General features: G+C 36.6%; 1 protein-coding gene across 1 annotated transcript; it reads right to left on the reverse strand.

Moving 5' to 3' along the window:
- Positions 1 to 19,961: 19,961 nt before the first annotated feature.
- MESR6 (misexpression suppressor of ras 6) lies at positions 19,962 to 106,125 on the reverse strand. Its single transcript, XM_081746839.1, has 2 exons — positions 104,904 to 106,125; positions 19,962 to 20,643 (listed from the first exon to the last, which is right to left on the reverse strand). Exons 1-2 carry the CDS (start codon positions 105,974 to 105,976, stop codon positions 20,520 to 20,522), a joined length of 1,197 nt encoding a protein of 398 aa, XP_081602965.1. The 5' UTR covers positions 105,977 to 106,125; the 3' UTR covers positions 19,962 to 20,519.
- Positions 106,126 to 144,179: the final 38,054 nt, after the last annotated feature.

Consider the following 144,179-nt stretch of genomic DNA (forward strand, 5'->3'; position numbering starts at 1 on the left):
CTGTCATTCTTCTCAGCTGAAAGCAGACGATACCATCTAGCCGAGAAAGGATTCAACTGAGTAATCATTTTCAAATGATGGCTGGCTATTTTGATGTTTATACAATTTATTATTTTTTAGTATCTTTATTCTTTATGTAATCTATATAATAACTATATGTAAACAAAGTCGACCACTTCGGTGACAAAGAATAGCAGAATCTAAGATATATAAAATTCTGCCGCTAGAGCCAACACTATCTCGATATACGCGAGGATGAAACCCTAGAGTTTCTTCTAGAAATGAACAAAATAGGTGCTACGACCCTATCGTATATTAAAACAATCAACATAAATGCCTTTGTATGTGGAATCACTTATTTAAAGATGATCACGTTGTAGAGTAGGAACAAATAATCTCAAAATTTCCACATGATTTGTTTTCATAAGCCAGCACAATGGGAAACAACGGAAAGATAGGTTCGCCATTAAAAATTGGCGATCCTGCGTGCGAGTCGCTGACATTTGGAGCGCGGATATTCCAAAGAAAAGTAGGCCTACTTGGAAGGGAGAATAAGCTGGTAATGTTAAGGAAGTTAAAAAGTGAGGGTACTCCTTACGTAGAATTGTATAGAATACAATAGTGCGAAACGGCCATGTGCCATTACTTTTCTCTTATTCTTGTGTTTCTATTCCCTGAAAAAAAAAAGAGAATAACTTCTGCACTTAATGGAAAGAAACAAACTGTGTGTACCAAATAGTGACTTCTGTATCAATTGTCTTCATCAAAGACTAAGGTAATACAGGACTGATTAATTAGTTTCAGATAATGTGGTAACATCCAATTGACAATGTAGTATAGCTATCTTGGAAAGATATACTTACATAAGGTGTGTACGTTCGTACTTTAAGAATTTATTCACCGCTATAGTAGTAACAAAACTTTCATCAGTGTAAATTCATCTTTTTTGGAAGCCTGTTGATGAAATCTTGGTAACGTCATAAGCTCTACGTCACTTTGAGAAGCAGTAGTGTGTGGTAGTGAAGGTTAGTGAGAAGACAGGACACTGGAATGTAATTTGACTGGATAACTTACCCTCTAATTAGAGTCTTCTGATTAACGAAAACTTCAGTTCTAGTCATGAGGATACTTCAAGAACGCAGACTTCACATCGAAGACAATTCTGATTGTGCATAAACAATTAAAATATTTTTTTATGTAATCATAAGTAATATACCAACATATCAGATTCCATATAGAGATGTGATGAGTATGATGCATTTAATTGTATGTATTCACTTGAAGAAATATAAAAGTGGTATGCATTGTATTTCCAGGTAAAGTGGATTAAATTTATTTGGGAAGGAATCTTTCATCAGGCTGCTTATAAGTACAGTATACAAATATATATATCAGTGACGTTATTTGGGGAGGGCAGGACCAATTATTCTCGCTGAGTTTCAGAAATACAATTTTTAAAAATATACTATATACTATTATACTAACAACAGTCGCATAGAGTCTGCCCCCCCCCCCTTAACAAAATCTCAAATGATGCTACTGGTATATAGGCAAGATATCTGTAAGTGACCCTCTTTCAGAATGAGCAGTGTGGTTTTCTTCCGGGAATCAAAGTAATTATCAACATAATAACTGTCTGATAGTAGAAGTCTTCTAAATATGCAGATGGTGGGCAGTATTAGGCCAGAAGTTACTTATGAGGCATATGTCTATAAAGAAAGAACTCAGGAAAGGGGAATGTAAATATGCAAATTACTATCTCCGTTATATAAAGCTTCTATAACAATTGTTTAAGTCATTAGCATAACATAAATTTGTATACGTAAATTTTTAGTTAGCTTTTTGTATATTTAAACATACTTTTCTGAATTATCCATTTTCTAAGTGTGCCTTACTTTCACTTCTCACAAATATCGTGACATTGTCGTCGAATAAGTGTACGTGCGCTGCACACGGTCCTACCGAAGGGGATGCATGTGTAATTCCCGAAATGGACGACTAATACTTACAATTGGATCCAAGAGTGTATTGTGGTAGTCGTCAGTTAGCAGAAAGGGTTGCACCCTGGTGGATTCTGGTTACACTGTGGAATTGGAACTCTGAGGTGCTCCTGCACCGAAAGAGGGAGATGAGATTACTTTCACGCTCCGGTGTCAACATTGAAAACTCTCACTCGGTACGGGTGTTCTCTCCATTACTTGGAGATGGACCTCAGTTCATCGTACTAATGGACGTATCCCATTACCCTTCTTTGGAGAGGGTTCTGTATATGAAACATGTAGAATCGATGTAGTAAATACTTCTTTGACATGTCACCATTTCGATTCTTCGAATTTTCATAGTGTCACGAAGCTTCGTCCTTTTTGGAATATAGTGAATCATTTTCTTTATAGTTGGATTTCAGTCTAGCGTCTCTTTCAGCATTGATGCTATATTAGACCTGGACCTAAGGTTTAAGGGAGTCATCCGAACCACATGAGCTTCCACAATGAATCAAAACCAGTCTCTTGAGCCGAAGATGCGTACGTTAACCATATAAACACAATGGAGCTCGTTTTATAAGTTAAATGAATTGGGGTTACCAGCAAATCCTATTTTGACATTATCTCTTTTCCATAAAAATAAGGTGGTCCAAATGTGAAGAGACATCTTGCCGGAGGAGAAAAGGTTCGTCCCTCTTCTAAATGGGACGATTATACAAGTTATTGGTTCCGATAGTAATGATGGGTGTTAGCCGTAATCTAAGGTAAGTACGACTGAGATTGTAGCACTCCTCAGTTTCAAGGAGGACCACAGATCATGGGTTGTGCTTCGCCGAGTTGTGGTCATACCGTGGGGTTCGGTACCTTGTAATGTCAGGACAGATTACGGATCCAATAGACGCATGTGAGCTTATCTCAAAACGCTCCTGCACTTACACTGCAGATGCTAGAAATTGAACCACTTGCTAGGGAAGTTTCCTCCATGAGAAAGTATAACTGGCAGATGAGCTTCATTCCATCGCTATTCATCTGACAAGAAACGAACCAAGAGGAAGTGTGCTTAACTTTGAAGGAAGAAATGTTATAAAGAGTATACGGGAATGTACGGCGTATAGCTACCTAACATTTTTATACCACAGCGTATACTCACCGTAAATTTACGACATGTAGTATAGGCTGAAAATTGAATACTTACTCTACTTTGCTGTGTAATTAACGTTGGTCCACTGACTCTAAATTCTTAGCAGAGTCACTGATTACAAGTAAAAATTCATCAAAAGAACCCCTAAAAATTTAAATTTTACCTGTAAACTATGAAATTTTAAATCTGGAAATTCAACGTGGGAACCTCCAAAAATCCTCAACAGAATCAAAATGGATTTTCTCGTTTAATCTACTGTACAAAGATGACCGCTGAACTTCAAGATTGTATTTCAATTCGGAAGAAGAATTCTAATTACCAGCGTTTCTCCACCGCTCACACCTGTTGCATACTGAGAAATTATGGTATACAATATGCATATATTTGTAGTATGGGGCACTGTATTCTGGAATTTAATATTGTATTAAGTAGTCCACAAAAGGTGATGCTTCCGACATAAATATTTATCATTTATAAAATTACCCATTACGGTGCATACCTACCCAGATCACGGTACGGACTAATAGTGATTGAGAAAGGGTAAAGTGGCACCAAAATATGTATTTTTTCTTTTTGTTGTTTAATATACGTACTCTATATTTTTGAACACGGTCGAGAGTATACCTTTATCGTTAGATCATTGCCTGAAGGTGATGTTAAGTCATTGTGTTAATCGAACTTAAAGATTCAATTTAAGGATACGAAATATGCAAAATACAGGTATGAAGAATTTTTCTAAATCTGATTTTTTAAAATTTTTTTGAAATATCAAATTTTCAAAATGTTATTTATATTCTCCATACCATAAAATATTAAGATCCTTGTTGCCATTGCTCTACGAGGTATGATTTAAATTCTCATCGGTTCATATCAGTAGTAAGTGGTGAGTTGAGAGTACCCAGCTGTGGGACGTCACCTGACCTGATAACGTGGTATGATGTCATTTAAGACTACCCCCTCTAAATTTGGTTAGTACGTTGGCCCACCCTTCTCAAATTTCAGCAGTGATGTATAGGAACACCCCTTAAATTTTGGAAAATGGAAAATTTAAAAATTTGGTATTGTAGTATAGGACAGGAGTATGCACCTCTATAATTTCAGATGATCCGTCTTGTTCCCTTCTATGGGTAAAAAATTGTCAAAAATTCAAATTTCGGAGGCTTTTTCACTTATTTATCCTTTCTGATGAGGCTTTATTGCATTATATGGTTACGGGGATGGGTGCAGGAGTCCATTCTCTTTCATAAGGCATGTGTAGTGATGCATCCTTCTTAAATTTCAGGATGAGTACATAGGACCACCTTTTAAATTTGGAAAATGTCAAAAACTAATATTTTTAAATATTCTCTACGAGTCGAATATATTCCTGTTACGCTATTTTTACATAACAGTATAGACATGTACTAACGATTTTCCAAATATAAAGGGAAAAATATGGTATTTATATTCTAAATTGATGTCAGGAAGGACATATAGTCGTAAAAGCTAGGCCGAAACCATCATGATGGCTTCTGTAAGCCTGGAAAATTGCTAAGGCGTACCCCGTAGGCGACGCGAAGAGGCTTTGCCAGGCTTCTATGAGAAATGGACAAGGGCTGCAGAGTCGAGGACGGACTTGGTTAAAGAGCTAGTCCACGTGAGGATAAGAGTGGGAACACATAGTATCTGGACGATAAATGGACGAGTAAGAGAGGTTGCAAATCTGATGAAAAGAAGAAAGTTGGAGATCCTGTGTGTACAAGAAACAAGACGGAAATGTAATAAGGCAAGAGAGCTAGAAGGCAACTACAAGTTGCTGTATATAGTACAGCAAATCAACAAGAAAGAATTGTTCTTTCTAGTAATCTGAAGGATAGTATGGTAAGTGTGAGTACAAGCGATAGAATGATTAGTAACATGAAGTACGGGGATGAAATGATCGACATAGAGAATGTAGGTATAAGCAGGAAAGGGATTCAGAGGATAAGCTACGATTGGGAGGAGAAAACAAAACGAGGAAGAAGAAAGAAATAGACTTTGTGACGGCTTTCGATTTGGCAATTTACAATACATATTTCAGAATAGGAAGAAGCATCTTCTGACTTACAAGAGTAGTGAAAAAGAATGTCAAATCGATTACGTTTTGTGCCAAAGAATGTTTCAAGAAATTTAATAGTTGTAAGATATTAAATTGAGACTTTGTGACGGCATTTGATTTGGCAATTTGCAGTATATATTTTCAGAATAGGAAGGAGCACCTTTTGACTTACAAGAATAATGGAAAAGTAAGTCAAATCGATTACATTTTGTGTCGAAGACAATTCCGTATGTGTAGTTGTCCAGTATTCTCCAGCAGCAACAACAATGCTCAGTGTTACATAGTCACTATTTCATAAAAAGTTAGATTTACATTACTATAATTTAGACTATTACTAACGTCAATGACCCACTTCACTGGGTTAAAATAAGAAAAATTAATAATATGTTCCGTTAATCAGTCACTTTTGTTTTTTCATCATTTTTATATATATTTCCCTCTCTTCCAAGTTGCGGAGCTGAAATTGGATTTAAATAAAGTGTCACTGTTCATATCAGCGACCGCGAAAACTTTGGATTCGACACTAATATCGGTCATTTTTGATCGATCGATCATATATATATCCCTCCCCTAAGTTGCACCGTCAAAATGCATTGGTAAAAATAATCCCAGGCCCGAACTTGATCTATGTTGAAAATTTGATCGAGATCGGTCGGGTGGTTCAAGAGTTATTAGATAAGTCACAAACATAGTGATTTTCGTTTTCATATAGATCAGCGTTTCCCAACCGGTGTGCCGCGGCACAGTGGTGTGCCGCGATTGGGTCGCTGGTGTGCCGCGAGGAAATCGGAACAAAATTATTAATTCTATAGCAATCAAATTGCAAGACATACAGAAAAAGGTATATTTGTATTTCAAATTACTACTATGAATCTAAAATTTAAAGTTTCATACTGTGTTACTTTTCTGTAGAACATTTTTCTGTACATTTCTAATTTTGAAAAAAAGTATTTGTTATCATTGTTATGACCATTATTGCTTCTTTATTGTTGCAGACTATTTCGTAACTTGAAATTTTAAAATATTATTCAATCCTTCCGGCAAAGTAAACATGCATACGAATTACCTATATTTGTGTTTTAAAAGTAAAAGAGATTCGTTTGTTCGTTCGTTATTTAGTGATCCTCCTTCTTAATGAAAGGTTGGATACAGTTTTCGAAAAAAAAAAAAAATGTATTTTTAACAACTTGAGCCTTATATCTGATTGTAATTGTTTTCTATTTTTAAATTAAAATGAAAAATAAGCATAATGATTTACCACGGGAAAAAAACAGTGGTCTAGCTTTCTTCTCTGTGAGAAGGATGTCAGTAATCAGAAAAAAAATACTACAGTATTTTATATTTTCAAATAATAATAATAATAATAATAATAATAATAATAATAATAATAATAATAATAATAATAATAATAATAATAATATGTGTGCCGCGACAATTCAAGTTACCCTGAAGTGTGCCGCAAGTTGAAAAAGGTTGGGAAACGCTGATATAGATAAATGAATAAAAATCAAGTAAGGCTGTCGTAGGTACGGTATTCAGAAGACTGTGTCGTCAGTGAAAAACATAGTGTAAACCAGGGGCGGATCCAAGACGGACTTCTGAGGGAGGCAGTAGGTTCTTGTAATACTGCTACTTAGAGCTACTTTTAAGAGCTCCAAACTGTGGGATGGGTTTCATTTATATATAAAATAAGAAAGTTTCCTCTTCTGGGAGAGGGAGCGATCACCCCGATCGTTCCCCCTGGATCCGTCCCTGTTGTGAACCACTGCTTTTACTCTTTGTTCCGTACCGTAATTGTTTATTCCACATTCCAGGCATATTTTACTTTAGAGAATTAAGAATAAACTGTTACATATTCATAGGTTTTTCTTGTAATAGTGACAGGTTTCATTTATCAACGTGGCTAATGATTGATATGCCAGGACTTGGAAAATATATTCATTGATGCAAAAATATATTCAATTTATACAGCATACAAAATAGAGTGTATATCCTTGACAAATAGATAATGGAAACAATAAATGAAAACTGACGCCATTTATCTGCATCCCCTTTCTCATTTCTAACTAAATATTCAAAACGATACTGAATCATTTAGCATTGCAATAATCCAGGTTCCTAATTGCATTACTCTGAAGCATTTATTGTATCAGATGCAGCCTGATAATCGTTGAAATGCGTACTTTTTATAATGAGTAAACGTCATCTTTACTCAAAATATGAACTACTGCAGAACTTTTTGTTCGCCCAGAAGCCCTTTTAATTGCATAAAAGCAGACAGGTAATTGTGGGAACTTATTACATAGATCAACTAATCAAGAAAATGGAACTGAAATTGCCGCCATTTGCAAACGTTTTTAATGAGTGCTATAATTTTTCACTGTAGTGATCCTTCAAGATTTTTTTTTCCTTTTCCACTCCCACAATTCCTTCAGAAAGAAAGATTGAAATGCGATAAAAAGCGAACAGAACTCCTGTGTAATTCAGAAGGAAAAACTTCATGCACAGATAACTTAAAAGTTTAGTGTTTTTTTTTTTTTTTAAAAGTCCGCCCCTCATTAAAAGCTACTACATTGGTACCAATGTCGAAGAAGAAAAGTATATACATATACACTGTGCTTTTTCGTCTATTTCTTTTATTTAGATTCTTATTGTATTCACGTTTATTTGTGATTCGTTAGTGATTTATGGTGCATTAATTTTTATGACTATCTAACCAACGTTGAAGACAGCCAGCAAATGTTTGGGGCTCTTCTTTTCCAGAACAGGAAATATCTTTCTTTCCGCCTCCTTTCTGTCTCGGTTTACGTTCATTCGATAGATATCGCAGGTCTGTCTGACTGTCCATTAAAAAAACAAGGACTTGGGGAAATAGGCCAAAGAATAGCCCTACTCGTTCTCCCCCTTTTTATATCTGATAAAAGGAAAAATTCTAACTTCTTCTGATTTGATCTGTGTGGACATTAAAGCAAAATAACAATAACAACAACAATAATAATAGAGCATTCTAAATATAACAATAATGTAATTTGTTTTATTTTTTCCTTTTTTAATGCATGTAATTATTTCTATTATTTTATTGATTTATTCCTTCGCATTTCTTTTGTTTTATTAAATATAAAGATAAAGAAAGAAGTTTTATTTTTCAATATTACATTTCGAATCCAGCAGGTAACAAAAGAAGATAAACAAATGGCCATTAGTTACGTTCTCTGAATTCAGGATTAACTCCTGGTGGAAGCCAGTTGTCTAGATACAGAGATAACAGAACCCAGCGGGGAGTAAGTAGTTTAGAGTATTTTAGAGGAGGGAATAAACTGAACATCACAAAGCTTATTCTCTGTTCGTTACCGTAAACAAATAATGTCTTTACGTTTTAAGCAAGCTCTGATGATGAATGGGCAGATAGAAATACATAGTAGGCAAGTCAACAACCATGAAAGTTAGGTAGCTTCTTTGTTCATGTACAGTATAGAATATAATTTCTGGGATAAGTTATATTTCATGTTACAAAGAGGAGAGAAGAAAATCATTGCGTTTTCATGGGTTCAACTTAAGACGGATATTTTCTTTAACTTTCATTCAATCTAAAACTCATTGCAGCTCGTACATTAAAATAAATTACTTCTCAATATCAGTCAATTTCACATCTTACTTTGACCTCTTATGCTTATTTCTAAGATTGTATAGAGCTGCCAAAATGTCTTGATCCGTGGCAAAAATGCGAACTAAAGCACACATCCTCGACACATCTACGAGTTGAGCCAATAAGGGTTCAGCTGTTGCTAAGCGAGAGATCCTTGCAGCCGTCCGAGTGGGATTCCTTCAACCGATAGCAGCGCTTGGAACGGAAGATTAGATGTCAAGTCAATGTAGTATATCTATAGCTGAGTGAGATTGAAGTTGAATCTCAGTATCTTAGGCAGGTAGATTTACCCAGGAAAATAAGAGTTGAAAAGCTCTTTCGTGGCTAAGCGGTTAGCGTACGCGCCTTTCGCGTGGGAGACCCGAGTTCGATTTCCGGTGGGAGCTCATGTGGTTTAGATTCCACATTAATCAGTAGGTCCCGTCTCATATAACCTCGCTGCTGAAAGAGACGTTAAACTCAAAATGAACTCAACTCAAATAAGAGTTGAGGTTGTGCCCTCTCGAAGAGGTATAATGAAAATTATGTGTTGTCTCGGAAAGCGTATGAATAAATGTTTCTATCTCGTCTCGTCTCATCACAAATATCCTGTCTCATTTTGTCTCGTAGGCAATTCTAGTTTTAAATTGTCCACATAACTTACCTTTCAGTCTTAAGTGGATCTGTACATACCTGTACTACTTACGTTTGTTACTCTTGTTACAGGAGTTTTGCGTAACATACACTTAAAAATCATTGTAGTAGCGTTCGATGGGTTCTTAAAAGCAGAGATGGTAATATCATAGGCATATATACAGGGTGTTACAAAACTGTGTTACAACGTTTTGAGAATAGAATCCTCACATCAAAATAAGAAAAAAAGTTTATATGGACCTGAACTCAAAACGGGATAGTTTCGGAGTTATAGGGTGCTGAAAACGTGAAACAAGTGAACCTTAAAAGTTCATAGCTCTACTACTATGGGATCTATCGTACTCAGGTTAAGACATCACGGAGGAACTAGTATGAGAACTATCCAAATATCCATGTTTAAAATGCTTCAATATTTGCACAATCATTTTTAGAGAGGCTGTTTGGGATTACTTGATCACTCTCCACCTACCTCTAAAAATGGTGTGCAAGTACTGGAGCATTCTTCCCACATAGCACAAGTACGTCCACGGGATGTCCGAGACTGAGCCCGCAACGGACGACTGGACATCCCGGGATTATCCGAATATGCTCCCGGGACATCCACAGGATTTCCGCGGGAGATTCAGATGTCCGCTAATATCCCGGGATACGGGATATTCAACGGGACCACGAAGGGATGTCCATTGGTTTTCCGTCAAACCTCCTGTCCCATCTGGGACGTCCCGTGGACATCCTACATGGGAATCATTCAGACGTCCCATGCAGGACGTCCATGGGATGTCTTCTCATTGTCCTGATAATCCCGGGAACCGAACGGGATGATTGGGATCAAAATGGATCATCCCAGGGACGTAGTGTGCTATGTGGGTTCACATATTAATTCCAGATCAGTCCTGTAGTAGTGGAACTATGGACCTTTAAAGTTCATTTTCTTCGCGTTTTCGGCACCCTATAGGAGCTCCTCCGTGGCTAAAAGTTAAGCGTACGCACCTTTGGCGTGGGAGATCTCTGGGTTCGATTCCCGGCGGCAGCTTATGTGGTTCGGATTCCACGTTAATCAGTAGGTCGACGTCTCATAGCATCGCTGCTGAAAGGGGTGTTAAATTCAAAAGCAACTCAACTCAACTCGGCAACTACGAAACTATGCACTTCCCATCACAGGTCCATATGAACTTTTTTCTTCTTATTTTGATGTGAGGAATCCATTTCCAAAATTATTGTGACCAATTTTTGTAACACCCTGTACATACACACACACGTGACTCCACTACTTGTTCCCGAGTACTTCTTCATTTAGAAAATGTAGACAGGAAGGCGCTTTCTCCTCTACTTCATGTGTATTAGTTAAACTTTACATCGACTGTTGACCAGGACCAGGCTACACAGTCCAAAAAATGTGCACCACAACACTGCTTTTTTTTTTTTTTTTTTTTTTTTTTTTTTTTTTTTTTTAAGCGCAGGAAAGCCGCCTATAACTAGACTCTACGGATTTCCCTTCTAAATGCGTTCATTTTACTTTCCGTACATTCACTTTATTCAATCATCCGTTTCCCTTAGTCTAAACGGAATAGGAGGTATGAGACGTTAAATTTCATTTTTTTATATACATTTACTATAATATTCAAATACTATTTACTCTCAAAGATAATGAACAATTAGAGCTCATTCTAGATTTAGAACTTTTAAAGGCGCGTAATGCAACCATAAGGGTAACCGCTATTATTCTTTAATCATTTTTCAATATATGGACTCTTCAGAGTTACATCAATATTGTATTGTGCCGAAAAGCGAAATCCCTTCTTTTCCTCCAACAAAGCATTCTTTGAAGTTATAAAGTAGGTGGTTACTAATCCACGCAACCTAAGGTAGAACCCGCGCCTGAAAAATTACATATAGTAACATACAGTATGTACAACTTTCCTTACAATACAAATATACTAAATGTATTTAATTTCCTACGATATTTAGCCACCCGAGAAATGTTTCACTTGAGTGCTCATCAATAGTCTGCTAGCATTTGATGTTCCATTTATCTCTGTAGCGTGGTTTCATTCTTGACATTTTCTAATGAAAATGTTCTCCATATTTGTCAGTGATGTGTCCCATTTGTGGGATAAAGTCCACATGCAAATTCAAAAAGTTAAGTTTCACGGATACATTATGTTCAAGAGATCTGTACTTGTCGGGAAGTTTACGAACTAATTCGTGAAATTTATTGACTTCTCTTGTTTCAGTTTTCTTTTACGATTTCCTTAACGATCCCCCATATGCAGCTGCCTGAGACGACAAATTCGAAAACTACTCAAAATCAGTCTTTCATTTTAAGAGACTTCTTCCTTGAAAACAACAATCCTTTACAATTGCGATCCATTGCTTTCATGATGTTCTTAATCAGTTCAAGTTGGCATATAATAGTGGAAGGTATACTCTGTTGTGATCCATAATCTGCTAGCTGACAAAAAAGGATAATTTTGATTTTCAGGTGTACAAAGTTCAAGACCAGCTAGCTATTTAGTTTTCCAAATTTCGCAGGTGGACCCCCTTTTTCCACCTGAAGATTCATAGAGAATTGCTACCGCACTTCTATATTCGGTCATTATAATACATATATATACCTGTTACTACTGTTATTTTAAAGCGATATCGTATCGCACTCTGCTACATAAAATCATACAATTGCAATACAATAGAAAAATTACATCGAAAATTGCAATGCATCTATTATCTATAGATTACAGAAGTGAGCTACAGAGGTGTCCTTTTAGAAGAGAGCATAATAGTCTTTCTTTCATGATATAATGTTTCTCTTTTGATCTCATACAATTGTGATTAAATCTTGTCTTGACGTTTTCCTTTAAGTGCCTCATTGGTTCTCAATAATACATACTAATCCACTATGGTCCAGATACCATATTGCTGGAGATTGGCCGTAAAATTGATGACAAAGAGATAATGTCTAATCAGACATTTTATCGCATATGGAAATACATGCTTCAATAGGCTTTCGAAGTGTAATACTTCAACTTACTTTTCGGCTAGGAAAACACGTGAATGGGTAAGGGGTGCGTAAATGTCACAGCTGCGTATCACTTTATAGCTTATCACTTCATGAAATGTCAACAAACAAACAAACAAAATGTAGTGTTAGGTTTACAACTTTTTTTTTTTTTTTTTAATAGAGAAGTAAACTTGATCCGAGTATTGATTGGCTATAATATGATACGAAATTATCATTTATTTGAAATTAAGTTATTGTAATTTTATCAATGGGAATATGGGTTAAACATTTAATGAAAACCCCCATGGGAACACATTCGAAACCACATACCATCTTACACAATCCGTAGAACAACAAAGTTAGTACTTTAAGAAGAAAACCATTATTTTCCCTCTATTTTGCTTCTTATTATCATGTGTGTTATATACACAATTGCTTATTTTTTTTATTTTTCATATTCACGTAAAAGAGTAAAATAAAACATAAACTTCCATTGCTGACGAAACTGTTATACAACAAGAATTTTACGAATGATTAAGAGAATGGATCAAAAGATTGCGATCTTGGCCAATAATTAGTTTTTAGATCAGGGGCCACAAAAGTTTTGAACGACCCCTAAATCGAGTTTTCGCATTTTCTACGGAATAAGCACACCACACTGAGTTAAGTGATAGTTTTGGTTTGGCTACACTATATACAGTTCTCCACATGTAAGGCGTACAAGAAAATTTTTGATTGAAATATATTGGATCTTTTGATCCAAAAAGTAAAATAAAAAATAAATTTCCATTGCTGACGAAACTGCTGTACAAAAATTATAAATTGAGATGCAAATTTCCATTCGACAAATTGCTACGCAAACGGAATTATTAAAAAAAAAAAGAAAGCTGATATATATACACACCGGGGTTTCAAATAAAACTTTTTCCTACAGAAGTTGTATGTTTTCTATGATCGTTTCAATGATGTATTAAATTGCATACTTTCCCATTTAAGATTTTCGGGGGACTCTTGATAGACGACCCTCTGGGGTAAGCAAAACGCTCCAATCGATGTGTCCTCTAACAATTTCGTATTTCACTTCTTGTTTCATACATTTATCTGCAATTCTTTACGATGTGTAAGTACTAAACTTATTTACCTGAAACACCCGGTTTATATACATAAGACAAAATCATTTCGACTTTTTTTTTTTCCTGTATACGATATTGCTATTCCAACCATAGATCATGGCCAGGAGAAAATAGTATGAATGCACTTTTCCCAAGGGAATTAAAAATAAAGTAGAATTAAAATATTTTATTATTTTTGTGTTTTATAACTTGTTTCGCCTTTTCTATGTTATCACATGACCATTGGACCACGATGGCTCAGTGGTAGAACGTTCACCTCTGGTGTTTGGGGTCCCGGGTTCAAACCCTGCTTCCACCAAGTGAACTTTGTGGTGGACAAACACCGTGTGCGTGGGTTTTCTCGGGGTTCTCCCGTTTCCTCCCATTTCATTATCTCTCATTATCACCGTTTCCTTTAGCCTAACTGGCATAACCGTGGGACGTAAAACTCAAAAATTTCATTTCATTTCATTTATCACATGACTGACCAGTTTTGATGTAATCAGTGACGCCAACCCAGAATGTTATAGAATCTCATCTCAATAGGCAGAAATTCCTATTTTGTTCTTGAATTTCCCATGCTATACTAATATCAACGTTTTCAAAACTTTGAATACATAAACAATTAAATTAATGTATTTCAATCACTTTCTTCAATATATATGAGTGAATTATCCAGAAAAAATCCGATTGTCAATGTTTACAGAATAGCTTATAAACAAATATTTTCCTTAATTGAAAGAGACAATTTAAAATGCTGATGAAAATGTACACTTATTGTAATGAGTTTCACGCTTTCGTGTCATAATTTTCTTCCAAAAATAATAAAATTGGTTAAACTTTATTCTTCAGTCGATTCGTATTGGAAATGGGACGTTTCTCGTTTTACCTTCTTCTCTTAATTCTGTTCATTTATTTATTTTTCTTTCTTTTTAATACTAAAGTACAATTAACGTTACACTATCATTCATTTTAAATTAACAAAATTTGACAATTAGCATTATTATCGCGTATATTGATGATCCATTTGTGTACTCGCCCATACACAATTTTGTTTGCGTCAATGGAACAGATGTGTGAAAAATCCCATAAATCGTTGCAATTTTTACGAAAATTCCCTTTGTCCAATTTCAAGAAATTGTCAAAAAATCCCACAATATGGGATTTTTCCCATGGGTTGGGATCACTTTTTGTAACTTATTAAGCTTTTTTTTTTATTTTTATTCGCTGCATTTTGGCAAGTAGAATTTCAGGAATAGAAATCCAATTATTGGTACTAACATTTCCATAAACAATTTATAGGTCTTATTGAATGCAATTTATCAGCTAAAGGGAAAAGAAACTTAAATAACCATTCTTTCCTTCATTTAAATTTGTACATTTGTTCCAAGTTTGTGGCAAGAGACCATTTAGGTGAAAGTTGTGTTCAATTGAGTTGACTTTGAGTTCAACGTCCCTTTCAGCAGCCAGGCTATATGAGACGTGGATCTACTGATTAACGTGGAATTCGAACCACATGAGCTCCCGCCGGGAATCGAATTAGATGAAAGCATTCACTTTTGCTAGTGACTGTACAGTTTCATTTTCTTTTACTAATGATTGTACATCCTAAGTGCAATATGACCTTTGGTAAACAACATAAACATTTTGAACCATCAAAGATTAAAACATAAACAAGGATAAAAGAAACGAATACTGGATACAATATCCTTTATTAACTTCATCAAACTATATATAGCATAACAGAACAGTTTCATTATCAATTTAGGAAAACAAAATAACAATTTGTTTAATGTTAGGAAATGAATGAAAACTAACACTCATGGAAAGAAAAGTGTATTACAATTCATCTCGTGTTTCAATCCCAAAGAAAACAATTTCATAGATTAATTTATGACAAACATGTAATATTTGTACAAACCAAGGCAATGATTATAAAATAACAGTTTATGTTTGGATAGTGGAACTAGTAGCCCATGTAGAGATTAGCTCTCTTTGTTTCTATATATAGTAAGTGTTAGTTATGCGAGTAATGACATGACAACAACCATTTTGGGGGGTATTTGGAAATTGTTTCGGATATCTTGATTGGCTAATCGTTTGTTTCACCGTTTTTCATTGGTCATTCCATTCTCTACTGCAAAGTGAGTTAACATTACTCGTACAACCTATATTTACTCTTTATTCGTACACAATACTATATAGGTTTGAATCAGATAGCAAGAGTTATGTTAACAAAAACAGCAGGGTCGGATCTTGAAGGTAAAAGCTGGGGGGGGGGGCAGCCAGAACCTAAATTATTATAGGTATATCCTGGGTTTACTATAAACTTTCAAAAATTATAAATAAAAGCTTAAATTATTTTTTCACTCCAAAAACTGGGGGGGGGCTACTCCCCCTGGCCCTGGGCTAGATCTGATAGCAATAGTAGAAAGACATTGTATTGATTCTGACGGAAGTGTCCAAGTCTCAAACGAGTGGTTGAGTCCCCAAGTCTATAGGGACCTTTGAATGAAGCAGCTATTCTGGACCAATGTTACAATTCAGAAAAAAAAAGTCATTATTCGTTGAATGAATTAGCTTTCAGTTTTGAGATTGACGTCCCACATGTATGTTCCGGGACTAAGGGAGACGGCGATGATGAACTAAATAATGGGATCAAGAAACTCGCAAGAAACAGGAGAACCCACATATACGAAGTTTGTTCGCCACAAATTCCGCTATTTGAATATTCGAATAATTATGTGGAGTACTGCTATTAGAATAATTCATTATTCGAAGACAAATTGTTTCATTCTAGCACAATCTGTACAATAAATTTATCAAATACTTAATTTTTTGTATATCATTGTCCAAATAGCATTTTATCTGTTATCTGTTAATTACTTGTAATTATGAGTGTTTTGAGTAATCTAATCAATAACACTAAAGAAGTGAATTTAGCTATTTTGACCGGATGGCATGATATCTGCTAATATTCTTTAAGTGATTCTACAAGGAAAATGCTCACTTTGTTCTCATGGTATCTGTAGCTCCCTGTATTCGAAGTACGAAAAAAGCTATCGATAAACGCTCTTCAAATTCAGGATTAGCACCTTCCACTCATCCGGCTGTTGTCAGTGTTAAGACTTATCTCTCTTTGATGTCAGAAATTCATTGTGAGAATTTCTCTTGTATCTGAAGAGATTTCAACATACGGAATCAGCACTCTAGATTCATCCAGCTCTTGTTAATGTAATGATCTGTCTGTCTGTGGGTTTGTCAGGAATTCGTTTTGACAGGTATCTCAAGAAGGAAAAGAGCAGTCGAAAGACGGATTCACATAATATAATCATTTGCTAGCTATGTTAATTTTGACTGTCTCTATTGTACTTTTTAAAAGAAAATATGACTGTATTTGTTATATTGTCATCAATAAACATAGAAACTTCCTGCATGTTGTTTCCTCTTACAGCCTTCTCCAGAAGTATTGTTGGATGTTTATTGTTGTGTTCTCTTAATGTATTATCGAGTTACTGAAAGGTGGCCTCTGACAGATAGCTGCACATGTTGTAAACAAAACGAGAGGGGGGATTGTTCGCCAATCACAGCAGTATTCTTTCACGCTGTTGCTAGGCAACGAAGGTCACTGACCGCGCTGTTGCCGGTAGTTGAGACGACTTGTAAAAATGTCTTAAGTTTGTCGCCAGAGCTGCTGTCTTTGTTGCGGAGACTGGCAACAGCGCCTCCAGTTTTCCACGTGTTCTACCCAACTGTCAGAAGCCACCTTCCCTTGCGCACACAGTAGTGTGGGCATAATCATCTTGTGTAAGATACATGAACTGACTGACTGACTACTTCTGGTGACGTAGAAAGATGAAATTTGGTATAGCTTTAGGAAACAAGCGAACAGAAAAATTGTTAAAACTATATTTCTTTTTACACTTTCAGAAGGTAAAATGGGAGATGAAAAAAATCCCAATATAATTTAAATCTTTTTTTTTTAAATGTTAAATCTCACGTTTTAAGTAATTAAAATTCAAATAAAAATTTGAAACTTGGCTGTAGGTCTTTGATAGCATTATCTAACTTTAGTAAGGATTTATGGGAAACTGAAAAATTTTTCCCATGTTATTTAAATGGAACACCTTCTATATCTCGTAATAATCTGACACTTCCGGTAGGACTACAATGATGAAATTTAGCATGTAACTAACCCACAAAAAATTGGTAAAACTGAATATTTTTAGTTTCGGAGCCCTTGTTAATCAAATGTAATTATTTTTCAAAGAATTCTAATTCTAAAAGTAGATACTTCTAATTCTAATGGAAATTCAAAACTTGACGTGCTCGCAGGTGTTTGAAATTGACAAATAAGAAAATCGTCAAAAATTAAAAAAAAAAAAAGGATTATGTGGGGTGGGGTTTTAAAAATTCGATCCCATGTATTTTCAAAATATCCATACGTTTCCTAATATGGATACTAGAGGGGAATTTGAAAAGTATTTCCTAATCCTCGTAAAGATCTTTACAACTTTTGTTTCGGTCTTTTTTTCTTTCGATGGACGACAAAATAGACTGCTTTAAAAATAAAACGCAATGGACAAGCAGAGTGCAGGGTGTTTCACAATGAAAATCGAGATTTTAAGGCTTTGTACTGTTTATTACAATTAACTTACAATTATAAATAATACGGTACATCAAATGAAAGAGCAACTCAAACAATTTTGTACGCACACATGGCATGCACTGTTTCCTCTGTCTTCCGTTAGGAAGCGCTAAGGAGTAAAGATGGCGACTAGTGAGCAGAAATCATTTGTGTTTTACATTTTGCAAAGACTGAATCTGTAGTTACAGTGCAGACGTCTGTGTGGAAAATTTTAAGGAGACGCTTACAACTACGTCCTTATCGTTTGCAATTGCTACAAACTTTAAAGCCTACAGATTACGGTTTACGTGCCAACTTTGCAAATGAAATGTTATTGCATGACTATGAAGATTTTCTGGATTATGTTGTCTTCAGTTATGAATTGACATTTCACCTAAGTGGCGATGTGAACACTCATAATGTTTGCATCTGGGGGTCAGCAAATCCCCAGGAGATGGTACAGTTGCAACGAGACTCCCTAAACTGAACGTATTTTGTGCCATATCCCGGCGGGAAGGTTTGACCCCTCTCGCCTATCGACTTGATGTGTGCTGTATGACTGATGAATGATGCTCATATTGAACACTTGCAACAAACACTGTTTGAGTTGCTCTTTCATTTCATGCATTATTTATAATTGTACGTTAAATGTAATAAATATTACAAAGACTTAAAACCCTGAAATTTATTTTGAAACACATTGTATTAAGAAGAAAAGGCTGAAATATGAGATGCGAGGCCATAGGCCGAGCAAACGTGAGGGACAACCCAAAGACTAATCGGTATAGCACAACTACTCCTATATTTGAAGTTATTATTAACACAATAATATCAATTTTTTGAAAAGCATAATTCAAGTGCAGAAATTCAGATAGTCTCCATTTACACACAAGATCAACTAGTTTACCATCACAAACTTGCAACATTATACAGTACTATCAACGTGCTTACGAACATTCTTGAATTACGAAGTATATTTATCAACTTTTAAACACATTTTGTACCAATTACATTTTCGTTTTCCTGCTCATCTTGTTGAAAATTAGAGTGGAAAGAGTATGTTGACTTTTTTTTCGACAGTGCAAACTATAATTTTAACAAAATCTTATTGTTTTTCAGTTTTTTTTTAAATACAAGACTTTTAAGAAGCTCAAATTTATATTGTCCTTTGCATATCTTTTATTCTGAAAACTGTGAAAGACAACAACGAATCCACTCAGAACAGGTGAGAATACAGAAACATAATAATTTGATTACCTACATCTCTTTGTAAATATTAAATATATAAAACTTATTTAGATTTCAACATTAGTTAAAAAAATAGTAGAAAACATTGAAACCTAGAGTATCACAATACTTTGTTGATTTCAGACAGTTTCTCGGGGGGGGGGGGAGAATTTCAATACACAAGGAATGAATGAAAGTAGTACTGTGAAAATATCAGTGATCCTTATTGATCATAGGGTTGCCAACTGGCCAGTTTTTAACCGTCCTGGCCGGAAATATTGCTGTTATTTTGCTTAAAGGCGGTGATTCGTACAAACTTCGTACCAGCCCCTTTATGACTGTTTTTCTCAAATTCGTATCTCGTTCCAAGCAGTTTCATCTAGTTCCAGGTACAGATTTTAAAAAAATAAATTTCATCCTGTAAATCCAAGCCTACCACCTTCCACAATCTATCAACAATTAATCTATATTTTGCTCACGTGTTTAGATAATTTTAAAGAGATGACAGGGACTGTATCAGGGAAAATTTGAAATTTACTTGTAAGGAATTTTGTAATTTATTCAGAGTGAAAAAGAACTTCTTAAAGGAATTTCCTGTAATTGAAGTATAAGTTTAAAGAATAAATTTCATTTTCCAAATCCAAATTGTCACCTAAAAATTAATATACTTTTGTTCATCTATTTCGGTAATTTTAAAGAAGTGGCAGTTATTTCAATTTCCCATTTATAGCACAATGTATCTATTAAGCTTATTATTGAATGTACGTACGATATGAAGAATACAGGTGCTAATTCACTTTTGTTCACAATAGTACATTTCCTTCCCATGGTTGGATCGGAACAGAGATACTTCCCACTTAGACCTATATCATAGCGAATTTTAAGGGGGTACCGATTTTTTTTTATTTTCCAGAGTTGGCAACCCTAGTTGATCATCGGAGATTTGGTCCAGGGAGAACTTTCCAGCTGCATGGGGAAAATTTCTCCGGGCTATCCCTTGAAATCATTACTGTTACAATATATCAAGGCCTAGTAATTATTATAAAATTAAAGTATTCCTATTTTAAAACATTGTTTTACTGGTCTTCTTTGTAGAACAGAGTTACTTTAACTGGAGAATATTTTTGTCGCAAGATCTTCAGGACGTAATCTTGAATATATTCCACGGATTCTTGCGGGCAATAATCATCTTCACTTGATCTGAAAGAATACAGAAATATGACAATCATTATATATTTATTTCATGTAAACTACAAGACATAAATTTAAGGCAAAGTAATTTTTATCATAAATACATAATTTAAAAGAATATTTACAGATGCTAATCTATGCCAATATTACCACTGCGCAACAAAGCTGAGACAGAAAACAAACAAATTATGTATAATTTTGTGTTTACTAAAAATGATCCCCAAATTTTTACATTTTAAAGTAAATATTTCGATTTCGTAAATGCCAATTATTAAATGCCAAAATATGCCTAATTGTTAATCTTAAATTCAGTAAGCTTAAGGCCGAAAGAGATGCAGTGAATAAAATGCCTTTTTGGATAGAGAGTATAGGACAGTATACCCAATTTACAAATCGGACAAACGCCCACAAAAACGTTCAAAATGTCAATCGCCAAACGCCTATACCCACCGTCGCTGAAGCGACCCCTAAACGCAGACGCAGCTCCAGCTTTCAGTTTTGTTTTGTCCTGAACCGAAAGAGATGTACAGTTTTGTGACCCCCTAGCACAGATTGCTGAGTGTTTCTCGTACTAATTGTTTTTATGGCATATAAGTTTGCAGACATTATAATAAAATTATATCTATCTATCTATCTATCTATCTATCTATCTATCTATCTATCTATCTATCTATCTATCTATCTATATATATATATATATATATATATATATATCTGTGAGTCATCACTAGAGACACGATTTTGTGGTAAATAGGAATTCGTAATTTCGTTATAAAAATATGCGTAAAGCAGGATAAAATCGGTGAATAAAAATTCAATGTAAGAATACTATTTTCCTTGACAATTACAATTAATTACCTTTTATTTCACCTTAATTTCCACTATCAATCATCATGACGTGAGCTCATGCATGACAATGTTAATATTTGAGTTTTTTTTAAAAAATAAAATATAGCATCTTCATTGAATAGAAGTATAATTTAAAGAAAACACACACACACACAGAACATTAATAGAAAAAATAACTAGTGTTCACAGTTTACTTATGCAAATAACACGTAAGAATTGTTTCAATATTTTCTGGTGTTAAATTTGTTCTTTGTCGGGTAAATATCTCATTGTAAGAAGAGTATGCATTGCATCAACATTCGAAACTGATAGTACATTAGTTGGAGATTTACCAGCGATTTCTGAATGCTCATCTAAGATACCCCGCAACACTCCTTCCACACTATTCACTTCACCGGTAGATACCATTTGGAGCTCATTTTGTAACTGCATGCAAAATTTCAAAAATTTACGGTGATCTATTTTCTCAAAAATGGGAATTTTCATCATATTGCTAGAAAACGTGCCATCAGATAGACAAATGACGAACTAGCAGTGTTTACTTATGGTCAAGTATGCAGAAGGGAGACATAATGGTAGTGAATAAATCGTAAAAGCGTCGAAAAATTGTCAGTTTTGAGTAAATTTCGTGCCATGTCGAGACTTGTTGCAAATTTCGCTAATTCGACAGAATTTCGCGTTTAACCGCGAGCGTTATATAACCTAACAAATAATGAAAAAAATATATGTTTTAGGTACACAACATTTTCGTACGAAACTGATATATTTCGCGTGTCACCTAAAAATCGTGTCTCTATTCATCACCTTTCCGCATGGGAAGAAGTAAACTAGAACCACCAAATTTTGTACACAGAGAGATTGTCACCATATCTAAACCTGTACGAGGCTTTTTTTTTATTTTTTGTTTTTCGGCTCAGGTGTTCAGATTTTGTAGGAGGTTGGTGTAAAAATGTATATGACAGTGTATGCATTTCTCTTGGTTTCTGATAACGCCTCATGTCTATGCAACCCACATTACCTCGTGATTGAGCGGGCTTATATAACAGCAGAGGATAGATACCTGGAAATGGAGTAAGGATCATTTCCTTCTCTTTTAATTAATATTCTAAAATAAGACCCGGCAACGGTGTGTGATTGTAGCTAGTTTACGTTATATAACTTTGCATGCACATCATTTTCGACATATCTTTGGAGACGTAGTATAAATCTCTACGCAGTTGGTGGGCATGCGCCAAGAAAATAAGAAGCGTAGAAGCCGTTAGGAAATAATTAGCGAAAGAATTATAAATTTTGAACAATTATCCCTTGCGGTGTATCTCAGATTGATCTGTGCCAAGTGATGTAAGCCATGTCAACAAAATAAAAGCATAGACGGTATTATGATATTATTTCCATGAAGATATATATGATATAAATTTCACTGATTTGACTCCCGTATTCTTAATCCGTACGTTTATTTGTTTGTTCATTAAATTTCATAAGCTAGTGTTAGTATTATGTGGCAGTTGTAGACATATGGTAACGTATTATGACTCAATACATAGAATATTGAGCTATTTCTTGACGATAGTCAGATTTCAGCACTTACTAACAAAATATTATTTTTATGTGTTCTCCATATTCTTTTATATATCTTTTTCTTCATCATAGACAATATTGACCTATCCAAATCAATGGAAGTATCAAAATTGAAACCAAGCTACTAAATAAGGACTTCTTTTCTTCAGTTTTGAACATTTCTTTTTTATCGGGGGAAAAAGAGATCCTGATAGAAAAGCCGAACAGATATTTCTTTTTTGCTTCATTTTCTGGACTGGATAGGGAAATGAGAGGAACTAACAGTAACCTTGGATACTAGCACTGTTTTATAGATCTTTTTTCCATGTTGCCATGGCAATACGACGATAAAAAAGGGAGCTAAAATGGAAGATGGTAAGAAAAAACGAAGAGGGGAAGAGAAGAAACAGGAACACCTCCCCACTAAGAAAAAAAAAATCTTCCCAACTCAACATCCGGGAATTTCCTGTAGCTCTTTCTCTCACTATCTTTTGCTCCTTGCTGTTCGGAGGATTCGATCCAATACCAAGGGGTTACAGAAAATCTAGAAGGCTGTGCACAAGCGTGTGTGTGTGATAGAATGAAATAAGATAACTAATATGGGTAGGAGTGGTCTGTATTTCCTGATTCCCCTCCCCTTTTTCACAGAAGAAAACACGGCTGCCTATCTTTGGAAATTGCATGAGACAAAATCATTTAATGGTAGCCGTAATCATGTCTTCGACAAGTTTTTTTTTCCTCCATAGTAAATCGTACAATTACAGTCAAGTTACGAATATAACCTGCGCTTCTTTTTGTATCTGATGAAGATACTCTTATGGTATTGAAACGTCACACTATCTCTGTAATTTTTATAAGAGCTGTGCATTTAATTTCTGGTATGTGTTTCGTTTATCTATCTACATAAGTAAAAAATGAAAGCTTATTTGTGATTGTATTTACGAATTTTTGAACTTAGTACCTATCTCGAACTGGGTTTTTATCATGTCCGTTTGAATGAAGGGAATAGAGAGGGTAGAGGGAAGGAGGTTCAAAGTTTATATCGAAAATAGAGTAGTCTATCTCAGAAGCCTATATATATATATATATATATATATATATATATATATATATATATATATATATATATATATATATATATATATATATATATATATATATATATATTCTCATTAAAAATGTTGGACACGGCTCCCCGGCGTTTTCTAAAATTTCGTTTTTAACGGAGGGAAGGGGGCAATTTCTATTTCTTTTTACAGTTCCAAAAGATTGGACGTTGTCTGTTCCATCATCATGGGGAAATGGCTGACCCATTTAAAACGAATTTTTTCACATGGTTGTGTTTCGATCCGGGAGTTTATGATGATGTTATTGGCCCCTAAGGTAGTGTTGGTGGGTGTTTCATAATTCACGAGCACTTTTAATGTCTGAAATTATGCTTGAATTTTTTGCATAATTATTCCGAAATATAAACAAATATTGAAGAATGTAAAAAAATACCAAAATATATCGAAATTATTGGGCAAAATTATCGAAACATTAACTATCAAAACATAAAAAAAGTGAGTTTCGTTTTGCAGTGTGAAATTACGGTAGATTTCCACACTATAGGTATTCAATACCCAAACTTGAAGTATTATATTTATAACTATTGGTTGCAATTTATTAATAAAATCAAAGATAGAACCTGTTCCTCGGACACTGAATCCATATCAGAAAGTTATTACTCGCTATGACTTAATGTTTTTATTCTAAAATCGAAACTGGAAATCGACAATTTGAGCCACTTACAGATTGGGTAGATTGTTAAGAGATGAAATAGGGAGGAGACAGATTGATACCTCTTCGGAAGCAGATTCAATCGCAGAAAACAGTATCTCGCTATTTCTTACCGTTTTTGCTCCATGGAAATCGATATTGAAACCAGAAGTATTGAAATTCGACCACTTCCAGTTGGTAGAGTGTTACGGGTTAGGATGGTATGCCTTCTTGAGACCCTGCATCGTTTGCAGAAAACAGCTTCTCGCTATATATCAATTTGTTCTATGATGATAAATGTTGAAACCGGAAGTGGTTACTTTGAACCACTTCCGGTTTGAATTGATATTTATCGAAGAAAATGTAACCTATTCTTGGGACGCTAAATCATTTACAAGAAAACCGAATATGGATATTTCTCACTGTTTTTCCTGTACGGAAATCAGTATTGAAACCGGAAGTAGTACAAAATTTCAACCAGTTTCAGTTTAGATAGAGTGTTGCAGATTGTGGTGATAGGCTCCCTTAAGACAGTGAATCGATTGGAGAAACCCGCTTGCTGCTATCTATTACCATTTTTGTTCTATGGCGAGAAATGGTGAAACCAAAATGGCTGATTTGAGTCACTTTCGGTTTAATTAGAGGTAAATGGAGAAATTAGTACCTATTCTTGGGACGCTGAGTTGATTGCAAAAAGGCACGTCTTGATATCTCTCATCGTTTTTGTTCTGATACCTCTGGACAGACCGACGGACAAAGTCGTTCTATAAGATTTCCGGTTTACTATACATAATATACGTAGTTAGGAGTCTTAAAAGTACAGAAATATCAATAAATATTGAAGTATTAAAAAAATTGACACATCAAATGTCGAAATATCGAAAACTATTTCAATATTGGATATTGAAATATTGGAAGTATCAAAATATCGAAATATATTGATATATCGATAAGTAATATTAATATCAATTTTCCAAATTTGTTAATATAGATTAACTGAAGTATTGCACATCCCTGCCAGGAGGCACGTTATTTTATATAGTCATTATGTTTAATGTTTACATAGTGGTATGTTTATATAGTAGTATATAGTCAGGTACAATTCGATTTGCTTAGAGAAAAAAACTGCGTGCCAACAATCAGATAGGTGTCCCTAGACAAGTACGCAGAAGAGGTTTCTTTTCTTTGTCAATCCCAAGTCATACAAGGTTCAATACAGGTTCGTTCTGCTATATGCATTTTGATGTTTACTTCCATCAATTTGGGTTGACCTGTCAACTATGGTGATTCAATCTGCTTCATGAGGTTGCTAGCTCGATATTTAAATTTCATTTTAAACAATACTTTTAAACATTAATATTATTTTAAATAATAGTTTTTTTTAAAAACAATACTTTTATTTCAAGTAATACTTTCCATTTTCAACGAAGTTCGTTACTGAATTCTCTATGTCTGTGTGTCTGTGTGTGTGTCTGTTATTTGCGATCTTTTCAATTTTGAGCTCTTCATTTGATAGAGCATCAATAACTATCTCAGAAAGTGATGGAATTTTTCGCGTCACTCTTACTGTTCCCGAGCTATTGGCCAAAAAATGGCCAATTTCCGAAGATTTAAGGAGCCATATTTCGGGAACGGCAAGTCATAGGGAGATGGTATTGGTATCGATCGATACCTAAGAGGAAGGTGAATATGTTGGCACCAAAGAGTAACCCCTGGCCACTGGCCAACTGACCACTGGTTTGTCCAGTAGCCAGTTGGCTAGTGGCCACCGATTACTATCGGTACCAATATGTTCACCATCCTCTTAGGAATTGATCAATACCAATATCATCTCCCTATGACTTACCGTTCCCGACATATTGACCAAAAAAGTTCGAATTTCGGGAGATTTAAGGGGTCAATCTCGGGAACTGTAAGTCAAAAAGAGATGATATTTTGTGAATTTTTGCGAGAAACAGAAGGTGTGGATAGAAAGATTTATTCTACATGTAGGAACAATCACAGTTATCCTTCCCGATTCATCTCCCTATTCTTTTTAAATTCGCTCTTCCAATGCTCTTGGAGCATTCTCAACTGGTTAATTATATTTACAATCTTCGCTTTGAGTTTAAAACTTAAAAAGACATCGGAAAACCCTGCTATATTATACTGCTCTGAACAAAAGTAGTTTCAATTTGTAGCTTAATCTTTCCTATTTTACAGCGATTCTTATGCTACCGCAACTCTCTGGTGGATTTTGAGGCAATATTTAGCGAAATTATCGAATCAAATTTATTTTTGAACGATTTTCTGGCAGTAAAACATGACTATTTTGAATTGAATTTGATTGGATGTGAGTTTAGCATCCCGTTTAGCAGCGACGTTATATAAGAAGTGGACCTACAGCTTAACGTGGAATCTTGACCACATGAGCTTTCGCCAGGAATCGAACCCAGGTCTTTCACGCCAAAGGCGTATACGCTACTCACATAGTCATGATGGAGTTTGTATGAATATTCTGAAATTTCGAATGAGAACATAAAGTAACTCATGTCACTGTGGAATATAGGTAAAAGAAGATGATATTCTAAGAATAAAGTGAACATCAAGTCATATTCCTACACAATATCCTAAGTTTATGAGAGGGAGAGAAGGTGATACAAGAGTTACACATGTTCGTGAGTAGAAACATGTTTAATTTTAAAATCAACATTTAATGAATTTGAAATGAAATGAAATGAAATCTTTGAGTTTTACGTCCCACGGTTATGCCGGTTAGGCTAAAGGAGACGGAAATGATGAGTAATGAATGAAATGGTGGAATGAAGAAAGTGGGAGGAAACGGGAGAACCCCGGGAAAACCCACGAGCACGGTGTTTGTTCACCACAAAGTCCTCACGGCACGAGCTGTGATCGAACCAGGGACCCCAAGCACCGGAGGTGAACGCTCTACCACTGAGCCACCGCGCCCCCTTTTTAATGAATATGAGTTTAGCACCTGGAGTAACAATGGATTTTTTCTTTTTTGCATATTCAACTCATGGGTTTCGTGAAGTTTAATGGGTATCCTTCGATTTGAACGTCATAGTTGAAAAGGTTTAGAAACACTGCTATTACTATAAACAAAAGTAATTTCGTTTTGTAATAATAATTGTAGTAATTACCTTATAGTGCTAAGAACAGCGATCACATCAAAAAACAGCTCTTTGTTAAAATCAGAAATTAGTAAATTCATGTGTATGGTATAGATATTAAAAAGGGAAAATACATGCTTGCTTATCACGCCTTCGAATTAATTATAATTTGCATATTGACTACTTATCACATACTTTGTTGTTCATTCAAGTACATATAAGTATACTTATATTACATCATTTTCCATAATCTTGAGAATTTTTTGAAATCATAGTTTCTTAGCAATCTACCTAAACTAGTCTATTATACCAAATAACATGCTTCATTTCTTTGTTTTATCCTAATATTAGAAACCTTCAATAAAAATGATTTATTATGTAAATGCTGAATAATTTATTATTTACGAAATTTTATATTAAGGGGTGTTCAATATAAATCTGCACAAACTTGTAGAGGACACCACCTGCCTCACGTAGCACATGAACAGGCGGCAGACCTGTCAGGACGATGAGCCAGTAGTGCACCAACAAGTACAGGAACAAATGGTGTTATCGTGACCCTGTTTGATGATGAGAATGGCATCGAAAGAAGACCTATTGCGGGAACGTGTGTACAAGTTTTACCGGACACATGAAAGCAAGGACAAAAAGTACACAGTAAAACATTTTACAGCTGAAGGAGTGCAGCATAGAACAATCTACGACATCATTGAAAGATGTAAGAATGGTATTGACGGAAACGACAGTCAGGATCGGGACGACCAGCTCGTATTTTCACGAAGCAAAAGGTGCAGCAGCTGAAGAAGACAATCCAGAACAACGATGGTGTTTCAATGCGTGTGGCGGCGCGAAAATTCAAGTCTTTTGTGTACATGATCCGTCATGTAATACATAAGAAAACATGTCTACAATACAGAAAGAAACAAACCATCCCCTAGTGCACAGAACAACAAAAAAACATGGTTAAACCTAAGTGTGGCCGCTTGCTGCGAAAATTCGGTGTTCGTAATTTCATCTTGGACGATGAAATCTATCTTACATTGTCCCATGCCTCTATCAATGGAAATGATGGATTCTATACATCTGACCACTCTACAGCTCCATCTAGTGTTAAATTTGCCACCAAAAAGAAATTTGAAGAGAAAGTGCTTGTTTGGATTGCTATGGGTTCCAAAGGTGTAATTGCGTCGATCCACACGTACCTGGTACAGTGCATTAGGAAGAGACTAACATCATACGTACGTGCAAACTATGAACTAGGGACATTGTTCTGGCCTAATCCGCGCATTACGCTAGAGTTATGACTGAATATCTCAAGCACTGAATTTGTACCGAAACAAGATAACCCAGCTAATGTTCCTGAAATTCGACCCATCAAAAATTTCTGGGCAATTTTGAAGGCTGTTGTCTATGCTACGGGATGGCATGCTACAAACCTGGATCAACTCATTCGGCAGATCCGTTACCTCGCCTGAAAAACATCGATATATCTGTTGTACACAACTTTGCAAGATATACCAGATATCGTATCGACAAAGTGCGTCGTGAGAGAGTGATTGAAAGCCGTTAGTGCTATGATACGGTACTATTCTCTGTGGTGTAACTTCTCATATGTATCCCGTTTGTACCTTTTTCTGTATGGCATTTCAATTATACTTCTCATTGTAACTTGTGCGGATTTATAGTGAACACTCCTCAGTGTTCGATCATGTAACACGCCTCCATTTTTCAGTACGTTAGGTTTCAAAAATATTACCTATTGTTCTTAAGTATAAGCAGTAAAATTATATCTGGTCTTAAAACATAAGTTCTGCTTTCTCTCCACTTTTCGAGAATGAACGTCAGCTACACATGGAACAGAATATCATAATGAACAGGCATATTCTAATTTAGGCCTTGCTAGAACATTATACTTTACAAGGAATACATATATTATGAAAAATTTTTTACTTAGTTAATAAATAAAACTCTTAAAAGTTATTACTTTACATGTTCATCAAATAAAAGCTTTTTTGACAAATATTAGGCCTACTCTTGAGTCTTTTACATTTCTAACTTTTTAAAAAAGTTTTCCCCGCTTATACAATATATTGTCATATAATTTGTTTCCCTGTTATAGTATATGACACTATTTTTCATCTTATTTGCATTTAAAAAAGTGATGAAAACCAACTGGAAGCTTTGGAAATGTAGGCGTGGAGAAGAATGGATAGAATTAGCTGGGTCGAGCAGAAAACGAATGATAAGGTGTTAGAAATGGTGGGGGGAGAAAATAATTTTAGATATTACTAACAGAAAGAGAAACTGGTTGGGGCATTGGTTAAGAAGGAACTATACCATGAAGGACATGCTAGAAGGGTATGGTGACAGGAAAGGGAGGGAGGGGGCGAAGTAGACTACAATTTATGAACAATATAAAAACAGAAATATCGTACGTGAAGACCGAAGAGGTTACAGGAAGACTGTAGAACATGGAAGCTTCTCAGTTACGCCAAGTGACCTACCAATAATGTCAGAATACCTATGATGGTGATTATGCATTAATAGACATTTTATTTTCACAACAAAATCTGTAAAAGATCGAAGCTTGTGTACGCTATTATAATCTTTGACAAACTTGTACAATATAATATCATCAGGATACCATCATCATTAATTAATTCAGATAAATGATATATAGAAATAGACAACAGTAGAGGCTTTAAGGAAGGTCCTTGTGGCATCCCTCTTTGAATTTTTACAATATCGGAGAATGTAGAACCTATATTTACTCCAAAAGCTCTCACTAACAAAAACTTCTGAAACAATTTCGGAAATCTTGGAGCAGTGTTGAATTCAGTCTTTTGCACAACGGGGGGAAGGGGAGGGGGCGCTCTGTTCTAGATCGCCATAGAGCAGCAAGAATCTGTCGTAACAAACCTCGCGACTTGTTATTGTCTGTTCGGTTGCAATAACCAACATATTGTCATTTTTTCCCCTAACTAACTTTGTAAAGCGTTTGTGTGCGTCTGTATCTAATTTCCAAGTTTTTATTTCACTTCGACTTAAACGAGAACGCGGTTTGATAATTGGAACAATTAGGTTGGGCAAAAGATAAAACTAATTTTCTTAAAAAAAAATCTTTCCTTTCAAGACTCTTTTATTTCCGAAAAAAATTAAACAGAAAAAAAACAAATATTTCAATGCATGTGTATAGATATTCTAGGAGGGCGCATATATATTCTAGGGGTCTCAGCCTTCCTTGAACATGCCTGAATTCAACACTGTCTTGGAGAGTCCTATATTATATGTCGAGTAAAAAGGGGGTGTGAGATAATATCAAACGCTTTCGCTAAATTTACATCTAATTGTAACCTTGATGGTATATAATAATAATAATAATAATAATAATAATAATAATAATAATAATAATAATAATAATGAAAACATAAATTTCAAGTGGTTCATTAAGTAGGTACCTGTATTTGTTGCTTTTGCATCTGTTGCTTCAGATATATATACACTGCTAATTTTACATAGAATACATATTACTAGTTTGGTTTGTTAATTAAATTTGGTACACTTAAATTATTCTCCGAGAGGAAGAAAGAGAAAAAAATAACTAAAACAAGACTATCATTGTAAGCCACTATTAAAGGCACAAAACCAGAATTTTGACACCTGGAGTACTTGTGGCGTAAATATTACTCATATTTCTGCCCCCTCCTTCCACTCCCGTCTCCCCTTTTCCAATGAATAATGTCTCTGGTAGTTGTTGGCCCTGTGCAAGTGAGTGGTTGTACAGTACAGAGTGAAACAAGGAATTTCCACATGGCCATGTGACCCTGTCTGTATTGATCCAACCACAAAGTTCCACCCAGCAAAAGCTCTTTTCAAGGATTTAAAGGGGTAGAGAACCTAACGCAATTCGCGGGATACCATGAATAACATTCCATACATTGTTTCCTTATTCTGTAAAGGTCAAAGGTATGTACTGTATAGATGAAATATCTACATTTCGATTTGCGTATTGAAAAAGGATCACTATAGATAACAAATATAATGTTGTAAATGTATCCTATATGTACAAAACATAGTCGCTGTTATTTGAAAGGGTACCAGACTACGCTTTATGGTTTATTATGTTCTTTTTTTATTTTTTATGTACAATAGAGATACATTTTGAGCAAGATTTTCTAGTGTTATTTATAGAGCAGGTCAAATAAACACAAAATGTTACTCTTGCACACGATAATAGTAAATAAATTACAAGCCAGTAATAGCTGCTTTTAAATAATTAAATGTATTCGCTATAGTAAGTAGTTGGCTAAAATTCAGAGTAAACTAACTTGCTGATGTCACATCTCTAACGAAAATAAATGTACTCGAATAACTGCTCAAGCCTAAATCATTTTAAAACCTCAACTAAATACATAAAAAAGTAGAGGGAAGTGATTTGACTCTTTGGTAAAGTTCTCACTTCTGACTCAAGCGGTCTTTGCCTGGATCCCGGACGATATGAATTTGTGGTGTACGACAATTTGTTCGTATTTTTTGGCGTACTTCCGTTTCATCCCGTGTTCTCATTCTAAGAATTGTTTCATGATGAAATTCTCTTCCATTAACCATCTGTCTTCTTAAGCCTACAGGACGTAAATGTCGGACTAAAATTAATAGTTTCATTTCATTTATTACATGAAACAATTATATATATAGTTGTTGTCAATCTAAGCACACTACTGATTTTCAGAGTTGTCCAAAAAAAAAAAAAAAAAAAAAAATCTGATGTAATAATTGTCCACCAGCATAATAATTTCACTTTTTATCAGTAAATTACTATAGTACTCAATTTATTATCATTTCACAAACTCAGTGGGAACAATTTCTCCCCCTGCCGTCCCCAAACGAAGGTTCCATCACTTACTGCCATGTAGTGACAGTTCTCGAAGGTAGTCACATCGATTAAAACTTACAATTTTATCGCCACATGTTAGGGGAAGAACACTTTTTGCGAGGGGAAGAACACTTTTTGCGAATGTCCTTATTCTTGTATTGGCTTACAGCGATAAAAATTGTAACATTTATCGAATGTGATTTTTCTCGAGAGCCCCACTGACTGATCATCCACTTCCTCTAGCATTAGGGCATAATCGCGGGACGTCAAATTGAACAGTTCATTTTATTTGAACATGTACAAAAACTTACAAAGCATTGTATTATCTGAAATAAAAATCAAAACATTAAAGAGACTTGTAGGGATGCGTTCGAGTCGAGTCGAGACAGAATTTTCCTGACAAAATTCGACACAGCTCTTCCAATAGAAAAATATATATTTTTCGAGTCGAGACATCACTTTTACAGCACATTTTCAAGTCGAGACAGTCTCAAATCTTGTCTCGTGCGCATCCCTAGAGACTTGTGTCTTGGAGAAAAGTTTATTCATCAGTGTTGTGCTACAATCATGTCCAAAAAAAGTTGTCAATCTATATTTTTTGCACTCGTAATTATAGGGTTATCGAAAAGACTTCAAACAGATGAAAAATTCTTCTATCACACTTATTTTTTATTTTTGTTTCTTTTTAGTAGTTGAAATGTGCTCTTCATCCAGGATGATTAAGGCTTATGCAAAATATCTGACAAGTAAAGAAATGAGTGAAAAATAAATAACGATATTATATCCTCTCATGTTATGAAACCCGCATAACATATATGTAAGATGAGTTGCATACCGGTAAAACGTTCTTAGATACAGCCAGAAACGTACGTAAATTTTGATCCTAAGAGTTTAAAATAAAACAAACGAGTTCCTATGTGATTAGATCGGGTTAAGATCTGTCTGTGTACAAAATTTGGTGATTATAGGTGGCTCCTTTCTATGCGAAAATTTGACGACAGATAGATAGATACACATTATTTACTATTTATTATTACTAAAGATTGCAATTGAATTTTGGGAGTCGTAGATATAGAGAGTATGTATGAACATGAGTGTACATCCAGTCAACATGTTATAAAATTTGTTGATGTTGTGTATAGCATTCGTTGTAAACTAGGTATGAGGATGGATGAGCCAAGTTCCTCGACCACTGCATCTGAAACAAACACTGGAACTTGGCGCGAGGTGTCTAACATATTCGAATACATTAAGATGTCTGTTCCCAGTTTTACGGCCGGGACATTTCAGCCCTAAGGCTAGTGGTGACCCCCAAATTCACCACGCTCACAAACACCATCCTTAAGGCTTGTTAACTTCATTTACCTTGACACTTCGTGGAGGAATATAAGATTTCCTTGTCTGGGTTTCGAACCATCAAATCTTACTGCAGTATAATGTATATGTGCCTTAGCGCCTTAGCAAAGTTGATATTCCTAAGTTGGTGGTGGTCCTAAACCCACCACCACTATCCCTAAGGTTCCTTAAAATAATTTTCCTTGACACCTCGCGCCAAGTTCCAGTGTTTGTTTCAGATGCAGTGGCCGAGGAACTTGGCTCATCCATCCTCATCTCAACACTTTTTGAGGCTGACGAACTTGGCTGCACTTTTTTGCACCTCTAGTGTTTTTGTTCATATTTCATTTCTTTTTGTAGTTCACTATGTCAATATCGTATATTGGGATTCTCAATTGTGGCATATTGCTGGTTTAAATTTAAAATTAAAGGAGTCATTAAAGGAGTCATTAAAGGACACATTTTTAAAGGAGTCATAATGTGTTACATGCAACATTAGTTCCCAAGGGATCTCCCACCGGGAATCGAACCCAAAACCCTGTACAAGAAAGGCACACATGCTAGCCACTAGAACAGCAGGGAGGATTTATTCTATTAAATATCTGTCAGAGAGTTATGTCCAAACGAGATTCTATATCATTTACCCGAACTACAAAATCACGATCGCTAATATCTCATTTTTCATTACCTAAATACGAAGAGTATCAACAGGGCCCAAAACCCTTGATGCTGAATCCTCGCTGCTACATCACTAGACATGGCTGGTGTTTCAATATACTTAGTTGTTCTCTACCCTTCCACATTGCGAAATTATGGAGTTCATGTCGCGCAGTTTCATACTGCCTCGGGTTTTCCTTCCAATGATATACACCTTTCAAATAACTTGTAAACTTAATAATATTTGCCACCAACATATCCTAACTGTATATAAAACTACATGAACTGACATAAATTAAAGGGGTGCTTCCGGTTGACGTGGAAGGTTGAAATGATGAAGAATTTTCCCATGCTATTTAAATGGGTCTGGATGAAGAATTTGCCCATGTTATTTAAATGGGTCTTTTTTGATATAATCTCATGTTTTAGGAACTTGGAATTGGAATAAAAAAAATTGAAATTTGGTGTGCTTGTACGTTTTCATTAGTATTACCTAAGTAAATCAGTAAAACTAACAATTCCAACTTTAGAGTGGTTTTATGGGAAACTGAAAAATCTTTCTCATGGTACGGTACGTATTTATATGGGACACCTTTTACACCCCAAAATTATAGGGTATTTGCTGTAGGGCTACAATGATTAAATTTGACATGATTGTAGTTTTTCGGAATTAACCGACAGAAAAATTGCCAAAAGTGAATATTTTTAATTTTTAGGGAGTCTAAAGGGGAGAGGAAGAAATTCCCCATGCTATTTAAATAGGCCTTTTTTAGACTTATAATCACATATTTTAGGTATTCGAAATTGGAATACAAACGTGAAATTCGGTACGCTTCAACGCTTTCGTTAGTATTACCTAAGTAAGTCAGTAAAAATGAAAATTTCCAACTTCAGAGTGGTTTTATGGGGAACTGAAAAACCTTTTCCATGTTATTTATATTGGACGTCTCCTAAACCCCAAAATGTTTAGGCACTTCCGGCTGGATTAGAATGATGAAATTTGGCACGATTGTAGCCTCCCGGGACTAATCTACAGAAAAATGGCTAAAATTGAATATTTTTAATTTTTAAGGAGTCTAAAGAGAGATGAAGAAATCATCATGTTATTTAAATAGGCGTTTTCCTGGAATACAAAATCTTATCTTTAGTTGAAATAGGAAAAGAAACTTGTAATTCGGGAATTGTAAGCTTAAGAGGTGTGAGGAAGTAGGCCAAGCAAAGGCGAGGGTGTGGGGGAGAACCCCCAGAAAGGCAAATTCAGAAAATATGAAGAGCAAAGGCACGAAATTCACTGTTGTTAAAAATATTGATACATAAGAGATTCTCACACTGTTCACAGATAGAGACACGAAGTATCAAGACAATTTTTACATAACGACTGTGGTACCGGTAACTATAATATAACTCGTGGTACCAGTATATTTACGAAACCGGTTACATTTTGTTGTTAGTCTCACATAAATTCGAACAATTGAATTTCTAATTTCTTCGAAAACTTCATTAACTTTAAATATTCTCACCTCTACAGTATCTTACTTATCAAATTAATTTCAATGTCTATTTAATACCAATGACTGCAATAAAGGAAAAAATCTTCACCGAAAAAAGACAAAATATTGGCTTTTCTTTTCTGGGTTTCCAACCACGAAATTTACGGCAGTATGTGTGTGTCTTACCCCACGTTTTTAAAAGTTAACTGATTCACAGAACGTGCCTCATTAACTTGCTTAACTACTTATTACTAGCTTTCACTTATTTTACTCGCACACTGAGAAAAAATGTATGTGGCGTACGTAAAAACGTTGGTTACATGTGTAAATCCTGTAGTTTTTGGACTTAACGTACACTAAACGTATAACTGAAAAAGTATATTTTAAACATACTTTCCGTATAAGTGTTCCGAATAAACGTACTTTCCGCACGAACGAAAAGCCTGTATGTAGGCAGTCAGGATCTCACATACAGATGGCCGTATGTAACATAGCTGACGTACGTAATGTACGGAAGACTGTTAGATGTCAGACATCCTGCAACGACATTGTGTAACATCTAAGCGGGAAAGAGAGCAGTACGTATGTAGCATAGGAATAACGTATATTAAGTATTGATTTATGTAGTAAACATAAGGATCCCGTATATTTGTACACTATACCGCTGTCCGGATAACGGATTTTTCTCAGTGACCTTAACTTGTTTTTCTATTAACCTAGAACGACAGGGACACGAACACAGAAACATCGAGGAGAGTTAAGATTCCAAAGGCTCTTCCACCGGGAATCGAACTGAGGACCCCATACACCAAAGGCGCACGTGGTAGCCAATAGACCAGCGAGGAGGGCACCAACTCGACCACTCAGATGATTGACAACATTATCACTATGCACATGATGTGTTCAATAGCGGAATCGTTCCCGATTTCTGATTGTAAGGACAGTTTTTTTTTCTAATGAAAACATTTCCATAGCAAATTCCTCAAATTTCATTTTCAAGCCGTTATAAGGTACCTTCATGCAGAGTTTCGCATCTTTATCTCATTAAGAAATACCTAATGGCTATTGACAGTTTTTCGCCCATAAAAATTCCCATAGTACATTCCTTAAATTTTGAACCTTTACTTACACAAGTCATTACATAAGGTGGGTACCATTATGCAGAGTTTCAATTCTCTATCTCATTTGGAAACACCTAATCAATGATGAGTGAGTAAATGAACCGATCTCTGTTTGAGTAAGGACAGGTTTTCGCCCATAGAAAATTCCATAGCACATTCCTTAAATTTTGGATATTTTTCATATTCAAGACATTATAAGCTACCTTCGTGTAGACATTCACATTTTCATCTCATTGGGAAGTACCTAATGGCTACGGACAATTTTTCGCCTATAAAAAATTTCCCATAGCACATCGGTCACATTTCGGACTTTTTCCATTCTCAGGTCATTATAAGATACCTTTATGCAGAGTTTCACGTCTTATCTCATTGGGAAGTACGAAATCAATGTGATGAGCGAGTGAGTGAACCGGATTTCCGCTTGACTAAGGACAGTTTTCACCCATAAAAATTTCCCATAGCACATTCCTTACATTTCAGACTTTTTGCATACTCAAGTTATTATAGGGTACCTTTATGCGAAGTTTCAAGTTTCTATCTCATTGTGAAGTACCTAATCAATTTAATGAGTGAGTGAGTGAAACGATTTTTTTCCTGGCTAAGGACAGTATTTTGCCCATAAAAAATTTCCCATAGCACATTCCTCAGATTTAGGACTTTTTCTATACTCAAGTCGTTATAGGGTACCTTTAGGGATGCATTCGAGTCGAGTCGAGTCGAGATTTAAGCCTGTCTCGACTCGTCTCGAGAAAATGTTGTCTCGACTCGTGTCTCGACTCGAAAATATGTTTCTGTCTCGACTCGTGTCTCGACTCGACAGTCTCTGTCTCGACTCGACTCGAATTCGAGTCGAGACGTCTCGAAATTCGAGTCGAGACAAAATATACGAGTTAAAATATACGCACACATCAGCCAGAATATTATGACTACCTACCTTATTGTCAGTGTGTCCAACTTTGGCACGGATAACAATGGCGATGCGTTTTGGCATGGACGCAATGATCCTTGAGAGGTCACTGGAGAGAGTTGATTGGTACACATAGGCAAGGGCGCCGATTTTTCTGTAAATGTGGAGGGGAATTCAGATGCAGAAGGCATATATATGAGGATTTTAATTCAAATTGTATTGAAATTATGCCAAATACTGTATATTCATAAATACAATGCGGGGGCTCACATGAGCTTTGGGGGAGCCCCCTCGGCCCCCCAGGATCGGCGCTCTTGCACACAGGTCATCTAATTCCCGTAAATTCCGTCAGGGGCGATGCGCTCTGAAGTCATGTTCAATGACATCCCATTTGTGTTCGATTAGGACAGATCAGGCGAGTTGGGCGGCCAGCACATCACTTGGAAATTGCCTCTGTGCTCCTCGAACCACTCCATCACAATCCTGGCCTTGTGATATGGTGCATTATCTTTTCGAAAAATGCCACTCCCGTTGGGAAACATGGTCGTCGTCTGCAAGCAGTGTGTGATACGCCTTGGCCGTCATGGTGCCTTGCTCGAGCTTCACTAGACACATGGATGCTCACGTGAATGTTTTCCGGAGCATAATTAAGCCACCGCCAGCTTGTCTCCGTCCCGCAGTACAGGTGTCAAAGAACTGTTCTCTTGAAACACGACGGATTCGCACCCTCCCATCGTCATGATGAAGAAGGTATCGGGATTCATCAGACAATGCAACGCTCTGCCACTGTGCCAAGGTTTAATGACGATGGTCATGTGTTCATTTCAGTCGTAGTTGCCGATGTCGTGGTGTTAACATTCGCACACAGATGGGACATGGGCTTCGGAGGTCCATCGTTAGGGGTGTTCGGTGCACTGTGTGTTCAAACGCACTTGTATTTTGCCCAGTAATAAAGTATGATGTTAGCTCTGCCACATTTCGCTGCCTGTCTTGTTTTACCAGTCTGCCCAGCCTATGACGTCCGACATCTGTAATGAGGTGGGAGCGCCCAACCCCTCGACGTTTGGACGTCGTTTTCCCTTGGTTTCGCGACTTGTTGAAGACACTCACCACAGCACTCCTCGAACATCCGACAAGTCCTGCAGTTTCCGAAATTCTCCTGCCGAGTATGCGGGTCATTACAACCTGCCTTCGGTCAAACTCAGATCGCGCGCCTTCCCCATTCTACACACGGCCAGCACTCTCACTGATACTATATGCACCGTACGCGTGACTGACTAGTAGGCATTCGTCGGCAGGTGACACAGATATCGCCTGGACGGAAATTGTATCGATAGTAGGTTGGTAGTCATAATGTTCTGACTGATCAGTACATACTAAATAAATTTAAAATGTAGGAAATTTTCAACATGCTGATTAACTTGCAGGAAATTTCACAATGAAAAGAAGCATCTGACTTGGACAAGACAACGGTTAGTTGATGGGGCAATCTTTTTTTCTGGTCTTTGAGGTGTGAGCTTTGACCATGCCTTTTGAAATTTTGATGTTTGGTGCTCATCAGTCGCGCTTCCATTTTTTTTTTCTAATTGTTCCAGTTCATGATAATTAACAATATATTGCGCAGTTCGAATACATGTTCACGTTTTCATTCAATCCAACTCAAACCGCTTCAGATACTATAGAGTTGTATTTGTTTATGAAGAATTAATTGCGTATTAGAAATACACCCCAACAAAACATTCTGCGTGCTCATCTGCTCAGTATTCAAGGTTTTAATTACAACCTGAATTATTAAAATGCGAACGTAAGTTGCATTAGATATCTAAGCAGTTCCTAGTCTATGGATAATTCAAGCAATGCTAATTAAGGTCTTTCTAGCAAGCACTTCTGCTGTTCATAAACCTTACGCATTGGAGTAGGAAAAAAAAGAAAAGAAAGAAAGAAAGAAGTAAAATTGGTAATTTTGCAACCGTGACTCACTCGGGCTCATGCTCTCTATCCTCAATGGAGCTCGCGTTCGCTAATCTCAATGAGGATCACACTAGTCAAGTTTCTCACTAATTCGAGCTTGAGCTTGATATTTACTGTGAAATTCTCTTTAGCTCGATCTCATAATGCCACACGTCCTTTCTTGTTTTTACATTTGTCTCACCATTTTCGATTTATACGGGTGGCGTGGACTTTTCAATTAAGTTTTTGTTTTCATTTTGACCCGCCGCCATTTTGCACAGGGTTGTCGTAGAGAGTCGAGACTTGCTCCATTTTCCTTCATTTTACAACAGATTTCAAACGATGTGCTACTTAACCCCCCTTGCCATTTGAAACTTTTTAGTTGGATCCCGTCTGGGGCCCTGCGGGGAACCCTGGGGCAAACTTTTTAGTAAAAAGTTTTTACCCCAAAAAAGTGTGGCCTTGAAAATGATGGGATACATGTTCACCGAGTTTTCCATTTACCCAATCGTTTCCGAACAAATGACTCGGTTCAAAATATTCTAGCAGGTAATTTCCTACCTATGGCTTTTTAAATATCTAGAAATTGGCCATGTTTTTGGCCAATATCACGGGAACGGTAAGCCATAGAGATATGATATTGGTGGTAATCAATCCCTAATAGAATGTTAAACATTTTTGTCCTGATATTAATTGGTGGCCACTGGACAACTGACCATTGGCCAAACTACTGGCCAGTTGGACAGTGACTACCGGTTCCTATTTGGTACCAAAATGTTTACCATCCTTTTAGATATTGATCAACACCTCTATGAGTTACGGTTCCCGATATATGGCTACTTAAATTTCTGTAAATCGGTCATTTATTGTCCACTATCTTGCGAACGGTTAGATTGACGCGAAAATTTAATCATTTTGTCTGATAGTTTTTGATGCTCTATCTAATGCATTGTACAAAATTGAAAAAAATGCAAATAACAGACAGACGGACAGATAGACACACAGACATAGAGAATTCAGTAACGAACATTTTAAGTTCGTTGAATATGTTGTAACTCACGATATCCCGCCCGGTGACACGTATAACTTCGGGATTCGTCTAGTTATAACATATCCAATGCGAACACAATTGTCTCGTTCGGATCTCAGTGGAGCCACTCCCTTGTCAGTAAGCAACTGTCTTCTTCAAATAACAAGTTGTTATATCTCGAATTATTTTCTTGGAAGATATTTCTGGTAAATATGATAATTTATTGTAATACACTGTAATTCTAGTCTAAGATACACGATGTCGAAAATATGGCATTATAGACTAACATAATAATATTCAAATGTTACACTGGAAAATAAAATCTTTGGAAAATCGCAAAGAGGAACCTGACATTCATGTTCACAGTCATTCCTCATTATTTGATTTTAATTATTACTTCATTATCAACGAACTTAAAAAGTTCGATACTGAATTCTTTATGTCTGTGTGTCTGTCTGTCCGTCTGTCTCTTATTTGCGATTTTTCAATTTTGAACCGTGTATTTGATAGAGCTTCAAAAACTATCAGAAAAAGTGATTAAATTTTTCGCGTCACTTTTACCGTTCCCAAGATATTGGCCAAAAAATAGCCGACTTCCAGAGATTTAAGGAGCCATATCTCGGGAACCATAAGTCACAGAGAGATCACATTGATGTTGTTCATTACCTAAGAGGATGGTGAACATTTTGGTACCAAATAGTAACCGATTAACACTGGCCAATTGGCCACTAGTTTGGCCAATGGCCAGTTGTATAGTGGTCACCAATTAATATGAGTACTAAAATGCATACCATCCTCTTAGGTATTGACTAACACCAATATCATCTCTCTATGACTTACCGTTCCCGTGATATTGGCCAAAAACATGGCCAATTTCTAGCTATTTAAGGAGCCATAGCTCAGGGACCATAAGTTGTAGAGAGATGACATTGATGTTGATCAATACCTAAGAAGATGGTAAACTTTTTGGTACCAAATAGTAACCGGTGGCCACTGTTCAACTGGCCACTGGTTTGGCCAATGGCCAGTGGCCACTAATTAATATCGGTACCAAATTGTTTACCTTTCTCTTAGGTATTGATTAACACCAATATCATCTCTCTATGACTTACCGTTCCCGTGATGTTGGCCAAAAATGGCCAATTTCTAGATATTTAAGGAGCAATAGCTTGGGAGCCGTAAGTTGTAGAGAGATCATATTGGTGTTGATCAATACCTAAGAGGGTGGTGAACATTTTAATACCAAATAATAACCAGTGTCCACTGATTAACTGTCTACTGGCAACTGGCCACCGTTCTCCAAATACTGGCCAAAAAGTTCAAATTTCTAGATATTTAAGCAGCCATATCTCGAGAACTGTAAGTCATAGAGAGATAATATTTTACTAATTACTAATTTTTGCGAGGTAGGAAAAATGACAGTTTTCCTTCCCGCTCCATATCTCAATTCTTTTTAAGTTCATTCTGGCAATGCTCATGGAACATTCTCAACTGGTTTTATTGTGAAACTGTTAGAATTAATTATAAGCTGTGTAGAAACGCTTTCAAAATGCATTAAAATTATAAATGACAAGTAAAAGGTGCCTTGCTGAGCGTACCTTGTAGAGGCCCCCTCAAGTATGCTCCCCCGCACCGCGGGGTCTGCGCGCCCTCTATCGCCGTCACTGGCTAATATGAATATGAAACAGATGCCAGGCAAGGACAACTAGCGGTGTTTCCCATACGATCAGACGATGACTTATTTATGGCACGAGCCATAGTAGAAGGCGGCTTAGTTGAAGAAACTACACCCTCTCAGTAACCTAAATTGCACGAAAATTTCCAAAGCAGGTTCATTGACCTGACTACCGCATGTTGCCCACTTTGTCCAAGAGCGGGATGGTTTGTTCCTAGCTTTTCTACCGAAAAGCATTTGTCTGGAATGGTGTTTCGGAGACAATAAAATAAAGAAAATATACTAGGCAGAGAGAGAGCAGGGAGGAGGGAGTGTACCAATTATTCTTTCCTCTAAACCAGCGTTTCCCAACCTTTTTCAACTTGCAGCACACTACGGGTGTAACATGGATTCTCGCGGCACACTTATAGATATTATTGTTTGTAAATATAAAACACACTGGTATTTTTTTCTTTGATTACTGATTTCCTTCGCACAGAGAAGAAAGCTCGATCACTGGGTTTTCCTCGTGGTAAATCACTATGCTTATTTTTCATTCTAATTTAAAAGGAGAAAATAACTGCAATGAAATGTTCGACTCAGGTTATTAAAAATACGCTTACTCTTTCGAAAACTGTATCCAACCTTTTACTAAGAATAAAGATCATTAAATAACGAACGAACAAATAAATCTATTTTACTTTTAAAACACAAATGTGAATAATTTATCGAAAGGATTGAATGATATTTTAAATTTTCAAGATACGAAATAGTCTGTAACGATAAAGAAGCAATAATGGTCATAACAATAACAAATACTTTTTTCAACATTAGAAATGTACAGAAAAGTAACACGGCATGAAACTTAAAATTGTAGATTCATAGTAGAGGTTCATAGTAATGTGCAATACAAATATACATTTTCCCCCACGTTTTGCAATTTGATTGCTATAGAATTAATAATTTTGTTTTGATATCCTCGCGGTACACCAGTGGCCCATTCACGACACACCAGTGTCGCGGTATTTTCACTGCTAGCTTCTCATTTTAGATAGGTATATTTACAACAAAGGGGGCTAGCGTGCACCTTTGCACCCCCCTAAATCCGGCCCTGTCCAGAAGTTATGTAGCCCTATGGCGTTCATGGAAATAAAAACACAATAGTTATAACTATGCTAAATTGCTATAGACTGCCAATTGCTCATTCAGAGAATTTATGATGTTCACTTTATTGCAATGTTCTTATACAGACTAGATATAGGCTACGGATAATAGTTTTATACAAACTAGATAATCAATTATTATTATTATTATTATTATTATTATTATTATTATTATTATTATTATTATTATTATATTTGAAGTACAATCAAATATCACGACATTAATTACTAGTTTTAATTAACTGAATTGAGCTGAAAATTAAATCTTGATCTCGGAAGATTAACTATTAAATTTATACGTTCTGTACCTTTCTAAAGTAATAAATGCTGGAATTGGTTTCAAGGCTGTTCCTGAATGAATAATTTCTTCATAATAATATTAAAAGTTTTAGAAAAATTTTCGAGACATTCGAGTCGAGTCGAGATTTTTATGAGCTGTCTCGACTCGACTCGTGTCTCGACTCGAAAATTCGAGTCGAGAAACACGTTTGTCTCGACTCGTCTCGAATTTTACAAAGTGTGTCTCGACTCGAATCTCGACTCGAATTCGAGTCGAGTCGAGTCGAGATTCGAGACATGTCTCGACTCGTGCGCATCCCTAGGTACCTTTATGCAAAGTTTCAAGTTTCTATCTCATTGGGAAGTACTTAATCAATTTAATGAGTGAGTGAGTGAAACGATTTTTTTCCTGGCTAAGGACAGTTTTTTGCCCATAAAAAATTTCCCATAGCACATTCCTCAGATTTCGGACTTTTTCTATACTCAAGTCGTTATAGGGTACCTTTATGGAAAGTTGCACGTTTCTGTCTTATTGGAAAGTACCTAATTAATATGATGAGTGAGTGAGTGAATCGATTTCTTGCTTGGATAAGGACAGTTTTTTGCCTATAAAAATTTTCCCATAGCACATTCGTCAAATTTCGGACCTTTTCCGTACTCAAGTCATTATAAGGTATCTTTGTGCTCAGTTTCACGTCTCTGTCTCATTCGGAAGTACCTAATTAATTTGATGAGTGAGTGACTGAAACGATTTTTTTCCTGGCTAAGGACAGTTTTTGCCCATAAAATATTTCCCATAGCACATTCGTCAGATTTCGGACTTTTTTCATACTCAAGTGATTTTAGGGTACCTTTATGCAAAGTTTCAAGTTTCTATCTCATTGGGAAGTACCTAATCAATTTAATGAGTGAGTGACTGAAACGTTTTTTTCCTGACTAAGGACAGTTTTTTGCCCATAAAAAATTTCCCATAGCACGTTTCTCAGATTTCGGACTTTTTCCATACTCAAGTCGTTATAGGGTACCTTTATGCAAAGTTTCATTTTTCTATCTCATTGGGAAGTACCTAATCAATTTGATGAGTGAGTGAGTGAATCGATTTCTTGCCTGGCTAAGGACAGTTTTTTGCCTATAAAAACTTTCCCATAGGACATTCCTCAAATTACGGACTTTTTCCAGAGTGAAGTCATTATAAGGTACCTTTGTGCTCAGTTTCACGTCCATTTCTCATTGGGAAGTACCTAATCAATTTGATGAGTGAGTGACTGAAACGATTATTTTCCTGGCTAAGGACAGTTTTTTGCCTATAAAAACTTTCCCATAGGACATTCCTCAAATTTCGGACTTTTTCCGTACTCAAGTTATTATGAGGTACCTTTGTGCTTAGTTTCACGTCTCTGTCTCATTGGGAAGTACCTAATCAATTTGATGAGTGAATGACCGAAACGATTTTTTTCCTGGCTAAGGACAGTTTTTTGCCCATAAAAAATTTCCCATAGCATATTTCTCAGATTTCAGACTTTTTCCATACTCGAGATATTTTAGGGTACCTTTATGCAAAGTTTCATTTTTCTATCTCATTGGGAAGTACCTAATCAATTTGATGAGTGAGTCGGTGAATCGATTTCTTGCTTGGCTAAGGACAGTTTTTTGCATATAAAAACTTTCCCATAGAACATTCCTCAAATTTCGGACTTTTTCAATAGTGAAGTCATTATAAGGTACCTTTATGCAAAGTTTCAAGTTTCTATCTCATTGGCAAGTACTTAATCAATTTGATGAATGAGTGACTGAAACGATTTTTTTCCTGGCTAAGGACAGTTTTTTGCCCATAAAAAATTTCCCATAGAACATTTCTCAGATTTCGGACTTTTTCCATACTCAAGTTATTTTAGGGTACCTATATGCAAAGTTTCAAGTTTTTATCTCATTGGGAAGTACCTAATCAATTTAATGAGTGAGTGAATGAAACGATTTTTTTCCTGACTAAGGACAGTTTTTTGCCCATAAAAAATTTCCCATAGCACGTTTCTCAGATTTCGGACCTTTTCCATACTCAAGTCGTTATAGGGTACCTTTATGCAAAGTTTCATTTTTCTATCTTATTGGGAAGTACCTAATCAATTTGATGAGTGAGTGAGTGAATCGATTTCTTGCCTGGCTAAGGACAGTTTTTGCCTATAAAAACTTTCCCATAGGACATTCCTCAAATTTCGGACTTTTTCCATAGTGAAGTCATTATAACGTACCTTTATGCAAAGTTTCAAGTTTCTATCTCATTGGGAAGCACCTAATCAATTTGATGAGTGAGTGACTGAAACGATTTTTTTCCTTGCTAAGGACAGTTTTTTGCCCATAAAAAATTTTCCATAGCACATTCCTCAGATTTCGGACTTTTTCCATACTCAAGTGATTTTAGGGTACCTTTATGCAAAGTTTCAAGTTTCTATCTCATTGGCAAGTACCTAATCAATTTGATGAGTGAGTGAATGAAACAATTTTTTTCCTGACTAAGGACAGTTTTTTGCCCGTAAAAAAATTCCCATAGTACGTTTCTCAGATTTCGGACCTTTTCCATACTCAAGTCGTTATAGGATACCTTTATGCAAAGTTTCATTTTTCTATCTCACTGGGAAGTACCTAATCAATTTGATGAGTGAGTAAGTGAATCCATTTCTTGCTTGGCTAAGGACAGTTTTTTTGCATATAAAAACTTTTCCATAGAACATTCCTCAAATTTCGGACTTTTTCCGTACTCAAGTTATTATGAGGTACCTTTGTGCTTAGTTTCACGTCTCTGTCTCATTGGGAAGTACCTAATCAGTTTGATGAGTGAATGACCGAAACGATTTTTTTCCTGGCTAAGGACAGTTTTTTGCGCATAAAAAATTTCCCATAGCATATTTCTCAGATTTCAGACTTTTTCCATACTCGAAATATTTTAGGGTACCTTTATGCAAAGTTTCACGTTTCTATCTCATTGGGAAGTACCTAATCAATTTGATGAGTGAGTCAGTGAGTCAGTGAGCCTGAAAACTGCATATTTTGGGGGTCCAGTACTCAAATATGGTTGAAGGTAGGAATGTGAGATTTGGCATATGGGTACATCTCTCGGATATCTCCTTAAATTCTAAATTTCATGTTTCTACTCTTAATAGAATCGTTTTTACAAAGCCGCGAAATCGGCGATTTTACCCAAAACTCTTGTTCGTGTATAATATGCTTACGGCAGTGCAGGCCAGTTTTCATTTTCTCCGTGGAACTTGGCTGCCATGCACTGCCGTGCATGTTGATCTTTAACAATAATAAAATAGTGTATGTGTGTGTGTGTTCGTCTGACATCACCTTTCGAATTGAAAGAGGTGATCTAGAGCTAGTGATGAGCAAATGCAAGACCAAGACCAAGACCTTGGTCTTGCGCATCCGGTCTTGGCCTTGGTCTTGCAATGGAACCCTTGGTTTTGGTCTTGGTCTTGGTCTTACACACCCACTCTTGATCTTGGTCTTGGTCTTGCTTGCAAGAGTCTTGCAAGTCTTGCTTTTAAGAAATCGTATGCTTTTCATAGGTAAATTTTACTCTCGATATAAGGAATAATAAATTCTACAATACATCAATAGTAACGGAAATAAAATGTATGTTTCTAAATGAAGTATAGTTTACCTTCGTGTAACTATGATGATAGTGTACAACATAGGTGATGACCTTGCATGACCTTGCATGACCAATGTATGCCCATGCTTCACTACTTACGAGATAAATCACAACGTTTCGAATCTTTATATATATATATATTAGGGATGGCCAAAATTTTCCGGAATCCGGATTCCGGAAATTTTGTTTTCCGGAATCGGAAAATTTACTTTCCGGAATTCGGAAAAATTCCGGATTTCGGAAAAATTCCGGAATTCAGAAAAATTCCGGATTTCGGAAAAAATCCGGAATTCGGAAAAATTCCGGATTTCGGAAAAATTCCGGAATTCGGAAAAATTCCGGATTTCGGAAAAAATCCGGAATTCGGAAAAATTTTGGATTTCGGAAAAATTCCGGAATTCGGAAAAATTCCGGATTTCGGAAAAAAAATCCGGAATTCGGAAAAATTCCGGATTTCGGAAAAATTCCGGAATTCGGAAAAATTCCGGAATCCAGAAAAATTCCGGAATTCGGAAAAATTCCGGAATTCGGAAAAATTCCGACATTCGGAAAAAATCCGGAATTTAGAAAAAAATCGGAATTTTTCCTAAATCCGGAAATTTTTCCGATTTTACTTTCCGGATTCCGGAAAGTAAAAATTCTGGAATTGGCCATCCCTAGCTAGTAGCTGTTAAAAGAGAAACACAATAATGAATATATATACTGTATTAGTTTCTTGTAGTTGGATATGTCTTTATCACTTACGTAGACAATTGCTACTGCAGTTATTTATTGTTTTATAAGGAAGGTCTTATTTTCACACACAAAAAAGTCGCCGGTATGTCTCAAACATTATCGCGTTCCCACCTGCAGCTGCTCCAAAGCACTGCAAACTACTTTTTAACCAGGCGAAAGGCAGTGGAGGAAAAGAAATCTCAACAAATATTCTAATAACATTCGCTTATTGTCAACATACCTACAGTGAGCGCAGAAAGTGTTCGTACACCGTGCATACTTTATATTGAAAACAGCTAGCATGAGAACGGGAGGTGGAAAATATATATATAACCAGAATTAAGACTACACATTCATACATTTTATTTCTATATACAACAGAAAGGCCAAACAAACACAATCACTGTTTTGTTCAGAAGAAAAGAGAGAATTCCTTTTTTGTAAACGCAAAATGTCACCGTACACTTATGCTTGAATTAGTGCTTATAAAGTATATTACGTTATTTGATATTTTGTGGGATTACCCTGTGCGTTAATGATTGTCTGTAGTCTTCGTGGCATTGATTTCACCTATAGTAGTTCGTAGTTCTGTAGCTTCGGGACTGATTATGTCCCATTCTTCTTGAATAGCTTTTCTTAGGCCTTCTTTAGTAGAGACAGGGCCGGCGCGAGAGAGGGTCGAGCCGTGCCACCGCCCAGAGCGGCAAGTCTAATGGGCAGCAAAATTTGAAAAAAGAAAAGAATACTATCAAAATATAATGCTTCGTAATAGGCTCACATGGAAAAATAAAATTGTGTTAACCTGAGAATGTAATTGAACTTACTTTACTCACATTCAAGAAAATACTCTCTCAGGAAATTCAGAGCATTCCTCCTCGTTTTCAATTATCAAACTACTAGCCACAGGTATCTCGTTCAATATTTCCCTTGCAGCAGTGTAGATAGGATTTTGAGCTAGAGTGCATAAGATTATCACGGTGTCTTTTTATATTTTTTTCTATTCAATAATGTTCTAACGCTCCGCTCCAAGTATGCAAAAGGTACACTCCCACTTGAGACAGCCCGTTCTAGCCTGTAGCATCCAGGGGCGGATCCAGGACGGACTTCTGGGGGGGGCGGTGGGTTGTAATACTGCTACTTAGAGCTACTTTTAATACTGCTACTTAGAGAGGAAACTTTTAAGAGCGTCAAAAAATAAACTATATATTTTATTTATATATAAAATAAAAAAGTTTCCTCTTCTGGGGGGGCGATCGCCCGATCGCCCCCCCTGGATCCGCCCCTGGTAGCATCTAGAGACATTTAGGTTCTAATAGCGAGTTTTTGACCAAGTTACAAATTGTTCATTCCGAATATAGTAAGTCGTACAGCGTATTATTTCTTGAGAAATGTCTCATTTTTTGTATAGCTAAAAAAAAGTTTATGACTTTTTTTTCTGCGTCAGTTCAACGTTAGGCCATACTAAAGGAACATATTAGTAGTCTCACTTTAAAATCATAATCCACCACAAGGTGGGAGAGCCGAATTGATGCTCTGACTCAGTTATCAAATATAGGAAGTTTATGATGCCTTACTTCAAATAAGTAATGACAATAGAACCGATAGAATGGTCGTCCACGATGCTCTGTGTATAGCAAACCAGCTGAGTTACTTTTCTTTCCTTTACTCACTCGTTGTCTGATATGACTTTAAAGCATTGATTCTCATGTGTTGGATGCAGTAGGATTTCTTGAAAATATACTTTGGTACTTTGAGAGGAGCAGAAATTATGCAAAGTTTAAATCTTACTTAGTTGATACGATGGACTTGGCATCAGCATTAGATATGGGTGATCCACTGATACGTAATACAGTGCAAGCTCGAAGTCGAAAGAACAGACTGTTTCAGTACGAGGCAGAGGATGAAGCTACTGAAAACAGCCACAAACAAGATACAAGATCGATTTTTATTACAAAGTTCTAGAAGTGATTGTGTTAGCTTTTAAGAGAAAGATTTGAGCAACTTAAACATCACAGCGAGTATTTCAATTTTCTTTGCGATATAAGTAATCGTAAAGATATAGCCTACCACCTGAACTTTTTGTCTGAAAAGTGTACTAAACTTACCATCATTTTAACACACGAAGAATTGAAAGATATTAACCCCAGTGATTTGAAAGACAAACTGAAAGTGTTATCCACTATAATTAAGCCTGTGAAAGTTAAAAAAAAAAAAAAAAAAGGAACATGACTTTGTTCCCAATGTTAGTATTGCACGTAGAATTTTGTTAATCTTGCCTGTAACAGTGGCAAGTGGAGAAAGAAGTTTTTGGAAACTTAAGTTTATTAGAAACTATCTACACTCTTCTATGTCTGAAACACGCTTGAATGGTCTAGCGACGATATCAATAGAACACAAATTGGCTAAAACATTGGACTACGTGATGTGATAAAGGAATTTGCTCATATCAAAGCAAGAAAAGTTTCTTTCAATTAAGGTATGTTAAATTTATGTATGTCTATTGTGTTTTAGTACATTATAAGGCTTAAGCTAATCACTTACATTTACCATAATTATCTGATTTACTGTATTATCTTCTTGCTCCATACTCTGTTGAAAACGCCTTTTGATATAAAATAAGCCTAAAAATTAAAATTCTTAGTCATGATTAAAGTATATTTTTAAAATTTTATTTTCTGTATGCGCTGCTCTATATTACAGATATACAGCGAAATCGAGCATACTGAATATTGTGTCAGTATAGAGTCGTTTAAATATTACGTGAACATTCCAGAAAGTTAGTTTTTTTTTTTTTTTTTGTTTGTTTACTTTTCCATTTTATACATGTTTTTAAATGACACTTGAACGTTATTTGTCAAAATAAGGTTTGCGGATTAAAGGGGCGGCATGTGAAAGCACCGCCTAAGGCGGCAAAATTGCTAGCGCCGGCCCTGAGTAGAGAAGCTGTGCCTTCTGATTGTTGTCTCCAGAACAGACCATAGATGTTCTATGGGGTTCATATCTGGGGATTGGGGAGGTGTGCGAAGCTGTTTCAAGGTATTATAGAGTAGCCACAATCGAGTATTTTCCGCTGTATGTTTGGAGTCGTTGTCTTGCTGAACAATAAATTGTTTTCAAGAACCATCTTCTGAGCACTAGTATGGAGATTTTCCTTTAATATGTTAATATACACTTTGTGGATCATCACTCCATCGATAAGATGGAGACGACCCACTCCTGAGGCACTCATACAACCCCAGACGAGCACGGACCCTCCTCCATGTCTTACTTTAGGGACGAGATTTTGAGGATTCATCTCTGTATTCACCTTGCGCCATACAATACGCCTCCCATTGGACTCGATAAAGTTAAATTTACTTTCGTCGGAAAATATGACCCTATTCCAGAAAGAAGCCTGATCCCTTATCTTTATACTCTTTTTCAAACTTTAGTCTCTTTATACGATTTGTCTTGTTCACCCAGAACATTTTCCTGGCTATCCGACCATGACACCTTGCAAATATTCCGCACTGTACTGGCTGATACTTTAACACCGCGTGTTTCCAGATCCGTTGCCAATTGCACAGCACTATTTTTTGGAACCTTTTTTCTTTCCCTAATAATGTAACGTTTATCTTGTTCACTCAACACTCTTGGTCTTCCAGTTTTTTTTTTTTTTTTTTTTTTTTTTTCGCACAGTGATAGAAACATTATACATCGCAATTATTGTTTGTACTGTTGAACGAGGCCTGTCTGCAAGGTTTGCTATCTTTCTCAAAGACTTACCCTTCTTATGGAATTTAATAATTACTTTTCTTGTCTCCTCATTTGTTTCTGTTCGGTTGCTTCCCACTTTGACAGCCCACTGTGCAGTTTTTTCACTTCTATTCACAACTAAACTCATTCTGTTACTCGTCATGCTATACAGAGGTGTATACCCAGGTGAATACTAGTGAACCCCAGTTGTGGTATCTTTGTTTCGTATTCGTACGTCAGGTGTACGATCACTGTTTGCGTCTACTCTATACACTTTCTACGGAATTTATTTACTTTCTGACCATTAAACTTGTCTTTGTGGTTCTTTATTGATATATTCATAAAGCTTAGTTTTCATTATTCATATTGTGTGTGTTATTACACTTCTTAAATTTTCTGTTTCTTTTTCGCAGGCATTCTCGTTTCAATAGCATAGGTGTACGAACACTTTCTGCGCTCACTGTATGTACAGTAAATACAAATTTATAATTTTTGACTTTACGAAGTGTACAATGTAATTGTTCAATAATTAACATAAGCAGGCATTCATTAATTTATATTAATATAATAATTAATAAAACTAATAAGCGGGTGATTGATGACTCAGTGGTAGAGTTTTCATCTATGGTATTCTAACCCAGGACATGTGGGTTTTCGATGGCTAATTTTGTGTTCGAAAATTTTCCCGGTGGAAGGCCTACCTTTCTTATATTTGTTCCATCATCACTCATTAACGAATTTAGTTTATCAAAACTCTATAGCCATATATTCATTCTGTCCGTCAGTGAAGCAAACAGTCTCAAGAACTATCTGATGGATTACCAATCAATTTTGGCCATGATGTACAGAGTCAATAGTTAAGAATCGAGTTCCCTGATAAATGTAATATTCAAACCGGAAGCGGTACAAATCAACCATTTCCGGTTTTAACGTTAATCATTATATAGTAAATATGGTAATAGATAGCGAGAAGCGGTTTCCAGTAATCGACATATATATAACATTCATGTAGATAGAATGTTACCCAATTTGTGCATCTGCTGAAAATAATGAGCTTAGGTATTTAGAGAGCATTTTCCGCTTTAGAAAACGTGTGCTTGGTAAATAATGTAGAGAATTAGCTGAGTCAGGCATGTAGCTAGAATATGGTAATAGGAAGGGGGGGGGGGTCTGTCACGAAATACTGTGGTTATTTACCAGGGGCTCAATCATTCTAAACTATTCTATTGGCAACATATATTGGTTCGTTTAGCCAAGATTTCTAATGGGGGATGATATGAAATACTGTGGTTACACACCAGAGGCTCGATCAATCTAAATATTTTACTGACAACATACCCATATTGATTGGTTAGGACAATAAAATGAGGATATATTAGTAAGTATTTTAATAAGAAGCTATGAAGAAATCTCGAGTAAAAGAATATAAAAAAGTATTGAAAAAGATATAGTTTTCCGAGGTCATTCGAACGGTGTCGAGAATTTTGCGTCTGGGAAATTTGCGCCCTACCTCAAGAACAGGGAAAATTGCGCCTGCGATGTACCTCCACCGGGAAGTTGAGCTCTGCGAAATAAAAGAACCTATTGGAGCTTACGCATTTGCTCGGAGGGGCTGACATTACAGCATAAACAATCCTCCCCCCACAACCATGCCATTTGTGATTTATTTTCATTGTGGCTATATAAGGGGAGAATAAACTTCAATATAAGCCAAAAGAACACAACGGATCAACGCAATTACTGCTTCTTCCAGAGATGATTTTGGGGGAACACTGGCCTTCCCAGAGCTCTCAGAGTGCCCCCTCGGAGGAGACCAAAATAATACGTCTATAATATAATAATAAATAGAATAGTACCAGCAGTGACCCCCCTCCGGAATACTAAGTGTGCCCCCCGGAAATTTTTTTTCTGAAAGAACGACTGAACGCAATTGTGTGTTTGAATTCCAGCAAGTAAACACACTGTACATAGTTTTCTTGATAATATTACTGAACTGATTTTACATTCACTTTACATTTTCTTTTCTATATTTTGTGTCCTGAAAAGCCAAACAACTCGCAAGGATTGTGAACAGAGATATCTGGGTAGAGCCAAACAGCCTTTTGTAGATTAAATTATACTCTTTGATTATATTAATAATTATATATCAGTCATTTATACTTTTTTGTAAATTTTGTAGTATAATGAAAAATTGTATTTGTATGGATTGTCATTTAGTGAACTAAAATTGTATTTTTTTCATTTGTTCGGAATATTATAACGGATGGAGTAACTCACTGAGACGATGATAGGCAAGCCTAGTTCAAGTGTGAGTGGAAGTTACTTTACACAATACAAAAATAAGTTGAATTGTAGGGCGCTAACATCCCAGTGCAAATATATAGCCGGCGCATTTTCCCCTCTTTTTGGGGAAGGGCGCAAACATCCCAGTGCAAATATATTGCGAGCGCATTTTTTCCTATTTTTGTGGTAGGGCGCAAATTTCCTGGGCGCAAAATTCTCTCATTCAAGGAAAATATAATGTCCGTGAAGTTGACAAGCCACTTATGTCAGACTCCATTTCGACTTTAAACGTCGCTAGTGCTACGTTAGTGTTCGATAGTGACGCAAATCGTTAGTACTTCACAGATAACGTGTGTTTTTTAAATAATGGATATAGGTCTTCTAACTGCATGCCAACACGCCCACTTCTAAGAATCATCTCAAAAATGAGGTTAACCGTTAGAGCAAGTAAGTGCTCATTAGTGCCATTAACATTAATGCCTCCATCGTACGGCCCTTTGAGTAATGATAATAGCACGCTCTTTGCTAGTCTCAATGCGTCCCTATATTCTCGCGAACATTCTGACGTGCCCAAGTTAGTTACTTTTTTTTTTTTTGCAACTATTGTTTATCTGTTATTGTTTATTGCTAGTCTGCAGAGTAGTCCTTACATTAATATGCCATTGTCCTTGATAATCATTGCGTATTTACAAGCAGTTTGTTATTACTGTTAGAAGATATAAAAAAACAACAGATAAAATCTACTACTTAACGGTTCACATTTTTCTTTTACAGTACATAAACGATTATTATTATTATTATTATTATTATTATTAATAATAATAATAATAATAATAATAATAATAATAATAATAAGACTATTCCAGCATAAAAGTTATCAATTGCATCCCACTGGCAACAAGCGACGCATATTTTAACTTCACAAAAATTAGTTTCTCACGATTTTCTGGAAAACTACGTATGATAACATCTTCATTATGTCAAGTTGTTTATCTCAGTGTGATATATGTCTTACCTCTGGACAATATCACAGTAAAACAAAAATTAAATATTAGAAGTACATCGTACTTTTGGACTACATCTCATTAACCATGGGAATATTGAGTAGTGTATACTTTAGGATGTAAGTTTCAGCTTAACTTGCATCATACATTCTTAGGATTACAAAAAGGAAAAATAATTTTTCCGAATTCCGGAATTTTTCCGAAATCCGGATTTTTTCCGAATTCCGGATTTTTTCCGAAATCCGGATTTTTTCCGAATTCCGGAATTTTTCCGAAATCCGGATTTTTTCCGAATTCCGGAATTTTTCCGAATTCCGGATTTTTTCTAAATTCCGGATTTTTTCCGAAATCCGGATTTTTTCCGAAATCCGGATTTTTTCCGAATTCCGGAATTTTTCCGAATTCCGGATTTTTTCCGAAATCCGGAATTTTTCTAAATTCCGGAATTTTTCCGAATTCCGGAATTTTTCCGAAATCCGGAATTTTTCCGAATTCCGGAATTTTCCGATTTTACTTTCCGGATTCCGGAAAGTAAAAATTCCGGAATTGGCCATCCCTAATATATATATATATATATATATATATATATATATATATATATATATATATATATATATATATATATATATATATATATATATATATATATATATATAACAGATCCAATACTCCACTGGTTCCCAAACTGGGGAGGCTACCCATAAGACGCATAAAAGAAAATCAAGACGGCACAGATTACTGAAATACCGTGAATTGCAAAATTATTTTTACATTCTAAAGGCGTCAATTCTTTTCTTTTCAACCACGATTAGCTAATCTTTGTATTGGAACAAACTTCCAAGTAAATATTGAGATTTTGTTTTACTGATTCCAATATTTACTCTATGAGGGAAAAACATGGACATTACGCAAAAGTGATGAAAAAATGGAGGCTTTCGAAACGTTGGCATGGAGAAAAAGCAGAGAATTAGCTGGGTTGAACGGAAAATGAATGAGGTATTAGAAATAGTAGCAGTGGAGGAAAAAAGAAGTATTTTAGACGTAATTAAGAGGAAAAAGAGGAACTGGTTGGGATTTGGGAGAGGAGAAATTGTATTATGAGGGAAGAGCTATAGGGTATGGTGGAAGGAAAGAGAGGGAGGGGACGAAGGAGACTGTAGTTGAAGGAAGGTATTAAAACAGAAAATTGCTACGTCAAGACGAAGAGACTAGCTGAGGACCACTGTACATCGAAGCTTCTCAGGTACAGTTAGTGACCTGCCAATAATAGCAGAATAGGTATTATTATTATTATTATTATTATTATTATTATTATTATTATTATTATTATTATTATTATTATTATTATTAATATTATTATATGTTCACCAATATTGACCAAAAAAGAGAGAGAAAATTAAAATAATAATATTATAACCCAAGCTTTTAATATTTTAGAATAATTTGGGTGAACACTGAAAACGACTCAATTGCTGTCTTTTGTGTAAACTCAATTTATATAAACACTTTTCACCTATATTAAAAATACAGAATAGCGGCATCAAACTCCAAGTTATTGGAAAAAAATGTATAAAATCATTCTCACTTGTGAATATGGATGATTTATTCTTGTATAATGTTATATCGCTCAATTCTCGATGTGCCGTATACCTAAGAAAGCTAAAAGTTATATTGATAAACAATTATTCGACATATAAGTATCCGGCTATGAAATTAAGTTTTCGTTCATATGCACTAAGTTTTTGTCAATGAATGTCATGTAAATGTTACTTCGATATTAATTTTATGAGCACACATTAAAAGTTTCCAACGGATGCTTGAGCCTCGGAGTCAAGGCCACACCCATGTAGTTGGCACCTATGGTGTACGGAATTACCGATGTTCGACATTACATTTCTCTTTAGTTATGGAAGAAGAACCGCACTAATATCTTCTGAAATGAAATGAAATGTCTAGTTTAACATTGCACGATTATGCACCGAGGCTAAGTGAGACAGTGATGATGAGAAATGAATGAAATGGTGGAATGAAGAAAGTAGAAGGAAACGGGAAAACCCTGAGAAACCCACGCATACGGTGTTTGCCCACCAAAAAAGGTCACATGGCGCAATCTGGGATCGAATCAGGGACCCCATGCAGCACAGGTGAACGCTATACCACTGAGTCGGTACTTGTGCAAGAGTCTTGGTCTTGGTATTGGTCTTGCATCGGGATTTCTGGTCTGTGTCTTGGTCTTGGTCTTACAGGTATGGTCTTGGTCTTGGTCTTGGTCTTGGTCTTGTATCCCTTGGTCTTGGTCTTGCATCAGGATTTCCGGTCTGTGTCTGTGTCTGTGTCTTGGTCTTGCAAGCAAGACTCGTGAACAAATTCCAAGACCAAGACTATTGCGCTCATCACTATCTAGAACTACCAGATCTAACTGCCTACGAAGCCTTTTGTCGGCTCGGGGGATTTTTCGGGGGACGGGTGAAAATGTATCCACATTTTTTTGCCGTTTTCCACCTGATCTGCACGCAACCTCCATTATGTTTACGTCTTGCGGACTTATATAACGGCAAAGGATAACACACCCATGTAATGGAATGATTGTGGAAATATTCTCCTTCCTGTCATTTTTTCAGGTTCTGAATTAAAACCGGGCAACAACGGGTGCTTGCAGTACTATGATATAAAATGTAAATATAAAATTAAATTGATCGAGTAACGCGTGTATAATATCCAAATTTCAAGTACTTCATATTACCTTTAGTAGAATGACCACTGCATACCACTTTTCAACAATATCATCATTGGGATAATTTTGCCAGAGGGAGTCATGGTTTCTTTATTCTGATAATTAAAAGAACTTTGCCTACGGTCTAGGGCCGTGCTCTGGGGGGGGGGGGGCGAAAAATCGGGAGAAAAGGGGCAAAAGAAAGGAAAAATTACTTGGAATATATGTATGGGGCGCCGTCGTATACTTTCGCCCCGGGCGCTGATTTTCCACGGCATGGCACCACTACGGTCCAACGGTGCTCTAGAGAAGCCTCGCCCCCACCCGCTCTAGTTGCACCTATGGATATGATCAAACTTTCATGAGTCAGCGTACAAAAATTATTGCTCATGCAATAATTAATAATCTTAAACTTCGTTCTTTTACTTCGATCTCTCGCTAGTGGCGTAGCCAAAAGGATCCATATGATCCAGTCTCCCAAAATTATGGGGAAATGGGAAATATGGAGATTTCAGAAAATTAAATAGGAATTTTTTACATTAAGGTTGGTGTAAAGGGACAAGTTTTGAGGATAGATGTCACTACGATCTTCGTATCTCTCTCATGTATTTTTTACCTTTCACGAAAATTTAAAATTTCTCTTACAAATTTCAATCTGGAGACTTCAATTTTTTTGAGAAGGAACTTCATAACCTATCGAAGGCAACAATCCGTGCCGATTTTTCATTTAGAATTTTCTTCATTGTTGAAACAGTTCCATTGTTAAAGTTTTCCATATCCATCTCAACAATGAAGAAAATTCTAAATAAAACATTGGCACGGATTGTTGCCTTCAATAGGTTATGAAGTTCCTTCTCTAAAAATTTGAAGTCTGTAAGTTGAAGTTTGTAAGGTAAATCGTGTATTTTCGTGAAAGGTAAAAAATACATGAGAGAGATACGAAGACTGTAATGACATCTATCGGCAAAACTTGTCCCTTTAAACCAACCTTAACTTTTTAACTGTAGCAAGTCCCCACCTCCCAAATGAGATTTCTGTATACGAACTTGTTTCCCGTCTTTTGAGCCATTCATAATACATTTGACGAGACAACGAATTTAGATGCTCCCTTTGTCGAATTACATTTATTTAAAAATTTTCGAATTCTGCATTCAACACTTGAAATATTATCATATTAATCTTATTCAATAAAACGAAATGTTTCTAGTTTAGCGGTGTTATTTGTGTCACTTTTGTTTAGCTTATTGAATTACTGTATAAGAGTACTGTACTTTCTGCTGTTTTCTTTGAAATGACCGAGAATTTTAATGTTTTGATTTTGTTAATTTTTTTCTTCAAATTTAATTTAAGTAATATTACGTAAGACAATAAATGTCTATTAAAAGCTGGTAATTCGTTATTATTCAGTTCAAAATCTGTTGTCGTCGTGACTTCTGTCGAGGAATTTGAAGCTTAAAATGTATAAAACTATAATCGTGCCTGTTGTGGTATATGGTTGCGAAACATGGCCGCTTACTCTGAGGAAAGAACATTGACTAAAAGTACTTGAGAACAAGATTCTGAGACGAATATTCGGTCCCAACAGCAACGGGAATGGTGAATGGCGGAAACTTCATAATGAGAAACTGCATGGTTTATACCGTTTACCAAACTTTGTTAAGGTCATCAAATCTAGGAGGCTCAGGTGAACAGGGCATGTAGCCAGGATGGAAAGAAGTAGGAACACCTTCAAAGTTTTAACTTGAAATCCAATCGGTAAACGACCATTAGGAAGACCTAGACACAGTATAGATTTCTCAGAAATAGGAATACAAAGTAAAAATTGGATCTAGTTGGCTAAGGACAGAAGTCACTGGAGAGCTTTTGTGAACGCGGTATTGGACTTCCGGGGTCCATTGGCCATTGGGTTAATTAGTTAATATTATATCTCTATGTATAAAAGAAGATTCCTGAGTGACTGACTGATCTACAGCCAAGCCAAATGCTTAAGCTAGAAACTTAAAATTTGAACAGGGCATAGGATTTGACGGAAAGTACCTTTAAGGAAGGATACTTGGAAATTCGACGAGAAGACACGGGGGAGAAGTGGTGACGATCATTGTATTAAAATGTCCATATCTCGGAATCTCGAGAGGTTTGAGACATGACTTTTGGTATATTTACTTCTCATTTAAAATAAATCAGACATGTGTTACAGTGTTTATTTTACTTTCGAGTGACGAAAGAAGAAAAAGAAAGAATGGTTATTGTGAAAATAATTCGAAATTTCAACGAATTTACACGTTTCATGGTCCATAATAACGAATATGTGATTTTTCGATCTCTGTCTGTTTGTTCGTCCGTTTGTCTGTATATACATTTACCTACGCAGAGGGCGTACTGTTCAATGTATCAAAGTCAAATTTTAAACTTAAGGTTTTTACGTGATTCTCCAGTGGGGAGGGGGGGTCGAATTTTCTTCCTAACCATTAAAATAAGAGAATTTACTGAAAGGTGAAAATCAAATTTTGGTATTTTTTCTTCAAATTTGCTTATATTTTATAAATCAATATTTCAACCAATCAACCCTCAGCCAATCAGAGCGTTCCACCTGGCAGCCAGGTTAACAAAACCTGGCAGCCAGGTGAGAACCGCTCAGTTCGAGCAAGTTGAGGGTGGTAGTAGGGTCGTCGGAAGCGCGCGTGGGATTTCGATTGATTCCTTGTAATCTCGGATCCGCCCGTTGTGGTTGAGCCCCTCCGTACACATACTACCTCCCAGTTCCATTCGCTTGCTGTCCGCAACTGCCAACATTACCTCGCTCAAGTGTAAGTGCCGTGGACGTCGCGTCAATCCTGATTGTCCCGTCCATTTTCCGGTACCTTACGACGCGACTCGAGTGCCGTCACCGACTGCCACGCTTTCGCAGGAACAATTCGGACAGAGTTTTACTCCAGTGCTTGCATCGCCAGCCAGTGATTTTGGTTCCCTCTCTAGTGCAGCCTCTCTTATCCGTCCTTCCCCGGTGATCGGCACCTCGAAAGGAAGTGTTTCAAAGACTAGTGCCAGTGCTTTGACCCAGCAGAGTGTTAGCGTCGCTTCGACGTCTTTGAAGCTTCAAGATCCTTTTAGTGTTCATACCAGTTCAGTGCGTCCCAAGAAGTTACATCAAACTACGTTGACTCAGTTCCTGTTTCGACAAACCATGAGCCATGAACGCTCGGAAACTCCTGACCCAAGTGTCGCTCTCGTCGAGTCTCTTCAGGCCCTTACTCGACATATTGAAACACTTACACAGAACCAGCAGCAGCAGCAAAACCCTCCACCTCGCAATTACGGGGCTACCTTTGACGTGGACGCCGCCATGGTGTACCTTAGAAGCCGACTTCAAGATCCCACAGTTCCTCGCAGAGACGCTATCGAACTTCGCCACATCCATATTTCCTTTGCATATGTGGAGCAGTTATCTGAGGAAGATCGAGCTTTTCTTATTGAACGTATCCGCCTCCTTTGCATCGCTCTCCAATATAACTGGCGTGTGGCGGCCGCCAACGCCACAGTGGCTTCAATCCCCGGACTTCAGGTCAACATGCCTCCGCAGCCCTTTCGGACTTCCGCCCAGGCGACCCCATCGACGCAGAGGAAGAAGGCTGCGAATGCTGCCAAGGCCGAGAAGTGACCCACAAGAGAATGTCATAGACTTCTGGACCCCCTTACCTGCGGAAGGGGCCCCAGCTAACCCTTTGGAAGACGCCCCGGATGAACCCTGGATTTTAGATGATCCTCTCGCTCAATTGATTATAGACTTGGACCTCCAGCCAGAAGATGTACGATGGCCCCCAGAGGACCCTCGAGTGCTCTTTCTCTATATAGCTCAAGAACGTAACATCGATGCTGTGAACCAGTTAGCAATACGTGAACCTTGGTACTATCTCCCAGATGACTGGGATTTCTGGAGAGATCTCATAGAACAGTTTAGCGGTGTTCCTAGGCAAGATACCCCTGAAGATAGTGCATCACAGGAGGAAGTTAGTGACAGTGAAAGTGATATCGACAATGTCTCTTCTGACGAGTCTACCCCCCAAGGTGAATCTCATATAACGGCCTTCGCTCCTCTCAGAATTTACCCCTCTGTAGTGCAATTTGAGGAACCAGGCACCTTTTGTTGTGTTTCGGAGGTGACGCATATACCTCCCCTTAGTGCTCCTTGTGCTTTGCGACGCACGCAATTCAGATATCACTCTGTCCTCAATGCCATGTGTGATGCGGGTATTATTGAAGAAAGTGTTCTTATAGTGAATTCTTTTCCGATATTTTGTCTACCAAAAGGCGATACATATCGCGTCATCTATGACTGCTCCGAATGGACAGAATTTTACAAACATGTTTCCCATGTGACCTTACCTAAAGTGCAGGATATCGCTCGAGTAGCCACTCCTCAAGACTATATGATTAAACTGGACCTGGCCCAGGGATTCTATCACTGCTCCCTTAGTTTACACACTAGGAGATTCTTTGGTATCAAGTGTGGTGAACGAACTTTCCGATTTACTCGTCTGCCCATGGGATGGGCACTTAGCCCGCTAATTATGCAGAGGTTCGTGATACAAGAACTCCAAACTCATATTGCTCATTTAGTTCGCTTTCTTGTATATTATGACGACATTTTATTGATAGGTGATCCGCCTGCGTTAGAGGAGGCACTTGCCATACTGTTTTCTCTCACATGGAAAATCAATCTCGAGAAATCTGTTCTCTACCCCACGAAACGCCTACTCTATTTGGGAATCTGGGTAGATTTCGAGGAAAACTCGCTTTCCATTGATGAACGATACCTGCACATTGTGCACTCTTGTCCTATAGCGCTACTGCATCGCTCGCGCAGAGCTCGCCAAGTATTATCAGGTTACATAGTGTGGTGTGCTCCGGTCACCAATTTAACATATCCTGTAGCCTTTGCGGTGATTCACAAGAAATATTTCAAATTTGTTATCTCTGTACTACAAAATGTACAATCTCGACCTCGATTGATTTGGGAAGCCTCCACCTGCGACGCTCAGTGCCATGTGGACGCTACCCCAACCTCAATAGTGGTCGTAGATTCTTCAGGTGAAGTACTTTTTCAATGGACTAATCTCCCTGAACTTCCAATTTTTGTTACTGAATTTTTGGCCGCTGCGTTTGCAGCTTTATTGTATTACCCGAAGAGAGTCCACATATACTCTGACAATATGGCTGTTGTATATTGCCTTCAACGGCAAATTTGCCGAGTGTTTTACTTGTTACCAATTGCTCACATTTTGTATACCTTAAATAATTATGTCATTTCTCATGTACCTTCAGAGTCTAATAAAGCGGACGGGGTCTCACGTGCCTTCGGCACGATCCTACGACTACCCTCAGCCAATCAGAGCGTTCCACCTGGCAGCCAGGTTAACAAAACCTGGCAGCCAGGTGAGAACCGCTCAGTTCGAGCAAGTTGAGGGTGGTAGTAGGGTCGTCGGAAGCGCGCGTGGGATTTCGATTGATGCGCTATAGTATGATATAAACCATATCTAGGAAAAATTTAAAAGAAGTAGTTTACACTTGGGGGTGAGTTTTTCCGAATAGTTTTCCCAAAGACGACTGAGGTGATTTTATTAATATTTCATAAATAAACATTTCATTTTTGATTTTACAATATGGCACAACTCACTTGTCCTGAGAAAATGTACGAGGTGTGATTTATTCTTGGAGTGAGTTTTTTTTTCGGACAATTTTCTCAAACAACCCATGCGATTTTATTCATATTTTATAAATAAATATTTCATTAATGAACTGGCAATATAGCATTACTTATTTGACTGAAAAATGTACGAGAGGTAGTAGAGATGAGTTTTCTTCGGATGTTTTTTTTTTAATTCAGATGATTTTTGTTTATACTTCTCATTAATAAGCTGATAATATGCTATAACTCATTTGTCCTGAAGAAAATCTACGAGTAGTAGTTTGTTCTTGCGGATAAGTTTTTTCGGACGATTTCCTCAGAACGACTCCGGTGATATTGTTCATATTTTATAAATATTTCATTAACAACCTGGCAACACATTTGTCATGGGCTCCCGAAGAAACTTTTCTAGGGAGGGGCTTATCTCCATGGTTGCTATATTAAGTCTGGCATTTCTAGTATTTAATATATGAGGTTTGCTATATTATGTATACATTTTCGTGACCCCACCCTGCTCTCCCTCTTCGGGCGCCCATGACATTTGCCCTGAAAATTACCCTTGGGGATTAGTTTTTCTTGGACGAATTTCTCAGAAACAATTCGAGCGATTTTGTTCATATTTTACAAATAAATATGATTGACTACTCTATAACTTTGCATAAATTACTCCTTACGAATAAATTTCCAAGGGATCATTTACTCTTGGGGGTGAGATATTTTCAGAATACTTCCTCCAAAACGATTCAGACGATTTTAGTCATATTTCACAAATAAATATTTTATTAATATTCTTATGATGTATAAATAACTTCCATGAGAATATCCACAAGAGGTAGTATACTCTTGGGGTGAGCTTTTTTTCGACAATTTTGTGAAATATAACTTCCACAGTTTTGTATTTTACTATACAGAGATTTCATTAATAACCCTAACATATTGTATAAGTCATTTTATTATGAAAAAAAAACTGCACAAGGTAATTTACTTTTCGGGGTGTTTTCTTTGGACGAAATGTGCAGAAAATGACTTACAAATTTTGATCGCATTTCACAAGAAACTGTTTCATTAAATCTGCAGCACAACATGATTTAGTTTACGTAGCGAGAAAGTTTAGTGTGATGGCGCATACGTTTTATTGATATTTGACGTAGAAGGGAATAAAAGTGGTGAGAGGAAAACAGGATTAGGATTATAGTTATTATAATAAGATACATTTATCTCAGAAGTTTTTTTTAGGATAGAGACATGAAATTCAATATGTAGACTTCTCATTTAAAATAATAAATCCACAGTTTTTTTATATGATCTAGGAAAAAAAAAGGAAAGAGAATGCAAAAAGGTGGTGACCGTTTACAATTATCATATAGTAGTCCATAACTCACATGTCAGAGTCTCTTAAGATTAGTTTGGAGCGGGAGACCCGGGTTCGATTCCCGGCGGGAGCTCATGTGGTTCGGATTCCACGTTAATCAGTAGGTCCACGTCTCATATAGCCTCGCTGCTGAACGGGACGATAAACTCAAAATCAATCTCTTAAGATTAGACGCATAAAACTTGGTATTTGGACTTCTAATTTAAAATAATAACACACGTGCTTATTTTTTTTTATATTTGGCCTATAGAAAAAAAGGTGGGTAGGAAAAAAGGTGTGGATTACAATTTATTTATTTATTTATTTATTTAATAATCACCAGATACAGCTCAGAGGCCATTTTATACTGGATATCTAACAACAACAACAACAACGGGAAGGATTTGGGAAGGTATCGCCCAGGGCCTGTTTTAGTAGGTACCATCCCAGCATTTGCCTGGTAGGATTGAGGGAAATCCTGGAAAACCCCAATCAGGATGGTCGGCAGCGGGAATTGAACCCGTGACCTCCCGAATGCGAAGCCAACGCTCTACCACTTGAGCTACTTCGCTCAGTATCAATTATAATATGATAGCCATATCTTAGAATCTCTTAAGGCTAGAGACATGAAATTTGGCGTTTGGACTTTTCATCTAAAATTATTAAATGCGTGTTTCAACGTTTCTAGAAGTTTAATCAAGAATGGAAGAAAATGGGATGAAGGTGCTTCCCCAAGATACCTAAACGAGACGTTCGATTTTTGTGTGACACCTGGGAGTTCAAACGGATTCTATATATTCTATATTCAGAAAGGTAGATGGAAAAACTTAAAACATTGCCCACGTTAACATGGGCGCCCGAAGAAAATTTTCTAGGGGGAAGCATCTCCCTCGTTGCTATATTACGTTTGGTATTTTTTATTTGTACTAAGAAAATTTTAAGACATTTAATACATTTTCGTGAGCAAGGGGGCGGTACTTGCTCCCCTTCTGGCGCCCATGCATATTAACACTTGTGGGCATTTGCTAGTTTATAAATAATGCAAATTTATTTTGGCAAGAAAAGGAGCATTTAAGTAGATTTAAAGATGAAACTAGGAAAAACAGACCTTAAAAATTCCTCTTCATTCCAAAGAAAAAGCAAAATAATTCTTCATACAAATAAATAGACTAAGAAATTAAGATGGCACCGGCGTCCAACACTCTTAACGTACCACGTTATGTCTTGTAGGATTAAAAAGACGGATGATTAATGAACGTGAATAATTTTGAAAGAATTGTTGGAATGAAAATGAGGGAGGAAATTTGAGAACCCGTGAAAACTCACGGACGCGATGTTGTCCATTACAAATTCACATAGACTGGGATTAACAAAGGACTTTTTATACAAGAGGTGAGCAATCATACCTTTACAAAATGGCCATCAGATCTACTGTGGTATATGGCCACACTTTATACTCCCTAAAGAACATCGCTAATGTCTCAAGAAACGAACGATGCTGGCTAAGAACTCATCAAGCTCAATCATAAATACAAAGAAAAAACTTTTCCAAAACCAATTCTTCACTGAGATTTTTACTGAGGAAGAAAAAACTCTACGGATCCTCCCACAACCATCCTTCACTCTCTTCTAACCATACAATAATAATAATAATAATAATAATAATAATAATAATAATAATAATAATAATAATAATAATAATAATAATAATAATAATAATAATAATAATAAAACTCCTTACAATCTTGCCCTAATATAACATATGCGCATTTTCTTCACCTGACTACACTCTTACCTAGTTGCTACACATATCAAAACGTTACTACATAAACATGATATTTCCGACCTCTTTCGAACACACTATACACTAAATTACACCACTGCCCTGGACAAAATAGCAACACATGCTAGACATTCATCTCTGCATTCAAGTAAAGAAAATTTTTGTTTGTTAGTTGTCGCTATCCAGTCTCCTATTGCACAATTTTTATCAATGCAATCCTTTGTTTTCTAACAGGGCACTTTTGTTGGAACGCATTCTGAGTAGTCCCAGAGTAGAAGCTTATATACCCTTCTGTTCTGTTACTTGCACTTCATTTCATCATATATAGGCCTTCTTCCATCTTATATACGCCTTCTTCCGTATTCCTAACCAGATAAATATATCAATAAATAAATAAATTTTGACACCCAGCTCCCAATGATACTACCAATAAATGAATGCCCATGGCCCCAGAGAAGGCGTTACCTTCTATGGCCCACTCATCTTTAGATAAGAATGAAATTGTACTTACAAAAAAGTTGTACTATTGTGCTCCCTGATTTCATTTCAAATGAAGTAGAAACTCGAAAACATTAATCAAAACGGCTCGAATTTGTTTTTTGATTTTATCAGAGGTATCAAACCATTTAATTTATTAGTGTCTTACGTATGGAGTTCATAATTTCGTAGCAAGAAAGTACAAACAGGTAAGTGTGACCTCTTACGGCAAAGTACTGAACTAACCGATAACACAATGCAGTCAATCCATATGGGGACCGCTAACGATGTTAAATTTGAAGATTGCTTAAGAATAAATAGATAATAAAAATTAAAAGTATTGTAAATAAATAAATAAAAACGCAAATAAGTAATAAAGAATAACTTCTCTCACTCATCTGAACTGTATTCAGAAGTAATGGCAAATTTTGCTTCAGCAACGGCGCTCGTATAACAATATTTTATTTCTTAATTATTATATATCACTATGTGACGCCATATAACGTATTATCAATGTCTGGAAATACCTTTGTAACTTAAAGGGATAAACATGGACCATATTTAATTACTGTGTTAACAAGAAAAAACTTGCTATTTCCTTGAATATTTGAAGGCAATCAAACTGTCACTATATACCGGTATACTTGAAAACTTGATAGTAATCCTATTCAACGTGAAAACATTTGTACAAGATAATAGAAATTTAAAACGAACATTAAAATAGCAAGAAACTGATCTAAAACCCTGATAGCTAAGGTCGTAAAACGAATATTAACAAGCAATAACTACTTAATAAATTGCTTGAATTTTCCCCTTATTCCGACAGTGTTGATGTGAATCAAAATAAAAGAGAAATGACACAAATATAGCTATGTTTTTCATTACTACTAAAAAAAAAAAAAAAAAAAAACTAGCTCTTGCATACTGGAGTGAAACATCTGTAGTTGTGTCGCTAAATTGTCACAAATGGTATCTAACAGCGGGAAAAACAAATCAAATAAAGCTTTCGGGTATGTCTCAACTCTGAAAGTTATTTCTTTATTTTATGAGCTTGTCCTAATCTGTATGAGATAGGCAGAAAACAAAGACGAAACGATATTTCTTCACAGTTGACAAGGCATATACATATACCAACTACGTTAAGTCAACATTATGTTATGTATAACGCGAAAAATATATCATATATATATATATATAATGTACAATGAATTAAGAGCTCTTTTTATTATTATGTTATAAGTACAGTGGTGACTTTATCAGTTAAGTTGGAAGCTGTTTCTCTTATTTCAAATGCCTTTTATTATGATTTGTGCCTGACTTAGTCTGTTTATTGTTTAAACGGAAATATAACTGACCAAATAACTTACGTAAGTCAGTAACAAGAAAAAGAGGAAGAAATTTTCCAGAAGAAAAGGAAGCTATAAATATTTCGAAGACAGGAAAAAGAAGAAGAAGAAGAAGAAATCATCTTTGTGTGTGCTTTTGTTTCTTCGATTTTATTGTTCGTAGTGGAATAACATTCTTTCCTAGTTATTTGGCTTGTAAAAATTACAGATAATTTTAAATGATAAATCGATAAAAAGTACTTAAACCGTCAAAAATGTGACATATAAGAAAAATGGCTTTAAGATATGAGATGGCTATAGTAGATTTGTGAAAGCTGATCCCATTTTAGTTGTTCGGAAGACATAACATGTCCTGCTAGGAAACCTGTTTTCTTGTTTAGTTACTCAATGCGCAGTGCAGGTGGTGGTCACTTATTAAAAAAGGAGGGGTCTGGCTGGCAGAACAGTAAGATAAAAGTGGTGACCAAAATATGCATCAATTGCATCAACAGCTGCACCAATATACTGTTGTCCGTGGGACCGTGTTATGAATATCAAAAACACCACTTTCAACGGTCTTTTAGAGTTTGGTAACGTCAATTCCATATCTAGCCTTCTCGTAACACCTGGAGTAGCCAGTATAATATGTATCTGCAAAGATGGACGATAAATTGTGTTGTTACATCCTTTGGGTCAAAGACATTATAAAGACAATGGTTTAATGGAAGTTCCGGATTCATCCATCTCGGACATCTGATTACTTCGTTGGCAATGTCAAGTTCTACACTCTTTTCCTTTGATACGCGAAGCAGAAACTCCATATTAAAAAAAAAAAAAAAAAAGGCTATTATGCATTTCCACCAGATGCACACTACACACATATATATATCTTTATCCACGTATGCAGCCTCGAGAAAAGGAACTCATGATGCATACAAATATAATTGCACTTGTTCTACTACGTACGTACGTAACATTACAGCTGCATTTAAGTACGTAATTACTGACCTAATTAACCTATTTGAAATGGTCTGTGAATTTGTAATATAATAATTTTTAATCAAAAGCGTAATATTTCTCTTTGTTCAAGATATTCAAATGATACATTTCAAGTACCTGTAAAATATTTTATAGTTCGTTTTTAAATCCAAAAACTAGTAATTATTATTTTTTTCTTACTACTGCTAACGAAGTTCAAGTTCCTCTGGACCTAAATAAATAAAGCTAAATGTTATTTTAAAAAAAATATTATTTCTAATGCATTTTTCCTGCTTGTATAGGAAAATTGTTGGCAGGAAATATGAAGAAGAATGAACTTAATTATTGGGAACCATACAAGATGGATCTGTTGGATTGGATTAATTGCTTGGTTTGGATTCTGGTGTCCCTTTTCAGTACCGAAGCTGTGTGAGAGGTGGACCTACAGTTTAAGGTGGAATCTAAATCACCATAATGTATTCAAATTTTAATGCTCTTCCATTGAGAATCGAAGCAGGCACCCATGCACGTACTAGCCACTGGAACAGCGGGGCAGGTCCTAACGAACCATAAAGGCGTTAGCCATTGTATTTACTCAGTAATGGAGAGTCACTAAAAAAATACAGTAAAACTACACAATGTTCTAACTTGGACTACATAGTAACTCAATTTAATAACTAAATGTCGTTCGAAATTATTTATACCAACAAACATTCGTTACATGAACTGTTACTCAGTGGTCGAAGTGAGACGGTATGCGGTGGTGTGCCATACCGCCTCTGGTTTCTCAGTGGTCAAGACAATATTTAAATAGCCGGTATGCTGAGTCAAAATCATAATAAAACATACCGTCTCTGCTTTTTGCCACTTCAAACACTGCTGTTACTAGTTTATTTATCCAAATATAGGTTTATTCAATCATTTATTTAAGCAATTAATGATTATTTGCACTAATATTCACTTCTTTGAACAATTCTTTGTTATTTGAACAATCAAATGACCAATTCTTTGTTTGAATAATTCTTTGTTATTTGAACAATCAAATGATCAATCCTTTGTTTATATAATTATTCCTTGTTTAAACTATTGTTCTTATTTATTCATTTTCTCAATCATTTTTTGTTAAACTATTCATTAGTACATTAGTAGAGTTAGAATTTTTAGATGTGCACCTTTTTTCTTCTAGAGCAAAAAACGGTTCACATGAAGTATCCATTGTTAAGGTAATGAGATTTTAACCTACAAAATCGAGACGCATATGAATAGCAGGGGAAAGTGTGTGTGTAAAATTTCCAGATTGCAGTTTGGACACCAAGAGTGTGTTCAAATTACAAAATACATAAGTAGAGGTGATACTTCAGCGTTTCTTAAGTAATACCCAACAACTGACAGTTCCAGGCATAAAAATTTTGTATAGTTAAATATCAAAATACCGCTATACTCAGTCATCTACTTTGATCATTTATATTTTGTAAATTGTATTCCGATCTTTATTTATATTAAATAAAACCATAGACACACTGGACAGATACCTTTTGATATTCCCCCTCATATGTGAGCCATATTGCGTAAGCGCGGTGGCTCAGTGGTAAAGCGTTTACCTCCGGTGCGTGGGGTCCTTGGTTCGATCCCCGCTTTGTGGTAGACAAACACCGTGTGCGTAGGTTCTCTCGGGATTCTCTCGTTTCCTCCCACTTTCTTCATTCCACCATTTCACTCATCTCTCATCATCACCGTCTCCTTTAGCCTAGCCGACATAATCATGTGACGTAAAACTTAAAGATTTGATTTCATATCCGCATATTGCGTAAGGTGCATAAATCAGAGAAGACAAATGCTAGTCATGCAATGTTAAGTTCGTCAAAGTCTCTTGATGGTTACGGACCAGGCATTCTGGGTATGGTTTTTGAATTAAAGAATTAAAACCTATGTTAAAGTATTTAACATTTGGTAAATTTCCAAGGTTTGATAGTCCATTAGCAACGAATACGATATTGCGAATCACTTCATCTCTACCACGAAGAAAATTCTTCTGAATGCCCACAAAGAAACCACAACCCTGATTCTTCCCAATTTCCCGTTCCTTTTTGCTGGGAATCATGGATTGAGTATATTGACTTCCTGTTTGAGTTTTTGACAAAAAATTTGACAATTTTGTGGTTTCTCTGATAGTTCTACGAAAAAATTTTAAAAAAATGCTTAAGGCATCTTTTAAGAAGCATTTCGAAGTTGTTGAATTTGCCAGATCTATAGAGTTGCCGCTGCGAGTTAGTATGAAATTTGCCTCACTGTTCTCTGTGGATGTACCTATATGAAGAAGTTCCAGCACTTACAAGGACGTTTTATGTCAATGCGTATCATCATATATTTATTTATTTTTGGAACACATACAAGCATTCGCTTATTCGAACAATTTCTTGATCTTGATACTCGAACAATTTGTTTGTTTTTTAACGTGTTATTCATTCACTGAAACAATTATTCGTTTATTCGATCAATCTTTTGTTTAGTCGGCAATCATTGTACATATTCCGAGTATCATTTGTTTAATCGAACGAATTGTTTGCTATTTAAGTTAGTACCAATAATTAAAGTCATCATTCATTTTGTTTGCTTATTTTCAATTATTAGTAAGCAAGTCTTCAAATATTTGAAAAAGTGAACATCATTCAAGCACCCAATTCTTTATTCGAACGATTGTTTGGCTACTCGGACAATAATTCGTTATCTAAACTATAACTTACTTATTTCAATAATCATTCGATCACCTAAGCAATTCTCTGTTTGTTCCAATATTCGATTTTGGGTGTTAATCGAACACTATTTGTCGTTCGAACATGTTAAAGCCAATGCCTTATCGAAAAGTTGTTTGTTTATTCGAATGGTTAACTTGCTTATTCACTTAATTATTTGATATTTAAACTAATGACTTATTATGATTACTTACTTACTTGAACGATAAATCGTTTTTCAAACAATCAGTTGTTTATTCGAACGATCATTGATATATTTAAACAACTATATGATATCTATTTGAACGAGCACTTATTTATATGAAACATCGACTGTTATTTAAGCTGTATTCCTTATTTAGACAATTATTTGTGTATTCGTACAGTTGTTTGCTTATTCCAAATTGTTAGCATACAGAATTCGAAAAATCATTTATTTATTTGAACATTTACTTGCTACCGAATATTCATATATTGTTCGAATTATCACTTGTTAAATTTGCATATTTTTCTCTCTTTAAACTATTACTTACTTGAACGTTAGTTCGTTTATTTAAACAATAATTATGTATTCTAAATTATTAGAGTTTTCAGAACAATTTCTCATTTATTCCAATTAGTAATCGTTATTAAAATAAAAGAAAGAAAGAAACAAAGAAAGAAAAAGATTCTCCGAAATATTGTAGATTGGTCAAACGATTTCTTGTTTATTCGGACAGCTATTATTTATTCAAATTGTCATTCACATATTCGAACAACAATATTTTATGCAACAATAAATTGTTATTCTAGGTTATTTGCATATTCGAAGAATCATTACTTATGTTTACACATCTATTCGCTTATTTGAACACTATTTGCTTCTCGAACAGTCCCTCCAAACACCGTGTACGTGAGTTTTCTTGGAGTTCTCCCGATTGTTCCCACTTTACTTATTTCACCAATTCATTCATATCTTATCGTCAACGTCTCCTTTAACTTAGCCGGATAAGCGCGGGACGTGAAACTGAAAAATTTCATTTTCGAACAGCCCCTTGTTGTTTATTCGAACAGTTGTTTGTAATTTAAATTATTAGTCATTTACCTGATCAATCATTTATTTGTCACAACAATCGTTCATATATTCGATCAATTCCATAGGCAGGCACACACACACACACACACACACACACACACACACACACACATACAGAAAGTTCTGTGCAACGGACCCCAGGGTATGGAATTGATGTATTTTGTTACACAGAATCCAAATTTCGAAACCCCAGGAAGATTGATGGTGTCAATTTTTTATGGGTGAAAAATTTGAGCGATTTTGGATAGGGAGGACACACATTTTCGCCCATAAAACAAAATTGACACGGTCAATCGTCCTTTGGATTCTGTGTAACAAAATACATCGAATCCATATTCTGGGGTCTGCTGTACAGAAATGTTTTTTTGCATAGCTGTATTACGTGTATCCTCCCTATTCAAAATTGTCCAAAATTTTTACCCATATATAATTGACACGGTCAATCGTCCTGGGGTTTCCAAATTTCGCTTCTGTGTAATAAAATACATCGAATCCATACACTGGGGTCCGCTGTACAGAAATGTTTTATGCATAGCTGTATTACGTGTATCCTCCCTATTCAAAATTGTCCAAATTTTTCACCCATAAATAATTGACACGGTCAATCGTCCTGGGGTTTCCAAATTCGCTTCTGTGTAATAAAATACATCGAATCCATACTCTGGGGTCCGCTGTACAGAAATGTTTTTTTTGCATAGCTGTATTACGTGTATCCTCCCTATTCAAAATTGTCCAAATTTTTCACCCATAAATAATTGACACGGTCAATCGTCCTGGGGTTTCCAAATTCGCTTCTGTGTAATAAAATACATCGAATCCATACTCTGGGGTCCGCTGTACAGAAATGTTTTTTGCATAGCTGTATTACGTGTATCCTCTCTATTCAAAATTGTCCAAATTTTTTCACCCATAAATAATTGACACGGTCAATCGTCCTGGGGTTTCCAAATTTCGCTTCTGTGTAATAAAATACATCAAATTCATATCCTGGGGTCCGCTGTACAGAAATGTTTTATGCATAGCTGTATTACGTGTATCCTCCCTATTCAAAATTGTCCAAATTTTTCACCCATAAATAATTGACACGGTCAATCGTCCTGGGGTTTCCAAATTTCGCTTCTGTGTAATAAAATACATCAAATCCATATCCTGGGGTCCGCTGTACAGAAATGTTTTATGCATAGCTGTATTACGTGTATCCTCTCTATTCAAAATTGTCCAAATTTTTTCACCCATAAATAATTGACACGGTCAATCGTCCTGGGGTTTCCAAATTTCGCTTCTGTGTAATAAAATACATCAAATTCATATCCTGGGGTCCGCTGTACAGAAATGTTTTATGCATAGCTGTATTACGTGTATCCTCCCTATTCAAAATTGTCCAAATTTTTCACCCATAAATAATTGACACGGTCAATCGTCCTGGGGTTTCCAAATTCGCTTCTGTGTAATAAAATACATCGAATCCATACTCTGGGGTCCGCTGTACAGAAATGTTTTTTTTGCATAGCTGTATTACGTGTATCCTCCCTATTCAAAATTGTCCAAATTTTTCACCCATAAATAATTGACACGGTCAATCGTCCTGGGGTTTCCAAATTCGCTTCTGTGTAATAAAATACATCGAATCCATACTCTGGGGTCCGCTGTACAGAAATGTTTTTTGCATAGCTGTATTACGTGTATCCTCTCTATTCAAAATTGTCCAAATTTTTTCACCCATAAATAATTGACACGGTCAATCGTCCTGGGGTTTCCAAATTTCGCTTCTGTGTAATAAAATACATCAAATTCATATCCTGGGGTCCGCTGTACAGAAATGTTTTATGCATAGCTGTATTACGTGTATCCTCCCTATTCAAAATTGTCCAAATTTTTCACCCATAAATAATTGACACGGTCAATCGTCCTGGGGTTTCCAAATTTCGCTTCTGTGTAATAAAATACATCAAATCCATATCCTGGGGTCCGCTGTACAGAAATGTTTTATGCATAGCTGTATTACGTGTATCCTCCCTATTCAAAATTGTCCAAATTTTTCACCCATAAATAATTGACACGGTCAATCGTCCTGGGGTTTCCAAATTTCGCTTCTGTGTAATAAAATACATCAAATCCATATCCTGGGGTCCGCTGTACAGAAATGTTTTATGCATAGCTGTATTACGTGTATCCTCCCTATTCAAAATTGTCCAAATTTTTCACCCATAAATAATTGACACGGTCAATCGTCCTGGGGTTTCCAAATTTCGCTTCTGTGTAATAAAATACATCAAATCCATATCCTGGGGTCCGCTGTACAGAAATGTTTTATGCATAGCTGTATTACGTGTATCCTCCCTATTCAAAATTGTCCAAATTTTTCACCCATAAATAATTGACACGGTCAATCGTCCTGGGGTTTCCAAATTTCGCTTCTGTGTAATAAAATACATCAAATCCATATCCTGGGGTCCGCTGTACAGAACTGTGTGTGTGTCTGGCCGTGATTATTACTATTATCATATCGTCTCCTATAGCCAGAGGGCATATTCATGGTAATATAAACAATATTCAAGATAAATAAAAATAAATTCTTGTGTGTTTAAAATAATACAACAGCAGAGTTATATAATAATTAAAATAATATAATGTAAGCATTTTTAATAACATTGAAGTCTGAAGTGATTCTTGTAAGGAGTTGAATTCCGGGGAGTTTTCCTTGATGGCTGACATTTTGGTGTTTTTCAATTTAGGGCGTGGCTGTCTTCTTTTGCTTCATCATCTTTTTTCCCCCTCTCCATCATCCAATTTCCCTGTTTACTTTCATCTTCCTAATTTTCTCTTTCCTTCGTCCCTCTCCCACTAACCACCTGGAGATTCGTCCACCAATAGTAATAGTGGTAGTAAGTTCTTGTTACTAGTACTATTATTCCATTACAACCTCCTACTTACTTTACCTTGAATTTTTCATTTTTCTCCCTTTTTTCTGTGCATCATTTCTTGTGATTTTATGAGATAGACGAGAGCTGGAGGAAAGAGGAAGGAGAGATCACGTTGGGAGGGAAGCCATATTAAAATTCCAGCCCCCTCTTTTTTCGTTTCCTTTTATGTACATATTCTACGTCAAAAGATAAAGAAGCAAAAATGCTAAAAAGATGGGCGAATTGGATCCTAGTGATTATAACGTAGAAACTTGGTAAACATTGGAAGGAGTTGGTTGGAATTAGAGAATATTTCCCTTTCTCTGCCTCACCCCCCTTCCCGCCACTCCCTGTCTAATTCCAATATGAAATAGGGAAGGAGGAGGGGCTTAGAAAATTCGTTCATTTCTTCCCAGTTTTGCAAGTTCTTTTCATCTTTTGAAATCTTCATTTCTCGTTTCCAAAAATGATATTTGATTTTTTCTTCTTTTCTCTTTTACCTCAGGAGGTAAAAACCTCTTTTTTCCCCCTTTTATCCCAGGAGGTAAAATTCTTAATATTAGGAGTAATACATGGGATAGAAAATCAGGATAAATTACTAAATTAAAGAAAGCACTCCGGAGGGAAGTATATTTTGTGGTTGGTATCTATATATATCTGTGTAAGAGGAATTTGGTCTCCAAATGGACATGATGTTCAGTAGTTAAGAGAAATGAAGAGCGATCTGATTTCATTTACATCTACTATCAATACGAGAAACAAAGGAAGACAGTGGACCAATAAGTAGGAGTGTCACGTGTATACCACATGAAGGAGCTTGATTTGAATGGTGTGATATTTTCTTAACTAATATTGAACCTCAGTTAATAATATCTGTACTGAAATTAAGATTTCGACCACTTCCGGTCTTAGTAGAGAGAAGAGTGGAGATGGAATATATTCTTGGGATGCTTTGTTGATTGCAGAAAGCAGTTTCTCGTTATCTATTACCGTTTTTACTCTATCGGCATCAACGTTAACACCGGAAATGGTTTGATATATGCCATTTCCGGTTTGAATACAGGGTTAAGAGTAAAGATGCCCACTCAAACCTCACTCAACTTACACTCACGACATCATTTCGATATCACGCTCACTCGACCTCACACTCATACCATCAACCGAATATCATTTCAACTGAGCCTCAAGCTCATAACATCACACTCACTCGACCTCACGCTTACAACATCCTTTCATCATTACTCTCACTCGACCTCACATTCATAACATGATTTGGACCTCACGCTCACTTCGTGAGGCTCAGGTCGAGTAACTGAGTTTCGAACTCATGAGCGCCGACCTCATGAGTTCGGGAACCTTTGGTTAAGATAAAAATACGTATTCTTAGAACGCCAAATCAATTTTAAAAGAGAGAGAAAGAAAAGAACAGAAAACTGTTCGCTATCCCTTATTGTTTTTGTTCTGTGCAGATCGATATTGAAATCGGAAGTTGTAGATTTCTATCACTTCCGCTTTTAGTAGAGAGTTAAGGATGGAGTTGAAACGTATTTTCGGGACGCTAAATTGATTGCTGGAAACCGCTTCTCGCTATTTCCGTTTTTTTTTCTTTTATGGTGACCAATGTTAAAACTGGTAATAGCTGAGATTTCTACTACTTCTGCTGGGTCATTACCTCCAACAACGAAGTGGATTTCTATCTTTTGACTTCCTAAATCCTGGCCAAAATAAATGATGAATTATCAAGTAGTTCCTGAGACTTTTCTTTTCGAACGGATGGACACACAGACATGGTAAATATACAAGGATTTGCCATAAGTCTTGCAATATTCTGGTACACACCATACCTATATTTATTACAATACAATGAAAGCAGATTAACACAGGCCCGTATCCAGGGGGGTCTAGGGGGCCGGGCCCCCCTAAATTTTCGCTGCCCCCCTAAAATTTTCACGGTAGGCTTGCAAATGAACTATAATACGATGATAAATTATAGTATGGTTGGATCGGGCCCCCCCTAACTTCAGCCGGGCCCCCCCTACATTTTTGGGCTGGCTACCAGCCTGGGTTAACATTCGAAGTATAGGCCCTTGTGTTGGACGGTCTGCAGCCACCTTCCTGCCAGTTCCTCGATTCCATGTCGATAACACGTCTTGTTCTTAGACGAAATCATTCATTACTATTTCCACCTCCTCCTGGTTGGTGATGCATCGTGATTTCAGAAAGTGTGCCGTGGATCGAAATAGGTAGTAATCCGAAGAAGCAATGCTAGGACTATGTGCTGGATGTGATATCTATTCGATATCGCGAAGTTCCTGGATTTTTTGTTACGTTTCTCAAGCCGAGTGGGGTGTTGCCTTCTCCAGCTGAAGCAAGGTGCACTTTCGGTTCACCAATGCAGGATATTTTTTGGCATAGTGCAGCATACATTTGCTCTAATTGTTCGAAATAAAGGTCCACATTGATGATAAGACTGTTGAGAACGAACTCGAAGTGAATTACCACTTCGTAGTTCCACTACACACAGCGCATGGCTTTATGCTCGAAACTGTCCTGTTTGACAACCGGTTCTGGAAGTTGGCTCCTATTCAATCATTGTTTTTGCACATTCGGATTCAGGAAAAACACCAACTTTTCGTCGTATGTAAGTTTAAAAAAACGCACATCACGCGGATTTTGGAACATTTGTCGGCACACATTGGGCATCTGCGCTGAGTTGGTGTGACAATCATCGTGTGCTAATATAACGATAGATGGGTATTTCTCAGTGGCGTATTGTATGATCTTCGAATCTATTACCCTGGGGCAAACAAGGGTTGGCTGATCTTCGACATTTTTACAATCTGCACCAAATTTTTGGATCCAACGAATTGCTGTGCTGTGTTTCACTGCACTTCCCTTTCGCATGACAAATGTTTTAAGTTGCTGCCGCAACGTTATGACCGATTCGAATTCGCTTTCCACACTTCCTCTTGGGCCAATTTAAAGTTGTATTTATGGTTGATCATGGCGTATACACGCGCATGCTGTTTAGATTGTGGAAATACTGCAAGTCTTATAACTCACCTTTGTACGACTGGTTGCGATCGAAGAAAGGTCTATTATAGATTTGGATGTAATCAAAACAGACTGAAATGGATATAGAGTACTAATTGGAATATAGTACGATATTTTTAGTTTAAATAGTTTCATAAAAACATTATCATTATTATTAATTATTTTGCCTTTTAGTGAATCCTGGGACTAATGAAGATTTCTTTTTCTTTAATTTTACGTTTGGGCCTGACAATGCTTTTTCCGCGTTTTCCAATTTTCAGCATCCTCTTTTAACTCCTAATATGTCAGCAGAGAAAACAAGATTTTGTTATGTTGCTTACTTTGGTTTTATATTGGGGTATGTAACGAGTTTATTTAAAACAAATATTAAATTCCTAACGTTAAAAAGTCTTCAATGACCATATTATGATGGTTCCTTGAAATGGTTACGGTTTTGAAAAAGTCAAATCATATTCAATGTATTCCCACTTTCTAGCGGGATCGGTATCTGGATTCAATATGTTTTGAATCTAGGGATTCCCACGACACGAGACCAGGATTAAGACTATCTCATCTCTCCTCGAGAAATTGTGGCCTTGTCTAGAAAACGGGACAAGAGAAAAACAAAGTCTTGTACGAGGTTGTGCGAAAATTTGTAACTTTCTGATTAACAAGCAGCAAATTTCACAAGTTAGAAAGGAAGCAACTGGCAATCGGACAAGCCAGTGCGATGAACGGTCAGTTGACCAGACTATACGTGTGTTTTGTTTGTCGTTTTGGGCTTTCCAAGTTTGAGGTAAACATTTTTTTTAAAGAAACAAATTGGTAACGAAGAGCCAAATATTTATCGTCTCCTGTTATGTAAGCCCGCAAAACAAATATGCATTGTTTGTTGCATACATGCAAGATATTCTTAGATACCGCCAGAAATATACATAAATTTTGACTCTCACCACGAGCCGAAAATTGATGAAACTGCTTCGTACGCGATTAGATCTTATGAAGAGCTACGCGTGTACAAAATGTGTTTTTTTAGGTGATACTTTACTATGTTATGTTACAAACACACATACTCATTATTGTATTATGATTTCTACTATTATTAAAGATAGAGTTGGTACTTAACTATTTGATTACTAAGTCTGCTTGTCTATTTTCTAAAACCAAAACTCGTTAAATAATAAAAAATGTACAGTTTTCTTTACTAAATTATCAAAAAAGAGTACCTAGACTGCCAAGGGACCCTTGGTCTCTGGGTGCGGATCTGAGAAGAAGTGGAATATGTAATACAGGGTGCATCAAAAATGGACTTTAACTTTGAAAACTGATTGATTTATTCATTTGTCTTACAAATGTGGTTTTGGTGTAATTTTGTAGCAAAGTGGATCAAGTTTTGACTCACGTAGTACACTAATTCAGAAACAAGCTACCGCAAGCGCTTGCGGCAATTGCAGCAAAGATGGCTGCCTTTACTGGTGCCGAGCGTGCTAGCTCCTAGCTATGTGTTTTGGTTTGAAGAATCCAAGTCTGCGACAACTGTGCAACGTAATTTTCCTACAAAGTATGGCAAAAATCCTCCCCGTAGGCCTACTATTTATCCGTGGCATAATGTTTTATTGAAACTGGATGTTCGGTAAGACACAACAAATCTTCAGGTTGTCCCTGTACGTCTGAAGACGTTGTAGAGCAAGTGAGACTTCATATGGCATGTGTGGCGCATCACCTATGTAAGCCACATTGTCGGATGTGGGCTAGGAGCTTTTTTCTTGTGCTAGTAAAATTTTGTTGCTTATTTGCATTCCTGGTATAAGGTTTTAAAAAACTTGTATTTTGCTACAAAACGATACCAAAACTATGTCTGTAAGCTAAATAAATAAATCAGTATGAGTTTTCAAAGTTGCAAGGTCCTTTTTGATACACCTTGTACTTAAATGTAATTGTAATAACTAAGATAAATAATGCATAGTTAATAACAATAATGCTATGTAATAAATTAATAACGGGATATACACGTTACTGCTTTGAGCAAAACACGTTCCAATTGAATATAAGTTATAAAAAGAAATAAAAACAAAAAGGTGAGATAGATCCATAACGTCCAGTCTCAATTCCAAACTATGTGAATTCAGTACTGAAACGGGAAGTAATAGACCCATATCTTCGAGTCCCAATTCCAAATTATGTGAATTCATTATTGAAACAGGAAGTACTAGATCCATAACTTCCAGTCCCAATTCGGAACTATGAGAATTCAATACCTAAACGTGAAGTAATAGATCCATAACTTCTAGTCCCAATTCTGAACTATTCGAATACAATACCTAAACGGGAAGTAATAAATCCATACCTTCCAGTCTCAATTCCGAATTATGTGAATTCAATACTGAAGCGGGAAGTAATAGATCCAAAACTTCCAGTTCCAAATCCAAACTATATTAAATCTGTACTGAAACGGAAAATAATAGATCCATAACTTCGAGTCCCAATTCCAAACTATGTGAATTCAGTACTGAAACGGGAAGTAATAGTTCTATAACTTCTAGTCTCAATTCCAAATAATGTGAATTCAGTACTGAAACGGGAAGTAATAGATCCATAACTTCCAGTCCTAATCTTATATAGAGAGGAAAACTCAGAAATGGAAACTGTTCTCGGATACTGAATCCATATCAAAACCTTTTTACTCTATGGGAATCAATATTGGATACAGAAATGGTAGATTTTTATAATTTGAGAGACACCTCTGTGAATATCAATGAGGTCAAATTGTGGATGCGCGGTTAGATGGTACAAGTGTATCTAAAGTAACGAGTGTGTTCGTGTAACGTGAGAAATAGTGTCCACATCCCATAGAAATAGAAATGTTCATAAGTACTAACTAGCCTAAGTCTTAAAAATGTGACCACAAATCTTCAATTTTACGACTTCTGCAGTTTAGGACTTGTGCTGTTTAGAATTTCCACATTTTAAGTCTTGTTTCGTTTAGGATTTGTGCTGTGTACAATTTGTGCAGTTAAATAAGTTTTAACATTCTGTCGTATAGGTCTTGTTCCGTTTTGGATTCCTACATTGTAGGACTTTTGGTGTTTAGGTCTTGTGCCGTTGAGGACGTATTTAGAACCACAGTCGAGCCCCTACAGAAATTATGATAAAACAACGTCGACCAAGAGTAACAGTGAACGGAAGAGAAGTTTTAGTGAAAAGAATCGCCGAGCATTGAAGAGGATTGCCTCCGAGGATGTAAAGGGATTGCGGCGAAAGTGATTGTAGAACTCAATCAGCAACTGGAACAGCCTATTTCGAGAATCACAATCCGACGGGAGTTTCATAATCTACGAGATGTGTAAGTAAAGTATGTTCTGTTTTTGTGTAGGTCCAAAGCGCGTGAGAGCATTTTAATGAAGTTACAGAGGATTGAACTTTAGACTTCAAGGTATAACTGTCAAATTGCAAACTTCTAATCCCACTATTCGTTCCAGGTGTGTTGTTGAAGAGAAGCTCTTTTGGATATTGACCTGAAATGACGGCTTACACCGTAAAGGTAATGAATAAACTTTCTGTCTACATGTGAAAAAAGCGTTGATGTTCATCGACAGTTGAAAGGTGTTTGTGGGGCACATTGACCTTACGGACTGTACTGTGCGAAAGTGCATAAGCAAATGAGGGGATAGAGATCAACTGAAGATTCCCGTGCCGGAAATCTAATTTGTGTAGCCACAGGAGAAAACATTGCTCGTGTTTAAGCTCTAGTCATGGAGGACAGAAAGCTAACCATTAAGGATGTCTGTAATCTTACAAGGTTCTCTTATTGCACCATGCAAAGAATTTCGACAGGATTCTCGACAGCTGGATGAGAAGAAGCAGGTTTGCAGGATAAAAATAGGCGATTTAGAGGATAAGAACATCGAAGTGATTCTGCTGCCGAGAATATGTAAAATGACCAGCTGATTATTGAAAGCACGCAATTTTCAGATATCTTGGACCTTATTTCCAACAACAGGCCATGTTTATGAAAGTTTATGCACTGAATTGTGTACTCCCTACTGTGTGAAACATGACGGCAGTTTTGTGATGCTATGGACCATAATTTCCTGATATTCCATGAGTTCCGTAACTATGCTCACAGAATACATTACTGTCAGTGAGGAAGTTTTAGATCATTTGCATCATGTAGTCCGAATATTGATTCTGATCAATGGTGCATTTTATGAAGATGATGATACGTCAATTGGCAGTGCTGGAGCTATTCACGCGTGGTTTGAACTACACAGTTTTCCTTGCATGTCCATTCCCAGATCTCATCATTATTGAACACCTGTGATTAGTTCTGAAGCTCCAGATTCCAGAGGAGATATACTCATCCATCCTCGCTGAGTGCCGCTGCACGAGGACATTCCTCTGGAAACCATTCAGTGTTTATATGCATCCATTCCATGACGAATCAGAATTGCTCTGCTGGCAAACGGCGGTCTCACGCCGTATTATTCAGGTAAGTTGCAGATTCTTCAGGTGTTTCCGTTGTTTTGTGGTCCATATGTAGTCCCTTGCGACGATCAAGCTGACTGCTGGCAAAACAGGAAATCTTTCACGTACATAACGGAATGTTTTTAAATCCCCGATTCTGGCAACCCTTCTCCACTGTTCGTTTCTTCAACTAGAAATAAACTTACGTATTTCCATCCCAGAGCTCTAAACAAACAAACAAACAAAAAAAAAAAAAAAAATCTTTAATTCTGAAAGTTAGATTTCATCTTCCCTTTCTCCAATTTTGCACCATATCCCGTACTCTCCTTTTCTCCTCTTTTCTCACATCTGCAGTATTAGAAGTCTGATTAGATTTTTCTTCTTGTTTTAAATAAAAAATCTCCTGAGGTAAAAATAGTAGTGGTAGTAGTAGAAGAAGAAGAAGATGATGATAAAGTCGAAAATTTGCATTTCGTCCAATCCGATATGAGCACCAAATTCCGGTCGTCCCAGCCTCTTTGCTATCCAATCTTCCTTGTTCTTCCTTTCTTTACTTATTCTCAAGTTTCTTTTCTTCCTTATCCTATCTTCTTCGTATCCCTCCTCCCTTGCTTTTCTCTAACTATACCCACACACACTATCCGCGAGAAAATAAGTTTCTATCGTCTCATTTTGGTCCAATCTTCGTCTTTTTTGGCTTCTTTTAGTAATCCCCCCGCCCTTCCCTATCTACTAAGCTCAATATCTCGTCTTCTCGTATATATATATATATATATATATATATATATATATATATATATATATATATATATATATATATATATATATATATATATATATATATATATATCAAAGTATCTTAAAGAAAGAAAGAGGCACTGAAACTTTTTTGCATAAAGGTATTCAGTTTTGTGGAAATCAGTCAGCCATCTTTGAAAAAAGAAGAAATGCAAAGAAGTGGGAGGTATAGTGGATCTTCAGAGTTTGGGAAATGAGATATATATGTATATATTACGAGATAGATGAGAGTTTTTTTTTTTAAGGGAGGCAAAAATGTTGATGTTGAAATCAGGATTGGCGAGATGTTAGAGAGGAAGGATGAGCGGGGGCGGAGGGGGAGGGTTATGTCTACTTCTTTGCCGAAAGAAAGTCGATGTTAGCTTGCGCGATGACTTGGCCTTAAGCATTCATCGATTCTATTCTCTCTCTCACACACACACACACTTTCGTTCATCCCCTTTTCGACCGTTTCCCGTGGTTGCGATATCCTACCAGTTTAGGCAACCTTTGGAAACAAAAATGTCAAGCGGTTTGCAGTCTTCTACTTTCTCAGTATTAGCCACAAGAATGAATAATGGTTGTGATCTTCTTGGAAATTTTTGCACGCAGAAAGAAAAAATGTTTCTCCTAGGCAATTACAAAATAATTACTCTGAAAGAGAAAATGACTAATTTTCATACGCATAAGAAAAGTATGGTTAAATTAAATGGAAACATTTCCCAGATCAGAAATTCTATATAATGTGGACATCACTGTTAGGATTATGTATGCCACGGTCTAAGAGAATGAACAGCAATATACAATCTATTACTTAATACTGTATGTATTTTTTTTATATAGACAATAATAAATTCATAAGAATCTGTTCCAGCACAATATGAAAACGAGACTAGAGGACAGAATGATTAATGGGACAGAATGACAAGGAATGGAGATGTTCCGTGAGTACTTATGAATTAAAGTTTTTCCATAAGCAGTTGAAACAATATGCCTACAGATTTTTCAATTTGTATTTGCAAAAGAGAATTTTGCAGGAATATGAATCCATGGATTCTATGGTTACCTACGGCACAAGAGTTAGGTGTAGTGCTGGATTTACGTATAAGTTAAACAAGCTATAGCTTAGGGCCCCACTCTCTTGGGGGCCCCGAAAAATTAAACGAAAAAACTGGAAGTAAGTATATTTTCAAAATATAAGATAAACAACAAATAAAATAAAATCTATATATAGCAACAGTGTATCACGTTGTGTACGTTTCTATGATGCAAGTAATGGGGCTCCTTCTCCTAGCGTGCTTCCTAAAACATCACTAGTTTCTTCATTTCTGTACATAAGGTGCCTAAGTTCATCTGGACACATAAAGGGCCCCATTACCTTCAATAGCTTAGGGCCCCACCAAACCTAAATACGACTCTGATTAGGTGTCTCGTGTCGAAAATGTGTAGTGAGCGTGATGTCTCGTCTTGACAATTTATCTACTCCTATTGTAAGAGTTCTTTCTCGTCTCGAATTTAGTCAAAAAATCTCTCTCTAGTCTCGTTTCATCTTAAAAATTAATTTAGAAGAGTCTCTCGAATAGTGTTTCGCCACAAAAATTCTGTCTTTGTGTCGTCTCATGCGCAACTGTAATTAGAAATTCTTTGTGACGTTTCGAATCTCGACACGAACATTGTTTCATCTGGTCTCATGTGCAACCCTAATTAGAAGAGTTCTGTGTCGTATCGTTTCATGCGTAATTCTAATTAGAAGACCTCAGTATCGTATCGTTTCATGCACATTCTTAATTAGAACTTTGGCTCGTATTGTCTCATACGTAACCTTAGAATTAGAAGAATACCTATAATTCTTCTAATTAGAACTTTGTCTTGTATCGTCTCATGCATAACTCTAGTTATAACTTTGTCTTGTATCGTCTCATACGTAACTCTAATTAGAAGAATTTTTCTTGTATTATCTCTTGCGTAACCCTAATTAGAAGAATTGTGTCTTGTATCGTCTCATGCGTAACCCTAATTAGAAAAACTGTGTCTTGTATCGTCTCATGCGTAACCCTAATTAGAACTGTGTATGTATGGTCTCATGCGTAACCCTAATTGAAGAATTATGTCTTGTATCATCTTATGCGTAACGCTAATTAGAATTTTTCCTGTATTATCTCATGCGTAACCCTAATTGAAGAATTATGTTTTGTATCATCTCATGCGTAACCCTAATGAGAACTTTGTCTCGTATTGTTGTCTCATGCGTAACTCTAATTAGAAAAACTGTGACTTGTATCGTCTCATGCGTAACCCTAATTAGAAGAACTGTGTCTTGTATCGTCTCATGCGTAATCCTAATTAGAAGAACTGTGTCTTGTATCGTCTCATGTGTAACCCTAATTAGAAGAATTTTGTCTTATATCGTCTCATGCGTAACCCTAATGAGAACTTTGTATTATATCATTGTCTCATTGTAATCCTAATTAAGAGGACTGTGTTTTCAATCGTTCTATGTGTAACCCTAATTAGAAAAGGTTTTAGAGAACCCTAAAAGGCACAAACGCGGGACATTGAAAAAAAGAGACGAAACATACGGTTTTCTAGTTTAGTGGCGTAAATTTTGTAGAAGTCTTGTGTCGTCTCGAGAAAGCTTCTCTCATTGTCACTTTATTCGATTAAACATTCAAACATGTTTTAAACAATTCATGGGTATACGAACAATTATTTGTCAGTAAAATTATTCTTTTTATTTGAATAATTATACAAGAAGGAATGGCTAGTTGATTGTAGCTATATGTCCCTTTTCAACATATTAGGCGGGGGCGATCGCCTCCCAAAAGGCTACATTTTTCTACCCTTTATATATAAAATATTGAATTCCTTTGATTTAGCCAGTGGCGTATTTAAGAGGATTCTGGGCTCAATCCCCCGAAATTGTATTTACTATTTTAAAGTAAATTGAAATATCTTGCAGAATTTTCACATTTCCAAGAATAAAGTCAGCAAAGCTCCCTCCGAAACAAAATCGTAAATACGCCACTGGATTTGGCGTAAAACTAGGTATTTCAAGCCTACAATAATCGTCCAGGAGGCGATTTGCATTTGCCATATGGCTACGATATGGTACTACACGAGTTATTCGAAAAATGGTTTTAAAATATTTGAATGGCAAATTATTATTACAATAATTTTACTAAAATATCTTAGCAGTTTAACAATTATTGTTCGTAACTTATATATGTATTTGTTCATTTACTCACTAGTCAGTGTTAAATCGAAAAAAAAGTATTCAAACCATAATTGTGACGAATATCAACTTATGAACGATTATTTTCTTCAAATGTTATTACAGGTATTACTCGAATATTACATTTTTACCATTTTATAGCACCACTTTAATAGAAAGAAACTGGTTGGGACATTGCGTAAGAAGAGATTGTATCATGAGGGACGTCCTAGAGGGTATGGTGGCGGGAAAGAGAGGGAGGGGCGAAGGAGACTACAATTAATGGATGATATAAAAACAGAAAGATCATACGCGAAGACGAAGAAGTTAGCGGAGGACCGTGGAGCATGGAAGCTTCTCAGCTGCGGCAAGTGACTTGCCAATAAAGGCAGAATACCTATGATGATGACTTTAATAGTTCAGGAGCCCAGGAACAATTGTATGCTCCTAGCAAAACAAGAAACAAATTCTCATTCAGAGGAAGACATGATACCCTGCTACCACACGGCGTTCCCAGGTCCACAGATTTATCTGTAGATCTAAATTTTTTAAACATTCCACGATTATCCACCGAGGCTAATGAAGACAGTGGTGATGAAATAGGTGATAACGATAAAATGACGAAAGTGGGAGGAAACGACAGGACTCCGAGAAAACACACACGCGATGTTTGTTCACCTCAAGGGTCACTTAGTGGGACCTGAGATCGAACCAAGTACCCTACGCACCACAGGTAAGTGCCCTACCACTTAACAACCGCGGCTCCCTACAGATCTTTTAATGCAATACGGAAAATAAGATTTATTATCTACAGATTTTTATGCGTTATTTACTAGTTTGTATTACTCTCATTGTGTATAACAGTCATATGAAATTAACCCCTTGCATTCCAGGTGTCATTTTCCTATGTGCGTACAGTAATACCAGATTTTTATTTACTATTGAAAGATTGTTTAGACCGTTATTTAGATCATAGTTATTGTGCACATGTGAGGAGAACATTCACATTACTGATAAAAAAATAAATATTTGCATTGTGGAACATTTAGACTGAACGAGGGAAATTTTGATGTTCTGAAAGGATTTTATGCTGCTTCAGGTTGGCAACACTGACCGGAGATCAAAGACAAAGATTTTTTGTTTTTGTTTTTGATCTAGCAGTTGCCAATTGTTTATCGTCAAAACAAACACGTGTGTGTCGTAATTGAATGCTTTCTTAGGCCTGCTATCAACTGAGACAACATTTTTTTATTTTCTGTCAGTAAGGTGCTGTCACCTAAGGAGAAATTGTAGAACTAACTCGTGTCTTGCATCCACTAAAAAATTTCATCATCTCCAGCATTAATACGACCCTTAATAAAGGATACGTTTTCATGACATCCTCATGGATGTCACTGTTATTTTGCAACAGAGTATTTTATGACATCCACATAGATGTCACTGGAACGCAAGGGGTTAATATTTGCATTCTTTTATATTTCCCCAGTTTGTCTGAACAGGTCTAGCGTTTGGTATCTAAAAACTACGTGAAGCATTAAAACAGTACTGAAAATGATGGTTTGATTATTGTTCACAAATGTAGTTGCAAAGAAATTAATTATCTAACGCTTGACATTGGACGAAATCAACTGAAAAAAATATCGAGTGTGACTCGACATCGGACTGGAATTAACAAGATTAAATGTAAACTCCCACCCGACAGAGGACCGGAAAGGGGTAAGCTATCGAATTGATAAGAATACCTATTATTGCAAATGTTGGTTCAGTGGTTCACCTCTGGTGCATGGGGTCTCTGGTTCGATCCCTTCTCGCGCCAAGTGAACTTTGTGGTGGACAAACACCATGTGCGTGGGTTTCCTCCCACTTTCTTCATTCCATCATTTCATTCATTTCTCTCAACACAGTCTCCTTTATCCTAGCTGGCATATAACCATGGGACGTAAAACTCAAAGATTTCATTTCATTTTTTTATTGGGATTTTTGATCCCTTTGAATACTGCAACAATAAACATATTTCATTTGCTCTGTTTTATCATTATCTATTAAAGAGGCCTCCTGTGTTGAAGAAGTAGCAAAAAGCTTAGGTAAGTACAAATTATCATTTCATGTGTTTATCCAGGTATTTTAACTTTTAAAAATACAGTATCTATTTTACATATATTTTGCGGTAGATTTAACTGTAATATATTTTAGTTTTCTGACTTGGCAGCGCTCCGTGTAACTTCGTGGATGTTCTACTGACAAATAGGATAATTATACTCTTCAATGATTCTCAACCTTTTTTCACTGGCGTACCACCAAAACATATTAATTATTAATAACAACATAAGTCGTACGTGTCACCAACAGCGGCTCGCGTACCAGCAGTGGTATGCGTACCATAGATTGGGGTAGAGATGCAAGGGCTCGGAAAAAAACCGGCTTTTTTGGAAAAAAACTCGGTTTTTTTCTGCTTTGCTTTTTTGCTTCGGAAATTTTGGGCTTTTTTCAAAATACTGCTTTAAATTGATAAAACAGACTTTGTATCGCTTCTCTATAACACAAAAAATCATTTAATTAGTGGTTGATGCTGATAATAATATAAAACATCGAAAATAAACTATGAATTTCGAAAAAATATTTCAAACAATTTTTCTTCAACATATTTACATTATGAATTCCACAGGATTAACCAATGTATATAATAAGAATTTTTTAACCTCCTATATACAAAAGTAAGCAGAGTTGGCAAGAACCGTGGTTGTTTTTGAAAATGCCAAAAACCCGTTTTTTGGGGGATGTTTAAACTAGGCTTTTTTTGGTTTAAACCAGGCTTTTTTGACTTAGATTTTTTGCTTTATGTATTTATATTACATATTCACAGAAATAAGTTTGTTTCGCCTTGATGTTATTATGGAACAGCGGGATTATGCCGGAAGAACTCCCATAAGCTTAAAGAAGTGCGGTCAGTAAATTTCTTAAGTTGAGAATCTCCCGCCCTAGCCATTGGGAAAATCCCGTCATTACTTGAAATGTAAGACAATAACGGGAAAATCCTGTTATTGCTTTGCATGTAAAATTTAAAGGTCAACCATAATCAGTACGCTAAAACTGAGGTATTAAATTACAAATTTATTACCGGTACGTAGATATCATTGAAAGTCCAATCGAATGTTGGAAGCTACGTAGGCAATCGATAAATTTTGCCAATTTCTATCAATATATTTAAGCAATATTGGCTTCTTTATAAAACAACACGCATTTAGGCATGCAGAAATGTACAATTGGTTTCGTTTAGTATGTTTAGGCTTAACACCCTTACGAAATACCGAGGTTATCAAGGAGAAGACTTTCGCTTAAACTGACATCCGAACCGCTACTTGGGTTACGCATGAAAGAAGGTTTGTGGTTCGACCGAGAATTGAACGTGGGACACCTTGATTAAAAGGTGAAAGGGAAATAAAACTATTGCAGGTGGTTTGATACCTGGAAACGTTACCATGAAGTTCACACTTTTCGCATTTTTCATTCTTTTTATTTTTGTGGTTTAAACCAGTTATTAAAAAAAAAAAGTTGGTGTAAACCAGCCAACCCTAAAAGTAAACACTTCTTTTTAAAGAATACACAAATAACTAGCAAAATAGTATGTAGTATTTTTACTTCAAAATATTCCATACACTCTTTTTGAAACAAAATAAAATTAAAATAAAACATAAGAAAAATACTTAGATTTATATGATACACTTAAAGGCTGCACATCTAGAGCTTTTGGTTCTGTATATTCTTGAAATTCTACAGTTAAGTTTTATAGAACCACCATCACAGTTTACCCAATTCTCAAGTTTTCTGAATTTTTAACAAGAGGGATTCAACGTATCATTACGGAACTCCCACCCCCTAAAAAAAAGGACTACGGAATATATTTAAGTTAAGCTAAATACAACTGCACAACAAACATGACTGAGTGATTAGCTTTTGCGCTTCTATCGGGGAGTCCGGGATTCAACCAGCATTCGACCATTCTGACAAAGCTTTTCTTCATTCCATCTGTGAATGTAGAAATAGTGCGTGTACTGTGAGTTGGGCGACTTCCTTTTTTATTGTTTTTAAATCGTTATTATTACTAATTACCAGCAGTGACGGTTTTGCGAAGGTTAGGGGGGCGGTCTTTCGGACTGAAGCCCGTTCCCCAAAGTTACGGAATGTCTGCAACAAACGAAATATCTATTATTTATGCCTTTACTCATAAACTTTAAGCTCCCGTCAAATAAAAATTACGAATGTTTAAAAAAACTAAACATTAATAAGAAACCCTTCCCAAAATACTTTTCTAAATCCGCCACTGATTCTCAGTATAAAATGATTTTTAAAGTTGTATCCGGAAGATTATTGCTAAACATATAAACGAAACGAAATATTAGTTATGCCTGTACTCATAAACTTCAAGCACTTCCCAAATAAAATTAGGACTTTTTAGGAAACGAAACAATCAGAAAAAAACCTCCTAAAGTACTTTTCTAAATCCGCTACTGATTATTTGTATAAATTGGTATTCAAGGTTGTGTCCGGAAAATTATTGCTAAATCACTTCACAGCTACAGTATAACAGAAATGTGGAAGTACGGTTTGACGGATATATTGAAAAACGTACGCTTTGACGGATAAATAGAAAAACGGGCAAGTTTAACTTTTGCGCTAGAAGCTAGAGTACTAAAAGCTCTTAGAAATGAAACACGGATGACAAACTAGAGAAGAAAAAAGATGTCGATAACTCAAAAGTTAAAATAAAGTTAAATAGCCTCTAAAATTACCCTCAAATACTACATTCTTCATGTTAGCTTTAATTTGTAAAACATGTGCTCCATCCATCTTGATGGTGAATTTCAGAGCGAAATATCACATTCAGGTCATGAAATTCTTATCTAACTATAGAATATACTATAAGAAAGCTATTTAGATAGAAAAATCATGAAGTTGAAAAAAGCCAAAATTTCCAAAATTCTCGTTTTTTTTCCAAAAAAGCCGGCTTTTTATGTGAAAAAAACCATCGATTCAAAAAAGCCGGCTTTTTTGCATCTCTAGATTGGGGAACCCTGCTCTAAATCTCAATTCATTTCTTTTTCTTTTTAGCTCTGCGTAATGAATCTGAGACGAATTTTGCTCATTTCGGTTACACTTTAAGAAATAAATGTGTAATGGGAAATTGGATTAATGAATTAGTATAAATATCAGAAGATTAAATCATTTACATTGTCATATCTTAAACTGTTTAATTTAGTAACGTTTTATACTTCTGAAAGACTCACCATCTATTTCAGCAATAACCATTAAACTTAACATAACGTTAAATCAACTAAGCAGTTCAACGTTGTGTTTTAGCGCTGTTATTTTCCTCTAATTTATCAAGTCTTTCACATTTTAAGTTTATTAACCACATATTTAATAACGAAATGGAATTCCTCCGCCATTGGGTAAATTTGAGAAGAAATAATGTTCACCTTCTTTAATCGAGGACTGCCACATTTTATTAGACGGGCAAATACAGTAGATTACGAGATACTTTAAATTAACGTGATCCTTGGATAGAATTCTAGCTTCTGCAATCAAATTTTTAATGAGAAATCAAATATCTTTTAATTCTGGCAATTGCACAAGCAGTTCACTAAATATCTTCTACAATATTATTTTGATACATCTGTCATCTATGAACGATGCTAGATGCAAACGCACCAACCACAAAAGTTCGAAAATTAAGGTCAGCTATTTATCAGACGAGGTCCAAATCCACTGTTGCCACACTTGGTACAATTGTACCAAATTCAGCCCCTTTTGTCATTCATCGGTCCGTTGGTACCACGCTAGCATTTTCAGCCCCTTTTGTGAAAAAGTTGGTACCATTCTACCCAATTTAGCACCATTTAACAATACTTGTCACATTTTCAAAAGTGTCAGTAAGACTTTTCCTACATCGCACGTTAGTCATACTGTGTGATGTCATGAGGAATGAACTCGGAGATGATTGATTTGTTTCTCGTTTATATATATTTTTTCGTATATGGCCATAATACCGTTTCGGTTTATTGGTCACTTTGAAATAGAGGCGCGTTTGGTTTTCTTACAATACATACCGAAGACGATAACTGTTTCCTCTTTTAATTTGCGGCCCCTGTCATACTTCCTACGTGCGAGAAGAGTTTCATCTACTTCCACGGTTGTTTGGGGTCCTCCCAGTGGCGTAGCAATAGGGTAGGCAGGGTAGGCAATGCCTACGGGCGCAGGACGTTTCGGTATATTAGGGGGCGCCCCAGGTTTTTAGTAAAAGAGAAGCAAATTATATAAATGGAGACCCAAGTTCTCGTGGTCTTCATTTCCAAACATGGCAAGAATAAAAATTCCTGCTCACTTCGCTCGCATTTTATTACATTTGCGTATCAAATCATTGGCATTACTGTTAACTCGTCGAGGTTATAGCACTGTATGATTAAGAAATTAATCCTCCTGTATTAATACGATACCAGTCCTATATTACATGTACTAAGCTTACTAACTATAAATAAAATTCCTCTGCGCAACAGGTTTTCAACAATAACGACAAATTCTATGACCTATAAGATCTGGAGTAAAACGAGTTAAAAAGTGTTATCATGAGGCACAGCACAATTGCCACGTACTGCGGCTACACAGAACCAAGCACAAACACCAAAGGTTGGGCAAACCGGGCAACTGCCCGAGACGCTAACGTCAGGGGGCGTCCAAACGAGCACTCCAAAATAGATTTTCGAACGTATTTTCTAACATCACTGTAATAAAATGTAAAGTATAGGCTGGGACTAGGTGAGGGGCAAAGACTCATTGGTAGGGTGAAAATTTTGCCTTCGTCCACTCCTGACGTTGACTGAGATGACGTAGTGTTAAATGAATGAGGACGATACTGACCTATTTAGCTCTAATCTCAGCATTATTGGAGAGTAATAATTAGCTGATCTTCTTAAATACCGATTGCAATATTACTTATGGTATTTTTGTAGATGTGATAACTCTTTTTTTTTTTTTTTTTTTTTTTGCAGTTAGCGAATTTTTCACCCTGCTTTAGTGGAAAGAAAAATCTCATGTTGGCAACACTGCCTAAAACTAGCCAAATGAGGGATGTGGCGCGTACGCGTAAGTTACAGATGGTCATACATTGGCCTTTTAAATGGGTGAGGTGGGCACAACTAGGAATTTTGCCTAGGGGCACCAAAGACCATTGTTACATCACTGCACTGGGTCCTCCTATTTGGATGTTTTTTTTTTTTTTTTTTTTTAATAATTTTTAAAAAGAGCACTTTCTTGATTTGGACTCTTGGAAGAGAGGGGGAGTGTTCTACAACTTTATCTCTTTTAGTTTCGTGCTATAGAGCCATGTGTTACACTGTTATAAAATAATGAATTCAGCCCTTTTTGTTTCAATTTGGTACTATTTTTCAGCCCATTCCAGAGCTAGGATTGTGGCAACACTGTCCAAATCACTTGAGCACGGTAGGCCGATTATGAAGTTTACAGTTTGGCTGCTAAAGGTTAGTTGTGCTTGTGCTGTTATGAAGCCTCATAATATTTCAAACAAATGAGTTTCGTTTCATACTATAAAACTGTGGCAAATTATGGGGATCCAAAATTAAGCCGGAAATAGTAAATCTATGATTTCCGGTTGCATGAATGGATACGGTCAGAGATGGAACTTATTTTTGAGGTGCAGAATCCATCAAAAACAGTTTCTCGCTTTTTCTTACGGTTTTTGTTCTATAAGAGTCGACACTGAAACCAGAAGTTATATTAGATTTTAGGCCCACTAGTAATGGGCATCAATAAGCGGTTTTTGGAAAGTTCGATTTTCTATTAAAAATCGGTTTCCATTTTAAAAACAGAAAAATCATAACCGATTTGGTTTTCTAACAAAAATCAGTTTTCTATCAAACCAGTTTCGGTGAAGAACCGAACTGGTTCTTGAAAGAAAACGAACCGATTGGAGAGAACCGAAATGTCAATTTCTTCAGAAACCGATTCCCGTTTTTTTTTTTTTTTAAACATTTTGCTCATCCCTATATTTCATTATTCCTGATCACGGGTGCCAATCCTGGAGGCCGAGGAGGCCCCAGCTTCCCAAAGAAGGGTTTGGTTCACTAAGATATGGATATCTTTTTTGGATATCCGAGCGTGCCCCCACTTCCCAAAGTTATACAGTAGTCGGCGCCTCTATTTTTGAGATCCTAAATCCACACATTAAAAAACAAAGTTCATGTTCTATTATCGTTCTCGGTCTATAGCAATATATATTGAAACCTAATGTGACAATAAATTTCTATCACCTCTGATTTCAGTAGACTGATAAGAGTACAATTTATTCTTTAGACCCTGAATCCACATAATAATAATAATAATAATAATAATAATAATAATAATAATAATAATAATAATAATAATAATAATAAATAGCTTCTTGCTATTTATGACCGTTTTTGCTCTATGATGATCCAAGTTGAAACCATAAGTGGTTCATTCCTACCCTTTGGTTTGGATAAAGAGATGAAATGAAATGAAACCTTTGAATAATTACGTCCAACGTGGGCTAAAGATGATGATAATAATGATGAGAAATGAATGAAATAGTGAAATGAAGGAAAGTGGGAGAAAACGGGAGAACCCCGAGAAAACACGCACATGGTGTTTGTCCATTACAAAGCCCACTTGGCGCGGGCTGGGATCGAACCAGCAACCCTACACATCAGGGATGAACGCCCTGCCACTGAGCCACCGTGGCCCCAGAATAGACAGATATAGGGTATTGAGATGGAAACTAGTTTTAGGACATTGAATCTGTTTCAGAAAACTACCTCTCACTGTCTCTTATCGTTTTTGGTCTATCGGAAATCGGAAATGATTGATTTGTATCATTTTCGGTTTGAATAGAGAGTTAAGAAAGAAGGAAAGGAGTCTTCACCCCGGCGAAATTAAAATACCGCTAATTTTACAGTAATTATGTGATATCTTCAAATAGATAAAAGATAATTGAAATATGGAACAAGAGTGCCCTAGACAATATTATTTTGCGTGAGGTACCGTTATCACAAGTCACCTAGTGGCTTTCCGTTTTCAGCTGTTTAGAAACGCGAAAATAAATGCCGATTTTCAAAATGGCTCGAAATCGAAAGCAGATAAGTGAGTCGTGATAACGGTTTCTTATGTAAAATAATATTGTCTAGGGCGTATTTCAATTATCTTTTATCTATTTGAAGATATCACATAATTACTGTAAAATTAGCGGTATTTTAATTTCGCCGGGATGAAGACTCTTAAGATAGGAATGGATTGTGGCATATAGAGTTCCAACAAGACGAGACGAGAAAGAGATTTTTGTGGCCAGATTCGAGAGAGAGTTCTTACAATAGAAACAGGTGTACACTTTCCGAGACAAATTATCAATTTCAAGTCACCTTTTCGAGACGAGACAGACTCGTATTCTGTCTTGTAGGGAACACTAATTGTATTATTCTACGGTTAATGTAAAGAAAGTATTTGATTTCAATGTGGCGAGGGATTATTGTTTCTTCTGATTAACTCACCGCTTTCACATAGCTCCATTGAACTTAATCGAGCGGCATCAAATTTGGCTACCGTACTATTCGACGTCTCTTTGGAAAATGACTTTACTTTCAGCCCTGCTGGCGCACCAGAGGTCTGTCCTTTCCTTAATTTCTTCTTAAGTATGAAATAGATAATGCATCACGTTCAATTTATTCACAAACATGTGACTGATGTCAGTTTTTTTTCTTTCTTTAAGAAAAAGAGTAGGCCTAGTAATGGTTTCATGGCCTCAAGCAGACACAGAGAATCTTCGAGATGAAATGGTGGAGTTTCGTGTAGCTGCTGTGCAGGAGTGATGGAATTTGAATGGTTGAATGATACACCATTTTGTTGGGTAAGTTATACAGTAGTTTATTCATTGCAAAAACAAATGCAGTGCTACCAGAGAGCACAGATTTTTGCACTTGTGACAAAAAAAAAAAAATGTTACAGTGTGTTTGGATGTCAGTATGTTTCTTGTGTGTGTGTTTCTCTTTCTTGTTTGTGAGGTTTTATCAAAGACATTATGTATCATGTTAACATCGATAAGTGAACCACCTAAATAGTGATGAGCAAATGCAAGACCAAGACCAAGACCAGCATGGTCTTGGTCTTCGTCTTGCTTGCAAGAGTCTTGCAAGTTTTGCTTTTAAAAATCTTATGATTTTCATAGGTAAATTTTACTCTGGATATACGGGATAATAAATTCTGCAATGCGCCAATAGTAACGAAAATTCAGCGTGTTTTAAAATGTAATATAGTTTACCTTCGTGTATGTATGATGACAGTGTACAACATAGGCAATGACCTTTATTTTATTTTAATGGGTGCCCACTCCTTACTACTTACTACTACTAAGATAAATCACAACGTTTCGTAATCGTTTTATAGTTTTTAACAGATACAATACACCACTGGTTCCCAATCTGGGCGGATCTCAGGGTGGCTACCCCTGAGATGCATGAAAGAAAGTCAAGAGGAAAAAATATTGAAATAGCATGAATTGCAAAATTATTTTTACACTCTAAAGGCGTCAGACTTTATTCTTTTCAACCACAACTAGCTAATCTTTCTATTGAACAAACTTCCAATGAAACATTGAGATTTTGATTTACTGATTCCAATATGTACTCTATGGGACAGAAACAAGGATATTAAGCCAAAACGATTAAAGAAATTGGAGGCTTTCGAAACGTGGGCATAGAGAAAAAGGAGAGAATTAGCTGGGTTGAATGGAAAACGAATGAGGTGTTAGAAATAGTAGCCGTTGGGGAGAAAACGAGAATTTTAGATGTAACTAAGAGGAGAAAGAAGAACTGGTTGGGGCATTGGCTGAGAAAGAACTGTATTAGAGGGATGTGTTAGAGGGTATGGTGGAAGGAAAGAGAGGGAAAGGTCGAAGGAGATTGTAGTTGAAGGAAGGTATTAAAACAGAAAAGTGCTATGTCAAGACGAAGAGACTAGCTGAGTACCACTGTACATCGAAGCTTCTCAGTTGCAGCAAGTGACGTGCCAATAATTGGAAAATAGCTACGATGATGATGAAGATATGTCCAGCAAAATTAATAATGATTATAATCAAATATCTTTAGAACAATTTAAATGGAAACTGAAAACGACTCAACTCTCTATATCTTTTGTGTAAACTCAATTTATATAAACACTTTTGACCTATATTAGAAATACAAAATAACGGCATCAAACTCAAAGTTATTTGAAATAACTGTACAAAATCACTCTCACTTGTGAATGTGGATTATTAATTTATTTCTGTATAATGTTATATCGCTCAATCCTCGATGCACTGTATATTTAAGGAGGCTAAAAGCTATATTGATAGACAATTATTCAACGTATAAGCATCCCCTAATGTAATCAAACTTGCAATCACGTGCACTAAGTTTTTGTCAATGAATGTCTTGAAAATGTTATTTCGATATTAATTTTATGAGCAAATATTAAAAATTTCCAACGGATGCTTGAGACTCGGAGCCAAGGCCATACTCATGTAGTCGGCACCTATGGTGTACGGAATTATCAATATTCAATACTACATTTCTCTTTAGTTTTGGGAAGAAGAACGCCTCTATGTTTTGAAATGAAATGAAATATCTAGTTTAACGTCCCACAATTATGCACCTAGGCGAAGGCCAGATACCGGTGAGGTTTACCTGTACAGGTAAACCGGAGCAGGTGTGCCAGCCGCTGCAGGCCAAACAGCACAGGCGTAGCAAGCAATGCAGGCGACCGGAGAAGAATCGAAATTCAATTCTTACTACCTGCGCAGGCATGTATACCTGAGCGTGTGTGTGAATTAGTGTTATCAACGGCTCGAGCGGTTCGGCTCATTCACCACCGAGCCGAACTTGCAGCTTACCCAACCGAGCCGGCTCGAACTTTCGGCTCAGTTGGACCGAACCGAGCCGAACCAATGGCTCACTCCAATCGAGCCGGCTTGAGCCGAGCCGAACTGAGTCAATGGCTCATTCCAACCGAGCCGGCTCAAGCCGATGGCTCACCTGAGACGAGCTGGCTCGAGCTTATGGCTCACTTGTGCCAAGCCGACTCGAGCCGATGACTCATCTGAGCCGAGCCGAACCGAGCCAGTGGCTCATTCCAATCGAGACGACCCGAGCCGGAGCTCGAGTTGAGCCGGTGGCTCAGGGCTCGAGTCAGGCCGGTTGACATCACTAGCTAGGGGGACTTTTCCTAACAGTACTCTCTTCCAGACTGTAAGTAATATGTGAGGACATTTGCTTAAAATTGCTCCACGTCTTCCAAGCTCATGTTCCAAGTGTTCCAAGCTGAAACACACAAACATACATACATTTTAGATATATATAAATACAGATAAGCTTGTTTCACGACTCACATAACCGAGCCGGCTCGAGACCTCGGCTCAGTTGGGCCGAACCAAGCCGAGCCGATGGCTCACAAGAGCTAAGCCGAAGGCTTATTCCAACCCAGCCGGCTCGAACCAATGGCTCACCTGAGTCGAGCTGAACCGAGCCGGCTCGAGCCGAGCTGAACCAAGCCAGTGGGTTATTCCGATCGAGCCGGTTCGAGCTTTTGGCTCAGTTGAACCGAGCCGAGCCGGTTGACATCACTAGTGTGAATTACTCCGGCACACTTGTACAGTCTTTAGGTGAATTGTGGCTAGTTTCTTGAATAGAGAGCGTCGGTCGTCGTCTTCTTGTTTGCTCGCCATTTCTCGACTGAGTTAAAATCTTCCGGTTTGCCGTTGCGTGTGTGTGATCTACGTAGATATACCTTTCCAGTATACTGGTGAGGTTTACCTGACAGGTATATCGTAACGTGTATGCCGGGCCTAAGGCGGTGATGATGAGAAATGAATTAAATGGTGGAATGAAGAAAGTAGGAAGAAACGGGAAAACTCTGAGAAAACCGACGCAACGGTGTTTGTCCATCAAAAAAGCTCACATGGCACAAGATGACACTTGTGTGGCCTGAAAACGAGTAATAACTACAGAAAACGCGAACAACTGATTCAGAAAAGGACATACTGTAGCTACATTCTACAGGCGCAGATCGAGTCACACGGATTACATAAACTACTGAGAACACATTCACTCCAGTGGCATGAAAGATGTAACGATTTTTCTCTGTCCTTTTAACATAAAAATAAAATAAAGTAATACTGGTACTTGTGCAAGAGTCTTGGTATTGGTCTTGCAGGTATGGTCTTGGTCTTGCACATATGGTCTTGTCTTGCATCGGGATTCCTGCTCTTGGTTTTGGTCTTGCATGCAAGACTCTTGCGCTCATCACTAAACCTAAAAGCGAGAATCAACGAGGCAATTGAATTGTAACGCCAGGCACCAGGTCCCAGGTTTGATTCCCGTTGGAGACACTTGGTCGAAAAAGTGTGAAAGGTTTTTCAGGCCAGTCAACCAGGTTTTCCTGGGTTTTCCTCATTCACTCCAGGCAAATGTCGGGATGGTACCTGATACAATACTTCTAGGCCACTTCCTTTCCCATTCCTTTCTTTCTCCTCAATACCCCAGATAGTGTGATCGCTGAGGGACGTCACGTCATTCCTCATACGTCACGGGCTAATATGGCCATTGATACCGAAAGCCCAGAAATCTAATTCCTAATCCTAATCCTGAGAACGCTGTTAACCTGTTGGTATTGCGAAGCACGTCAAACTATTATTTCTCCTTTTGATGTTTGATTCGTACGAAATTTTCTTATCTATTGGCTTACAAACTACACGTTTATATATATTTAAATATGTATGGAAGCGAAAGAGAGTTTCATATTGTAATGGTACTATAGAATTCCGTTATCGAAACCGAAAGTCATAGATCTACATTTCTGGTTTCAATGGAGGAATAAGGCTGAAAAGAAAAAGGGTTCTCGCTATATTTTACCACTTTTGCTGTATTGTAATCCAGTACTGAAACCAGAAGTAATTAAATCTATCACTTATATTATCGATATATAGATAATATTGGGTGACAACTATTCTAGGGACGCATATTTCAAATTAAACAAAATGAAAATAAAGCTATCTCTTACCAATTTTTCTGTCAGTAGCGTACGCAGAATTTCATCAAAGGGTGGTTCAAACTTTCAAGTTCATATTATTTTATATGTTTATATATTAGTATTATAGTTGTTTATTTTTGCTAATACCTTTTTCAAGGGGAGGGGGTTTAAAACCTGGAAAAGCCTGAGTGCGCCACTCTCTAATACCTGTTAACAACAGACAGATGAACCAAGGACGGAGAGAGGGTCGTTGATTCTTATCAAAGTAACACACGAAGATGAGAGTTCGTCAAACAACAAACTATAGATTTATAGGTACCAATAATATAGGTATAAACAAACCAACTTGCAGCTCATGGATTTTTGAAAGATGAAAATATACACAAAATTTGACTACAAATAAAACTGAAAAAAAAATTAAATTGAGATCCTAGTCTTTTTTTTTTAACTTCAGATATTCGAATTTTTAAATGCTGCAATGTCAAACTATATTTTCGAGTAATTCCATTATTTTCCGCAATATATTGATATAAGATTGTCACGTTTGTTAACCAGCTCGTTGAGTATGTTCTCCTGTTACTACTTGACAATACGCAGACCCACTACTAATGTATGACGCGGATATATGAAGGTAGTCAGTCAGACGGTCGATTTGCGCCCTTTATTTTGTCGCAGTGCATAACACACACACACACACACACACTTCCGCACAACCCGCAGTCAGAATAATATTACTAAGACAGGGGAGAGAGATGAGAATTTTTGGAGAGTTAACTTACATGTTAGTTGAGTTTATCTTATATTCATGACATTATTATTATTATTATTATTATTATTATTATTATTATTATTATTATTATTATTATTATTATTATTGAACATATATTCATCTAACAAAAAAACTGAAAATTTCAGGAGATTGAGGCCCTATGACTACATGGCCACCCGTAGCTACGACTTGATTTTCAGCTTAGCGTCCCTTTCAGCAGCGAGGTTGTAAGACATGAATCTACAGCTTAATATGGGATCTGAACCACATGAGCTTCCGCCGGGAATCGAATCCGAATCTCCCACGCCAAAGGCGCGTACAGTAACCGCTTAACCACGAGAAACCTTCCCTAGCTACGAGTTTGACTCATATACGTAATACCGTATAGCGTGATACGAGACAAGGAGAAGGGAAAATGAAAGAACAAAGATAGTGAAACACAGGGCGATTTGTATTGGCAGTGGCGGAGTCTTTCTAGAGGGGAGTGCACAGTTATGGACAGAGTGAGCTACTCATGTGCACAATCTACTACAATACAGTGTCATTCGAGTGGAAGGCAAATGTTTATTGAGATTAACTCTCCTTTGTCCCTCCTGGTTGTACCACTGACCAGGCCCGATCATTACAATGCTCCTCCACATGCATTATTTCCTGTTTATCAGCTTCTGAGTCCACTTATCGTGTAGCCTCCATAATATGTATCATCAGACTGTCGCATTCTGTGCACGTGGAATCTAAGGTGTTAACTTGCATTCTTTACTTCCTGAGTGAGTTCAAACTTGAGTTTAAGGATGGACAACTGGGAAAGATGGTAACACACCTTGAGCATCTCTGTCACCTCATTAATTGAGAACGTTGAGTTGGGAAACCGTCATTCATACTAGGCCACATTACGAGGAAGATCTCATCTGGAAGTTACTACTACTACTACTACTACTACTGCTCTACTACTACTACTAGTAGTACTACTCTACTCTACTACTACTAGTAATAATAATAATAATAATAATAATAGTAATAATAATAATAATAATAATAATAATAATAATAATAATAATAATAATAATAATAAAGAAATGTTTGATATATTGTGATTTTTACGAAAAGTATACTGTGGATTTACTAAGTATACACATTGGCATTTTGCCATTCTTTTCTTTTTTAAGGCCAAGAATCAGGCAATGCCATTTTTAAGACTGTGGAGCAAGTTTCAATATTACAACATTAGTATTACCGTACATTTCAGTTGTAATTCCATGTTTAACATTTGAAAAATAAACGATTATCATTTTCGTTTGCAACCAAAATGTCTCGACTTGAAATTCTACTGTCAATCATTCTGACTTTTTGTCCAGAATCGTACGTCTACCTAGAAAAATGCTAGGATATACTTTTAAATTAGACCATGGATTACTTCTTTCCGAATTTCTTCATATTTCCAAATGTATCGATATCGAAAATATATTTTATTTATTTTGCTGAAAACTAATTCTTAAAAACGGAATTACCTGGTCCTTGCTAATTTTTAATGCTTACTATTTTCCCAGTAGTGTGTACTAAATATATTTTAAATAAAATATATAAATTCCAACCAAAACAAACATTTATATAAATAATTTGTGTTACAGTTTCGGCAACATACCCTTGCCTTTATCAGAAACTAACACAAATTATTAATATTAGTGTTTGCTTTGGTCATTTTTTCTTTTTACTTGAGTTATATGTAATCCAATCTTTATACGTACGAATATCTATAATAATAATATATTGGCCTTACCTGGAAATTGTGATGATCGTCGGATCGCTTGGTAAGACCTTCAACATGCTTTGGAAAATTTGCATCAGCTGCTGCACTTGATCAGTTGAACTAACATGGTGAGGAAGGTCCGTGTCGTCACAGGTGCACCCTGCATCATGCACTATTTCCCATTCAACTTTTTCGTCCGGGTATTCTTTACTAACACTCTCCACTATTTCACTCACTTTTTGCACTCGCGAATTTGATTCAAGTCCATCGGTTGAACCATATTGTTGAACATGTTTAAATATAGCTTCCAGTTCTTCCAGCTGAGATCTTCTTTCTTGTACTGCCTCTTGGATTGATTGTTCATTATAGTCAGTAGGTTTTTGATAGTAGTACAATTCTTGTAGCTTCTGATATAGATAAGCCTTCTCATACATAGTTAAAAATGGATTCTTAGTGCTAAAGAAGTCCAGATCAATATCAAGAATAAAAGGTTCGCCTTCTTTTATATATTTGCTAAACATTATTCCAAGTTCATCCATCTTATCATTCTTACTTGGATCCTCAACACTTTGTCCTAACGTTGCTACGTTAAGACAAATTTCACGTTTATTTTCTAATTGCTCAGAAGGACAATAGATGGCCTCGCTTACAAAGTAAGATTCCATACAAGTAACTCTAATTTCACCAGAATTTTTTTCTTGCCCAATTTCAAACGATTTTATTCCATCTTGCATTTGTTTGGCCCAAAATGGCTTAATCCAAATTAAGTTCTTTAAATGACCGGCATATGCTGCTGGCATCATCCAGTTCTCAATACTTAAATATTCAAATAATTCATGTTTATCCCATACTTTGTCAGCCGGCATTCTCTTAGGAATCAACATGTCGGGATGGGAGTCAAGATGGATGATCGTATTACCTTCTACGGGCAAATGTTTCGAACCAATACACCGATATATAAAAGGCAGTACTTCATTGTGATTTTCAACGATAAATATTGGCAGTTCTTTAAATTTCTTACACTTTGCCAAGTGGGTTGACATTGAGGAAGAACTAGAGCTCTCAGACATGTTTGCAAAATATATCACTTCACTCGAACACATGTAACACGTAAACGCTGCGCGATAGGCTTCTCGCGCATCACGAGACAGTATGGGGCGTGCTCACTATCGCCTGCGAGAGGGGAGGCCGTATGTAATGTCGTGCTCTCTGTGCAGTGTTTAACTTGTTGTCTTGGCATTAGCGTCAACTCGCAAATACTGCAGCGTTATCTCCAAGTAAAATTGTTATTCTTTTTTTCTCTCTCTTTTCTAAAAGAACAACAAACACGCTGCTCATTATTTTTATCTGCAATAAGTAGAACATACAGGCTGAATGATTCAATCTTTTCCAGTATTGAGTGTGTTGTGTGATTTATTTACAGGAAATTAAAAAAGAACTATTTCAAACGCTTTGCAAGTGTATTCAACCATACGTGTTTTTCACTTTTAATGAATTATGGTATGTTAAAAGTTTTTGTTCCCTTATTATTTATTTTATTTTATTATTATTATTATTTTTTGAATGAGCAATTGTATATTAATGACCGTATATGTAACTCAACATGTATTGTGACTGAATATCAATTGTATGTTATAAACCAGAATGGACAATAAATTTTTTTATTAAAACCAACTTCCTGCGAAAAGTTAATTTTTATATGCCTTTATATGCATCTGTTATTGAAACAGGTATGAATATGAGATTCTGAATATAGTCATAATTAGGCCTCCTAGTTGCTAGCGCTCGCGCTTTTGGTGCCCAGGTTCTATTACCGATGGTAGTGAACGCATTATGATTGTTTGGATTTCGTCTTAAACTGTAGGTGGGGGTACGGTCGCTCAGTGGTAGAGCGCTTGCTATTGGTGTGGGAGGTTCCTGGTTCGATCTCTGGCCAAGTAAGATTATTGAGTTGATTTTGAATTTAACGTCCCTTTCAGCAGTAAGTCTATATGAGACAGGACGTAATTATTAACATGGAATCCGAAACACACGAGCTTCCGTCGGGAATCGAACCCGGGTCTCCCACGCCAAAGGAACAATACGCTAATTACTTAGCCACGAAGGAGCTCCCAAGTAAATTTGTATTGGATAACATCGTGTCCGCGGGTTTTCTCGAGGTATTCCCATTTTGTGACAAAATCTCGTTCCACCAATTCTTCCATCATCATTAACTTGAGTGAATCATCTGTCTCCCTTGGCCTAAAAGGCATAATCATGGAACGTTGAACTGAAAGATCTCATTTCATTAAAACTGTATTTCCAAGTCTCACATTTTATGGTCCCATAGAGTTTTCTGCTGAGGTTTAGCGTCGGTGCTCAAAAGGGCGCTAAACACCTCAGCCAAAAACCATCATAATTAGGCAATTCTTTTTGAAAGTTGTTTTTTGTTTCGATTTCTCAAGTGATAAAAGGTCCAGAATATATATATATATATATATATATATATATATATATATATATATATATATATATATATATATATATATATATATATATATATCCTTAAGCATTTTTCCAGAGCTCAATTAATGAGGGGCTATGGCCAATCAGATGGTTTAGCTGACTTGTATATGATCACCGCCCTACATCTATTACCATTGTTGTTATTTCTGGGTTCCTAGACTCAGTTTCGCTACTTCTTGATTCATAATTTCTAAATTGCTTCATGTTGCAGGATGCGAAGTCAACATCGCAAATTTTCTGCTTTGTTCACGAATCGAACCCAGGGTCACGGCTAAGGGATCCATGAAAATAATAAAATATAGCCTATATGGCCTAACAATTTTTCATTGATCAACCTAAACTGATTTGACTTCGATAAAACGACAAAATTTTAAGCATTGAAAGATATACTTTCGGTAGGCATCACTGAAAACAAAATTTTGCCTCTTGCACTCCTATGGGCCTCAAATTACCTGAATTTTGAAGTTATCTGTCTTTAGTTTTTTACAGTTATTTTGCATTAAACTATACATTTTTAGCCTTTTTTTTTTTTTTTTGGTCTACGGATGCCACTATGAGAATATCCTTCACACGCTACACTCCTCTGTGTCTTGGAATACTTAAATCTGTAATTGTACCTCTTCATAGCCTTCTGTTTTTTTTTTTTAAAGCGGTTTAACGTACCATCTTCCCCCTTAAACCCGCTTGCCCCGTTTCCTCTTACTTTTTCATTATCCCTTTCATTCATTCTCATTATCACTTTCTCCTTTAGCCTATATGGTATAATCGTGGAACGTAAAAAATATTTCACTTAAGTTTCAATTTCCCCCTAAATCCTCTATTCAAACCGGAAGTTGCAGAAACCAACTACTTCCGGTTTTACTGTTGATTATTATAGACTAAAAACTAATAGATAGTGAGAAGCGGTTTTGTGCAATCAATGAAGCGTTTCAAGACCATATTCCATCTTCACTCTAATCTCTTTATTAAGACCGGAAGAAGTAGAAATCTGCTACTATTTCCAGTTTCAAGATAGATCATTATAGAATAAAAACTGTAATACTCTAGATATTTATAAGTGGTCTTCTGTAAGCAATTTAGCTCCCAACAATATGTTCCGTCCCCAGTCTAATCTCTCTACTAAGACCAAAATTAATGGAAATCCACTTTCGGTTTCAATATTAAATATCACAGCATGCACACCAAACTCGTTCACGTAGTGCACACACGACACTGATGCTTGTTTTGAAAAAAAGTGGCTATATTCTCGTGCATTTGGCATGCGTAGTCCCTGGGTTTGTGATTCCCCATGGCCTCATTAGCTTAGAATACAAATTCCAGTGCTGATTCGAATCCCAAGTTAAGTAGTAAGACTCTTCTCATAGCTTCAGTGCTGAAAGGGTGATTAATTAATGTATAATTAACAACTGAATCTATAATCAAAATTTAACTATTTCATTTATTTATTTGACAATTTTATTGTGAAACCAATATATACTGGAATAAGCACCAGCAGTGGCGTATTTACGATTTTGTTTCGGGAGGGGCTTTGCTAAGTTTCGGGGGGGGGGGGGCTTTGCCTGAAAATGTGAAAATTCTGCAAGATATTTTATTTACTTTAATATACTAGGTAAGATTTCGGGGGGGGCTTAAGCCCAGAAGCCACCCCCCTAAATACGCCACTGAGCACCAGCCAATCAATAATAGTGCTGAAAGAAAGTCAACCAACGCCTATATCTGAAGGTTTCCATCGTAAAATTCGCCTATTGGTACTGAGGCAAAACCCTGTAAAAGATCAGTCAGAATAACCGGCTACCTGGTTCGAATCTATAACCTCCGACTGCGACGTAAGAACCCTAAACATTAAGCTGCGTTCGTTTGGTAAAGCATCCTTGAGTATCTGTAGTTACAGATTGATGGTTAGACGTGACGAACGTGCAAAATATTTCGTTATTTAATTCAAATGACGCTAAACGAAAGAAGAAAAAAACTAAATATTTATATCAAAGAATCTTGACTTAAAAAAACGCGACATGGCGGCTTACTTCTAATGTGACGGGTTCCTGGTTCGATCCCAATCCATGTGGGTTTTCTCAAGGTTTTCCCACATTCTCCTTCCACAAATTATTTCATAATCGGTCATTTTGTATTCACTGGCGAATCTAGAACGTAAAAACTGGAAGGGCCAGAAAGAATCCAGACTATGATAGGTATATCATGAGTTAACTAGAGACTTTCAAAAATATATAAATAGTAGCTTAAATTATTTTTGACAAAAAAAAGAACAAAAAAAAAAAACTGGGTGCCTTATGCCTCCAGACCTCGGGTTAAATCCGCCACTGTTTGTCGGATTGTTTTTATCCTATAGGTACGGTGACTATACGTCCGAGAAAATCGGGACAGTCCCGATTTTAGGGTCTTTATTCCGGCGTCCCGAATAAAGACCCCAATGTCCCGAATATGATGGGGAAAAATAAAATCTTTTACGTTGAGTTTTACTTAGAGAATCTGAATAACTTACAAAGGAGGGAACACATTTTGTTTTCGTGGGATCACAAAATTGGTTTACAGTTTTCCATCGAAATTTTTTTTAAATGTATATGTGAATAAATGCGGTAGGAATATTAAATTTATTCTTTCGTCGCTGTGCAGCTATCGCGACTGTCTTAGTTTAAACAATGAATGGGTTGGCTGCACTTGCAACTGCACTGCCAGTGATGCCAATTTAGCCTGTTTTTGGCTAAATCTAGCCTATTTGGAGAGGAATTTAGCCATACAAATTTACGAAATGTTTATTGCCTTAACTAAAGCTTATTTTATGAAACTCTTTTACCATTTTTTCTTTATTAGCCGTTAAACTAATTCTAAAAACACCTTTTCTTCGAAAATAAAGTGAGTTTAAAACAATATATCTTATTTGTCATTATATATTATCAAATTAATTGATTTCTCTAGACAGAGGGTGTTTTGTTACGCAACAAACACTTGTTTTTTATTCTTCTCTCATCCCACCCACAGATTTACAACTACTTAACAATACTTATTGACTCAGAAAGAATTTTAACGTCGCTCCCGCAACGGCCCCGTTGGCTACTTTTTAATTATTTTAATTTTCGATTTCATTGCAAGAATGAAAGTTTTCTAATGCAAATTAAGTGAACTGTTCGGTTCTTCAAGCCACAGAGATTGTTTTTGTTTATTAAGGGAAACAAATAGGATATCTAATTAACTTGAAAACTATCAATGCAATCATGATGATTTATGTGGGTCTGCGGAGAAATAAGAAGTGTTTGTAAGGATTATGACCTGCCGAGAGAAGTACTACTGAAAGTTAGAAAGTGGCAGTCTTCACAAACACAACCAATTCACAATCCAATGATGTGCATCCAGTTCCATCGCCTAGGCTAGCTGCGACGTCATGGATGATGACTTATTTCAATTTAACTGACTGTTCAATTTAACTGACTGTTTAATATGACTGTTGATTTTAAAAAATCAGATTAGTTGTTGATGGATTTTATTGTAAAGTCACGTAGGCTATGTTGCTTGTTTGTCTTCAACGAATAAAATTCAACATTTCAAATTTTACTATAACTCACTTACAATGCTACACACAACAAAAGGGTTATAGGTTAGCAATTCAAAATCTAGCCAATTTTTGCGTAAAAAGTTTATTTCTGAAGGTGACCTAGTCTATTTTCTTCAGAGGTTGTTGGCAACACTGTGCACTGCCTCTCCTCTTTAGATCGTCAGCTTCAGTTCAATTCAGTTTGACACTTGTAATCACCTGAGCAGTGCGCTGTGCTTCGTCGTGATTTGTTTATTCGTTTAGTTAATTTTGGTTCAACGTTTTGATGTTCTGTTTCTTTTTTCCTAAACATGAGTGGTGATAATAAGGGTAAGAAACGCAAGCGTTTGTTTAATAATGAGTTAAGAAAGGAATATCCCTTCTTTAAAAAAAAAAAAGAAAAAAAGAAAAAAAAAAGAAAAAAGAAAAATGTAGCATTTTGTATTCGGTGTTCAAGTGAGATTAATATTGCTCATGGTGGCATCTCCGACATCAAACTTTACATAAAGACTAAAAAACACCTGGCTGGAGTTAACGCAGTAGCGATGACAACTTCAATGAGTAAATTTATCACTAGGAATGATTCCGCCAAAACTGAGATTTTAGCAAAAGAGGCAGTTTTACGTACGACACTGTAAAATAAAGCATAATCATATCTTCAGATCCTTAGATTGTACATCTAAACTTATTTCAATATTATTTGAGCCAAAATACTCTTCTACAAGAACGAAAAGTGAAGTCATAGTAAAAAAATGTTTTAGTCCCAAAGTGTCAAAAGCAGTTGTTACAGGAATTGAGTAAAACATCTTGTTTTACTGTGATGGTTGAGAGCTCAAACCATGGTGCTGAAAAATTAGTACAAATCATTGTGAGATATTTTCATGTGCCTAGTGGAATTAATGTTAAACTATTAGAGTTTTGAACATTGCCTGGTGAAACGAGTGATCAGCTTAATGAGTTTGTATTTTCAGTTTTGAGCCGCAATGATCTGGTTGACAAGTTAGTTGGAAATGTCTGCAGACAATACTAATACAAATTTTTGGGGTACAAAAAAGAAGGGTCGCAATAGTCTCTTTCGAAAGTTATCAGCAAGCACTAAAAAATCCTTAACTGGCATAGGATGCATGGCTCATGTTGTCAATAACTGCATTAACTGCTGCTGATACGCTTCCCGTTGATGCTGAGGTAATAATTGTGAAGTTGTTTAAGTTTTATATATATATATATATATATATATATATATATATATATATATATATATATATATATATATATATATATATATATACAATTCGAGTGTCTGAACTGAAGGAGTTCTGCGTATTCATTGATGCTGAGTACCAGAAACAGTTGTCTTATTCGAAGACACGATGGCTCAGACTTTTACCTGCTTTAGAACGTGTTCTACAAATGATGGAGCCACTCAGAAACTATTTTTCTGCCCAAGCAAATCCTCCTGTGGTTCTAAAATAGTTTTTTGAAGATCCAAATAGAGAATTGTGGTTTTGGTTTTTACATAGTTGTGCATCTCTTTTTAACGATGTTGTAAAAAGGATGGAAGGGGATAAAATATCAGCAACAGATGCAGCACGTGAATATTTGATTTTATGTAAGAACTTGATTGACAGAACAGAAAACAGTTCTCATTTCTACCGATGAAAGTTACAGATCTTCAAAGAAAGAATTTTGCTGCAAGACAAGGCTGTGACTTACAACAGGTGAAGGAGACTGTGTCTTCTTTTTATGACAATCGCATAACCTATTTAGATCTTTGGAAATCAAATGTAGACAGCTTGAGTCAACTGTCTTGGATAGATTTAAAGAGGCAGCTAAAATGAGAAGAAGTAGAAGAAAGTTGGACTCTTTTTTTCAAGATAGTATGCCACCTATTTCATTTGACGATTTGTTTAACGAACTAAGTGTGCTGAACTCATAACTTACAGAGACTGTTTTTGTCAGAGTGGAAAAACCAGAAGCTTTCATCAGAACAAAGGTGATTAACCATATACCAGGACTTGAAGAAAGATGATATAAATGTTCCCAATCTTAGATGTTTGTTCAATTTGGTTTTTGCTTGCCGGGAATAAGTGCTTCGGTCGAGCGGGCATTTTCCGTGATAAACAACTTTTGGGGTGCTGAAAAGTCCGTGATGTCCATTGATTGTGTAAAATCAACTTTAGTATAATACAGGTGAACTGTTCACAAACGTGTACAAAAATGTACGAGAACCTCAAGAAAAACAAGACTCTTTTAAGAGCTCTGACCTCATTAGAGAAATATGACTGGAAAGAGCCCAAACCGTCTTCCTCTATGAACGCTGAAAAAGAGTAGTACAGTGAACTTATGAATCAATCTAATATGCATTTCTTTTTTCTTTTACTTTGTCCATCAGTTATTGCAACGTTCGTTCTTTAGAATAATTAGCACTAGAAATAATGTCATTGTTTAATAGACTAATGTAAAGTAAACATAGCAAATAAATTACCAACTATTACTATCATGTGAACAGGTTTGGATTTTAGCTTAATAAAATAATGTTCCATGGCAAAAGATGGTTGGGAGTTTTTAAGCGATAAGAACAGTGGCTGAGGCACGGGAGTCGTTAGTGGGGGGGGGACGCGTCCTCCCAAGAGAATTTTGATTCATCTGCCCCCCGGCAGAATTAAAAAGCTAACGACGCCAGTGGCTGAAGGGACTTACTTTAAAAAATGTCCCGATTTTCACTAACAGAAATATGGTTACCGTACCTATAGGGCATATTCATAGGACGTAAAATTAGACATTTTATTTCATTTCATTATGATTCTTTTAAGCACAAAAAGAGGGTACGAAACTTAATTTGGAAATTTATCTTCCACATTAGAAATAAATAGCAAACAAAAACCATATTTCTCTGTTAAATGAATGTGAATCAAGTGAAACAGTTGGTAAGACGCGAAGAAATGTTGCTGCTATTTTCCCAGGTAACAAATTAGCAACGATGAAAAACAGAAATAATAAGTAACCTGAAGCAAGAAACTGAGTAGCTTTCTTTTCCTTCGAGTTAGATAACCATGTTCTTTTGACGAGGAAGAGAGAGAGACAGAGAGAAACACTCACAGAGAGAGAGAGAAGTTTCAAGTTTCCAAGGAGGTTATAAATAGAAAAAGAGGAGGAAACTACGAGTTACGGAAAATGTAAAAACAAAAACATAGGATTTCACAGATACAAAAGGAGAAAATTTGAAAATTGTTCTGGTACAATAATTAACAAGGAATATTTTTGTAATACGAAGAACAAAGGAAGCTTGTTACATTCACGGTTTTTGTTAATGAACAAAATATGTTTTCCTTCAACGATACAAGACTGAACAAGTTATAATATTAATGATGCTATTGTGGTAGTTACATTGCAAAACAATTGCTCTTTCTTCTTCTGCAAGTAATCAGGGAGAAATAATTCAAAATTGTTATACAATGTACGCATATACTTAGAAGTTTCTAAATCTTTTGTAATAATTATCATACTAAAAAAGAATTATATGACAGTACTTATAAAATTCCCTACAATATTATTAGTTTAACGGAAAAAAGAATGTCCAAAGATGAGATATACTGTATATCAACCAATAGATTTCATTGAGCTCGGGTTCAAACACTGCTCCCGCCACGTGAACTTTGTGGTGGACAAACACTGTGTGCGTGGGTTTCCTCGGGATTCTCCCATTTCCTCTCACTTTCTTCATCCCACCATTTCATTCATTACTCATCATCACCGTCTCCTTTAGCCTAGCCGGCATAACCGTGGGACGTAAACTCAAAAATTTCATTTCATTTCTCATTTTTTCATTGTGCTCAACAAATAGGTATACGTGGGAATAAATCCTCATACGTAGTTTTCGAGAAAATCGACAAAAAACGCTTTATTTCGAAAATCTAAAAAATGATACTGTTCGTTAGCCATGTTACCTATTAAGCTGAAAATCTTCCTGAAGTATGCACTAATCACACTTTCCATTATGATACTATCAAGATGACAGTAATCAGTAGGGCAACCATAAAGAATAAAAGCAGTAAAAGCATAATGGAATTTTCCACCTATGGTTGGTACCATATCTGTGATTTTGACTACTTTACATATACAAATTTGCTAATCTTATAAGCATAATAAAGCATAATTTATAGAAATAAAGCATAAAGCATAATGCTTAACGCTTTTTATTCCAGAACTCTGAGTATGTGTACAACAAAGAAAATGTGCCAAAGAAAATAGAAAATCCTGAAGCTCACTTGCGTCTTGCTTTTAATAGCGGAGCTAACAGAAACACTGACATCATTAGTGATAGCGAGGATGAAGGTTGAACACAAGAAAATAAAATTTTTGTTTTCAAATATTTGCATTCTCTATTTATCTTCAGATTTTAAGTACAATTTGTTTGAATTCTAAAGTACTGCTTGCTATGTTTTATTCATGCAAGTTTTAGTAGAAAAAATTAAGTTTCATATATATTTTTAATGCTTGTGTAATAAAAACAAGTAAAATGAAATAAATATGTAATAGAAATGGGTAAAAATGAAGTATAATTCAAGGAAAAACGAAATGAAATCTTTAGGTGTTACTTCCTATGGTTATGCCGGTTAGGCTAAAGGAGACGGCGATAATGAGAAATGAATGAAATGGTGGAATGAAGAAAGTGGGAGAACCCCGAGAAAACCCACGAGCACGGTGTTTGTCCACCACAAAGTCCGCGAGCTGGGATCAAACCAGGGACCCCAAGCACCGGATATAATTCAAGGAACAGCATATTAAGGCATAATTTAAGAAAAAGCATAATGAAGCATAATAAAGGAGAAATAAAGCATAATATACAGCTGTATAAAGCATAATGTTGGTTGGACTAGTAATCAGTATGGTTAAGGAGATATAACCTCAAATTATAATTATCTCTTTAATTATAACTTTAATTTTTGTTTTCTCCTCAGATAACACATATATTAATCAATAGAGAAGTAAGTTCTCATCAGGCGCGCACCCAGAAATTGTTGTTGAGGGGTCCAAATTTTGGAGCTATGTCCAATACTACAAACCACTATGTCTATGTAATATTGAACAGGTATTATCAGTGGCGGATGTAGAAGCTAAAAGAACTGGGGAGACGAGCCAGTACCCAGATTATTATAAATACATGATTTGTTTACTATAAACTTTCAGAAATACGTATATAAATAATAACTTTAATTAATTTTTGTCACACACACAAAAACTGGTGGGCGCCTAGGCACCCCTGTCCCGATCTAGATCCACCACTGGATATTATTCTGCACCCGAAAAGACGATAAGTACAGTAGAGCGTTGATTATCCGAACGTCGGTCAACCGAACAACCGCTTAACCGAACTGTGTACTCGCTCGCACCTGTTACTCTCCCACCCTACCGTCCATCATCCCCCTCACTGCCAAACCAAGTTTCCCACAGTAGTCGCCGCACTGAGCCACCGCTGGCGGAACATTGCTTCTAATGGGGCCTTCATAAAGCGCTGCTGACCGGCCAAGCCGCCAGTCGCTGTGTTTCAACAATCAGCACACTTCTGTCGGTTTGGCACTGGCTGTAGAAGTACAGTCCAGTACAGTACAGTACAGTACAGTTCGATTATCCGAACAAACCAGTTTTCCGAACACCCATGTCCCCCAATTACTTCGGATAATCGACGCTCTACTGTAATTGTAAAACACTTCCACCTATATTTTCAGGAAAAACTGATAGAACTAGATTATTTTATAAGAGAAAGAATACAGATGAAGTGTAACATCAAATTTTTATGCTACATCAATAATTTCCCTGTTAAACAACTATAGTTTTATTCAGTGGCGTATTTAGGATATTGTTTCGGGGGGCGATGCACAACACATGAATAAACACTTATATTTTTCCTTTTTGGGTGCCGACAGATTTTAATGAAGTTGCGCAAATGACATTTATTTCGGGGGGAATGCTTGAGCCCTATAGCCACCCCCTAAATACGCCACTGGTTTTATTGAGATAGTGTACAAATGTTTGTTCAATTACGAAGTTTTGCGAGGTACGGATCCGGTGAGCCCCCACCCCGAGGGTGCACCCTTGTTTCTCATGCATAGCTTTCGAGAAAATCTCAAGAAAAAACAAAATATTTTTATGAGCTTTAAAAGTATGTTGTTCCTTGTCAATCTGATGCTGTTTAATCTTCTGAATTTATTTATTTATGGACGGTGTACGTAACCTTTATACTACTAAGTAGCAAATTCTATATTTATTGTTTGATAATATATAAGAGTCACTTTGATCGATTCCGAATTACCGAGAGTGTTCTCCCCATAAAACAAGTGCTGATTCCATATTTGTTTTAAAATACTCATTGACTTCTTGTAAGTGATGTCTGATCATAAAACATAATACATGATCGGGTCCTCCTCCTCCCCCCAAAGTTATACAGAAAACGGTGCTACTGCCAGCAGTAATGCACATAATCCTAAGATTAACGAGCATAATCCTAAGAGTAACTTCGTATAAGACTTTTTTTTTTTTTTAATTTCTGGTTCAAAAACTAACTCAACTAATTATAGGCAACCTGAGCGGATAAGATATTAAATGAAAGAATATTGAAAATGGTAGGAGACAGAAGGCTTATGCTGAAGAATATTTCGAAAAGAGGAGGAAGAATAATTGGATACAGCAGACATAGAGGAACTATACTATTATATATCTATGAACGGCAGAAAGAAGAATGGCTGGATAAGACCATATACTGATCAAATAATATACGTAGGGAAGAAAATTTACAAGAAAATGAAATGTCTGGATCAGGCTGGAGAAGAGTGCATAATTGCCTAAAGCTAATCAATAGATCTTCAACCTGAGAAGTAGTTCACTAGGTAATAGCCATTTTGTAAATTGGAGCTTACACAGTGTAGCATGCAATCAGGCCCACTATTTTCGCTCTCATTAACTGAATGAAGCTCACGCTAGATCCTAATTCGTAATTGGTTAAACTAGGGTTTGTTATCCTCAATGAGTTTTTGACTCATTGACGTCATTGGGCTTGCTCTTATTATCCTCGCCTCCCTATCCTTCGTTCTGTTCGCGCTCATTTGCCTAATTGGACCTAGAGCTCACTATTTTTAATGATGCTCACGCTCACTAGCCTAATTGGAACTCGGTCTCTGAGTCGCTATACAGTTATAAGTAGAGAGCGGATTTTAAGGTGCAGCATCTTTTCCAAAAAATGTAGTTGTTATGATAACCAAAGTTCAAAATAGGTATTTCCAGGCATAAAATGAACTGAAATAAACGCACCTTGTTGCACGTTTTCGTGAATGTTACACTTCTTATGCTAGGTTAATAAAACTTGCCTTTATTTTTTACTTCTTGTAGCATTCAGCACCTTTATTGTTCCTTTCTCTCTGTTTTTTTTTTTCTTTTAAATTTGGACAGAACAATATGTTTTATTTTCAATCTGGTTTCCACATAATATTCCACAAATTTAGACGCAATTTTGATGGATTTACTAGGGACAAATTTGAACTGAATTTGCGAAACAATCCGGACGTAGAAACCTTTGCAACGTCAACTCAAGTTCCTTTCCGTGTGCTTACAAGGTAGCTATGCACCCTACGTTTCCGTTGATGTCGAGAGAAGTTTCTCCGCATACAAGGATCTCCTGAGCTCCAAGCGACACAATCTAATACTCGAAAACATAGAAATGTTGTGCATAATCAAGTATAACCAGTTTCTGAAAGCCCAGTAGTATGTAACTGTTTCTCAAGCCACAATATTCCTATATTATTTTTTTTTAAAATACCGCTAGTTTTAACCATAATTTTATTATAAGAAGGATGTATGTTGTAGGAATAGCCACAAAGTACCAATCCCGGCGGAACCGGTTCTTGGAGATTCGGTTTTCAGAACCGGTTCCAGAGTTGGATCTGAAAACCCAGTTACAGAACCTGATCTTAGGAACCGGTTTTAGACCTAGATCCGGAAGCCCCCAAAGACCCGTAAAGAAGGCACAAAGTTCACCTTCAAAACACTGCAAAGAGGACCACGCGCTTGTGCCCTCCCTGCCCAGACTCGATTGTGCCCCCCAGAAAAAATTTTGGGCCATCAGTGGGTGCTTAGCCAAATGAGTTTGCCAGTTTGCCTGTTTAGCCAATGAGTTTCCCAGTTACCCAGTTTGTTTAGCCAAATGAGATAAGCGGTCGCAGCCTGGGCGCCTGCCTGTCGCTTCCACCGTTTCATCTAGCACACTGTTCACAGCCTGCCAGCTGTTCGGGTTTAGCGTAAGGATGGCCACAAAGTTCCGGTTCTTGGAGATCCGGTATTCAGGACCAGTCCGGAACCGGTTCCAGACCTGGATCCGAAAACCCGGTTTCAGAACCGGATCCTTGGAACCGGTTCTAGTCCTGCATCCGAAAAACTGATCCCAGACCTTGATCCGAAAAACCGGTTCCGAAACCGGATCTTCTAGAACCGGATCCGTTCTGAGCAGAAAACCGATTCCACCAGGAACCTGTTCTGGCCATCCCTAGTATGTTGTACAAGTTTGAGATTAAATAAAACAATTTTGCAATTTGTCAAATGTTTAAAGTCAAGATTTTAACAATATTTGCATGTGTAATGAATAAAGAATGTTCATGTAACTGTATACTATAGCACTTAATAAAGGTGTTCTAATGTTACCTTTTTTACACCTTTTTCAATAATTTTTAAGCCCTTTTTATTCCCGTTTCCCTACCACATTTTAGCACCTTAAATAGAAAATGAAGCTATTCACCACAGCTGAAAATAATGTGAAAACGACAAATGCCGCTCAATTCATAAGTCAAGGAAGTTTACAGAATGGCTATGTTAGTCTGTGCGTTCCTCAATCTACAAGTATCAGAGCAAAAATGGAAAGACATGTTGAGAAGCAGCTTTTTTTTTTTTTTAATCCATTTACCGTCCCAAAACAGGCTTCATCTCCTCCGATAACTCCTTGTTCAAGTCGGAAATGGTAGCAATTAATCCTTCCTGGTTTCAAGTTGATTGCCAAAGAGTAAAAACAGTAAGAAATACCAAGGTCTTTTGAAATGATGAAGGTCCCAAGAAAAAGTTCCATCTTCTGCGTTAACCCTCTATTCAAATTGTAAGTGGGGCCGCGGTGGCTCAGTGGTAGAGCGTTCACCTCTGGTGCTTGGGGTCCTGGGTTCGATCCCAGCCTCCGCCAAGTGAACTTTGTGGTGGACAAACACCGTGTGCGTGGGTTTTCTCGGGATTTTCCATTTCCGCCTATTTTCTTCATTCCACCATTTCATTCATTACTCATCATCACCGTCTCCTTTAGCCTAACCGGCATAACCATGGGACGTGAAACTCAAAATTTCATTTCATTTTTTCAAATTGGAAGTGGTAGAAATTAGGGATGGCCATTTCCGGAAAAATGATTTTCCGGTTTCCGGGAATCACATTTTCCGTCTTCCGTTTTTTTTTTCGGAAAACGTGGCCATCCCTAGTAGAAATCAATCGTTTCCGGTTTCAACGTTGATTGTCATAGAACGAAAACGGCGATAGTAAGTATCCAACGGTTTTTCTTTGAAATTGCTTCAATGCATGACGCAAAAACACCATTCCAACCTGTATTTTTGTGCTAAAACCGACCCCACGAGCTACGAAATTCTCCTCCGTGAGGCCATATCTTTTATCGTCCTCAAAGTATATTCCCAGTATTTTTTCTTTGTACTACTTTTCATCTACAGTGTATTGAAATTCTTCACCCTCTCCTCGACGAGGAAAATTTTCTGAAATTTCACTGTTTGAGGGTAAATTTTCATGTGTAGTTTTCAAGAAAGTCGAATTTTTAGGGCGCTGGAAAGTAGTATATGCCGTTCGCTGTCAATAATAATTGATATTTTTTTATTGTGTTGGAACATATTGTTTATTGTTATTATTTATTGTATATGTAAAAAAAAATGTATCTAGCAGACTGTATCTAATGCAAACATCCCTAACAGTGGTGCTCGTACTGCTTATATTCAGGAAAACGATTTTTACACTGATCAGCTGTTTACTACGAGGGGGAATCAGAAACTAAGGTTACAAGGTGGATATTTCTAGAGTTTCGTTTGTTATAGATTCCCGGTGGGGACACTCGGTCGAAAAAGTGTCAAACGCTTTTTCAGGCCAGCCACCCTGAATAAGGTTTTCCTGGATTTTCCTCATTCACACCAGGAAAATGCCGGGGTGGTAGGCCTACCTAACTTATAGGTCCCAGGCCGCTTTCTTCCTTCCCCAATCCTTTCTTCCTTCCCTTTCCCCGGATTGTGTGCTCACCGAGGGACGTCATCCCTCAAAACTTGAAGGGCTAAATGACCTTAGATGCCGAAAGCCCAGAAATCTAAATCCTAAATCCCAAATCGTCTGTTACAGAGGCATGAAGAGTGTCTGGTAATTTTAATAAATGGTGTTGGTAACTGTGCAGAGTTTCAGCCACCCGCCACCTACGGCGCTGTTATTGATAAACACAAATGGCGAGTCATTTAAAAAACAGGTCTTGCAAAGAAGTCCGCTCAGATATTCGATTTGTATGTGCAAAATATGTAACCGAGGCTAAAATTCATCGGCAGCTAGTAGAAATTTAAGGACAGACTGTAATTTCAGTATGTCGTAGCATGGCGTCGAAAGTTTTCGGGCTGGTAGAGAAAACGTCACCGACGAGGAACGCAGTAGTCAACCCAGCACTGTATCAACAGATTTGAACACAGCGCGCGTGGAAGAACTGTTTCAAGACAACAGGATGAGCACGTTACAGCATATGATAGCAGAATTGGAAATGTTGTTCGGAAGCGTACGTCACAGTCTGCAGACGAGGAGGTGAAACACTTCGTGACAACGTGGCTGAACACGCAAACACAGGATTTTTACCAGGAAGAAATCTCCAAACTCATTCCTCGATGCGACAAATGCCTCCTAATGTATGTACTGTCTGTTGGCTGTATTGGTTGTATGAAACAATATATATAGTCTACACGTTTCACTGCAGGCTTTGTAACTTTACTTTCCGATTACACCTCGCACGTTTGCTGGATTTAGAATTATGTATTTATTTCACTCATACAGAAGTATATAAGTAGAAAAATATGAGTGTAATAAATTGTGGAAAAATATGAACTCTTAGTATAGTAAAAGAGTAATTTAAGAGCATATAAAACAATTCTTTTAACACGTTTATCAAGAACGACCTCTTGTTTCTCGAAAAAATTACGTCAAGATTTTAAACTAAGAATTTTTTTCAGTAATTTATGTCCAGTTAAAACATGAAAAATATCATGTGTACTTTTTCATTCTTACTTTTGAAAAAAAAAAAAAAAAGAAAGAAAGAAAGAAAGAAATAAGATTTTATCACATTGCTCTACAAGAAAATTGGAAAATCGTAATCTTTCTTGTAATAAATACGACACTGATGTATGAGGTCGAATTAAATATGATGAATTTATACAGAAAGAGAGAGATTTAATAATATTGCCCCTTTATAAACATCACGCAGTCCTGTAAAAATTTACAAGCATCTTATCAGAGAAACTGTGAAAAAAGAACAGAAGCATATACAGAAGAAGAAAAAAAGCTTACGAAAAAATAACTAGGAGGTGGAGCTAAAAATGATTCCCGCCTTTTTCTCGTGTTTTCCATCAATCCTAAAAGACTTCACTTGCTTTTGCATCATCTTCTCCCCATTATTCCTCAGGGAATTCAGATCATAACACACACACACACACACACACACATAAACACACACACAACCCTTATCTAAATTACATTTTCGATCCATTCCAGAGCCTATACCTCAATCTTCCTTCAAGTTTTCTTTGCACACGAAATTACCTACCCCTAAAAAGGAGGGGTAAGGAAAAAAATAGCACTAACTTCTCTCTCAGCTTCACATTTTGTGTAGATGGCAGTACTATCGTCAATGTACATAGCAACGACATCTATCTAGGAACTCAACCCCCATGTTTCCTGAACTTGAAGTCCTTATTGCTGGAGGAAGTCTTGAACACAGCCTTAACGACTTCTGGAAGATGGGAAAAAAGGAGAAAACTTACCCAAGAGACAGTGTAATAGATAACGTACATGCTAGGTAAACACACTTAAAATAGACTCCTCCAGTGCTGAACTTCACATTTATCTACCGTAACTGTCTATATATTGCTTATATATACTTTGTATGAACGAGATTTAACCACCATTTTAATATTCTTAAATGTCATTGCGTTTCCCAGTAATCTCCTGTTTTGCATATAGAAAAGCAGGGACGGCGCCAGGAACGCTTGATGGGGTGGGCGGAAAGAGGCGGACCTAGTTGCTGGGTGGGCGGACAACGAAAATGAGAACTGGGCAATGTAGACATTTTTTGACAATAATTAAATTTCAATTTTTATACTCTTTTGTTAGCTAAAGCTCAGACCGAAATAGGGTAGAAACAAGGATGTGGAAAACAGCTGTGTTGGCCTTATAGAAGTTGCCATTCCAGCATTCACCTGGTAAGACTGAAGAACTGCAGGACTTAGGATGGGCTGCGGAGTTCGTGGCAATATGCTCGACCTACCGAATTCCGCGTGGCATACCTCTACTTTCAGCTTTTTAAACAATAAGAACGGTGTGTTTTGTGTACTCAAAGAAGTTCAAGACTACTTTACCTCCTCTCCCTCCGAGAATGCACATGAATGCATAGAAATAAAAGAAGGTTCAAACAACGCAGACTAACCGATAATACTCTACTTTTCGTTAATAACATAAAATACACAATAAGTAGGTAAAGTAAAACAAGGATAAAATAGCCTGCTGCAAATATTTTTATCTTTGAAGTATTTATTACAAGAAAGCAAGAGACAAAAAATATAAATGAGTAACTTCAGAAGCAATGCTATCGTCTCCGCTCTCTCCAACATCTAGTTCATTTTCACTTTCCTCGAAATCGAACACTTCAAATTGCGAATCCTGGTTGTCACATGTATTTGTCTTTTTTGTCTTTTTCCCCATTGAAGAAGAAGGATTATCACTAACATCAACGGATTGAAAATCGCGCTTCTTTGAACACGAGAAAGACACCGAGCCTGAGAAGAAATCGCTAAATTTCTTCGACATATTAGCTGAACAAGCACCGACCGCCAAGACTTCTGAACGCAACATAAATCAACTCAACAATGCTATAATAAGGGTTTTTACAAATCTGTTTAATGCCACACGGGTAAGACATGTGGTACATTGCTGTAAACAATTGCAAGTTGGAACCCTCTTATAAGAAGCTATCGCGCCAACACAAAGCAAGGGCGCCGATTCCTCTGTAAATTGGGGGGGGGGGGGCATTCAGATGCAGAAGGCATGCATGAGGATTTTAAGAGAAATTGAATTCAAATCATGCCAAATATTGTATAATCATAAATAAAATGCGGGGGCGCACATGGGCTTTGGGGGAGACCGGGCCCCCTTGGGCCCCCAGGATCGGCGCCCTTGACACAAAGCACTACTCTCCTCCCTCTCTTTCTCAAAATGAGACAATAGATAATACTGGCCAGCTCTGTCCATTATTTAGTTGGCTTTTTAAAAAGCACTTTTTTTTTTTTTCAGTGCAGCACATACAAACACTGGCGTTTCAATAGCACGATTGTGCGTGTGTGTTAAACTTCAATTCATTAATCACGACTTTTGGCATCATTATATTACTACAAGTATCTGTCTTAAAATCATGTTCCATTGCAGAGTTTAACAGTCATAGAACCTATTACATTACAATCGAAAGTAATGCCTATTGCTTGTGAAGTACAGGATGTCACCTTCAGTGCCGGATTTGCGTATAAGCTAAACAAGCTATAGCTCTCTTGGGGGCCCCAAAAATTTTAAAGAAAAAGTGGCTGTAATGTCATTTCCAAATAAGAAGAAAAAGCAAATAAGATAAAACGCACATACAACAACGGTGTTCTGTACTGTTATGTATTAAGCTCTCATGAAGCAAGTAATAGGGCCCTGTTTTCCAACCCGCCTGCAATGGGATTTCTGTTGCCCAGCCCCGCTTATAATGGAACCAGGGGTGGACTGGCCATAATCAAGTACCGGCCCGATGGCCGCTGCGCCCTCCTCACATCAGTGCCTTTGCGCCCGCCCTCCTCACATCAGTGCCTTTGCGCCCGCCCTCCTCGGGAGGGACTAAGACCCGTCTTAGCCTCGGGAAGGCGCACAGTTTCCTCTCTGAACACATTAAAAAAAAAAAAAACAAAGCTACACAATTAATTTATAAATTCGCTAGCCTTTGGCCAGCTAGGGCCCCACCCCAGACCCTGGTATTTGCTCGGCCTGCCGCCTCGCTCTTTCTGTTTTTGGCGTTCGAATGCTATTAATGATATTAGATTTACCCCTAAATATATAGATTTGACTCTAATATCGGTCATTTTGGACGATTTTTACATATCACCCTTACCAATCCCACGCTCCGCCCCAAATCCCAGTATTTGCTAGGCCTGCGGCCTCGCTCTTTCTGTCTTTGGCTTTGGGAATGTCATTGTAATGATCTTAGGGACCCTGAAATTTATATATTTGACTCTAATATCGGTCATTTTGGATGATTTTTATATATCAACCCTCCCACCCCCACTGCTCCTCCCCCAGCTCCCGTCTTTACTCGGACTACGGCCGTGCCCTTTCTGTTTTAGGCTTTGGTGGTACCATTAATGATCTCAGCGAATTCGAAATATATTGATTTGACTCTAATCTCGGTCATTTTGGATCATTTTTACATGTCTCTCCATCCCACTCCCGCCGTTAGGGACGCTAGTGGCGTTATATACAAAAGCTGTTTTATGTCACACAAAATATGTTTCCAAAATTTCGTTAAAATTATTTTTCTCGTTCTTACGTTATACCATTAAAACCATTCCTACTGTTATAACCCCCATTTAAATAGCATTGGGTTCAAGTTTCCACCCCCTCCCCCTCTGCACAGGGGAGAGTTGGGGGCTGATAACCCCGACAGTGTTGATTACCTGGTACTAAAGAATATTTATGCCAAGTTTGCTCAAAATCGGTTGAACCGTCTGGGAGGAGATGTGGAACATACTCATACAAACATACAATGGCATTTATAATATAGTAGATATACAGTATTATTTTACGTATATATGCACATTGAAAAGTATGCATATACAAAATTATATTACGCCCAAATACATAATGTATATAGTAAATACACTTGAAATCAAAACAGCAATTGCCAAAGAAGTTAACCAAGCTGGAGTTTTCTCTGTCATGATGGACACGACCCTAGATGTCTCCTCATATGACCAGTGCTCCATAGTGCTTCGGTATGTGTACAATGGATTTGTTCAGGAAAGAGTTATTGCCCTCAAACATGTGATTTCAACAACAGGAAGAATCTCTTTCAAACTCTCGAACAGTCTTTGGCTGAAGTAAAAATACCTATCGAAAAATGTGTGGCAGACGCTTTTGATGGAGCGTCAAATATTAGCGGACTATATAAAGGTGTGACAGCAAAGCTGAAAGAGATCAATCCGAAACACATTCACATATGGTGCCATTCACATGTGTTGAACTTGGTGATAACTGGCATCGTCCAGAGTTTGGGTGTTTGTATATCTTTCTTTGGGCTTCTCCAGGAAATTCAGATATTTTTGAAAGAATCCCAGAAACGGCTTGAGGTGTACTTGGAACAAAACCCAAGCGTTCGTCTTGTGGCTATTGAGATAACTCGATGGAGAAGTAAAATCAACGCTGCTGTAAAAATATTTGGACACTTTCATTACTGGGCACCCGACTCAAAGGATGTCAGACCAAGAATATCAAAACCAGTATATGTGGAACTCGTAGCAGCTTTAAGTGTGATTGGCAACTCGCAAGAATTCAATTCCAAAGTAAGACATGATGCAATGTCTCTCATTCAAAAGTTGTGCTCCTTTGAGACTATCATTGTGGCTATGAGTTTTTATTAAATTTTCAGCATACCGCACCTTATCAGACTACTTGCAAACAAAAAACTTATACTATGTCCAAGCATGGCGCCTGATATCCTTAACTCAAAATAAGTTGAAAGAAGCTAGGGGCCAGTTTGACAAAGTCTACAAAGCAGCAGAACATTTTGCAACAGAAATGTCAAATAGTATTGAAGGACTCATTACAAATGTTCCCAGTCTAGAACAAGTTATTATAGAAACAGAATTGCCTGAGGTAAGATGTAGAAAAAGAAAGAAAATGGCAGAAGAATCAGCTTCTGATGAAGTAATTGAAGACAGTAAATACAGATTTAAAGTAACCGTTTTCAACTGTGTTCTAGACCAAATTTCTAACAGCATGTAGGAACGATTTGCTGAAAATCAAAGCTTATACTTAGATTTAGAGTGTTTTGATCCTAAGAAGTTCAAGAGTTTAAGTCTGGCTTCGTTGTCACTGAAAAGAATCACTGAATTAATTCCTGATTGTGAAGAGGGAAAACTTAAAGAAGAGCTTCTTTCGTTTTCATCAATATGGGAAGAGTTTTCAAAATCCTCTTATGAGAACCAAGAAAAGAATCAAGAAGCTGTTGAGGTTAGTACGATTGAAGATTTGATTGAAGAGGACAAGTTTTCTGAAGATTTCATGGAGGATGAGGAGGAATATTTGGGGCCGACTGACGATACTGTGGATTTAAGGTCTATAAAATATGATGGAGTGAAGTGCAATTGTTACTTTAAGTGCGCCTTCGATGTGATTCTGCAGTACAATATGTACTCAAGTCTCTACACAGAATTATTCAAAGTTTATAAGTATCTCCTTACATTACCGGCAACACAAGTGTCCTGTGAGCGAGCATCTTCAAAGCTCAGATACATAAAAACAAGACTCCGTTCAAGACTTACAGATGAACATCTGGAATCAGTGTTCTCAGTGTGCGAATTAGATAATCTAAAATTAGGCCAACAGAACAAAAATTCTGAGGGTGCAAATTTCAAAATGAGACAATAATGCCTTACCCCCCATATATGTGTGTTTGTGTGTGTGTGACATCTGTAATAAAAAAAGAGATTTATTAATTTAATAAATCTACCGACAATAACTATACACGTATATATTGTCTGACATACACACACACACCCGGCTCTTCCTTTTATTAGGAGGGGATATTCCATACAAGCGAAAGCCTCGGATGGACGGCGCCCTCCCAGAGTATGTGACCGCGCCCTTTTTACATAGCCAGTCCACCCCTGAATGGAACCCTCGTTTCCCAGCTCCGCTTGTAATGGGGATTTTGTTTCAGAACCCCATTTGTAATCGGGACCCTGTTTTTCAGCCATTACACTTAGCTACTTTAATAAGACTTCACAGCATAAGTGATACAGTATCTTGTATGCGGATAGAACTCTAGTGCTACCCTTTCTTGTACTATTTGGAATTCGACAAGAAATTGATTCTGGTAACAGCGGATGCTTAAGAAGAAGGCATGAAACGACAAGCTCAGAAATAATATTAAAATATAAAGGAATTACAGCCCTAAGAGGCAATAATCTTTACATCGCGAAATTATAGCTATTTTATTTCGCTGTATGTAAGTATGAAAAGTAGTTTGCAGAAGTATTTTCATAACTTTCAGAACTTGGCACTGATTTTCATAGTGATCTATAGAGTTGAGTTGATTTTGAGTTTAACGTCCCTTTCAGCAGCGAGGCTACATGAGACGGGACCTACTGATTAACGTGGAATCCGAACCACATGAGCACCCACCGGGAATCGAACCCGGGTCTCCCACGCCAAAGGTGCGTACGCTAACCGCTTAGCCACGGAGGAGCTCATATAGTGATCTATAGAGTGCAATAATGGATCACTAAAGGCAGGAGCGGATCCTGGGGGCGATCGCCCCCCAGAATTGAATATGTTTTTATTTTAAAAATAAAACCTATCCTAAGAATTTTCACCTTTGTATTATAAACGTAAAATAAAACCTATTGACTTCGAACGATGCCCCCCCTAAACATTCAGAATTGAACCGCCTCTGACTAAAGGAAAGAATAGGAGCACAAATCGTAGTGATTTCATCCATTCGTTCTAGGCATATGAGTCGTTCGCTTGTATATATTAACAGTATTTTATGTATTGTTACGTTCAGAACTGCCCGAATTTACCTTGTGTAAGTTAGTATGCAACAGGCTGAATCCATTAGGTAATCGGTACTAGTTACTACCAGTGACGTATTTACGATTTTGTTTCGAGAGGGGCTTTGCTAACTTTCGGGGGGGGGGGGCTTTGCCTAAAAATGTGAAAATTCTGCAAGATATTTCATTTACTTTACTATACTAAGTGATTTCGGGGGGGGGGGGCTTAAGCCCGGAAGCCACCCCCTTAATACGCCACTGGTTACTACATAGCAAGGCAAGGTACCCACATCTTTTCACGTCGCAGTAAAAAGATGCTACCTACATTTATATGTCTTATAATAATTTTAGTGCAACAGTTAGTTTTTTTAACGATGTTTTTATGATTTTCAGCCAGAGACGTACCTAGCCAGGGGCCGGAGAGGTCTACGATCCCAGTTTTTTGAGTGACAAAAATAATTGAAGCCATTACTTACATATTTTTGAAAGTTTAGAGTAAACTCACGATATATCTATCATAATCTGGGTTTTAGTTGCCCCTTCTCCAGTTTTAACCTTCTAAGTTCGCCTCTGGTTCCAGCGAATTTGTGTCGTATTACACCTTGTGTAATCTTCGAGGGTTGCATTCCATTTTGAGTTACTCCAGTAACCTGACTTGGAAAAAACTCACACGATTATTTGAGCTTCAGGCAGTAATTACCAATCCTAGATGATATTTAGACTGTATTTACTTACACGGATCCCTGGAAACGTTTCAAACTTTACCCAACTGAGAACAACTTGAAATGAGAAATGATTCGGTCTCCACATATTGTAGAAGCATGGCGTGGAGCGTTGATCATAGTTGGTGCAAAAAGATCGGCAAGGGACTTTATGGGTACCAAATTAAACTACCGCTAATTTTACAAATTTTACAGTTTTTCTGTAATGTATTCAAAACAGTAAGTTAAGTTAACGAAATATACACGAAAACGTATTTACTTAATAGATATGTATTAGGTCCATAAATTACCATATAGCATATATTTAAACAGAAATGGCGAAATTTTGTCGCTGAAAAAGAATGCTAGAAATAAATTGGCCCCATTATCTTCAATAGCTTAGGGCCCCATCAAACCTAAATCCGGCACTGGTCATCTTCATAATTCTACTTCTGTTGCAGGGGTGTCATTTCAGACTTCGCTTGAGGGGGCAAGAACACCAACAACATAAGACTTTCACAGTTTGCACTAGTGTATTAGTAGACAATCGATAAAGTATATGTATTCCTCAAAATCTTGCGGGGGGCAATTGCCCCCTCCTGTCCTCCCTTAATGACACCCCTGTTCTGTTGGGGTGGGCGAGACCATCCATCGGGTGGGCGGTTGCCCACCCCCGCCCACCCTTAGCGCCGTCCCTGTAGAAAAGTTACCATTTCTCCACGCTTAACAAACTACAATGCAGTGAAAATATATACGTTTAAAACGTTCTGTGATTAGATGAAATAACTCCATCGCACGAGATTTTTTTTTTAAAAAAAGAAATATTCTATAATCATTTTTCTTAAAAATATATATGTATATTCGATTTTAATGAAAATGGTGTATATTTTCTTTGAAGCTTCAAAATCAACTCCATTTCATTTCACGGCGCTAAAATATCTCAACAATGAAGGAGTGAATACTCCACCAATTTTTAAAACGATCTCAACATTGAACATTCTGCAATGAAAATTGTTATGTAGAAGTTTTGTGGTGGTGAATTTTGGCGGGACGATATTTTGTTCCGCGAGGTTTTGGAAGGTGAAGTTTTAGCTTGTGAGATTTTGAGTGGCAATATTTCGGTCGTGAGACTTTGTCCGGGTACTATCAACGCTTATTGGAGTCTTTCCCATACTCCAATCAGCGTCACGTGCCATACAATTGTGCATTGTATTCAGGTATGCTGCTGGCCTAATTTCAGGTTTCAGTGTCAAGTGTTCCTGTAAAAATGACTGTTTTGAAGAAGCTTTTCCCAGGGTAGAAATCAAATGAAACAATTTTGAAATAGTGAACTTTTCCACGTCTGATTAACGTCGTTTGAAAATGTTTGACTATGAATACATTAATTAATTCTAAAGCTTTACACCTAGAGAGATGAAAGTTCATGCCATTAAAAAAAAAAATACCATATTTTATTACAGCAATACACTGAGGATTATTTCTTATTATCATTTCATATATATATCCTTTTTTTTTTTTTTTTTTTTTTTTTTTTGATTTCCGAACTGCGCTATGCGGAAGTATGGAAAGTCTTATAGAATGATTCTGTCTGTCTCTTAGACTTCCAAACTATGTCATGTATAATCATGGAAAGCCTTACAGAATGATTCTGACTGTTCGTTAGACTTCCAAGCTATGATACGCGTAATTATGGAAAGTCTTATGGAATGAATTTATTCATCCGTTAGATTTTCAAACTGCGTTCTGCCTAAGTATGGAAAGTCTTATAGAATGATTCTGTCTGTCTCTTAGACTTCCAAACTATGTCATGTATAATCATGGAAAGCCTTACAGAATGATTCTGACTGTCCGTTAGACTTCCAAGCTATGATACGCGTAATTATGGGAAGTCTTATGGAATGAATTTATTCATCCGTTAGATTTTCAAACTGCGTTATGCCTAAGTATGGAAAGTCTTATAGAATGACTCTGTCTGTCTCTTAGACTTCCAAACTGTGTCATGTATAATCATGGAAAGCCTTACAGAATGTTTCTGACTGTCCGTTAGACTTCCAAGCTATGATATGCGTAATTATGGAAAGTCTTATGGAATGAATTTATTCATCCGTTAGATTTTCAAACTGCGTTCTGCCTAAGTATGGAAAGTCTTATAGAATGATTCTGTCCGTTCGTTGGACTTTGCATGTGTAAGTAAAACTCGTACAATATGATCCTGTCCGTTCGTTATTCTTCTAAACTATACCGTACATAATTGAAAACTCGCTGTAGAAAACAATGTAAGTGCCAAAAACAATAATTACTGTAACATTAGAGACAAAAGATGAATTGTGCCCATGCGTCACAAAATAGAAAATACTATTGCTTAGAAATACAACCTATCATATAACGAAGTGAAGCTATGTATGAAAATCTAACTAAGGCATAAACGTATTTAAAAAATAAAATAAGTGAAACAGTTTCAAAATGACACTTACATTGTTTTCTACAATGAGTCTTCAATTATTGAAATTCTTATAGAACGAATTTCGTGTCCGTGCGTTAGATTTCCAAACTATGCCATGTATAAGTACGGAAAGTTTTATATACTGATTCTGCCCTTCCACTGTCGACATATATAAGAGATAAAATTAAGAGATAGCACAAAATAGTTTTATTTTATATGGGTTCACAGTTTGAACAATAGGTTGCATCTCCATCCTATCCTTGTGTTGAAACCAGAAGAGTTAGATTTATCAATTTTCGATTTCAATATCGATCAAAAAGTGTAAGAATTAGTGAAAAATTGCTATTGAAATGAATTAAGCGTCCCTAGAATAAATGTTCCATATCCGAATAAATGTCTTTATCTCGCTACTGCTAACCGAAAGTAGTAGATAGTGATGAGCAAATGCAAGACCAAGACCAAGACCCGGGTGGTCTTGATCTTGCACATCCAGTCTTGGTCTTGGTCTTGCACTAGAACCCTTGGTCTTGGTCTTGATCTGGTCTTGCTTGCAAGAGTCTTGCAAGTCTTGCTTTCAAGAAACCTTATGCTTTTCATAGATAAATTTTACTCCGGATATAAGGGTAATAAATTCTGCAATGCGCCAATAGTAACGGAGATAAAATGTGTTTCAAAATGTAATCTAATTTACCTTCGTGTAAGTATGATGATAAATTATAACATAGGCGATGATCTTTATTTTTTTCCAATGGGTGCCCATGATTCATTACAAGATAAAACTCAACGTTTCGTAATCTTTTTACATTTTTTTAATAGATCCAATAATCCACTGTTTCCCAAACTGAGGAGGCTACCCCTGAGACTCATGAAATAAAATCAAGATGACACAGATTACTGAAATACCATAAATTGCAAAATTATTTTTACATTATAAATGCATCAGATTTTTCTTTTCAACCACTTTTGGCTAATCTTTGTATTGAACAAACTTCCAATTAAATATTGAGATTTTATTTTACTGCTTCCAATATGTACTCTATGGACCAGAAACATGGACAATACGCAAAAGCGATGAGAAAAAATGGAGGCTTTCGAAACGTAGGCATGGAGAAGAAAAGGAGAGAATTAGCTAGGTTGAACGGAAAACGAATGAGGTCTTAGAAGTAGTAGCAGTAGGAGAGAAAAGAAGAAGAGGAGGAAGAGGAACTAGTTGGGACACTGGCTAAGGAGGATTTGTATTATGAGGGATGTTCTAGAAGGAATGGTGGAAGGAAAGAGAAGGAGGGAGCGAAGGAGATTCTAGTTGAAGGAAGGTATTACAACAAAATTGCTATGTCAAGACAAACAGACTAGCTGACAACCACCGTACATCGAAACTTCTCAGTTGCAGCAAGTAACCTGCTAATAATGGCAGAATAATTATGATGATGATATGTTTAGCGATTGGCCAAAAAGGGAGAAAAGTTAAAATAATAATGGTTATAATCAAGTCTCTTAATATTTTAGAATAATTTGAGTAAAAACTGGAAACGATTGAACTGTCTGTCTTTTACGTAAATTCAATTTATACCTAAGTATAGACACTTTCGACCTATATTAGAAATACAAAATAACGGCATCAAACTCCAAGTTATTTGAAGTTACTGTACAAAATCACTCTCACTTGTGAATATGGATTATTTATTGTTGTATAATGTTATATCGCTGAATCCTCGATGTGCCGTATACCTAAGGAGATTAAAAGTTATATTGATAAGCAATTATTCGCTCTATACGCATCTGCCTATGAAATAAAACTTGCAGTCACATGCAAATTTTTGTCAATGTCATGAAAATGTTACTTTGATACTAAATTAATGAGCACACATTAAAAATTTCCAGCGGATGCTTGAGCCTCGGAACCAAGACCATACCCATGCAGTCGGCACCTATAATGTACGGAATTACCGATGTTCAATACTATATTTCTCTTTAGTTTTGGGAAGAAGAACACCTCTAATATGTTTTGAAATAAATGAAATATCTAGTTTAACGTTCCACGATTATGCTCCGAGGCTAAGGGAAATTGGTGATGATGAGAAATGAATGAAATGGTGAAATGAAGAAAGTAGGAGGAAACTGGAAAACCCCGAGAAAACCCACGCACACGGTCTTCGTCCACTAAAATGCTCACATGCCTAAGCTGGGATCGAACCAGGGACCCCATGCACTAGAGGTGAGCGCTCTACCACTGAGCCGGTAATTGTGCAAAACTCTTGCGCAAGAGTCTTGGTCTTGGTCGTCTTGCAGATATGGTCTTGGTCTTGGTTTTGCATCGGGATTCCTGGTCTTGGTCTTGGTCTTGCATGCAAGACTCTTGCACAAACTGCAAGACCAAGACCCTTGCGCTCATCACTAGTGGTAGATATCTATCATTTCTGGTTTCAGTGATGATTGACTTACATAAAGCAAGAAAACGCCAATATATATCAATATATGGTTTTTTGACATGGATTCACCGAGACATGCGCAAATATTCTTTGCGCTTATACTTTACTGAAATCGAAAGTGGTGTCCGGTTTCAATATTGATAAGCATCATAGAACAAAGACAGTAATAACTAGCGAGAAATTGTTTGTTTGATATTAATTGTCACAAGAATAAATTTAACTTCGGCTTTAATCCCTTTATTCAAACCGGTAGCTGTAGAAATGTGTCGCTTCCAGCTTTATTTTGGATTTTCTTTAAGAAATGGCAAGAAATTGATCTTGGCTATAGACTCAGCGTGCCAAGAGTAAATTCCATCTTCACCTTATTTGTCTATTGAAATAGTAACTGATAAATTTGCAACTTCTCCTTGGAAGTCTGGATCCGGATAGATTGAAGTCTACCGTACAGGCCCGTAGCCAGCCCAAAAATGTAGAGGGGGCCCGGTAGAAGTTAGGGGAGGCCCGAGCCAACCATATTATAGTTCATCAACTAGTAACATCAGCAATTCATCATATTTGCTCTTGAATGTTTAAGTATTTTACTTCTACATAATCCTATTATCCCTCTCTACACACACACATTAAGTTAACATTCTGTAATCTACATTAAAAAACGTAAATTTTATTAAATAGGTATTACTAACTACACGAATTAGTATTAAAATATATGTGTTTTAATACTAACATTAAAATCAAGAACGAGAGATGATCTACTGTGAAATAAGGAAATTCACTTTACTTAATCTCTTCTTTAGGGTTAATTTGCGAAGTTGCTCGTCCGTTTTTATCAAAATTTTGAAAATTTACCTAGAAGAAATTGATAATTTGATAGCTTGTGTGCTTGATAACATGTAAGTGAAGCGTAATTTATGTGTAATATCTTTTGATAAGCGGTTATAAAGACGGGACTAATTCGCAAGTAGAGAGAACTACTTGTCTCTAGGCTCTGGACGGTTGGATTGTGGATAATTTTCGAGTAAACATGCCTGCAAGTATACAGGGTCTTTGCGCTGGATGTGAATTGACAATACTAACATTTGTAGAACATGATGTTGATAATGAGGTTAATCTTTTGAATATTCATGGGTTAATGAATGAAAGAACAAAGACCACCAACAACCGTTCACGATTTTCTGCTTGAGATAGGAGATAGGATAGTCGATAGGATACAAACCTAAGTACTAAGGTAAGTGAGAAGTAGACATAACCTAACCTAAGCAACCTAGTAGTGCGTCATCCCACTTTACTTTGGATTCTCGCTTCGCTCGTTCTTCCCTCTCAACTCCGCATTCCCCATTAACTACACACAATCGTGCTCCGCGCGGCCGGCCAGTCTCACCTGTAGGTTAATAATGGATTTCCATATGTAATTGTGGTTCCTCCCCTCATACTTCCATCCTCGAGATAACGTAACAGAACATAAAATGAGTAAAGTTTAAGTAGAAATTGTAGTAAGCAAGAGGATTCCGTATATTTGTACAATACACCACTGTCCGGAGAACGGATTTTTCTCAGTGTAAGACTACACCAATCTAGTATCAAGTAAAAGCATCACTGCTTCTTTCGTGTTGAATTAGAACATTAATACGCGTACGCGACTAAGAAATAGTTCCAATTTACAACGTTTTTATATGAAAACTAGCTACTTCCACGGGATCCCCCACTCCAAGTACAATACAAAACATTCTGCTACTTAATTTTTCCTCTAAATCTTGCAAATTTTTACTAGTCCTTGCTCCACAACCCGGAATTTAATCCTTCAACTTAAACGTTAAATATGTTCACTTGCTCAGTTATATCATCTAATTAAGGTAATTTAGCTTAACTTTATTCTTCTACGAGAACAAACATATGAAAGTCTTTGCAACCATTACTTTTTCAGTGAATGTCAAGGGGAATCAAGTAGCATATCGTTTGCGAGCTGTTATTTAATAAAAACAGACGGAACAAGTCTGGACGGTCTACGACAACACTGTGCACTTTTGTCAAAGGCAAATCTTTAGGAAATCAGTTCAGACTATATTCAAACCGTTTCTGATGCAATCTGATGCCATATTCGGTGAAAATGGGAAACCTTACAATTAAAAATGCACATGACATACTTCTTAATGAGCATTCGATTGATGTATACACCATCTTCCACTTCGATACACAATCTCCGTCTATTTTAGTTTTTCTGTTCTTGTCGTTTCGTTTCTTTCTTTATGTCTTTTCTTCTTTCTTTCCTTACACATTAATGGCCCCCGAAGAGCAGAATCTAACAGTAGAGACATTTTCTTTTCTTTTCTTTTCTTTTTTTTTTACGTTGAATACACGAATTAAAATGAAAACAAACGAAAACCCGACTACAGAAAGAACTAACACGCATAAATTTTGCACAGTGTTATCGTAGTGCATCCACACTTATTCCACCTGCTTTTATTTAACAACATCTTTCAATCGATTTGCTACTTGACCCCCTTTGGCATGTGAAAATTTTGAGTAGGACCCGTCTGGGACCTTGCGGGGGACCGTATCACAAATATTTTCACTTTAAATCATTATATTTTTGCAATGATGAAACACGTCTTTTCCTGTTTTGACATTTGTCTAACCGTTTCAGATTTCTGAGGGTGGCCATAGATTTTACAATGACATTTTTCCTGATATTTTGACCGACCGCCATTCTGCACAGGTTAATTTTAGAGATTCGAGACTTGTTTCGACTTGATTCATTTCCCAACAGCTTTCCAACGATATGCTACTCGACTCCCTTATAATTTAAAATTTTTGAGTAGGACCCCGCCTGAAACCCTGCGGGTGGCCTTGGGACAACTTTTGCTTTGATACGATGTACTTTTCAAATGATCAAACACGTGTTTTCCTGTTTTGGCACCTGTCTCACCATTTGCATTTCCAGGGGTGGCAACAGACTTTCTGAACACCATGTATATTCATATATCTCGCACAGTATAAGCATTCGAAAAAAAAATATTATAGTTTCTTGATTGGAGTCCTTAGTGATTTCGATTGATGTATAAACCATCTTCCACTTCGATATATAGGGGAAACCGGGGCTGGTTGGCAGCAGGAGCTGGTTGGCGAACAGCATATAACTCCTCCATTAATTAACATAATGCACTATAGCTGCCTGCTACCATAAAAGGGTGATCTGTGGGTCTGATACTACCTTCATACGGAATTTGTAACTTAAGTATAAGGGCGTCTACTAGATAAAGAGTGTTTTGGTCAGTCTTAAAGAGTATTTCTTTTAGTTCTCAGTTATAACATCGCAGAATCATCACTTCTTGCAGTACAGAGATAAGTAATATAGCATTAGTTAGACCTGAACTTTGTTTTTATGAATATGCAAACAATAAAACGTAAATGCCAAATAATTGAGAAGTAATTACGACTTTGTTGCACAACTTGTGCTTGGGGTTAGTTGGCGTATAGCATTTGGGGCTGCTTGGTAAGTGCGCCAACCGACCAAGTGTGGAATTTTATGCTCTTTTACTTTTATTGTTACGTTGTTTGTTTAATGTTAATCAATCTTTTACTTCCATGTTATAGAATAACATCACGTGTTGGATTACTGTCAAAATTTCGAAATCGAGATAAGACTGGATTTCGGCTCTACTATCTCTGAAATGCAAATGAAAACCATATTTGACTTGACGTCTCTCTCTGTGTGTGTGTCTGTTCATGGATATTTCTCTAACGGCAACTCCCATAAAGTTGAATCAATTTATTTGACATTTGGTACAGATGTTTGTGTTAGTGCCAACACAAGAACTATTGTTTTTGGTTGAATTCGGACCATTAGGCTACTTCCGGAAATAAAGAACGCGTAAGTGTTATTAACATGGAAGTTTCTTCCATCTCCGAAAGCTGGCGCCAGGAAAGAAGCTCGTGCTAATTCCAGAAAGAGAACATCGGCTATCTTAACCGACACGCCGGTAAAGGATGCCCTCGCTGAGAGAGCAGCAAAGTAGAGGCAAACCAGAGCTACTGCTCCTTTCACTGAACCAAAAAAGAATCCTTTTGGGAAGAAAAAGAAACAAAAGAAGACATCCAGAAGGAAGATAGACATCCTGAAAGAACAAGAAAATGGAATCTGATGAAGAGGAAGATTTCTGCATTGTGTGCTTGGATGTATATACCAACAGCCGTCCAGGCGAGAATTGAATCCAGTGTGTCTTGCAGAGCATGGGAGCAGTGCACAGATGATTCGCCATTTTACACATGCCATAATTGTGACTCTGAATTTTCTGAATAGGTCTAATTCTCAGTTGTTCAATTCTCAATGTCAAGCATAATTTTTACGTGCTCTTTTGTTACAAAAATATAGGCTTAGCTATTGTTTTCTCTTTCTTTGTGAAAAGTAGGAAATAAACTGCAATTCTCAATAATTCAGTTAAAAATTATCTTAGTTTCTGTTAGCTAGTTTGTGAACAGCAGGAAATAAATTGCGTTTCTTGATAATCCAGTTATTTTAATTACATTTTGAAATAATATGAAGAATTAGCCTACATCACATCCTATTAAAACTGATGTGGTTTGATAATTTTGTAGCTTTTGATGTCATGACAACCAAGCTAGAATGAAAGAAAGAAGTTTTCATATTTCATAATGCTGATTCTTCTAAATGTTGTGAATAAAAGCCATTTCAGAATTTAAACAAATAGCTTACTTCATTGCAAAGTTTATTACTGATAAATCCAATTTTTGATCATGTTTTGTTGCGTACGGTTTTCGAGAAATACATTTAAAAAGTATGCCAACTAGCCCCACAATAGCAGCCAACCAGCCCCGTCTAGGGTTGGTTGTGATATTTCATTTTAAAAGAAAGAAAAATATCTTTCTCGAAAACCGTAAGCAACAAACACAAACAAAAATTGGATTTATCAGAGGAAACCTTGGTCGTTCCATACACGTTAATTACATTGCAATACAGTGCACTATCTGCTCAGAAAAAAATGAAGAATGAAAAGTGCGCCAACCATCCCCGGTCTCCCCTAATCTCCCTCTCTTCCCTTGTTAGCCTACGGTCACAGTGCATCCGATTTTTCACTCTGGCGATTACGGCCGACTGGTCGACCGACCGCGTCTGCTGACTTCTTGGTCACACTGCAACCGATAAGTCGTCCGTCTGTCTTCTTGTGGGATACAGTATGGACGAGGAATTGCTGCTATTAGAAAATCCTGTGTTAAAAATATTTCTTTTAGAGGAAGATAGGAGCGAATATGTAAATACTATTTTTCAAGAAAGAGAGAAACATGTCAAGTTTTACAAGTTATTTCCAAAGTTGGTGGAGCAGCCACAGAAGTTTTTTTCAGTACTTCAGAATGGAACAGGATACATTTTGGTACATCTTACAGAGATCCGATGACGCATACAGAAGCAAAGTAATTTTCCAAAATGTATATCAACAGAAGAACGACTTGCTGTAACATGTAAATGGGAGTCTCAATACTTGCGATGAGTTGTAAACCACCCACAAGTCTGGCGTAGTCTGACGACAAAAACAAAATAATTTGTTTCCGATCGGTGGTCGGTCAAAGTCGGCCGTAGTCGCCAGACGATGTCGGCGCCAGTCTGACCACGTACACTTCTCTCAATGCATTTGTATATTTCACCAATGTCGCCTTGTATGTCAGACTAAAAAATCGGTGAAAGTCGGATCCATTGTGACCATAGGCTTAGTCACTTTGTCGTTTAACATTAACAATGAATTGCAGATTGCCCGCCTCTGTGTTTTGTTGTATTCTGATAGTTCATGTAGCTCCCACACACCCTTCTTATAAACCTTCCCATTAGTGATGCCAATTCCATTTTGTAGGATTTTTTGACATTATTGGGAATGGGTTAAAGGGAATTTTCTTCAAAATAGGCAATATATATGGTATTTTTCATTATATGTATAGTCCACGACAACAAAATTCTCTACGAGAAAGAGATAGTCACAATGAGTCATCAACATGCGTGTGAGTATTGTCAACATTTAGACTTAAGTATTTTCTTTGTTATAGCCAAAGTGCATGAAAGTGAGAAGTTACTTAGTCATACGTGATTCTTAAAAATCAAACACCAAGAAACGAAATGTTGCTCCGGAATTTGAAGAATGAAAAAAACAAAACACTAAACGAATGAAAGAAAGAATGTAAAATACTTTGTATCAAAACGAGAAACAATCAATTTCCAAACGTTCCACACGAAATGTGTGGAGAATAAACTTTTCTAGTATCATTTGGTTTATTATAAGGTGACGGTACAAAGATATGATGGAATTACTGCATTTCTGATAACGTAAGAAAATATACTCATTCTCTACTAAGGAAACATAGTTATTCACAATCTATTTTATAAACTTGGAAGATCGAAATGTATTAATAATTCACCCAAAAATTTAAAAAAAGTGACACATTTCGACATTTTATTAATTTTATTATTAATATAATAATACAGTAGTATAACGTGGGAAATTTAGATGCAAAATGGGATTTTCTAGCGTTTCAGGTTGGCATTACTGCTTCCCATGCTTCTGTAAATGCTCTTAGACAGCTGGCCATGGTAAGCCAGTCTCTGTTAAATGTTGTGCGATTTGTTGTTATTGGATGATATTCTTCAGAGCATTGTTATCTAGTATCTAAAATCTTTCAAATCGAGGACAATCCGAGGAATATTTTTCATTTTTTTATTTATTTATTTTGTCTGGGAGCCTCCTAAATCATTGCTAACATTTGTTAATCTTCTTTATGTCTCCACACGTGGAGCAAATGCTATCTTTGAATGTTGCAAAACTGATCAAGAATGAAGCTGAAATAAGATGACTACGGCATATAGAGAAAACATTGTGACACCGTGATAAATAGCATTTTCCATAGTTGTTTACTGTGATTGAAATATGCAAAAAGTAAATAGGTTTAAAGTATAAGGTTTTGATAAAAGAAAACAATAGCACGTTAGTAGATAATCACAGGGGTCTTTGTTGAAGTATGTTTTTGTTGTATGTTGTACTATCTAGTACAAATTAACAAAATAAATTAGGAAGTAGGATAGTGCCATCTAACTAATTAACTAACTCTATGGCCTATGGAACCCGGAAGTTCAATGCAGGCCCGTGCTGGGATACTAATGAGGGCGGTGGACAAGTCTATTAAAAGGGCGCCCATACAAACGGGAAAATATATATATATATATATATATATATATATATATATATATATATATATATATATATATATATATATATATATATATATATTATTCACTGACTTTGAAAGGAAGTGTGGGTGCCATTTAATATCAAAATCACCACCAAATTTGTTTTAATATTAACGTAAATAGCTAATATGTGAAAACCTCGAATCGAAATCCTCTTTAATAGAGAAAAACTTTTTAGTTCCTGTAACAGCATTTCTGTCAAATAAAAAGAAGCTAAATATATCAACAACTTAATACAGCTCTATGGCCTATGGACACAGGAGGTTCAGTGCCACGTTTACAAAAGCTCCCCATTGATTTCTGTCCTTAGCCAACTGGACTGTTTCTACTTTATATTGCAATCTCTGCGAGAACCATTTTAATGTTGTCCTCCCATCTGCGGCTCGGTTTTCCCAATGGTAGTTTTCTTATTTGAATTTCCAGTTAGAACTTTGAAAGCGTTTCTAATTTATTCTATTCTAGCTACACGACCTGCCCATTTGAGCCTACTAGACTTGATGACCCTAACAATGTTTGGTAAACGTATAAATTACCTCGTTATGAAGTTTCCGCCATTCAACATTCCCGTTCCTCTTGGAATCCGAATCTTGTTTTCAAATACTTTCAGTCTGTGATTTTCCCTCAGAGTCAGTGACCATGTTTCGCAACCTTACAGCACAACAGGCATGATTATCGCTTTATATTTTAAGCTGCAAATTCCTCAACAGAATTCGCGACAACAAAAGATTTTTAACTAAATAATAACACGAAATCTCTGTTTTCAGATGACGTCAAATTTCTTAGTGATTATGGTTTTGGTCTGTTAATAATGATTCTGGATATTTGAAAGTATCCACTTTGTCGAAAGTAAACATTATCTTGTATTTTAACGCATCCATAAAATGCAGTATTACGATCCTGACGAACTTCCATGTATTTAGTTTTCTCTGCATTTACTTCTAAGCCCATATCCCTGCAAGCGTTAATTAAGATTTCTGCATTCCTTTCTATTGTTCTAACATCCTCTATAAAATTTACATCATCAGCATACACCATAACCTGGTAAATACAATTCAGCTCTAGGATCTGATTGCTGTCTTTGATTTTCCTTATAATGTTCTCCAAACCAAAGTTAAATAATAATGGCGACAACGCATCTTCTTGTTTTAGGCCATTCTCAACGTGAAAGCTCGTGAACGAGAATTTCTCTATTCGAACCTTACTTTGGGATTCATTTAAACATATCTTAATTAATCTAACTTTTTCGGTATTCCAAATTCTGTAAGCATGTTGTTCAATGTTTCCCTCCTACCCAAGTCTAAAGTCAATAACTGATGTGCCAGGATATTGTATTCCTATTTCTTTTCAAGTATTAGTCGAATGGTAAATATCTGGTCGATAGTTGATCGATTTTACCTAGATCCGCTCTGATAATCTCCAATAATTTCATCTGCGTATGGAGGCAATCTTTCTAATAGAACGTTTAAGAGGATTTATTGGATGTTGACGACGGAAGGAAAATGCCTCAATAATTATAACAGTCAGTTTTGTCGACTTTCTTGTGAATTGGAACAATGATTGATTCTTTCCACTCTTGTGGCAATTCTTTCTTGTTCCAGATAAGGAGAATGAGTTTGTGTATCTTGTTCCACAATTTTTCGCCTCCAGCTAAAATTAACTCAGCCGGAATTTCATCTACACCCGGAGATTTGTGTTTCTTTAATTTCTTTATAGCGGTTTCTACTTCTATTCGGTTGGGTTCTGGAATATACGGTTCTGCGGTGTGTATCTCCTTTTCTCCACGCACATTAGTTTTTGGTTGCGTGTTAAGCAAATCGTCAAAGAAATCTTTCCATCTATTTAAGATGCTATCCTTATCAGTGAGAACTGTTCCGTTGGTTTTCTTTAATATATAAGCACGAGGTTGATAGCCTTTCTTAAATTCGCTGATCCCCTTATGTCCCGAATGTTTTTGTTTTTGTTTTTATTATTATCTTCAAGCTAATTACGAGGGCAAGTCAAGAAAGACTTGGACTGATTTTTTGCCCGGCAGTTCTGTTAACGCTGGAGCTTCATAGTTTGGCATACAAGTAGGGTGGGTGTTGCTGTGCATATATATAAAATGTTGCTAAGGAATCATTGCATGTTTGGTAAGCACGACTTTTTATTGCAGGTGATGTTCTGCGCCGCCTCTAGAAGTCGCCTGTAGAAGAAATGGAGTCATTACGGGATGAACAATTTGCAGCTATACGGTTATGCTATCGCCTGGGAAAAAGTGCAACAGAAACTCTAAGAATGTTGAGAGCAGCCTACAAAGATGACGCTCTGCCACGAAGT

This window comes from Thermobia domestica, chromosome 18 (genome assembly GCF_964235325.1).
Source record: "Thermobia domestica chromosome 18, izTheDome1.hap1.1, whole genome shotgun sequence".
Lineage (NCBI taxonomy): Eukaryota > Metazoa > Arthropoda > Insecta > Zygentoma > Lepismatidae > Thermobia > Thermobia domestica.

Bases quoted from the DNA above. Each gene is read 5' to 3' on its own strand.
- MESR6 (XM_081746839.1), bottom strand. From the start codon at position 105,976: ATGTGTTCGAGTGAAGTGATATATTTTGCAAACATGTCTGAGAGCTCT. The intron at 20,644-104,903 runs GTAAGGCCAATA...GTATTCTTTCAG, and splicing joins ACGATCATCACAATTTCCAG to ATCAAGTGAAGATGATTATT.